The sequence below is a fragment of the Dendropsophus ebraccatus genome, chromosome 1 (genome assembly GCF_027789765.1).
Source record: "Dendropsophus ebraccatus isolate aDenEbr1 chromosome 1, aDenEbr1.pat, whole genome shotgun sequence".
Classification (NCBI taxonomy): domain Eukaryota; kingdom Metazoa; phylum Chordata; class Amphibia; order Anura; family Hylidae; genus Dendropsophus; species Dendropsophus ebraccatus.
In genome coordinates, this window is record NC_091454.1 from 82,734,336 (window position 1) to 82,878,514 (window position 144,179).

The window sequence follows — 144,179 nt, forward strand, 5'->3', positions numbered from 1 at the left end:
TACGTAATGCACTATATGGTAACAGCGACATGATACTATTATTCTATAGGTCAGTCCGAACACAACCATATGCAGGTTACACAGATTCTCTAATGTTATATATGTATTTTTTTATGAAATCCTTTTTTTTGGCAATTAAATATTAATAAAATGGGACTATTGTGACGCTTATAACAGTTTTATTTTTTCACCTATGGGGCTGTATGGGTGTCATTTTTTCCGCCATGATCTCTAGTTTTTATTTATACCATATTTGTGACGATCGGACGTTTTGATCACTTTTTATAGATTTTTTTTAATATATAATGTAACATAAAATCGGTAATCTGCGCACTTTTTCCCCTCTTTTCGTGTACGCCGTTTACTGGTCGCAATGACGCTTGTTATATTTTAATAGATCGGACAATTACGCACGCTACGGTATATTATATGTTTATCTATTTATTCATTTTTATATGTTTTATTTATATAATGGGAAAGGGGGGTGATTTAGACTTTTATTGGGGGAGGGGTTTTGGGGTAGTGTGTTAGTGTTTTGAACTTTTTTTTTTTACACATTTGAAGTCCCTTTGGGGGACTTCTACATACAGTACTTTGATTTCTACACTGATGAATGCTATGCCATAGGCATAGCATTGACCAGTGTTATCGGCGCTCTGCTCATTGAGCCTGCCTGTGCAGGCTCAGTGTAGCAGATCGCCGATCGGACAGCACGGAGGCAGGTAAGAGACCTCTGACAGTCCGTTTCAACGATCGGGACCCCCGCAGTCACACTGCGGGGGTCCCGATCGGTAAGTGACAGGGGACTCCCCCTGTCACTTACACTTAAACGCCGCGGTCGCGCCGCAATCGCGGCGTTTAAGGGGTTAATGACACGCGGCAGCGCGATCGCTGCAGCGTGTCATTACCGGTGAGGTCCCGGCTGCTGATTGCAGCCGGCCCCCACCTGCTATGAAGCGCGCTCCGCTCCGGAGCGCGCTTCATAGCGAGAAAAACACCCAGGACGTAAGGTTACATCATGGGTCGTCTGGGGACAGACTTCCATGACGTAACCCTACGTCCAGGGTCGTCTAGGGATTAATAAAGCCTGTGTTTAAAAAAATGTAAGTCCTTCAGGAAGCATACATTACAGGAAGGAAAAAAAATATATATAAAAAAAAATAATATATATATATATATATATATATATATATATATATATATATATAAAACCATCATAACAATTTTTCAATTGCAACAAGTAAAAAATTTCAATAAACACAGGAAATTTCTTTGAAGGTTTATCCTTGCCATATAGTGCAGACTCCTAAACAGTATAATATCTATGTCAATGAAAATTAATAGGATTAGGGTAGGCAGTGGATGCGTTGGACATATATTTCGATTCACAGGTTTCAATATGAATGTATGTATGAATGTATCTTCAGTGTCCTGTGAATTTTTCACAGTTATTCTCTGTGTACTTTTTAAATTCTTGGTGCAAAGCCATACTTTATCTTCTACTTTAAAGGTTGGAGAAGTCTGCAAGATTTATTTGCTGCTTCCATATATTTCTCCTGGGCAATCTTTAATGTGTCTTTTAGTATTCACAAATTTAGTTTAAGTGACTGTGTTCTGTCAGTAACTACAGGGATTACTCTCTGAAAATTAGAAAGGATACTTTGATGGTAACCCAAATTTGCAAAGAATTGAGTCTATGTATTGGAGCATTTCAAAGAGTTATGCTATCAGAGCTCTGCCATTGGAGACTATTTGACTGAGTCATTCTGTAGGTGACAAATATTGCATAAGAGATTGGGGGTTAAATGCAGATGGATAATATCAATCTAAAGTGACAGGCCAAAATTCTGCCAAAATCTCAACATTTTCCACTAATATGAACCAAATTAAATGCACCTCATAGATGTAAGTTAGTTAAATACTTTATTCACAAACTCTAACTTTATTCACAAACAACCTTTAATATCCTTAGGCTATGTACAAGGTCCTTTTTGGCCTTTTTATGGACATCTTTAGAATGGACGTAATTTTTAACCAAAAATACATACGTTTTGCACAAATTCTGGAAGTAATTTGTACAGTATGCCTGTATTTGGCACCAAAATGATGACCATGCAAAAAAGGATGTTGTGGGTAGAGATGATCGAACATTGGAAAATCGTAGGTTCGATCGAACCCGAACTTTCTCGAACCTGCCGCATTTGATTGCTGATGCCTTCCCGGCCCGTACGGAAGGAGGAGACTGCCTGGAATTCCTGAATTAACTGATTCATTTTCACTGAGGCTGGGTTCACACTACGTATATTTCAGTCAGTATTGTGGTCCTCATATTGCAACCAAAACCAGGAGTGGATTGAAAACACAGAAAGGATCTGTTCACACAATGTTGAAATTGAGTGGATGGACGCCATTTAATGGCAAATATTTGCTGTTATTTTAAAACAACGGCTGTTATATTGAAATAATGGCCGTTATTTACTGTTATATGGCGGCCATCCACTCAATTTCAACATTGTGTGGACAGAGCCTTTCTGTGTTTTTAATCAACGCCTGGTTTTGGTTGCAATATGAGGACCACAATACTGACTGAAATATACGTTGTGTGAACCCAGCCTAAAATGGTTACTATTAACCTACAGAAAAATGTGATCAACCTTGCTTTTGTGTACGCTAAAAAAGAAGAAAAAAAAAAACTGATCCATTTTTCTATAATGGAAGTCAATTGAAAAACGGATACAAAGGGATACACACAATTGCATCCCTTTTTGCATCAATCCCCCCCCCCATAAAACAAATAGGTTTAACAGACTGCAAAGGTTAAAGTTACGTTCAAACAACATCCAAAAAGGAAAAAAAAACGTTCCCTTTTTGTGTTTAGAAAGATGTCCGTTATTGCATTATTGTAAGAGAATTAAATAAAATGCATTAAAGTCTATCGAATAACGGATGTCTTTTTACACATTGTATTGAATGCGGCCGCCTCCATTGTGTGAACCTAGCCTAACAGTGTGCACAGTTTGGATTGTGAATTACAGCCGACAGATTCCCTTTAACACTATATTTGAGTTTTTCTATTATTGCATTCTATTTTCCTTTTACAGATATTTATGAAACACTATTACTGTAAATATATATTCTGACTCTAAATACTTAATAGCTCAACTCGCAAAAGAAAATTGTAGCTACAGTGTGATGGGTGAAGCTGCAGTAATCATGATCACAAACAGAATGCAGTATTAAAGCATAATATAATTTATGCCCAGAACTTTAACCATCAAGGGAATAGAATCAGTTAACTGTATTATTCAATTTGTTCCCTAACACAAAAACAAAGTTTTGATGCTATGGACAAGTTTATAATGATGATTTGCAGGAATAAATTAATTCAAGACCTTTACACTCATGTGCTCTGTAAGACTCTTCAGCAATTAATGACATTATCATATGCTCCAGTAGTCTGCATAAAAATACATATGAGGAAAGCGCTGTGTTATCACAGTTTGACCTGTACTTTGGGGCGGTGGGGGAAAAAAGACATTGTGAGAACATAGCCTAAAATATCTATTTATCTATCTACCTATCTATCTCTTTGTAAAACAAGTAACTTTTTTTTTTTTTTTTCAAAAACAAGCCTAATAACATGTTTTAATTTTTGTAACCATTCTTGAATGATTGTATATACTGTATGCTGATACCATATTTCTTTAAGCAACTCTTCTCATAGCAGCAATGTCCCTTAACAGGGAAAGTTGAACACTGAACATTTATATTTAATAACATCAAAAAATTAACAATGGGGGTGTTTATCATTCAGTCTAATAACTGTTTGCTTGCAGCCTATTTTTCACAAAATCACCTAGTTCCACCCTACCAAGCAGTGGCACCTTTTTCCCCCAATGTCAGATTATGTCCTGCAAAATAGTAAACATAGTGACTTAGACCCCTCCCTTGCGGGTGTGGACACAGAGCACTCAGCACAACAGATGGATCATGGTCTGGGCCCACAGGGTTAAGTAGGGATGCGTAGCATCCCCACTTAACCCCCAAGGGGCCAGACTGTTCTGCATTTTGCCATTTTGCCCTGACAAACCTGCAAAAGTTTCAGACCAGTCCAAGCCCAAATTTGACCAGAAAGTTAAAAAAGTTAATATTTCTCAGTTTAAAAATGATCTGCATCTGTGTTTTTTTTTTTTTAAGACAAAAAACGAGAGAAAAAAATGGTACTAGATAAAGCGCTGTCCCAAAAAGAATCCAAATGTGCACCATGAAAAATGTTACATATATAATTTGTTAACAAAGCACAGAGTTTACGCGTTTCAGGAGGTAAGTAGGTCTCCCTTCATCAGAACAGTGCAATATCATTTTGTGATATTGCACTGTTCTGATGAAGAAAGACCTACTTACATCCTACTTTCTCATTTTTTGCTGTTACCTCACGGGCCCTGTTGTTGGGAGTATCCTGTCCACGGTATTTTCGGCTTTGCAGTCTCCTAGCCACCTGCCTACCGCCCTATCCTCACGGATTTACAGCTACCCCAGAGGGGTGATATACCTACAGCCCAAGGGGCACAAAGGTGAGTGAAACCACCCACTGCCCCTATTCTAGTGTCATCTCGGTAAGACACGAGGCGCTTGTGCCCTTGTTTTTTTTCTTTTTCTATTTGCAGTTTTTTTTAAAGGGGAAACATTAGACTAGACTATACTCTTACAAATAACACCATTATGTTAATAAATCTTCTTTAGCATTTACTTGTTAAATACCTATTAAAGTTTCCAGGAATATTCGAACATTTTTATATTTGATGAATCCATTTAGCTTTTACTCTTCACAGTTAAATTCATCTTTGATCACTGCTCTGAGATCAGCATTTTTAGAATTTCAGTCTACTGAAAGTTGCACATAAAATATTAATGTTATTAAGATCTCCATCATGTTTCCCTGGTTACTAGAGCATCAAAGTTCACATATCATTAGCTGTATGACTATACTCCCTATTCCATTTTATTCCTCCCAAATGCTTTCTTAACATATATCTTTTATAGCATTCACACAATTTGTGTGAAAGCATGATAGTAACTACTGTATTTTAGAAACATATACATAGAAGATATAGGGTGTCAGCTGTTTAAAATAAATAATACAAATATATAATAATAAATTATCTCTGAAGGCCCCTGACTATATACCAGTCTAATCATATGTTTCTCTTCCACAACACTTTGCTGATGTGCATGTAAGTAAATAACAAATGTACAGCCGCATGAAATCAATATATATTGTATGTCAGACACTAGCGGCTCTGATTTCTGTGTAATGTTTTCAATGTTGGTGCTCAATAAAGATGAGCGAACCTCGAGCATGCTCGAGTTGATCCGAACCCGAACTTTCGGCATTTGACTAGAGGTGGCTGCAGAACTTGGATAAAGCCCTAAGGCTATGTGGAATTCATGGATGAAGTCATTGGCTGTATCCATGTTTTTCAGACAACCTTAGAGCTTTATCCAAGTTCAGCAGCCCCAGCTAATCAAATACCGAACGTTCAGGTTCGGATCGACTTGAACCCGAACCCGGTTCGCTCATCTCTAGTGCTCAAATTTTGCAATTCCAAACTTTGTCTAAAATGATGGCCACACATAGTACAATAGTACATTACATTACAGCAAACATAAGTGTGGGTGCTAGGAATTATCCATAATCCCTTAAAGCCGCGCAATGGGCTGTAAGCTAACTCCCCCCCCCTCCGCATGCTCTGTGATGTCACACTTTCTCCTTCACTATATATATTTTGTAGCAAATCACCTAATGTACAGTGAACTAAAAACATACATTTACACAAGATAGATAGGTAAACGTAAGGTTAGAGAAGGTTACAGATGCATTATTAGGTATCAGGATAGTATGTGGTTAGTAGTGAAAGCTGTGTAGCTGTTAAATTGCTCCTGTCCTGACACTTTGTGTATCTGTACACACTGTCCACAGTTCTCCTGGGTGAAGTTAACCCAGTGGTGTTTCCCTATTTAGGTCCCAAAGCTCGCTACAGAGTGAGGACCTGAGGGACTACGTATCAGGGTGGTTTGGTGCTCTCCACACTAGGAGGCACCCCTTGGCAATGGGCTTCCTTCTCTGGAGAGAGGGATATCTGGCTATTCCCGTGTTTTGAGACTCGTAACTGAGGCTCCACGGACCCCTTTTTTTGCATATTCAAATTTAGTATGGGACAATCAATGGAGACTCGTAAATGAGTACTCCATTGGAATTTTTCACTGTTCTCCCTGAGTTCAGTGATTGTTGTGTTTTGTTGGTCTATTTATCATTGCCCCAGTAGCCAGAATCTTGCTCCACACTGACGAGGGGCAAATACCCCGAAACTGCAGTCTGTGGATGGATGCCTAGCCTTGGTAACCCTTGTCTTATGTCGTTATACTCGCCACAGAGTTACACTTTGACTCACAGGGGCCACCCTGGTGTTTCCCTATTTAGGTCCCAAAGCTCGCTACAGAGTGAGGACCTGAGGGACTACGTATCAGGGTGGTTTGGTGCTCTCCCCACTAGGAGGCACCCCTTGGCAATGGGCTTCCTTCTCTGGAGAGAGGGATATCTGGATATTCCCGTGTTTTGAGACTCGTAACTGAGGCTCCACGGACCCCATTTTTGCATATTCAAATTTTGTATGGGACAATCAATGGAGACTCGTAAATGAGTACTCCATTGGAATTTTTCACTGTTCTCCCTGAGTTCAGTGATTGTTGTGTTTTGTTAACCCAGTGAGTTACCTGTCAGGTTGTCTCAATCACATTTATGCTGCTGCCAGTTTTAGAACAGGCCACCTCACAGATGACACACTAGGTTACCTTCACACAGGAGAGCTGTGGATAGCGGTGGATCACTGTCGTACAGTGATACCCTTGGTGCTGATGAGGTGCAGTATAAATCAGCCAACAGGGAGCAAAGCATTATTATTTAACATTGACTTTACTGGAACATCAGGTACAACGGGTAAAAGTCTTTTATCTCTGGAGTACCTTTAAAATGGCCACTAGACAGAGGTGGGTCAACAAGTGCAGATTTCTCTGTCAAATACATCATATATACCTCCTATGCAATGTAACAGCAGCATAGGTGAATATTCACAAAAAAATGCAATAGGCACATAAATATAACTATAATTATAACATAAACAAATCAACGGCCATAATGTAATCAATGCCCATAATGGTTCAAAGTACCCCTTAGACTTTCACTTGACACAGCACCCAAATTACAGTTATCCTATAAGCACTTGTAAACCAAAGTTCGATCGCTGCCGTAGTGGTAACATCATAACATAACAGTTCTGGCACTGTAAATCTGTATACTGTCTTTTGAATAAGAAGTCCACTTTTGTAGGTAGAGTTCCTCTAGCACATGGCAAGTACTGTCCATCAGAGTCAGAATGAATTGTTGTGTTCCAACTTTGGGACTGCCCCTAAACAGAAGGTCAAATGGTGTGTACCAACTTTGGCACTGCCCCTAAAGCATAAGGTGAGATGGTGTCTGCCGACTTGGGGCTGCCACTACAGGAGAATTTGAGATAGTGACTGCCAACTTGGGGAATGCCACTAGAGGAGAAGATGAGAAGCTGTCTTCTGATGTAAGATCCTATTATATGCTACGATACGATTATCATCCGTTATGGCTCCCTTCCAACAGAGGAGTCAGAAGCACCTGTCTCTACAATCTAAGTTCTTTTATATTGTATTTGTGAGCTAGTTTTGGAGTATGCAAGTTTTTGATCTAAAGTATGTTTTTGTCTCAAGTGTGGGACTTTAGATTCAGGGAACAAATTGTTTATTTTTCTACTTTTGAACAAATTGTTTGTTTGTTTGCTTTTGTTGTTTGCTTTTTATATATACTTTACATCCCCATAAAAATGAGCTCCATGTTTGACAATGCGTTCCAATGTACATCTTGTGCGATGTATGCAATTCTTGATCAACCGATCGAGGGTGCATACCATTGTGGGAGATGTGTGCATGTTGCTGGTTTGGAAGCCCAGATCCTGGATCTAAATGAGCAGCTGCAAAGATTGAGATGCATTGGCAAACTGGAGAGGGGTCTGCTGCTCACTGAGCAAGCGCTCAAAGGGGTAAATGGGGGAGTCGGTGGTAGCATGGAGGTGCAAGAGAAAGAGGAAGCTAGGTGGGTCACAGTTAGAAAACGGGGTAGAGCGAAGAGTGCAATGGAGGCTACTTCGAGTTTAGGGGGGTCCATTACAGACAAAAGAGAGGGATAGCAATGGGCTTTAACATGGCACCAACATATGCCAACATTTACATGACAGTTTTTGAAGAGAATCATGTGTACACGTCCACATACATGGCACACATGACAAGGTACATAGTTGGCTTCGTTACATAGATGACATTTTCTTACTGTGGGATGGCACACTAACGGAACTACTTGCCTTTCAGGAATGGCTCAATAACATACATCCAGAGTTGAAATACACTATCACACATTCGACTGAACAGATCCAGTTATTGGACACACTTATCTATAAGAATGGTAACTCACTGGGTTCTGACCTATACACTAAGGATACTGATAGGAACAATTTACTTACCTTTGACAGCAACCACCCGAGGAGCATGGTGAAGTCTCTTCCCTGGAGCCAACTCCTGCGGGTAAAAAGAATTGTAAGTGACCTAGAACTAGTTGACGATAGACTAGACAGCATGTGTGCAAAATTCCTACAGAGAGGCTATCCTCAAACCATCATCAAACAACATCAGACACGTATCACAGACACCACTCGAGTAGAAACTTTTAGGACCCGTACTCGTGACTCCAATAATCGCATACCATTTGTCTCTACTTATGGAGCGCACAGTAACAGAATAGGATCCATCCTTAAAAAGACATTGGGGCATCCTCCAGAAGGGCTGTCCCAAAATTATGGAGTTCACACAACCACCTCTTCTTTCCTATAAAAGGAACAAAAACCTTAGGGACATATTAGTCAAATCAGAGGTTCCTACACCCCCTACATCTACACAAACCTATATAGCTCCTCCGAGGAAGGGTAATTTCCCTTGCTTAGGCTGTGCATCTTGTAATAAGATGATATGGGGTGACCAATTTGCCCACCCCCATACTGGCAAAATCATTCCAATCAGACACAGATATACTTGTAATTTGGACTACGTCATCTACTTGATCACATGCCCATGTGGACTGGCATACGTAGGGTAGACGACCATGTGTGCCAAAAACCGCATCAGCAAACATAAAAGCACTATAAGGACAAACATGACTGAACTTCCGATCCCAAAACATTTCAAGGAGGCTAATCATAGTACTAGCCAGTTACGCTACAGGATCATCGACCATGTCCCACCTCCTAGACGGGGTGGAGACAGACAAAGGCTTCTGAAATGTAAGGAGGCCAAATGGATTTTTGATTTGGACACTTTGTATCCTAGAGGTCTTAATATGGACATTAGGTGGAATATCTGATGAGTTACATGTTTTAACGTTACTTGATTATCCTAGGCGATTTTCATGATAATTTGATGCATTTATACGAATACTGAATAACTATTTGCTAGTTTTTAGAATGACAGATGTAACTGTTGCCCCCTCTATACCATCTTTTCTGTATAGTTAGTTCCATTGTTTTTAACCCACTATATTGGATATGTAGGGACCCTCATTTGTTTGTCTTATCACTTTTTATTTAGTAGGACAGGGCTCGGATGTATTGTGTCCATCTTTGCATTGTAGATACCTACCAAATGTATGTAATGTGATTCATCCCCACATGTGGAACACTAACTTATCCTATATATATATATTTTTTTGCAGTTTCACACCATGATCTTGAGTGATGACCTCCTGTGGATATACAAACAGCGCCCCTGTATACGTATGGAGTAACTTGATGCAGACACTGTGACCCTATCTTGTATTATTTCTTTTTATGTTCACCTATTCTTTGTTCAACCAATTTTCTCTCTCTCAATAAACTATTAGCAGCAATTTTGAGTGACATGGACATTTTTTTATGGTGTGTGACATAGTGACCTAGGCCCCAGCTTTAAGGTGACCTGAATCCCCAGTGGATTATCCACGTAGATATGGTATCACCAGGGTTGGAATCATACTTATACCATCTGAATATGTTTGATGGCTACATTTTCCCCACCGGCCCTCGATCCATGATGGTGTTGTCTCACCCTTAATCATTTATCCTACTGACCCTGGGTCCACGGGTGTGTACTGGAAACCCGATGTCTACACGATGTGCCTACATTGGATTGACAGACACCCCGATCTGACCCTTTTGGGAACATTCCTCCCATATGATCTTGTGGCCTGGTGCAATATGTTCACATTTTCAGGTAACTGGGCTTAGGGTACAAATGTCCCATTGTACTCCTCCCCTTTGGCTCCTCCCCCAGCCACCCTGCCACGTCAAAAGTACGCCCAACGGACATGGGCTCATATTACCATACATCAACACAGGTCACCAGCGCGTAATACAGCGCTCACCTCTTATCTAGACCCATAGCGCTACACTGAGTAGCGCAGACCTGCAATGTCAGGTCATTTTCCCATGGTCATAGTCACTCACTATAGCCCCCAGCACACATGTGTGCAGACCTACAATGCGAGGTCAATTTCCCCTCTACGTCCGGTGCCTCCACCCGTGCTGCACACACTTGCCGCGGCAATGTCCCCGGCCTCTTTACTCCCTCCATTCCTCTTGGATCTCTTTCCATCACAGCTGACGCAGCAAGACTCCTAGCGTAACATAGACCATTAAACGCGGCTCAGACAGCCTTGTGTTTATGTTTATGAGCGCACCATGACAACCGGAGGCCGACCCCGCCCCCTGGTTTCACATTGGGCCACGTCATCCTGCAGATCACGTGACCGCTCACGCGCGCTACGGCTTGAGACAGCCCAGCACGGCGTCCGGAAGCCGAGAGCGCACCAGCGTGTAATCTCTCACAGCTGGCATCACTCAAAACCAGGTATGAACTTTGTGCAACCCGCAGTTACGATTTTCAGCCACTACTATTTTATGTATGGATCTTGTGTACCTATCAGATTCCTATGAGTGCATATATCATAATGTTAATGTTACTTATAGGATCCCTACAGAAATGATTTCCTTGCAGGGACTGCTTCCTTCAGTATACTACATGCATATGTGATTTGTTTTGCTAACCCTGGCTTGACTAGTCCACTCCATCTTTTTTTCTTTTCTTTTCTCCTCCCCCTTTCTTGTCTTGGGTAGATCCCAATTAATGGTTACACATGTATATATACCTTGTGGTTACACTGTGTCTGCATGCTTGAGAAAGGCCAGTAGGCCGAAACGTTGCATTTCTTTTGTACCCTGATGTGTGAATAAAACATACGTATGTCACTGCGGATGCTGTTGGAAATCCCTTTTTTCTGAAGTTGAAGGCTCACACCTAGGATTGTGAGCATACCTGCGTGCATCCTACACCCTCTACTATAGCCATCACTGGAGTATCTCCAAGGTGCTCTTGGACTTTTATTTTTTTGCAATGGACGCTAGTCCTGATCTGGCACACCCCAACAAGTTTGCCAAATTGGTGGATAAGGGGGATGTTGATTCAGGGGTGGCATTGCTGCAGCAGGACACTGCCTCTGAAAGCCAGGGGGGTGTCTGCTCCAGTAAGGTGGGAAATATCAGTGCAGGGCAGGCCAGGCAGGTACTGGTAGTTGGGTACTTAATTATTAGGGGGACAGACAGGGCATTCTGTCACAAAGACCGGGATCGTCGAACAGTGTGTTGCCTACCTGGCGCTCAAGGTCGTCACATTGCGGATTGGGTTGACAGATTACTGGTATGGGCTGGCGATGACCCAGCAGTCATGGTGCATATTGGCACCAATGATAAAGTTAGAGGTAAGTGAAGGGCCCTCAAAAATGATTTCAGGGACTTAGGCAGAAAGCTTAAGACTAGGACCTCGGAGATGTTTTTCTCCAAAATATTACCTGCACCACGAGCCACACCTGAGAGACAGCGGGAAATTAGGAAGGTAAATAAGTGGCTCAAGAGCTGGTGGAGGATAGAGGGGTTTGGGTTCATGGAGAACTGGGAGGACTTTTCTGTCAGTTACAGGCTCTACGGTAAGGACGGGCTACATCTCAATGGGGAGGGAGAAGAGGTCTAAGAGGTTGGAGGAGTGTTTAAACTATGGAGACGGGGGGGAGGGTAACCACTAAGTAAGAGAGTAGAAGGAAAGATGGGCCTAGATTATGAAACTGGGGGTGGAGCAGCGAGAGGAAATAGAACAGTCACTAGTGATAAGAGGAAAGGAAATATGGACAACCGTATTAAATGAATGTATACAAATGCTTGAAGCCTCACTAATAAAGCTAAGGAATTAGAACTTATAATGGTGGAAGAGAAATACGATATAGTAGGGATATAAGAGGCATGGCTGGATAATAGCTATTGCTGGTCGGTTAATATCCAGGGTTATAGTCTCTTCAGAAATGACCGTAAAAATAAAGGGGGAGGAGTCTGCCTATATAATAAATCCTGCCTTAAGCCCATTCTACGGGAGGATATAAGTGATCATAATGTGGAGTCTCTTTGGGTAGAAATAAGGGGAGGGACGAAGAATAATAAAATTCTTATAGGAGTGAGTTATAAATCTCCAAGTATAGTGAAAGAAGCAGAAAATCTCCTTATAAGACAGAGAGATATAGCAGCGAAGCAGGGTGTAGTCATTATTATGGGGGACTTTAACTACCCAAATATAACCTGGAAAGCAGAAACCTTCAGCTACAGCAAAGGAAGCCGTTTTTTGGAAATAGTAAAAGATAATTAGCTTTCCCAACTAGTACAAGAACCAGGAGGGGGAGGGGGACTTCTGGACCTGATCTTAGCCAATAGGCCAGACAGAATATAAAAAATAGAAGTGGGTGGTCACCTAGGTAATAGTGACCCAAACATCGTAAGTTTTCAATTATCCTTCAATAAAATGCTTAGTAAAGGGGCTACAAAAACATAAAATTTCAGGAAGGCTAATTTCCAAAAACTAAGAGAGGACCTTGGGGACATAGACTGGGACAATGCCTTCATAAATAAAAGTACACAAGAAAAATGGGACATATTTAAGGGCATCCTGGGTAGATCGTGTCAACGACACATACCATATGGGAATAAAAGTAGAAGAAATAGGAGAAAACCAATGTGGTTAACTACAGCTGTTAGGGGTGTAATAAATGATAAGAAACAAGCATTCAGACTACTAAAACAAGTGGGGAAGCATTGAGCAACTATAGACAGAAGTGTAAAAAAATGTGTAATAAAATGTGTAAAAAAAATAAATAAATAAATAAAAGAAGCAAAAATTGCAACAGAAGGAAGGATTGCCACAGAAAGTAAAAAAAAAAAATCCCAAAATGTTCTTCACCTATATAAATAACAAAAAGACTTAAAACGGAAAATGTTGGCCCCCTCAAAAATGATCAGGGTCTAATGGTGGAGGGGGAGGAGGAAAAGGCCAATCTACTAAATACATTCTTCTCTACTGTATTCACAGAGGAGAATCCTATAACAGATGACATGACTAGGGATAATGTAAATCCTCTCAGAAATCTCACCTGCCTAACACAACAAGAAGTGGGGCGACACCTTAAAAACATTAAAATACATAAGTCACCAGGCCCAGAAGGTATCCATCCTAGAGTTTTGCAAGAATTAAATACTGTGTTAGACAGACCCTTTTTCCTAATATTTAAAGATTCTGTAATGACAGGGATTGTTCCACAGGACTGGCGCATAGCTAATGTGGTATCAATATTCAAGAAGGGGTCAAAGAGTGATCCTGGAAACTATAGGCCCTTAAGTCTAACATCTATATTGGGTAAAGTATTTGAGGGGTTTGTAAGAGATGCTATACTAGAGTATCTTAATGAAAATATTCTTATAACACAGCACCAGCATGGATTTAGGAGGGATCGATCCTGTCAGACTAATCTCGTCAGCTTCTATTAAGAGGTCAGTTATAGACTGGACCGGGGGGAGGCTGTGGATGTTGTGTATCTGGACTTTTCAAAGGCTTTTCAATGGACTTTTTGATACTGTGCCTTATGAAAGGTTGGTCTATAAAATGAGGATGCTGGGACTAGGGGAAAACATATGCAAATGAGTAAGTAATTAGTTGTGTGATAGAAAACAGAGGGTGGTTATTGATGGAACATATTCAGATTGGGTATTAGTTACTAGTGGGGAACCACAGGGGTCAGTGTTGGGTCCACTTATTTTTAATATTTTTATTAATGACCTTGTAGAGGGGCTTCAGAGTAGAATCTCCATTTTTGCAGATGATACTAAACTGGGTAAAGTAATCAGCTCAGAGAATGATAATATATTACAGAGGAATTTGGAGAAGCTGGAGGCTTCGGCGGTAAAATAGCAAATTAAGTTTAATGTGGATAAGGGTTAGGTTATGCATTTGGGTTGCAGAAATAATAAGTACAGTAATGTGCTAAATAATAAAACACTGGGTAAAACTGCTTCCGAAAAGGACCTGGGGGTATTGGTGGACAGTAAACTCAACTTCAGTGATCAGTGCCAGGCAGCAGCTGCCAAGATTAATAAAATAATGGGATGCATCAATATAGGCATTGATGCTAAAGATGTGAACATAGTTTTGCCTCTTTATAAATCACGCAAATATAAATATTCGCAAAGGCCTATTTGCAAAGAAATATTTGCATCGGGCCATTTTACGCTTGTTGTGCCAGGGGGGCAGGGAGGGGGTGTGGATGGACAGAACAGGGGGTGCGGACTCTTGGTCCACCTAATGTATCATTTTTTCAGCGGAAAAAAGGTGAGGAAACCTACGCCAACTCTGAAATGGCATCGGTTTCCCTCCGTGCACACACTGGTCGGCACAGGATTTACTGTATGTAGAGGCAATGCGCCTCTACATAAATCTGCAAACTGTCGGCGCTGCAGGGACATTTTTAAGCCAGGCGCAAAAAATGCTGGACTTAATAAATGTCCCCCTACGTGTCTTGTCATTTCATTGACTTCAATTGACTCTGTACCCACAATCTGACCTCCCCAAACCGCTTGTACCTTCGGATAGCTGCTTTTAATCCAAGATCTGTCCTGTGGTCCATTCGGCAGGTGATGCAGTTAATGTCATAAAAAACAACTTTTAACTGGCAGCCCTGTGCCCTTTGGCCGTGGCTTACATTGTGTATGCATTAGGCTGGCACAACCTCTCTGTCCCTCCTCCCCACCCTCCTCATCATTAGGAATGCTCCAGGCAGATTGCTTCCTATTTGTCAGCTGTGTGAGCCCGGCTGGATCCTTAAGCAGTTGTGTAGTTTTCACTGCAGAGGAATAGTAAAAATGGTGAAGAGGGTGGGGAGGAGGGACGGAGAGGTTGTGCTAGCCTAATGCATACACAAACTAAGCCACGGCCAAAGGGCACGGGGCTGCCAGTTTAAAATTTATTTTTTATGACAATAACTGCATCACCTGCCGAATGGACCACAGGACAAATCTTGGATTAAAAGCAGCTATCCGAAGGTACAAGTGGCTTGGTGAGGTCAGATTGTGGGTACACAGTCATTTTCAATGCATTCTATTGATTTCAATTACAATTTGGTAATAACGAACGATATTTAACCCTTTGAGGACCAGGCCCAAAATGACCCAGTGGACCGCGCAAATTTTGATCTTAGTGTTTCCGTTTTTCCCTCCTCCCCTTCTAAGAGCTCCAGCACTTTCAGTTTTTTATCTACAAGCCATGTAAGGGCTTATTTGTTACAGGAATAGTTGTACTTTGTAATGGCGTCATTCATTTTACTATAACATGTATGATGGAATTCCAAATATATTATTTATGAAGATATAAATTGGTGAAATCGCAAAAAAGAATGCAATATGGTAACGTTTGGGGGGTTCCTGTGTCTACGTAATGCACTATATGGTAACAGCGACATGATACTATTATTCTATAGGTCAGCCCGAACACAACCATATGCAGGTTTACGCAGATTCTCTAATGTTATATATTTTTTTAAAATGAAATCCTTTGTTTTGGAAATTAATTATAAATAAAATGGGACTATTGTGACGCTTCTAACGGTTTTATTTTTTCACCTACGGGCTGTATGGGGTGTCATTTTTTCCGCCATGATCTCTAGTTTTTATTAATACCATATTTGTGAAGATCGGACGTTTTGATCACTTTTTATTAATTTTTTTTTATATATAATGTAACATAAAATCGGTAATCCGCGCACTTTTTTCCCTCTTTTCGTGTACGCCGTTTACCGTTCGCAATGACGCTTGTTATATTTTAATAGATCGGACAATTACGCACGCTACGGTATATTATATGTTTATTTGTTTATTTATTTTTATATGTTTTATTTATATAATGGGAAAGGGGGGTGATTTCAACTTTTATTGGGGGAGGGGTTTTGGGGTTGTGTGTTAGTGTTTTTAACTCTTTTTTTTTTTACACATTTGAAGTCCCTTTGGGGGACTTCTACATACATTAGTTTGATTTCTACACTGATGAATGCTATGCCATAGGCATAGCATTGATCAGTGTTATCGGCGATCTGCTCATTGAGCCTGCCTGTGCAGGCTCAGTGTAGCAGATCGCCGATCGGACCGCACGGAGGCAGGTGAGAGACCTCCAGCAGTCCGTTTCAACGATCGGGACCCCCGCAGTCACACTGCGGGGGTCCCGATCGGTAAGTGACAGGGGACTCCCCCTGTCACTTGCACTTAAACGCCGCGGTCGCGGCGTTTAAGGAGTTAATGACACGCGGCAGCGCGATCGCTGCAGCGTGTCATTACCGGGGAGGTCCCGGCTGCTGATTGCAGCCGGCCCCCACCTGCTATGAAGCGCGCTCCGCTCCGGAGCACGCTTCATAGCGGGAGAAACACCCAGGGCGTACAGTTACGCCCTAGGTCGTCTGGGGACAGACTTCCATGGCGTAACTATACGCCCTGGGTCGTCTAAGGGTTAAAAAAAAAAAGGAAAAAAAAAGAAACCTTTTTTAAATCACAGTGTGATCATAACCTATAAGGTGTATGGGGACCTAGCAGTTGACCATTTAAAACATTTAAAATTTTTATTTTGTGGTTTCATAAGTTTAGAACCACCTTAAAATTCACACAGTCTGTCACAATGCAACACATTGTGGTTACTCTCTGCAATTAATGCTTATATCCATCAGTAATGTCCACACTGTCTCCTTTTTAGCCATCTTGCACTTTGGAGAACAATATCATTATATTTTAATAGTTTGGACAAGTTTGCATGCTACAATACTAAATATGTTTATTTAATTTAATATATTTTTTTTTACATATCTTTATTTGTAAAATGGAAAAAGGGGGGTGATTGAATGATTGCCTTGGCAGCCCTCCACAGCTCCCTGTGGCGCCCCCACCATCTCTTACCCCCTCGCTTTCAGTGTGTGTAATAACGATGGCAGCGAGTGGATAACAAGGAGCAGTTATGGATCTGTAGGTGAAAAAATGCAAGTGCTATGGCCTTTTAAACACGAGGAGGCAAAAACAAGTGCAAAGCGAAAATTGGCTTGGCCTTAAAGGGTTCAAGTGGTATCACAAAGAAAATTTTATGTATAGTAATTAGTGATGAGCGAATACTGTTCGATCGATTAGATATTCGATCGAATAGTGAGATATTCGAATATTCAATCTGCGTACGAATATCCCACAAATATTCGATAAATATTCGATAAGCGTTCAAGTCCCCCAGCTTCCAGTTTCACCCTCCAAATGGTCAAATAGATGTTTTTCACTAATCTTCACTAACTTTAATGGAATCGAATATTCGATCGAATATTCGAATATTCGTGGGATATTCGTACGAATATCAAATATTCGAATATATCTCACTATTCGCTCATCACTAATAGTAATGCATTATGCTAAATGAAACATATTCCAAATTTACAAGTAATTCTTAGAATGTATAGTAATATCAGAGAAAAAGTCCAGCACTCATCAGTAGATGCAGCTTGAAACATGTAACATGTGCAGAGAGGGGATAGATCGAGGTGCAGCAACATCTCCTAAAGCGATGGCTGTTTTACCTTAATCTGCTGGACACAAGCTAAGATGTTACAGAATTAAGGACATTTTAAGTTGCATCTAATGTTGAGTGCTGGACTTTTTCTTTAATGTTACTATACATCTGTGCAACGGCCAACCAAGCATCCACTTTCTTGGTACGCTCATGCTCAATTCAATGTTAGACACTTGATCTGTCTGACTAGTACTGGCAGTTTAGTTTCACTTCACGTGCTGCAAGGTGGATTGTGGGAAAGTATCTGCACTGGTGCATGGCAACAGCAGGGTCACAGCTCAGAGAGGAAATCAGGAAGAAATCAGATGCATATTTGTAACGACTGGAGTCGTGGATCCACTGGACCGTCACTAGCGATGGCGTAAGATGCACCAGGGAGCGGAGTCTAAGGGGCCGCTGGTTTTCACCAGAGCCCGCCGCAAGGCGGGATGGACTTGCTGCGGCAGGCGACCCCCAGGTCGCTGCCCCTGGCTTGGCTTGCTAGTGACGGCGGACGAGGTGTAGCAGAAACAGTAGTCAAGCAGGCAGACAGGCAGGTAGGCAGCTGGATACAGGGAACTGCAGGTAGCAGAAACAATGTGCAGGAACACAGGATAGGTACAAACAGGTAGCTGGGACTGAAACACACTAGGAAGTATGCAGAGGCTCCAACACCTGTGGTGGTGCAGGGCTGCAATTTATAGGAGAATCTCAGACCAAAGCAGCAGTCAATTAAAGGCACAGTGACCCTTTAAGTTATAGCAGAGCCGGCACGCGCGCTCCCTAGGAGACAGGGACGTGCCCTTTGGGCTGACAGGGAGCTGGAGGAGGAGCCCCGGCACAGAGCAGGAGATGGGGCAGCATCGGCGCGGCGAGAGGTATGTGCCGCGGCCGCGGATGTGACAATATTGAAGAAAAATGGTACACTGATGTAATTGTAGCACACATCTGATTTTACCTCTAAGAGTTCATTATATGGAATTAAGAAGTGTAATCACTACTTACAGCAGCTCCTTGTGTACCCCGATATAGCTAAGATCAGACTCCCCTTTTCCAGGCTGTGCAGTCCTGCTCTGTCGTGGTTCTGTCCACAAGATGGCTGACACAGAGGAGCATGTGACCATGCCCATTCCCCAGTTTCTTCTTTAGGCATATTTATACTCAGTGGTGGACACTAGAGATGAGCAAATAGTGAAATATTCAATAATTTGAAACTCGTTTTGAATAGCTCTCGATATTCGTATATTCGAATGAATATCAAATCCCATTATAGTCTATGGGAGAAAAATACTTGGGACCTGGAAATCAATATTCGACCACTAGGAGGGCACCAAGTGCACAATGAAACCAGGAAATGATGCCAACACCTCTGGAATGCATATTGGACAGCAGAGGAAGCATGCCTGGGTGCATCTAACACTAGTGATGAGCGAACATCCCAATGCTTGTGATCGGTTCGTGTTCACCGAACATTGACGAACAAAGAAGAAGCATATGTTTTGGTCTAGCGTTACGCACTTGCGTACGTATCTGGTCAGGTGCAGTGTAAAATACATAATAACAAAAATTAATGATAACTACAAATCAGTAGTAGCAAGATAACAGGTATTATTCCGCATACACAGTATACAATCGTATACCTGATATATCATTGTTTCTTACGATAATAAAATAAAAGAGCTGTTCAAGTTCTTTACAGGATGCAGATTGCGCAAATCAGTAGTAGCAAGATAACAGGTATTATCCCGCAATCACAATCTACAGCCGTATACCGTATATAGAATAGTTTTTTACAATACTCAAATGAAAGAGCCATTTAACTCCTTTACAGGACACAGATTGCACAAATCAGTAGTAGCAAGGTATTATCCTGCAATCCCAGTATACAGCCGTTTACACAATCAGTAGATGTCTGAACACACTGCCTGTCATACAACAGCTTCTAAATATATGTTTTTTTTTTTTACTTTCAGCTCTAACAAGGGCCTTTGGAGATCCCTTCTTACCTAAATTCACCTAAAAGCTCTTTTTCCCTGTTATACAGTCTGTCCCTCTCTAGCTCCAACCAGCAAGTGACACGAATCTGAAATCCCCTATTCTTATATTCAGGAGGGGACATAGTTTACCCAGCCAATCACAGTTAAAAAAAAAAAATTAAGTCCTGCTTGTCCCTCCCCCCTGCAGGTTTATTTGCAGGAAAGAAGCACCAGGGGATGTGGAATCGAATATTTACTTTGTTATTGTTTGAATATTTGACAACAATCGAATTGTGTGAATAGTGCACTATTCAATCAAATAGCTATTCAGTCGAATACTATTCGCTCATCACTAGTGGACACCAATGGCGAGGCAGTGTCACATTCTCCTCCATGTCGACCATGTTATGGAAAAAATCACCACAGAGCAGGTCAACGCAGCCTGGAGAAGAGGAGTCTGATTTGAGCTCTGTGGCATACACAGGGAGCTCCTGTCAGTAAAAACAGTGACTGCATTTACTAATACTGTTTTAGTAATGTTTTTGTAGCGCTGGGTAACCCCTTTAAGAGTCAAAGGCCACAAACATAGTTGGATTATCTGTAAACCAAAATAAGGGTTCTTCTTCAAATTGAACCACAGTTGTGACCATTGTTAAATAGTCAGAGGTGCAAACATAGTTTGGTTCACTGTTAAGCAAAATAAATGTGTTCTTCTTTAACCCCTTCAGGACCAGGCTAATTTTCGATTTTGCGTTTTCGTTTTTTCCTCCTTGTGTATAAAAGGCCATAGCACTTGCATTTTTACACCTACAGACCCACATGAGCCTTTATTTTTTGCGTCACTAATTGTACTTTGCAATAACAGGCTGAACTTTTGCATAAAATATGCTGCGAAACTAGAAAAAAAATTATTTTCTTTGGGGGGGGGGGTCGTTTTTACGCCGTGTGTCCTATGGAAAAACTGACATGTTATATATGTTCCTCAAGTTGTTACGATTACAATAATATGTAACATGTATAACTTTTCTTGTATCTCATGGCCTATAAAAAATTCAAACCATTGTTAACAAATATATGTTCCTTAAAATCGCTCCATTCCCACACGGGATAGCGCTTTTAACCTTTCGTCTATGGGGCTGTGTAAGGTGTCATTTTTTTGCGCTAACGCCGTTTACCGCCCCTGGGGGACTTCTAGTATATACACTTTGATCTCTCATTGAGATCTTTGCTGTATAGTTATACAGCAAAGATCAATGAGATCGGCACTCCTTTGCTTTCGGCTGCTGGAGCGCTCTCCCCCACTAGACACCAGGGAAGTGCTGTATCCGGTAATCGTATGCAGCTGTAATCTTTGACAGCTGTATCTGATTACCTTATTAGCGGGCATGGCGATCGGACCATGCCCGCTAATATCCGCGGCCCCGGGCTACATGAGACACCCGGGACCGCGGTGGTTCAGAGCGGGGTCGCGGCAAGGGTTAAGCAACAACTGTGCATATTTTTAATAGTCAGAGTCCACTGATATAGTTTGGTCCACTGTATAGCCCCCCAAAATGTCACTTCTTTAAACTGAACCACAACTGAACTCGTCGGTCAGCTCACCCTTGTCGGTCAGCTCACCAGCTCCTGCTCTCCAAACGGTGCAAAGAAAAATCCGTAACAGGATCAGCATAGCAGAAAATAAAGTTCAGCACCCTGAACAGAGTAAAAATGTCAGAACTTCCTCCAGACAAATCTAACCTGCTTTTTTTTTTTTTTTTTTTTAAATCTTTATTTTTACAACTTTATAAAATTTACAAGAAGAAGAACCACTTCAGGCATAGATACAAAACCATACTGTGTACAATTCAAAACATCATGACAATGAACAATGCGACCTATAATTCTGCGTAACCCAAAAGAACAATAACCATCTCCAGAACACTTTACCCGTTACGACAATATGTCCGAAAATAAGAGCTCTTATTCCATTATTCCATAGGGGGCAAACACCCTATTCATTGTTACCTCAAAAAATAAATAAATAAAATAAAATGTACACATTTTATAAATTTGTTGTTCTCTTATCCACCCTCCCCCCCTTTTTTCCTAGCTCCCCCCCCCCAGGCGTGGCTGTCCCCCCTCAACACAAAAGAAAGGGAAGAAAAAAAAACCCACTAATGTGAATAGCAAGTATTAATATTTGAGACGTTTCTTGCCAGTATTTCCAAAGGCGTTGGAACCTCCCCCTCCCTCTAACTCCTTTTCCGGAGTACCAGTTCCTTTCATATTGGTATACTTGGTTGATCAGATTCTTCCATTCCATAAACAATGGGGGCCCAGGGGCAATCAAGTTCCTCAAAATAACTAGTCTAGCATAGAACAAGCTTTTTATAATCAATCCTCCTATGATGTCATCATTCACGTTAGGTGAATCTCCTAGCACTGCAATCTCTGGGGAACAAGAAATATTACAATTAAACTTCACCTCCAGAAATTGAAAAATACTCTCCCAGTATTTACCTAGAGCTTGACATCCCCAAAACATGTGACTCAGATCCGCCCTCTCCCCATGACATTTCGGGCAGGAGGAATCGTTTCTTCCTTCCTATACGAGAAAGCAACACTGGGGAGTAGTAAGATCTATGTATAATTCTAAATTGTACCAATCTGTGACCTTCTGAGAGTGAAGTCTTCTGTACGTTACTTATCATTTTACAACAAGTGTCCTTGCTCAAAGAACCTAGCTCCTTCTCCCATCTGGATCGGCTCACGGACCTATGACCACTTTCTAAATTTAATGTTATATACTTATAAATAAAAGACAAACTTTTCTTGGTGGTGGGTTCCATACCTTGCAGCATTAATAGAACAAAAATAAGGGTTCCTCTTCAAATTGAACCACAGTTGTGACCATTGTTAAATAATCAGAGGTGCAAACATCGTTTGGTTCACTGTTAAGCAAAATAAATGTGTTCTTCTTTAAGCAACAACTGTGCGTAGTGTTAATAGTCAGAGTCCACTGATATAGTTTGGTCCACTGTATAGCCCCCCCAAAATGTCACTTCTTTAACCCCTTGCCACAAAATAACGTTTGGGGAACGTCATGTAAAACAAGTAGTTCCCGCAACATGACGTTCCCCAAACGTCATGCTTTCCCTGCCTCCCCCCGCTGTCCCTAACGGTGATCGGGCAGCGGGAGGAGGCTATGTCACATAGCATCCTCCCGCTGCCTGTGCCCGGAGGGGAGCCGCGCTCCCCGCGGGCAGTTAACCCCATAAACGCCGCGGTCAATGCGACCGCAGCGTCTATGGGGAGATTCAATGTCCTCCCGCCGATCGGGTGGCGGGGGGAGGCTGCAGAACGTTGCCTCCTCCCGCCGCCACTTCTAATGTGTCCCCCGGCCCCTCGTCCCCCGATACCGGCGGATCGCCGCTATTACCGTTATAGCGGCGATCCGCCGGTAACGGGTATTACCGGCGCCGCTGATTACTTTCATCTCCCCCCACCGTGAATCCACGGTGGGGAGAGATGAAAATGTATAATTCAGAACCCAGATCAGCCCCCCTAGTGGTCAATTACTAACCCTCCCCGGGCGGCCATCACATCCAAGATGGCCGCCCCCATCCCTGCGAACTAACGATGTTTGTTCGCAGGGATGGAAATGAATAAATGATCAAAGCCCCATGCTCTCCGCCACCAGAGGTAGCGGAAAGCATGGGGCAGTGATCGGGGACCCCCCCGTGTGGTCCCGAAGCAGGCGATCGACGGTATATACTCTATACCGCTGATCGCCTGTTCCCAGTGCAGAGAAGCACTTTTTATCCCCTGTCACCATAGATCATTGGTGACAGGGGATAAAAAGTGTCAGTGTGTCGCCCCCCAAGTCGCCCCTCAACCCCCGTTCACCCCCATCCCCCAGTCACCCCCCCTTCCCCATATACGTTACCTGATCCTGGAGCTCCTTCCTCCTCGACGTCCTGGCTGGTTATGAACTGCGCATGCGCTCCACAACCTGCCAGCTCTGAAAATTTAAAGTGACAGAGACCAATTTGGTCTCTGTCACTGAACTATGATTACTGTGATAGAAAATATCACAGTAATCATAGTAATACAGTGAAAATGAATGTATAGAGTACAAAAAGTGACAAACATACAAAAAAATAAAACACACACTTTTTATTATAGTAATAATTGCAGTTTACTCCCAAATTACCTCTAAGCCCCCCAGATTACCCGTAACCACCGCAGGTTGCCCATATCCGCCCCAGGTTGCCCGTATCCACCCCAGGTTGCCCGTAATCATGCCAAATTGCACGTAAACACTGCACGTTGCCCATAACCACCGCACGTTGCCCATAACCACCGCACGTTGCCCCTAACCACCGCACGTTGCCCCTAACCACCGCACGTTGCCCCTAACCACCGCACGTTGCCCCTAACCACCGCACGTTGCCCCTAACCACCGCACGTTGCCTGTAACCACCGCATGTTGCCTCTAACCACCGCACGTTGCCCATAACCACCGCATATTGCCCATAACCACCACACATTACCCATAACCACCGCACATTGCCCATAACCTTCGCACGTTGCTTGTAACCACCACATGTTGACCATAACCACCCCGAATTGCCAGTGACCCCCTCCAGATGTGCGTAATCAGCCCCGATTGCCTGTAACCCCCTAGATTGCACGTAACCACCGCATGTTGCCGCTGACCACCGCACGTTGCCTCTAACCACCGCACGTTGCCTCTAACCACCGTCTGTCGCTCAGAAACTTCTTCGGAAAAATCTGCACTGAAAATGCTAATTGGCGCTCCTTCCCTTCTGAGCCCAGCTGGGTGCCCATACAGTGGTTTATGCCCACATATGGAGTACCATTCTACTCAGAAAAACCTGCGTTGCAGATTTTGGATGCAGCTTCTCCCCTGTTCCTAGTGAAATTGGAACATATTATTGGAAAAATTCAAGTTTTTCAATTTTACTGTCTAATTTTAAATACTTTCCTTTAATACATGTGGGGTGAAAATGGTCACCACACCCCAAGATGAATTCTTTGAGGGGTGTACTTTCCAAAATGGGGTGACTTTTGGGGGGGTTCTCCTCTGCGGACACTACAGGGGCACTACAAACGCACCTGGCGCTCAGAAACTACTTCAGCAAAATCTGAACTGAAAATGCTAGTTGGCGCTCCCTTCTTTCTGAGCCCTGCTGTGTGCCCATACAGTGGTTTATGCCCACATATGGGCAGGAGAACCTGCGTTACAAATTGTGGTGTGCGGATTCTCTCATGTTCTTTTTGAAAATGAGAAACTTTAATCTAAACGTATATATTATTTGAAAATTTAAATTTTCGATTTTTTTTTACGGCCTAATTGTGAATACTTTCCTCCAGCCCCTGTAGGGTTAAAATGCTCATTATACCCCTAGATTAATTCTTTAAGGTGTCTAGTTTCCAAAATGGGGTCACTTATGGGGGTTTCCAGTATACAAGCCTTCTAAATCCATTTTAAAAAAGAACTGGTCCCTAAAAAAAATCAGTTTGGGAAATTTTCACAAAATGTGATAATTTGCTAATAAATTTCTAAGCCCCGTAACACCCTAAAAAAGTAAAATATGTTTCCCAAATTATGCCAGAATAAAGAGGACATATTGGTAATGTGATTAAGTAACTAATTTATGTGCTACGACTTCCTTTTTAGAAGCAGAGGATTTCAGAAGTTCATAAAATGCTAAATTTTCTAATTTTTCATGATATTTTGATCTTTTTCACAAAAAATACACAAAGTAGTGACCAAATTTTGCTACTAATATAAAGTGTCATATGTGACGAAAAAACAATCTCAGAATCGCTAGCATACATTAAAGCATCACTGAGCTATAAGCGCATAAAGTGAGACAGGTCAGATTTTGAAAAATTAGCCTGGTCATTAAGGCCAAAACAGGCTTTAGAGGCAAGGGGTTAAACTGAACCACAACTGAACTTGATCGACCCTTGTCGATCAGCTCACCAGCTCCTGCTCTCCAAACGGTGCACAGAAAAATCCGTAACAGGATCAGCATAGCAGAAAATAAAGTTCAGCACCCTGAACAGAGTAAAAATGTCAGAACTTCCTCCAGACAAATCTAACCTGCTGATATGTTCCCATTGCACAGGAGACGCCAAGGAGGAAGGAATATTTCTTACCTTCCTCCTTGGTGCCACTCTGTTGCAGTTAGTCGTGTGCTCCACGGTCTGGTGAGAGCGTTAGGAACACTGGGGTTCCTGTTAGAAGCACTGCCCACCTCCATAGCACTCATCCATTCATTTCATTAGAAAGGGGTGGGCCGGGGAGGGGAGGATTGCCACTATGGGGGTGGGCAGTTCTCCCAATGGGTGTCTCCTGTGTAATAATAATAATAATAATAATAGTTTTTATTTAAATAGCACACAACCCCTAAGTCGTTCTTGAAGGCTGTTATGATGGCCCATCAGTTGACTGCAGCTCAAACTGGGTGACTCTACAGCTACATTAAAATCCAATTCAAATCAAATCGAAATTAAATTGGTACTTATATTGGTAGTATCTAAACTAACAGGATACAAAGGGTGCCACACAAGGGGAGGTGAAAGGGTACGTAAAGGGGGATTGGAATGTGCTAAATGGTTAATTCGAAATTTTATATATTTTATGCTGTTGTTTCACCAGGGTCCACTGCTGTCCATGGAGAAAATTGAAAGACTGACTGGCTGATTGACATTTTTTTGGCACTGAAACAAGATCATCTGTTGAAAAAAATTGCTACTCTGTAATAGTCCTACTATTGTAGCTACTATAGATTGGCTGTTTTAATGGCTTTTTTTGCATTTGATTCACAAATATTATTGAATCCGACCCAAAAACTGAGAACCTCGCAAAACCAATTCTCAGCTGCTTTGCTCATCTTAGCCCTACTCATCTAAAGTATTCTATATTTAAGTTTTACAATTAATTTATTCTTTAGCATATTTAAAATGGAATGTGAAGGTTTTTTTGTGTTTCACAGTGCTAATGTCAGAAAAATAATGTTTATGAATATATTTATTTATATATATTATATTATTGCATTGAAATGTGCCCTAATGGAAAGGTTTAGAATATTGTAAAATTAATTATTTTGCCATGTGATGATTGTATAATACACTACCGTTCAAAAGGTTAGGTTCAATTTTGTGTTTTCCATGAAAAGTCACACTTATTCACCACCATATGTTGTGAAATGAATAGAAAATAGAGTCAAGACATTGACAAGGTTAGAAATAATGATTTGTATATGAAATAACATTGTTTTTACATCAAACTTTGCTTTCGTCAAAGAATCCACCTTTTGCAGCAATTACAGCATTGCACACCTTTGGCATTCTAGCTGTTAATCTGTTGAGGTAAGCTGGAGAAATTGCACCCCACTCTTTAAGAAGCAGCTCCCACAAGTTGGATTGGTTGGATGGGCACTTCTGGCGTACCATACGGTCAAGCTGCTCCCACAACAGTTCAATGGGGTTCAGATCTGGTGTCTGCGCTGGCCACTCCATTACCGATAGAATACCAGCTGCCTGCTTCTGCTGTAAATAGTTCTTGCACAATTTTTAGTGTTTATTGTCCTATTGTAGGATGAAATTGGCTCCAATCAAGCGCTGTCCACTGGATATGGCATGGCGTTGCAAAATTGAGTGATTCTTCCTTATTCAGAATCCCTTTTACCCTGTACAAATCTCCCACCTTACCAGCACCAAAGCAACCCCAGACTATCACATTACCTTCACCATGCTTAACAGATGGCGTCAGGCATTCTTCCAGCATCTTTTCATTTGTTCTGTGTCTCACAAACGTTCTTCTTTGTGATCCAAACACCTCAAACTTGGATTCATCCGTAAACAACACTTCCTCTGTCCAATGTCTGTGTTCTTTTGCCCATCTTAATCTTTTTCTTTTATTGGCCAGTCTCAGATATAGCTTTTTGTTTGCCACTCTGCTCTGAAGCCCAAAATTGCGCAGTCGCCTCTTCACTGTAGATGTTGACACTGGTGTTTTGCAGGTACTATTTAATGAAGATGCCAGTTGGGGACCTGTGAGGCGTCTGTTTCTCAAACTAGAGACTCTAATGTGCTTATCTTCTTGCTTAGTTGTGCAACGCGGCCTCCCACTTCTTTTTCTACTCTGGTTAGAGCCTGTTTGTGCTGTTCTCTGAAGGGAGTAGTACACACCATTGTAGGAAATCTTCAATTTCTTAGCAATTTCTTGCATGAAATAGCCTTCATTTCTAAGAACAAGAATAGACTGTCGAGTTTCAGATGAAAGTTCTCTTTTACTGGCCATTTTGAGCGTTTAATTGACCCCACAAATGTGATGCTCCAGAAACACAATCTGCTCAAAGGAAGATCAGTTTTGTAGCTTCTGTAACAAGCTAGACTGTTTTCAGATGTGTGAACATGATTGCACAAGGGTTTTCTAATCATCAATTAGCCTTCTGAGCCAATGAGCAAACACATTGTACCATTAGAACACTGGAGTGATAGTTGCTGGAAATAGGCCTCTATACACCTACAGACATTTGCAGCTAGAATAGTCATTTACCACATTAGCAATGTATAAAGTGTATTTGTTTAATGTTAGGACTAGTTTAAAGTTATCTTCATTGAAAAGTACAGTGCTTTTCCATCAAAAATAAGGACATTTTAATGTGACCCCAAACTTTTGAACGGTAGTGTATGTTAAAAAAAAAACTTCAGAAATGTGACTTACAGTGCAAAACAGGTGACTTTAAATTACATTTTAGTTTCTCTAGATTGCCCATTGGATTGAAATTATATGTGCATTTCAAGACAATGCAACATATCACAATTATTACCATGGTTTTTCAATACTGTTTGGTATAATGATTTCTGTTACCTCATGGGGTTTCTTCTATTTAACGATAAAAGCTTCTTGCTTTGTTGAACATATCCACATTTAGAAAATCACATCTAATTTGAACAGCTATTCTCTTGAGTGGGAAGAGACTGGAAAGCAGCTCTTAGCTTGTTTATTCATTATACCAGTCAGATAAAGCCTTTAAAAACACAGGAGAACACTTTTGGAATTGCATGGAGATTTGACTAGACTGCAAAGTGGTAGAATTCCTATTTATTCACAATGGAAAAAATTACAAACTAGGGCTTTAATACCTTCATATAACCATAATTATATTAAGGAAATATAATATTCCTATTTCCCATAACAAGCCAAGAAAATATATGTGTGATTTAAAGCAAATCTACCACTAGGTATCGCTTGGTGTTTTTTCCATGAACAGACCAGCACCGAGGCGAGGATGCCAATGTCACGGTCCTTTTTTTGAACCAGTGCCTAGTCTTTACAAATATGCCAAACCCCCTCCCACAATAAAAGTTGAAATCACCCCCCTTTCCCATTATATATATATATATATATATATATATATATATATGATAAAGTGCCCCATCTACAAAAATATGATACTAATAAAACTAGAGATCATGGCACGAAAAATGAAATGACATCCCATACAGCCCCATAGGTGAGAAAATAAAACCATTATAACAGTCACAATTGGGCAATTTTAATCATAATTATTTGCAACAAAAAACTTTTACTGTAATTTTTCTGTAAAAAAAAAGTATAATATAAGAAAAGCTATGTAAATATCGCTGTATTCAGACTGATGTACAGAACAAAGATATCATGGTAGTTTTTTCAATGGCATTAAGTAGACACGTTAACGCCCCAAAAGTTACAAATTTTTTTTTTTTTTCTCATTTCACCCTATTAATATATGATTGGGGTTCCATACACTTGTTCATGAAAAAAAAAGCCTTTCCCTTGCCCTGTAACTGGAGAAATAAAAGTGCTATAGTCCTTGGAATACAAGGAGGAAAAAAACAAAAATACAAAAATGAAAACTGGTGCGGTCAATTTTGGGCTTGGTCATGAAGGGGTTAAACGAAGTTAGATTGTGATATATATGGTACATGGCCGTTTACACAATACAATATGTAAGCCTGAATATAAAATTACTAGCTAAAAGAGTTTGACTTTTTTCATGCAGATTTCATTAATGCTACAATTTATATATACATTTAATATAACTTGACTTCATTACTATAAATGAAATCTAATGGAAATGATTGTATAACAGCTAAATTTCTTTCTTCTGACTTTGTGATTCTTTTTTTCCCATCAGTACTTTTGATTTAATGGTTATTTTCACAGTAAGTCATTTCCATGTGGGTTCTAAAATAAACCATATTTATTTTGGAAGATCTCCTACAATGTTTAATATTTAGGTGAGTAAAATGGAGAGTGCTATAGCAAAAGCTGAGATGCACTGCTGTGAAGACTGTTTAAAACATCTATTTTTGCCTCTCTTGCTGATGGCTGAGGCTGTGCAATAGCAGTTTATTGTTGTTGGATGCCAAAATAAGCAATTAAAATTGATTCATAGATTCAGGCAAGAGAGGCCTTACCTAACTATGCACACTGGGGGAAGGTTGATTGATCACGGACTTCAGGTCAGGTTTTAAATAAGGTTTCTTTGAAATCCTATTCCTTTATTGACTTTAATACACCCTGAAGAGATGCATCACAAAACATAGCTGGTAATTCATCAGCTGTAAAAATGTGGCATCTGTATTAGCTGTTAAAATATTTAACTATGAATTGACTAGACTTTCTTAGAAGCTCTGCATGATGTTAGAAGTAAGGTATGGATACATCATTTTAGTAAAATAAAACAACATTAATATATACAAAGCAGATAAAAAAAAAACCTCACTATCAAAAGCAGAGATTGAATTATGCAGCAATAAAAGGGATCCTTGAAATAGTAACCGCAGAAAGTGGGTTACACACATTACACAACATTTGCAAACAGTGCTCATAAAGTTTCTATTTCTGCACTGATGAATTGAAGAAAATAACTTAATTTGATTCCTAAATAAATCAAAGGCCAGATTTTCACATGGATTCAGAACATTTATTTATTTATTTATTATTTGCTATTTATTTATTTATTTATTTGCTACAAGGTACTAAGGCACTGTCTGCAGCTTTGCACTGCGATCAGCTTTCAAAAAGAAGATACAGACCACCTGCCCAGAGCTAAAATCTTCACATATCAAAGCACATCTACAAGACACAACATCACAACGGCAAATTATACTCCTACAGTAACCTACATACATTTCTGACTCAAACCCTATGAATCTTTCTCACATACAACTGAATGCTGTCCTCGTAATTACTTCATCTCCCTTTATCCGGACACTTTTAGGGAACTACTCCATGACCTAGTTCTTTTCTTTAATGTTATGATTTAGCGATATTTTTACAATTTGATTCAAAAGGGATGTGCACATAAGTGTATTAGTTCTTTTCTTTGCTCAGCACAGAGGACTTTTACCTGCCATGTGGATTGACCATGCACCAACTCATTGAAATAGATCCTTGTTTTTACATGACGACAGTTAATATTGTAGTAAATGCATGTGTGCTAGGCATTGAATTACATGTGGAACGAAACAGAAAAACATACTACTTGTGAAAGTAGCAACATAACATAAATGAACATGTTTGAAAGTATGCATGCAGTCTTTTTTATTTTACAGTGTCACTGTTGCAGTGGCGGAAGCACAGGGGCCCAGAGGGGAGAAGGCTCTGCCGCTTACTCAGTTGTCCCCCTTTCAGCATCCCTAGAAGCTGTGGCAGCACAGCTTCTAGAGATACCCAGCCGCTGTAATGTTCAGCACGCTCACTGCAGGGTGAGTGGGCTGAACATCAGTAATAGAATAGAGCAACAGGACCTGTCAGCATCCTGCTGCTCTAGTCAATGTCATAGGTTTTGGACACTTCATGCCTTCAACAGATGAGCACCTGGGAAGTGATCTCTCCAGCAGACGCAATGATATAACGTCATTGTGCCTGCTAGTGGATCCATCCCACGGCTGACAAGCTTGAAACAGAAAATGAAGAAAAGCTGCTCCCTGCCTGAAATAGGAAAGTATTTTTATGTTGGAGCACAAGAGGGAGGAGGAGGCTGTATACAGAAGGAGAAATTAATTACTATGGGGCGCTGCATACAACAGGGGGCATGACTACTATGGGGGTCACAACAGGGAGCATTATTTCTATGGGGGCTGTACACAGCAAGAGACATTATTACTATGGAGACTGTTCACAGCAGGGGGCATTATTACTATATGGGGAACAGCAGGGGGCATAATTACTAGGGAGATCAGCAGGGGGTATTATTACTATGGGGGCACAGCAAAAGGAATTATTACAGTATAAGGCTGGGTTCACACTATGTATATTTCAGTCAGTATTGTGGTCCTCATATTGCAACCAAAACCAGGAGTGGATTCAAAACACAGAAAGGATCTGTTCACACAATGTTGAAATTAAGTGGATGGCCGCCATATCACAGTAAATAACTGCCATTATTTCAATACAACAGCCGTTGTTTTAAATAACAGCAAATATTTGCCATTAAATGGCTGCCATCCACTCAACTTCAACTTTGTGAGAACAGATCCTTTCTGTGTTTTTAATCCACTTCTGGTTTTGGTTGCAATACTGACTGAAATATACTGACTGAAATATACATATACTGAATGAAATATACGTAGTGTGTACGGAGCCTTACAGTGGGTGGGTGTTAAGCTGTATACAGCATGAGCATTATCAGTATGTGGCGGTGCACAGCAAAGGGCATTTATGTGGGGGGCACAGCAGGGGCATTATTACTTTGGGGCTGTACACAGCAGGGTCATTATTTCTTTATTGGGGCACTGCAGGGGGCATTATTACTATATGGAGAACAGCAGGGAGCATTATTACTATGGGGCACAGCAGGGGGCATAATTACTAGGGGGATAAGCAGGGGGTATTATAACTATGGGGCACAGCAAAAGGAATTATTACAGTGGGTGGGTGTTGAGCTGTATACAGCAGGAGCATTATCAGTATGTGGTGGTGCACAGCAGAGGGCATTTATGTGGGGGGCAAAGCAGGGGGCATTATTACTTTAGGGCTGTACACAGCAGGGGCATTATTCCTTAATGGGGGGCACTGCAGGGGGCATTTTTACTATATGTAGGACACAAAAGGGGACATTATTACTATATGGGGCCACATCAGGGGGAACATTATTACTATATGGGGGGTCATAGAAGGGGTCCTTACTACTATATAGGGGATCCTACATATGGCGTCAACCCACATACCTACTCACTTTACTGCACTACTGTATAGGAAAAAGGGAAGGAATTTGGAGGAAAACTGCAGTGTCTAAGATGTTTAGTAGGTTTTGAAGAGATGAATTGTAGCTGGAAGAAATCATCATGGAGGCCTGGATATGGAAATGAAAAGGGAAAGTGACGCCTCAGATTGAAGAAGACGTCACCTGAGTCACTAAATGCTGTTTTTTTTATTTTCTACAACATTTGGTAGGAGTGCCCTGAGGGGAAAAAGGTTGGTGGGAAACACTAAGGGGGGCAAGCACATTTTTTCACTTCCTGTGTTTAGACTCTTTTTTTTTCCAAAGTCTAGACACAGGAAGTCCCTTGTTTCCCAGGTTATCTGCGCTCACAGAGTAAGTCAGTCATTTGATTGATGGACACATAGAGCCATGACAGGCCAGACTTTATGTGTTTAGTCTCCTTTTTCAAGTATAGCTTTATTTTATAGCGTGATAACTTAAGAAAGGAAAATAAGAATGTATATTACAAACTTGCTTTATTTACTATCCCCTGTTGATTTAAATTTTGAAAGTTATAGTGACAGTGATACTTTAAGCAGCACATTAGATAAAAGCAGTACAAAGATAAAATTGGGCAATTGCAGACCATTTATCCTCCAAAGGGAAAAACAAGTCTATTTTTTATCAACTAACAAAATTCAGTGAGTGAACTGAAAAGAAATATACTGTAAATCAAGTCAATATTTGGTGTGATCGCCCTTTGCCCACAAAACAGCTTCAATTCTTCTAGGTATACTTGCACACAAATATAAGGCGATAACCTATTAGGAGTGGAGACTTTTCCAGTCCTTGTAGTTTTAGTAGCATGCTGCTCCTCAATCTCCTCATAGAAGACTGTACTGCCTTATTCTAACCCCACCATAAAATTGTAGCAAGTTAGAATAAATATCCATAATGACCTTAATAAAAAGCAACATTGGTGGTGACTATGAGATTAAAAAGTCTATGTGGGTTTTGGGTATAATTACTTTTTACCATTTTATATACTTCTTTCCATAATAGACTCATGTTATTAGTGCAGAGGTATGTGTAGAACATCTTGATTTTTCTTACTTAGAACACTGGGCTCACACTTGTTTCTGCTAATTGTCATAAAGAAGGCGGAAGGGGGACATGGCAAAGGCAACTCTGCATCCAGACTTTCATGTGCTGTTTCTGTTCTGCAGGATGCTGCGTTTTAAGAATACTAAACCTCCCCTGTGACCCAACAGCATGGGAAGCTAAGCACAGAATGTACAGCATACATTAAAAAAAACTCCTGCATACTTTTGGCTGTGTGCTGGGCTAGGTGCCAGAAAGCCCTGACAGTGTGGGCAGAGAGCTGTTGGGGAGGAAGACGCCATTACAGTAGGGAGAAGGGACTCCCCATGGAATCCTATCAATTTTAATTAAACAAATTATTGAGTTTGGTGCTGGAGAATCTTTGTGTTCACACCCTGTGCTATAGAATGTCGATAAGTGTGTGATGACTGGTGGTCCTGCATCTCTGGTTTGAATGGAGCAGTGTTTTTTAATAATTGCAACTATTCTGCCTAAGGGTATGTTCAGACTGAGGAATCTGCACAAAGACATTCTGTCTGATTCTGTCGCTCGTCCACAATCACGGTCGTGCGCATTTCCGCCCATGCCATAGACTCCATTCTAGCAACAGAATCCACTGGAACTTCTCCGTGTAGGTTTTCTCAGTCTGTACATACTCTAAATCTATAGTTCTGACATAAATAGTAGTTTGTGTATGTAGTAGGTCAGGGGTACTGAAGAACTTTTAGTGAAGGTCCACTTACCGGGTTTTATTGTCAGGTGAAGGTCCGAGCTGAACATCAGTAGTAAACGTGTTTTGTTAACTTTTCACAAACGTTGTTGAACTATTTACATACAGAATTGATGCTTATTAGTGGGAAAACTAGCATTTTTTTCTCTCTCACCAGCCCTTTGAAATTAGGTACAAAGGCGGTGACTGCCCCAGTAATAAATAGCCTCTCTGTTGTTCCCCCAGTAGTATATAGCCCCCCTGTGCACTCTCCCCCAGTAGTATATAGCCCCCCTGTGCGCTCTCCCCCAGTAGTATGTAGCCCCCCTGTACTCTCTCCCCCAGTAGTATATAGCCCCCTGTGCGCTCTACCCCTGTAGTATATAGCCCACCTGTGCGATCTCCCCCTGTGGTATATAGCACCCCTGTGCTCTCTCCCCCAGTAGTATATAGCCCCCCTGTGCACTCTCCCCCAGTAGTATATAGCCCCCTGTGTGCTTCACCAGTAGTATATAGCCCCCCTGTGCGCTCTGCACCAGTAGTATATAGCCCCCCTGTGCACTCTCCCCCATTAGAATTTAGCCCCCCTGTGCACTCTCCTCCAGTAGTATATAGCCCCCTTGTGCGCTCTCCCCAGTAGTATATAGCCCCCTGTGCTCTCTCGCCCAGTAGTATATATCCCCCCTGTGTGTTCTCCCCTTCCAATATAGCCTTCCTGTGCGCTCTCCCTCAGTAGTATATAGCCCCCCTGTGCGCTCTCCCCCAGTAGTATATAGCCCCCCTGTGCACTCTCCCCCAGTAGTGTATAGCCCTCCTGTGCACTCTCCCCCTCCCATAGAGCATAAAAAAACAAACACTTATACTCACCTGGGTCCAGCATCTCCTCTTCTCTTTCCCTCTTGTCGCCGCACTGCAGAAGTCACAAGAGGCCGCTCTCCCCTTGTCCTGGCATTGGCGCTCCAGTGACGTCGGGCGCCAACACTAGAGGGAGAGTGCGGCCTCTTGTGACCGCTGCGGCCAGTGGGGGGTGACTGACAGGGAGGGAGCCAGTGGCTCCCTCTCTGTCAGTGCTGCCGCACAGTAACGAGCGCTCATAGTTACTGTGCAAAGCTCAGCTCAGTATACAAAGTATACTGAGCTTCAGCAGGGGTCCGGACAGCCACGGTTCGCCAGTTGAGGAACCCTGTAGTAGGTGATAATCAGTTGTTCCTGGGGGGAAAAAATTAAAAATACATTTTAAATAAATTATTCAATCAAAAAAAAGTTTTTTTTTTAGAAGATTCTTACCAATGTTTGTATGGCGAACATGTTTTCTTAGAGTGACTTTTCTGCAGCTTGACTTAATGAAAGTCAACGAAGATAAATAACTTGGGCAATGTCATTATACAAGGAGTTGAACAACATCCTTTTTACTTACCAGAATAGAGTTAATATAAATCAGATAAGTGGAGATATAGTTGGAAAGTTTCCAAACATGTGTGCGTGTCGTATCTCTTTCTCCATTTAATTAATTTGCTTTGTCTTGTGCCTACTTAGATGTGCAATATATAATTATATGATCATGTTGACTGGTATAAATGCCCTGGCTTTTTATCTTTTATAACAACACTGTAGATAAGAATCATCTATTAAGAAACTTTACTAAGTTTACTGAATGTTAGTAGTAGTAACTTTTGTTTCCATTTCTGAGATAAGAAAGTTATATCACAATACATTTTGCAATTGAATTAAGATCTCTTGGGTATTTCTCATCAGTTATATATTCAGCAAATACAGTACACATTTTCTTTGACAATAATGGCAGGGAGTACTGTTTAAAAAAATATATGAAAAGTATGGCAAAGAAGACTGTAAATTTTAAAATGTAGATTGCATTACTATAGACAAGATGCTCTAGATTGTCTGGGAGAAAATCTTACCAGTCAATCATGGGGCTTTTAGGAGTGCATGGAGAGAGTTCAGAAATCCTGTCCGTTTTACCCGATGGCTCTTTGCTGCTTTCAGCTTCAGAGAACCACAGCTAATACCCCACAATTTCATTGGAAGTTTCGCTTACTCCCCACCGAGAGCTTGTGTGGAACAGTCAATGCATCATATAGGAAGTTCTGGCTGAGATGACAGTTCGTAATGAGAGTAAAGAAAAACATGTAGTTACCAGGGGGTCTCCATAAGATCATCTGATCTAACCGAAGGATAGGTTTCCAAGAATTTTCCAAAAGAAAGAAACAACTACCATGTTACTCAGAAAATAAGACCAGGTCCTATATTATTATTTTTTTCTCTTCAAAAATGGGAAGGGTTTATTATCAAGGTAGGTCTTAGTTTCGTAGAAACACAGTATGCTCCTACACTGTCCCCACTGTATTCTGTGGTTAGCTGCCATACTGTATGTCCCACTGTACTGTTGTTAGGCTCCTATATTGAAAGGTCCATGTAGAATACAGTCATGGCCAAAAGTTTTGAGAATTACACAAATATTATATTTTCACATGATCTGCTGCCCTCTGTTTTTTATGTGTTTGTCAGATGTTTTGATCACATACAGAAATATAATTGCAATCATATTATGAGTAGCAAAAGCTTATATTGACAGTTAGAATGAGTTAATGCAGTAAGTCAATATTTGCAGTGTTGACCCTTCTTCTTCGGGACCTCTGCAATTGTCCCTGGCATGCTCTCAATCAATGTCTGGACCAAACCCTGACTGATTGCAGTCCATTCTTGCACAATCAATGCAGAATTTTTTTGTTTTATTTTGTCCACCCGTCTCTTGATGATTGACCACAAGTTCTCAATGGGATTAAGATCTGGGGAGTTTCCAGGCCTTGGACCCAAAACCTCTGTTTTGTTGCCTGAGCCATTTAGTTATCACCTTTGCTTTATGGCAAGGTGCTCCATCTGTGTTAGACATAGATATCAGTAGAATAGAGAAGATTCCTATTAACATGCTGGAACACATTAAACTGCTCATTACAAAAGATTCCAGTCCAGACCAGGCTGCTCCTACATGCTCCCCAAGATCCACAAAGAAGGCAACCATGGGAGACCCATATTTTCAGGCTTTGGGACATTGGAAAATATCCTAAAACCCCTCATCAGAGACACTTCCAGCTACATCCTGACCTTTTAAACAAACTAAAAGCCTTAGGCCCATTACCTGATGACACCATATTGGCCACCATGGATGTGGAATCCTTGTATACTAATATCCCCCACAAGGATGGAGTTGCAGCATGTCGAAAACATCTGGAGAAACAAGACCTGCTGATAAAACAAATCACATAACTCCCATTCAATTACTATAACTATTTTTCAATAAGGTGCAGGATACAACGTTTCAATTCACTCCAGAGTCATTTTCAAGGCTTGGAAATGACTCTGGAGTGAATTGAAACGTTGTATCCTGCATCTTACTGATGGAATAAACCACTCTTCACTACATGCTGGTGTGCTGCGGACTCTTGCTGCTCTATAAAACTTTTTGACCAATAATTTTTATTACAATTTTTCTCGATTTGATGTGACAAAAAATCTGCAATTTTGCACTTTGGCAGAAAGATCAGGAATGTAATAATTTAAAATTTTTATTAGGGGAGGAGATTTTATATTAATGAAAAAACTTTATATTATTTTTTTCACAGTAATTAGAAGGCCCAACAGGCTAAGTTGAACAGATAGTCCCTCCGTGTTTGCATTACCGGGGTCTATTTTCACCCTAGACCACCACGGATGCTGGGGAATAGTTATTTAAATGCATCTTTCAGCTTTGGCAGCTGCATCTAAATAGTTAATTAGCAGACGCAGCGATGGGGCCGCGGCCGATAACCACTAGCTTTAGCAGCCAGGATTGCTATGGTTGAGAGCGGGGTGGTCGTGCTCCCCTCCCCCCTCTGAACTCTCCTACCCAACCCAGGATGCGCAGTTACATTCTGGGTCATGAAGAGGTTAAACTAACAAAAAATACAAAGGGTGCAACACAAGGGGAGGTGAGAGTGTACTTAATAAGGGAATTAAAACGCGTAACTATGTAACTATGTAACTAATTAAAACGTGTTAAATGGTTTATTGGAAAGGTTATAGATTTTATGCCACTGATCCTCCAACTTACACTGCTGTCCAGGGCGAAAATTAACTTTTTTTTTTAAATTTGACATTTTCCAATATTTGGCACTGTCACAAGAATGACTGTTGAATAAAACATTACTCTGTAATAGTCCGACTATTCTAGCTCCAATGATTTGGCTGTTTAATAGAGATTTGTTTGAATAAGATTGACAAATAGTTGCAAATATTCACGAATTGTGCTTAACTAAGTTTTGACTGATCCGCTCATTTCTATAGTCAAATTGCATTGACTATTGTACATGCTAAGTGCTTTTATTCTTGGGAAAGCAATAAAGTTTTAAGAATTGTTTACACACTAATGGAATTGGAAACTTTGAAACAACTTCTGTTCTCACCACAGATGGAAGGTAGAGGTGGATTGTGTATGCAGTTATTAATATAAGCTGCAGGATTTCTGCACACATGCCTTAATTATAATTTTCAATATGCTTGGGGGTGGGGGGATGTTAACACTGGAGCGGGGGGAAACATTTCAGGCTCACTTCAGTATTAGTTACTTTATGGGGAGTAAATTGGTCTTTGGGCAGTGGACTGGTATAGTGGTATTATTGAGCTATTATTGCATGATAATGGTATTATGTCATGATGCAGCGGTTGTATCTGTTCTGTGTGGGTTGTTAAGTAACAATATGGAGGTGATAGTTAATTACTGTATGGCAGTAAAAGGTGGTATATTTTTATAAGTATGTACAGTATATAAAGATTTGTGTGTATAAGAAATATGTCATTGGTTTAGTGCTTGAATACCGTAATAAAACCTATGACACACCACCTCTAACCAAGCTGTTAATGCATTACTGGTAGAGTATTTTAGCATTTGTAGCCCCATTTTTCATGTTGTCCAGGGCCACACTTTGCCTAAAATTGGCCTTGGCACCACTCCCTCACTATTGTAGCCGAGCACTGACCCTGCTACACTCACAGCAGGAGGTACAATAGACGGTACAAAACCAGCAAAGAGAAGCTATTTCTACAGTGACTGCATTGCAATGTAAAGGCAGGGCTGGCAACTGTTAGTTTGTACTCAACAAATCAGCTTTATAACTGTATAGCATAAGGCCCGATACTTATTTTAAACAAGGTTATTGTCCTGGGACAAGAACTCTTCCCTTAAGTGGATGCATTTTCTATTACAGTCACCCCCTGGGATGGGATATCTACTAGTTCTAAAATATTTATGTTAAAGTGTCACTGTTGTTATAACTTTCAAAATCTAAATCAACAGAAGATGTGATAAAAAGGAAGTTGGCAATTTACATTCATTATTTTTTTTATCATGCTGTAAAACAAAGCTAAACTTACCAGGAATGCAGGTCCAGTCTCCTGAAGGCAGCTTTTCTCACTTGTGCTGTTTGAAAAAAGACTAAACACAGGAATTTCGGCCAGTACAGAGAGTCACTGCTCAATGTGTCCGTCAATCACATGACTGCCTTCTCTCTGTAAGTGCTCAGATGGCCTGGGATACACAGCACTTTCTGTTTTCTGACTTTTTCCTGTTTTTTGAGAAAAAAAAAGAGTCAGAAAATGGGAAATGCCGTTTTCTCCATGATAACTAAAAATAAATAATGAATGTTAATTGCAAACTTGCTTTATATCACATCTACAGTTGATTTAGATTTTGAAAGTTATAACAACAGTGACACTTTAAACTTGTCGATGTGGAGTTATAGATAGTACAGGCAGGAATTGCTTTTGAGCAATGCTCATACTTGCGTAGTTTTCAACATTTGCCATTTATGTATTTTCAGTTCTTTCGCTTTGAACCTAATAAGAGTGACGTCAACCAGTTCAATTGCAAATTCTATATGTTGCCTTTTAAATGTTTTGAATTGAGTGCTTTATGTACAAGCATCAGTCAGAGTTAAAGGTGAATCACTTCAGGATGTTATTGCTATGGATTATTGTATAGGGTACTATCACTGTCATTTAGAGTCATTGCTTCTTTTTCCTAGGCAGTAACAAGCTGGTAATTTAGGCCTATTCTACGGTATGATTAGGAGATTCAAGGGGCTCATTATACAAGTATGGGAAGAAATAGTCAATACCTAATTAACAGACACCTAAGTTGCTATTAATAATCTTCTTTTGCTCTCTTACTCTCTCCTCCAACCACAGAAGAAGAAATGCGAAAAATGAATCTGAATGGTCTAAAGGAAAAGTATGTTCATTACCCATAGAAACCAATCACAGTTCAGCTCTTATTGTAATCAACACCGTTATAAGAAATAAAATCCATTTTTATTGGTTGCTGTAAGCAACAGAAAAAGCGTTTCTTTTACATTTCAGAATGACTATAAGAATTTTTTTTTTAAAAACGGTAATTTCAAAATACAATTTATATATTTTTTGCCAAGCCTTGTTCACATTGAGTAGTGATGACAAAGTTAATATCCAGTATCTTAAAACATTAAAACATAGAAAGGGGTGCCCCAGTATCCCTGAATTTGCCAACTTCTTGACTCTCAGTGACCCTAAGAAGCCTTTACTAGAATTGCTTTTCCAATGCTCTTTTCCAGCCAAACACAGCAATTCCCAGAATTCCCAGGTCCTTATGTAACACATTTACTCTAACTATCATGCACTCAAAGCCTAACAGCTACCATAATTAGCTGTTAGCATTCCTGAACATAATGGCAATATTACCAAAAGAGACGTTTCACAGGAGTTAAAAACATTAAAGAAAGAAAAAGGCTACATCAAGATTCCAAGATAGATCCATAGCCTTCAACCAGTTCATTGTTACAGAAAAATGGAAAGGGGACCCCAGTTTCATAGTATTCCTTTGTAGGTGTTGCTTTTGCAGACTCAAATTTAAATGGCCATTGTCACTAAAAATAACTTTTGACATGTCATCAGATATGTCAAAAGGTAGTTATCACAGTGGGTCTGACTGCTGATACCTGCTCTGCGGTAGCATGATCCTCTCCCCAGCAGGCCCCTTATTCCATCAATAATTTCTCATAGACTTTCACTGAGAATATTGACAGACTGCACATCTGGTTGGGGAGTTCATTGCGCTACCGCAATCTCTCCCTGGCTATAACTTCTGATTAGAGCAAGTCTCAGCAGTGAAACCCAATGTGATCATTAAGTTTTGACATGTCTGGTGACAAAGTACAAAAATTGGGGAGCAACCCAACATCTCAGCTCACACTATGCAGTTTGCACACCACCATGGCTAAAATACAGACAAAACAGGAAAGTGCAACAGCAACCTTTTCCAGGACTTACCGCATATACTCTCTCCAGTGTATACATGACAAAAACATGTTATAAAGACTGAAAGAAATTGGTTCTTAGCAAACTATTTGATCTCACCATGTCAAGGTTCCCTTAGAGAGATGGTTCTTCTCTAGAAATAGCCCCACTTGGTCTCACATTAAGCCTAATCCAACTAATCTCTGTTTAAAACACCCACAGGACATAGGTGAAGTCACACACCCCTAACATAGCACAAAATACAAAAATTGGCCAGCACTTCAACACCTCAGTTCACACTGTGCAGTTTGCACACCACCGTGGCTAAAATACAGACAAAAACAGGAAAGTGCAGCAGCAACCTGCCAGGGCCAGGACTCACAGCACATACTCCCTCCAGTGTACAAGTGATAAAAATGAGGTTCTTAGCTAACTATTTGTTCAAACAGAATGAGAATTTGACCACACCAATTTGCTCTTAGAGGGATGGTCCTACTTCTTAGGGAAGAACTTGTCAAACCCTGCTCTAAAAACATAAAAGATTGTTGGCAGAAAAAGATCACCTGGTCCATCTAGTCTACCCTTTAAGTAATTTCCCTCCTATTATCTTAGGAGATAGATATATATATATTATATATATATATATATTTCAGTTACTGTGGATTTACCAACCACATCTGCTGAATGTTTGTTCCAAGCATCTACAACTGCTTCACTAAAGAAATTTTTTCTCACGTTGCTTCTGATCTTTTCCCACCTAACCTCTTACTGTGTCTTCTTGTTCTTAAGTTGTTGTTGTTTTTTTTATTAAAAACACTTTCCTCCTCAATCTTATTTAGTCCTTTAACATATATTAACAATCTAATATTCCTTCATATCTCCAGTCTGTTGGATATATTGAGAGGTGCACCACTCCTGATAAACCCAGTGCATCTGAGGCTTCCATGGGACAGCTTCTAAATTCTAAGCCAACTCTGCTAGGGAAATCCTTGAAAAATCTCCAACTTATAGCAAGAATTGGATAAATGTGTTTTCATAATTACCAAAAAATTTTAATCTGAATTTATGAATATTGGGTAAGAAATAAGGGTGAACAAGCACAAGATAGAAGACCCTAAAGACCCTAAAATCTAAACACTTGACAGAGGTTAACATACCTTTTTTGCTATGCCTGAGGATGGGTTGTTTCAAATAAGTAAAGTACACTTAGCTCTCTGGCTCTCATGTCTATCTTACCGACCTGTCTGCTGTAAACCAAAGTCCTAGAGGTGCTGTTCAGCTTGCCAAGATGGCCAATATTTAAGGCTGTCAGATATTTCAGGAATAGGTCTTTATCATGTGTTATATAAGCTTACAATATTCATTTTCACATTTCCAAAAGGATATTTCTTTGGGTCCTTTTTTTTATTAAAATAATATTAACTGTAATATTTACAAAAAATCATCAAAGAACAAAGAAGATCAGAGCAGGATGCTAAAAAGAAACAGAAATTCTGAAGTACTTTTTTTTTTCTTACAAAAAAAATTCTGCATCCTTGTAGATAATGCCTTAGCAACACAACATAGCACTTTATCACACAATGCAGACATCATGGAAAGAAAGATAGCACTTCAATGTTAGATGAGGAAGAATCATGAGTTTGGCAGCAATTGGGAAAACTCTCTGTCATAATGCAGACAAGCTGTGTGGCAGTCTGTCAACATGCTTCCCTAAGGATATGATTAAATGAAAAACCCAAACCCATTGTGACAACAGAAAGCTGACACTGACAATGAAAAATTATTCTTTTTGTACTTTTATTTATTTAAGATTTTTTTGTACCAGTGATTGTACCAAACCAACAACAAGCTGTTGAATAAAAAATTATAAAATGTCATGATTGCTGAACATTTAAAGACTGCAGCACCTTTTGAGTACGTGAAGCTTTTAGTGTAAGAGTAAATTTATATTACAAATATTTTTCCAATAGCAATCATAATGCAATATTAATGATTGATTTAACATAGTAATATATTCTGGTAGGAAATACTCATAGTATTATCTTTTATAATACAAAAGATACACTAAGCAGCTAAAGGGGTTTCCCATAAATATCTAAATGGAACCAATCATGGACAAAAATGGGCATAAACCTATAAATGTACTGTAATAAAGCATGCAGCCAGACATATAAATGATCATCATTAGCTTTCCTCATCTCCCCGAAAATGAACTTAGTAAATTTCTCCCACCGTATTTAAATGAACCTTAACTAGACATGTGGGCATTCCTCAATAGTGATGAGCGAACATCCTGATGTACTGTTCTGATCCCAAACACAAACATAAAAAAGAATTATCATGATCTGCTGTGTTTGCTGAACATTACCGAACAAATAATAAACGTACAGTAGAAGCGTACAATTCAGTCTATGCACATGCGTACAGATTATCAGGTGAAAAGTGTAAATTAAGCCGTTGCATACTTTTCAGTCAAGAGTTATACACATGTATACAGATTATCAGGTGCAAAGCATAAATTACGCAGTTGCGTACGTTTTGGTCTATGCACATGCGCACATATTATTAGGTGCAAAGCGTAAATTATGCAGTTGCGTATGTTTCGGTCTAGAGTTACACACATGCATACAGATTTTCAAGTGCAAAGCATAAATTACACAGTTGCATATGTTTTGGTCTACGGTTCCGCACATGTGTACAGATTATCAGGTGCAGAACGTAATTTGCGCAGTTGCGTACATCACGAGATAAACGTTTGCATCAAAAAATGATCGTTATAACGATTCTGATCATCAAGCAAATTGTTCTTGATCGGCAAACACGAACAATTAGCATCATGTTCGTACGAACATACGAACATTTGCAAACATGTTCACTTATCACTAGTCCTTAGCTCTAAATAAACTATGTATAGTGAGAAAAATCTTCAATAATCATGCTTCTCTGGGAGAGAATCTCTTCAGGAGCCTGCTGCATCACAGCGGGCTATCCTGTATGTTTCCTTCAATGCCGATTCCTTCTCTGAACCGGACAAGAAGGAATTAGATTCTGATGTAATGCACATGTCCAGTCCCGCTAAGGGAAACGTTCGGGAAGGCCCTTGAAAAGAGAAACACACCCAGAGAGGTGTGATTACCGAAGACCGCCAACATACCTAGTTAAGGTACAGTTACATATGGCTCTAGAAATTTACTGAGTTAATTTTTGGGAAAAGCTGATTATGATCACTTATATGTTTGGAAATAGTGCTGCATGGTTTATTACAGTCTATATAGGTTTATAGCTATTTTGGTCATGATTGGTTGCCTTTAAATGTATAAAAATAGATGGCTGGGGATTCTACCAGTCGCCAGAACAGTGGAATCAAGTTTCACTTTATCCTGTTGCTTTTACAAAAAATTCCAGGCTGCCTGATAAAAGACAAAAACTGTAGATCTTTTATCCAAAAATATAAAACATTACAACAATAACAAAGTAACAAAATAAATAACATATACAAGTGCAAGAGTCCATAAAGTCCATAAACTTATTGGCTGGTCAAGCCTCATACTCACCAAACACACCACTGTATTAACGCCCACAAACTAGATTTGTTTCCCCAATAAAACACTAATATTAACACTGATAATACCCACAATAACACAAATATTAACACTAATAAAATTTAGATAAACCTGTGCACAATAACAAACTACTAATTACTATACTCTACACTAAACCCCTGGTCCGGTTGTGTTCCACATAAAATAAATAAGTACACAAATAAATGCACAAATTGTCTTACTAAACACAACCACTTTTTGGGCGAGGCCTTGAGCTGGTCCCACATCTTATGCCCCCAGTACATGATAGAGAGACTACCAGAGAGGAGGGGGTAGGAGGTTGGATTGTAGGTGTATTGTGGGTACATTTTTTGTGTCAGATGTGCAGCCAGTGTCCAATGTACCAAGTAAACTGGGTGCTTAGTGAACCACTTGTACTGGGACACTACACTTCTACAGTGTGACAAGTCAGTGGTTTCTGCATAATAGCAAGTCACTGTACACTGGGAACACATTATAAAGAGTGTACATCCCCCCCCAAAAAAATGTCCAAGTGTGAGACAAAAATCTGACCGATGTGGTGCAGAAGGTGGTCCCAGCCAGAGATTTGTGGCAGTGGTGTTTGTGTGTCTGAGATCCAATTCCAGTTGCCAGTACCATCAACAAGACAGCTCCTGCTGAGCCTTGCAGAATTTTAACTGTTGATAGGGGTCTGTATGGACAATTTAAGGGTATGTGCACACTACGGAATTAAGCAAAGAATTTCAAGCGGATTTCGTGGAGCAGGTTCTGCCTGTCCCATTGACTTAATGTGATTTCTCAAGTGCAATCTGCAAGCCACAGAAAGAATGGACATGTCAATTCTTTGGGAGGGTCACGGATTGCACCTGAGAAATCCCACTGAGTCAATGGGACAGGTGGGTGTCGAACTCAAATACACAGTGGGCCAAAATGAATAAATTGAAGGCCAACCTTGATGTCTACTGAAGCGTGCATGCAGAGTTCCTGGCACTGTCGAAGCGGCGCTCGGCATTCCTTGCTCTGTCAGAGCAGTGAGTGTTTCCCAGCGCTGTGCAATATCATAAATGGTATAATAAATTTCTATGACATTATAAGTATAGGATAGGATGGTACAGGGTATCAAGTGTAAAAGTATCAAATAAAAGTTTGGGGAGAGAAGCATCTATGACATAGCTGCACATACCATCCATGACACACATGCTAGGGGTCAGCTGGGTTGCGGCCTAGTATACTGGCTCCTCTATAGCTGGAAGTTTCCAGCATCATGGTCAGCACTTATGATAGTGATGTGGATGCCAGTAGCGGATTAATTGTACCATAGGCCCTGTGCTGTGTACAGAACTTGCCTCCACATACCATATCAATAGATCACCTTAGGCACTGCACTTTCCCAGTGCCTCAAAAATAATTAATTCCCATAATAGAGCCCTGTCTGTCAGGGCACAATGGGATTTTCACAGCTGCAGCCTGGGGAACGTGTCAGTATGAGAAAAACAGATGATTGCCTCCTCCCCCCTCTTCGAACCTACCTATCCTGGCTCTGACAATGCAGCTCCTTAGGTTGCAGGATGACGTCACCACGTTGCCCTGCCTCGAGACACAATTCATTCACTTCTATACTGTAGCCTTAAAGCTGCCTGCTGCCTAGAAGATTCTATTATTTGAGGTCCAGTGGGCCAAAAATTGATTTTCTCAGCGGGCCAAAAATTCAGGCCCTGCGGGCCAGAGTTTGACGTGCCTGCCCTTCAACATCCTTTCTTGTGGCACTTTGTTAGGTTTAACCACAATACATCAGGAAAACCCCAAAAGACCTTCAGTTTTTTGAGATATTGTGACCCAGTTGATAGTTATTACAATTTACCCCTTGTCAAAACCTCTCTGCTCTTTCAGTTTGCCGACTCTTTACTTGCTGCCTTTCTACAGAATATCCCTCTCTTGACAAGCGCCAATGTCACTAATAATCAATGTTATTTACGTTATCTGTGAGTGTTTTTAATGTTATGGCAGATCAGTTTATAGTATATACACCTTCACAAAAGACATCTTTTCTTGTTTGTTTGAAAATCTTGAATTAAAAGAGAAAGCTATCTTTTCATTACGTAGGCTTTATCTGCAGGAAAATAACCACCTTAATGATATATTGACTTCTCCAAAGACAAACCAATTTCTTCATATTGACACAATATAAAGTGCACACATTTTCTCCTTCTTCTACTATTATCTTAAAAAAATATTCCAGAGATATGTGAAAGTGTACACTGTCCATGAGGATAAAACAGGTTTCTAAGCTAAAACTCATTTCATTATTCTAGACAAGACTGGTTATTGATCCCACTCTATTTATTTGTAATTTGCTGCCAGTGATTGAGCCGGCCTCTAAATCTCAGGACAGCTTACACGCAGTTAGGAAGCAGCACTACCATACAAAGCACAAGCTAGTAATATGCCTTTTGTAAGCTCTTATTTAGTCTGATTTCTGGCAAATTAAGGCGCAAAAAAAAAAAATGTCACAAGCACCTGATAGATTCAAAGATGTGTTTGATCTCAATAAATAAGATGCACAAAAAATGTGGTTTGTGAGGTCTAATTTAGTCCCAGTTAGGAATATGGAATAAATATAAATATATATATATATATATATATATATATTCATACCTGCAACTAGAGAAATTACAAGAAGGCACTACTGTACAGTAACAATTACTTTTAGCTACAAAAAATAATAATAATAAAAGAATAAGTCTACACCAATCTATGCACAGTGTGTTTCTCCTAATGTACAATAAATATTGGGATTTCAAATTGTAGCTCATAGGTATTGGCCTATGCCTGGCAATTTCTCTCATTTTTCAGTTTTAATGAAATTGGTCAGAACTGGCAATCAATTGTAATGTGAAAGCAATTTTTGAACTACTGTAGAACACATTTTGTGGAATTTGCCTATTAAATGGCTTATATATAATGCACTGTAAGGGTACAAACCCACACACCGTATACACAGCAGATACGCAACAAATACGCAGCAAATATGCAGCAGATTTGTTGGTGCAGATTTGATGCTGTGTTCAGTTATTTAGATCTAATCTGCTGCGTATTTGCTGCGTGTTTGCAGCGTATTTGCTGCGTATCGCAGCAGTAAATACGCTGCTTATACGGTGTGTGGGTTTATACCCTTTAATACATAGTGGTAGTTTGTATAAATACTTGACTAAATGCTGAATGTTAAGTATATCCAGAGACCAATCCAGAAGTCCTCAAAGTATAATGTATTTAATAATGAAGACAATACCGCACAAAAATAAGATAACCTCATAGACCTGTGCGACATTTTAAGCTTGATGAAAACTCTTCAGGGAGCTGAAATGTCTCATAGGAGAATAAAATAATCCCATGGGTATTACGTAAATTATTGAATACTTGAATGTCTAAGTGTATGTATGCAAAAGCATGTTACAGAGAAATCTCAGCGTGTTCAAAACCCAGGTTATTTACGAATGGGAGCAGCTCAGTATACACAGACAAGCTTGCAGCTTTATAATGGCCCTTTATCGGGTGACTGAGTACACAGTAACACACAATATTGCTGATTTTTATATTGCAGCAAAAGGATTTCTTAGGACATAATCCCAATGACTCTCATGTTGCAAGGAGCAGCTTTCCAAAATATTGAACAGCTCCACTTTAAGTACAAATCACAGTACATATGCAAATAGCTGAAATATAGCAGCCAATAGAAAATCTAAGGTCTTGTCATTCAATGCCTGACAACATCCACGCAGTCACATGTCCACTATTGGCCAATAGAAGATGTATAAGATGGAAAGTTTTTTGATGCAACATGTGTGAGTGAGTCCTCCTTCGGTCAGCAACAGGGTCTGTTGGGTCATTTCCTGCATATTACTAATGTTTTTTTCATATGTTATTGATCTATATGTATAAAAGGGAGCACTTGTCTCCATTGCATTGATCCCTAAGGAAGTCCTGGGAGCAGGACGGAACGCGTGGGACATCTGGACATCTGTGGGCCATAGCTATTGGTTACTTGTCTCTCCCCCTCCCCTCCCCCTCTGTTTTTCACCATTATTGTCCCTAGGTCTCTTGTACCTTATTTTATCTAGGTACTTTTTTAGGTGCTGCATGTTTTTTGTTTATCATTTTCCCTACTCTTAATTTGCCATCGGCATTGTTCATCCTTGCAATGATTCCCTGTATGTGTCTATTCCAGGATTGAAGGATACTGGTGTTTATTTATACTTAGATATACCAGGGAATCTTAGTACACCTTTTGTAGGGGCTTATATAGGGTGCTGTATTTTTTCATGCACTTGCACTTTGTTTGTATATATATTTATTCACCTGTTACTTAGGTTTTTTCTGGTGTGAGGGGACTAGCATTTTGCTTCTGGATGGGGTATGAGACAGTTTTCTGGAGTATATTATTCTCCACTATTGGCCCTGAGCACATGATTACGTTCATGGTCTCTTGTTCGTTTTTTTTAAATGCTTTTAACTTTTTTCAAGTGTTTTTCCTGTATGTTTCAATGGTTTGTTAAATAAAGAAATTTATATTTCTCTCTATTCTTGGTGTGCCATTGCCCTTATTACATACTTACTTTTGTTTTTTTCTCCAGTAAGATGGAAAGTCCTTAACCCCTAGACGACCCAGGGCGTATAGATACGCCATGGAAGTCTGTCCCCAGACGACCTAGGGCGTAACTGTACGCCCTGGGTGTTTCTCCCGCTATGAAGCGCGCTCCGGAGCGGAGCGCACTTCATAGCAGGTGGGGGCCGGCTGCAGCCGGGACCTCACCGGTAATGACACGCTGCAGCGATCGCGCTGCCGCGTGTCATTAACCCCTTAAACGCCACGATCGCGGCGCGACCGCGGCGTTTAACTGTAAGTGACAGGGGGAGTCCCCTGTCACTTACCGATCGGGACCCCCGCAGTGTGACTGCGGGGGTCCCGATCGGTGAAACGGACTGCAGGAGGTCTCTCACCTGCCTCCATGCAGTCCGATCGGCGATCTGCTACTCTAAGCCTGCACAGGCAGGCTCAATGAGCAGATCGCCGATAACACTGATCAATGCTATGCCTATGGCATAGCATTCATCAGTGTAGAAATCAGACTAATGTATGTACAAGTCCCCCAAAGGGACTTCAAATGTGTAAAAAAAAAAAAGTTAAAAACACTATTACACTACCCCAAAACCCCTCCCCCAATAAAAGTCTAAATCACCCCCCTTTTCCATTATATAAATAAAACATATAAAAATAAATAAATAGATAAACATATAATATACCGTAGCGTGCATAATTGTCCGATCTATTAAAATATAACAAGCGTCATTGCGAATGGTAAACGGCGTACACGAAAAGAGGGAAAAAAGTGCGCGGATTACCGATTTTATGTTACATTATATATATAAAAAAATTAATAAAAAGTGATCAAAACGTCCGATCTTCACAAATATGGTATTAATAAAAACTAGAGATCATGGCGGAAAAAATGACACCCCATACAGCCCCGTAGGTGAAAAAATAAAAACGTTATAAGCGTCACAATAGTCCCATTTTATTTATAATTAATTGCCAAAAAAAAGGATTTCATTTTAAAAAAATATATAACATTAGAGAATCTGTGTAACCTGCATATGGTTGTGTTCAGACTGACCTATAGAATAATTGTATCATGTCGCTGTTACCATATAGTGCATTACGTAGACACAGGAACCCCCCAAACGTTACCATATTGCATTCTTTTTTGCGATTTCACCAATTTATATCTTCATAAATAATATATTTGGGATTCCATCATACATGTTATGGTAAAATGAATGACGCCATTACAAAGTACAACTATTCCTGTAACAAATAAGCCCTTACATTGCCTGTAGATAAAAAACTGAAAGTGCTAGAGCTCTTAGAAGGGGAGGAGGGAAAAACGGAAACACTAAGATCAAAATTTGCGCGGTCCACTGGGTCATTTTGGGCCTGGTCCTCAAAGGGTTAATAATTTGATTTCAGTGACATAAGCAAGATTGTCATGGTAACTGGGCAATGATCTTTATTAATATTATAAGGCTGTGAGTAAGTGAAGTAGCATAAGAGAGTCAGTGAGGTAGGAGAGGTCAGTCAGTGAAGTATCAGAGGTCAGTCAGCAGGGGCGTAGTTAGGATTCATGGGGACCCATAGCAATAAATTGTACAGGCCCCCCTCCGATGCACATACTCACCTGACCAAGTGCATTTCCGTTGTGTTTTGTTCACCCAGATCTCTGGCGCACAAATTACGTTACTAATGCAACAGGGAGCTGGGAGAACGAATGCTGATGGACTGTGCTGGGTCAGGTGTGTGCATGGGTGGTGAGGCCTCTTGTGGCTGGAAGTGCAATGCAGCCTCTAGCCACAAGAGAGACTGACAGGGCAGAAAGCTCTGTCAGTGGTGGCAGATCTGGGCAGTGTTGGACTGGAGTATACGGGGCCCACCAGAGGAATTACTTCTGATGAACTACACACACACATACTGTATATACATGACATGCATACTGTACACATACACACATATACACATGCCATTTCCACTGCACACATTTATACATAAAACTGGATACTGCACACACATATACACAACATGAATACTACACACTTATATACACATGATAACTAGATACTACACACACATACACATGACATGCATATGGCAAACATATATACTAGAAATGGTAAAAAACATGTGTAATACTAGCGCTGCCTACCAGATACCTGGGAAAGATGTGTATGGAGCAGCATACTAGGCGAAAAAACGGCTATCTACACGCCGCAGGGAAGACAATGTAACAATATATGTAGTAGCCGTTCCGCGCTGTGCCGATGTGCAGCAAGGAAGCAGGGTAGTATGTTGTAAACAACCTTGCTGAAAAGATACAATGTGACTATTAGCAGTATAATAAAGTATTAGCACTGTAATGTAGTATATACTGCTATCGCGTGTGTGAATTAATATTGGTATCACAAAACTGACCTGTTCCTAGACGTGGGCTGCTGGCTTCAAAGGTGAGATGATCAGATGACAGGTAGCAGAGAATGTCAGTATCCACATCGGTGGTCTGTAGGTAAGTAGCGATCCACTAGCAATAAAACTGGTTGATGAGTAAAGTTGTATCCACTTGTTGTAGGTCAGTATATCTATCTTCTGGCAGATGGCGCGCTCCGGCCGGTAGCGCACTCACCTCTGCCGAACAAGTTGATCAGCAGAGGTGTTCGGCAGAGGTGATCAACTTGTTCGGCAGAGGTGAGCGCGCGACCGGCCGGAGCGCGCCATCTGCCAGAAGATAGATATACCGACCAATACCTACAACAAGTGCTAAAGTTGTTCTTCAAAGGGTGGTACCTAAGTCACTTTTAAAGAGACAGTACATAGGCTGTTCTTAAAGGGACAGTACATAGGTCACTATTAAAGGGATGGCACCAAAGTCGCTCTTAAAGGGAGGGTATCAAGGGTTAAAGTTTCTCTTAAAGGGAAGTCACTGTTAAAAGGGGTGCTCTTTTCAAGCACTATGTATTTCCCTGGAAATGTAAATCTAGTTTCGATATTGATGCACAGTCATAAGTTTCCAGAATTCAGAATTCCAAATAAGTCCTCTTGAATATGTGCTTTCAGACATAAAAACAAAAAAAACTCCTGCTGTCCCATGAATGATAGCACTGGAAACTGTTCGACTATCTGAAAACTAAGCTAACTTAGTTATGTTCATACACAGGCTATGTTCACACTTCGTTTAGGAGTGTTTATTGCATAGCAACAGACGCTGTTAAACTGCCGGGCACCAGGCTGCATTCACTACGTTCCTGCAACCGATACCTCTGTATGGGCGGCAGGAACATTCTTTTCTTACAATTGACTTGTGGGCATCGTCAGGTGTGCCCGCAAATTAATTAACCATTCACTAAAATGTAAAGTGTGGCAGCTGCTGCACTTTACATTGTGTGACCAGCTATTATTTCCAGACACTGTTCATTGAACAGCATCCTGAAATAATAGGCATGTACATTATTTTAACGCCCATTCTAAAGATGTTTGAACAAAGCTGGTGGCATTGCACTGACTTCAATGCAATGCTGCCCCTGTAGTAAAGAACGAACGCTGATTCGATTGCAATCAGCGTCTGTTCTTTACCAAAAAGGAACTTTGTGTGAACATAGCGTTAATCTGAATCTATCACAAATTCCAATTTTCATTGCATGGATCAAAACAGACATACTGAAGTCATATCTGTTGCTAACAGGGTCGATTATTTTGCTTCCTATTACAGAATTCAGGGTACACATAACAAACATTGAAATTGATTTGGATTAGGTTCAAGTCAAATAAAATCTATAGAATAGTCATGTATAGTCTAGCACTAGAATTGTTGAAGGGGTTAACCAGTCTTAAAAGAAAAAAAAAATGTAAAAAAAAATTGCCGAATTATTTTATTCTTATCCTGGATTACCCCTTTAAAACTAGGTTCAAGTCAAATAAAATCTATAGAAAAGGCATGCATAGTCCAGCATTAGAATTGTTAAAGGGGTTATCCAGTCTTAATATATATATATATATATATATATATATATATATATATATTTTTTAAAGGCCGATTTATTTTATTCTAATCCTGGATTACCCCTTTAAAACAGGGCTTCTTCATTTTATTTCCACAAAACATACAGTATAATCATTAGATCATTAAATCTCTAAACGGAAAATATTTGAAGATGTATGTTATGTGATCACCAGCTTTTTCCAACAACATGACTTTATGACAAAAAATATATGCTGTGTGTGTCTATGTGTGGAAACCCAGTCATTGTCATGTCTGATAGCATGTTCTGATATTGTGTTGTATTGGTATCATGAGAAATTAGAGCCCTTAAAGGACAACTCCGGCGAAAATTTTTTTGGGCTTATTTAACACACATTACAAAGTTATATAACTTTGTAATGTGGTTAAATACCCGGTCTGGCCCCCTTCCCCCACTTTCCGACCCCCGACCCCCCACCCCGGAAGTTAAAGAATATATACATTACCTATTACGGTCGTCACGGTCCTCTTCTCTGGTGTCGGGTGATGTCAGAGCTGGGGGCGGTCCGGGTCTTCTTCCTCCTCGGCGTCCTCATTGAGAGTGAATGGGAGAGAAAAGGCTGCTGGTGCACCTGCGCACCAGCAGCCTTTTCATTGGCTGGAGCGCATCACATGGCTTAAAGCTTGCTCAGCCCTGATTGGCTGAGCTTGCTGGAAGCCATGTGATGCGCTCCAGCCAATGAAAAGGCTGCCCTCGCGCAAGCGCACTGGCAGCCTTTTCTCTCTTATGGACCCGGAAGCAAGAGACATCGCTGAACGGCGGAGGCAGGTGACGGTGAGGCGGACGGCGGGCGAATGGAGTGGCGATCGTCACCGGAGGGATGGTGAGTATGGTGTCTGTGTGTGTCTGTGTTTTTTTTTTTGGGGGGGTCCCGCCGGAGTTGTCCTTTAACTAAACCTTCTCTAAGTAAACATATTGTTGATCATCTAGGAATAACTGTAAGCATTCAACGGAAAAAAAACACACCATTCTACAAATATATCAGCATTGTAATAGTACAAGACAGTACAGTGCCAAGCAATAACCATATGACAATACACAAACTGATCCTCAAACCAGTGCATGCATACAGATGTGTCATTCCTCATATTTAATCATGGCTCTTTATATCCCAAAATGGGCCACAAACAAGAGTTTATTTAAAAAAAAAAAAAACATGATTTTCTATATTCTTTGGGGCTAGGTTCACACTATGTAACTGTGCGGCTGTATTTTTTATGCGGCTGTAAATGTGCGGATGAAACTACGGCCGTGGGAAAAAATAGACATGCGGCTCAAAACATACGGTCATTTACTTGGAAATCTGGTTCAACTAAAAATAACAAATAAAATCTTAAGAAAGTGATGCAAACACCTCTGGATGCATCTGGGAAAGCAGGGAACACAGTTTACATTAATTGCTATTACCGGGTTTGCGATCCTCTGCACTAATGCCGATGTCTCTCATGGTTAATCTATTAAAATAATAAAACACATTTTCGTTGTAATAAAGTCCCTTTCATTGTTCAATAATTAAATTTAAACTAATCCATCATTTTGCAATTAAATATACTGTTAAAATAAATATATATATAAATAAATGTATATTTATATATATATTTATTTTTTGACAGTATATTTAATTGCAAAATGATGGATTCGTTAGAATTAAATTATTGAACAACGAAACTGATTTTATTTCAACGAAAATGTGTTTTATTAATTAAATATTAATTAGTACAGGAAGCTCCATAAGCCGTTAATTCATATTGCTGTCAAAAGAGTATTCTGTACTAATCATCACTTTACTTTAATGAAAACATCAAATGTTTCTTCTAATTATGTTATCACAATAGCATTATTAGAAGAAACATTTAGAATTATATGTGCGCTCAGCTGATTGGCTGATCGGCTGAGCGCACATATAATTAGCGGGTCCGCAGCACAGTGACTTCATTGTGCTGCGGACCAGCGAAGAGGACACATCGGGGTGAGTATAGAGCTCTCCCCACCCCCTCCCCAGCACTGCACCCCTCCCAGCAAGGAAGGGGGGGGTCACTTAACCCCTTCCTTGCTGGGATGGGTGCAGTCTGACATCAGTCTGGCCCCCAAGGGGTTAAGGGGGATGCAATACATCCTCCCTTAACCCCTTGGGGGCCAGACTGTAAGCAGCGATCTGTAAAGATGCTGCATACTGTAAGGAGCACAACACCGCTCACAATGATGGGTGTTGTGCTCCTGTTTGTGTGTTTTTTGTGTGTTTCTCCCTTTTTGTTTTTCAGATATCGGTATCCTGGGGATTATGTCGGATTCCGTGGACTACGTCAATGACCAGCGTTTTTTTTTTTTTTTTAATAAAATGGTCAATGAGGGGTGTGGGGGTGTTTTTATTTGAATAAAAAAAAATTTTAACTTGTGTCTTGTCTTTATTTCTTTACTTTATAGACTTAGTAGTGGAAGCCGTCTAATAGACGGAATCCATTACTAAGTTGGGGCCTAGTGTTAGCCGGTATAAAATGGCTAACACTAACCCCCTATTATTACCCCAGTACCCAATGCCACCAGGGGTACTGGGAAGAGCCGAGTGCCAGTGGTCCCGGAGCGTCAAAATTGGCGCTCCTGGACTGGGCGGCAGCAGGCTGGTAAGATTTAGGCTGGGGAGGGCCTAAACCAATGGCTCTTCCCACCCTGGTGTTACCAGGCTGCTGTCGTTTGGTTTTTAACCCGGCTGGTTATAAAAATAGGGGGGACCCTATGCGTTTTTTTTTTATTATTTATTTATTTTAAAAAAAACCCGCATAGGGTCCCCCCTATTTTTATAACCAGCCGGGTTAAAAACCAAACGACAGCAGCCTGGTAACAGGGTGTGAAGAGCCATTGGTTTAGGCCCTCCCCAGCCTAAATCTTACCAGCCTGCTGCCGCCCGGTCCAGGAGCGCCAATTTTGACGCTCCAGGACCACTGGCACCCGGCTCTTCCCAGTACCCCTGGTGGCATTGGGTACTGGGGTAATAATAGGGGGATAGTGTTAGCCATTTTATACCGGCTAACACTAGGCCCCGACTTAGTAATGGATTCCGTCTATTAGATGGCTTCCACTACTAAGTCTATAAAGTAAAGAAATAAAGACAAGACACAAGTTAAAAAAAAAAATGTATTCAAATAAAAACACCCCCACACCCCTCATTGACCATTTTATTAAAAAAAAAAAAAAAAAAACGATGGTCATCGATGTAGTCCACGGAATCCGACGTAATCCCCAGGATACCGATATCTGTAAAACAAAAAAGGGAGAAACACACAAAAAACACACAAACAGGAGCACAACACCCATCATTGTGAGCGGTGTTGTGCTCCTTACAGTATGCAGCATCTTTACAGATCGCTGCTTACAGTCTGGCCCCCAAGGGGTTAAGGGAGGATGTATTGCATCCCCCTTAACCCCTTGGGGGCCAGACTGATGTCAGACTGCACCCATCCCAGCAAGGAAGGGGTTAAGTGACCCCCCTTCCTTGCTGGGAGGGGTGCAGTGCTGGGGAGGGGGTGGGGAGAGCTCTATACTCATCCCGATGTGTCCTCTTCGCTGGTCCGCAGCACAATGAAGTCACTGTGCTGCGGACCGGCTCATTATATGTGCGCTCAGCCGATCAGCCAATCAGCTGAGCGCACATATAATTCTAAATGTTTCTTCTAATAATGCTATTGTGATAACATAATTAGAAGAAACATTTGATGTTTTCATTAAAGTAAAGTGATGATTAGTACAGAATGCTCTTTTGCCAGCAATATGAATTAACGGCTTATGGAGCTTCCTGTACTAATTAATATTTAATTAATAAAACACATTTTCGATTAAATAAATTCAGTTTCGTTGTTCAATAATTTAATTCTAACGAATCCATCATTGTGCAATTAAATATACTGTCAAAAAATAAATATATATATAAATATACATTTATTTATATATATATATTTATTTTAACAGTATATTTAATTGCAAAATGATGGATTCGTTAGAATTAAATTATTGAACAACGAAAGGGACTTTATTACAAAGAAAATGTGTTTTATTAATTTAATATATTAACTATATTAACTCCATACGGACCGCCTGTCAATACACGGCCGCGTTTCCAGCCGCAAACAATGGTCTTGTTCGTTTTTTACGGGTCCGTTTACGATCGGGCCGTAGATTCATACATAGTGTGCACTGTGCAGCCGTATATCCTATACTTTCCAGCGTACGCATGAACCACCAAAAATACCGCCGCACAATTACAGTCGCAAATACAGCCGCACACTTACATAGTCTGAACCTGGCCTTAAAGAGATGTAAATGTAGTTTGTGGCCATCCAGTAGCTGTGCTGTGAATGGCAGCCTGTAGTAGTAGCTGTGATGCAAATACATGATTAAATGAAGAGTTACCCTGTAATTTTTCCCATAAAACTATATATAAATCTGCTCGCCCTCTGCTCTATAACATGCTGTATACAGATCGGACTGCATTTTTTATGTTAGAAGTACCTTTTAATAACTTTGAACACTGTAAAAATGAATTCTAATCAACTTTTATCTAAAATGAATTCTAATCAACTTTTATCTTTGACATTTTTCTTTACTAAGTTTAATATCTAAGATTATTTAAAAACAATCGGTCAACTCTTTATAAGTAAACTTTTGCATTAATTTAATAATTAAGTTAACATCTACCATTATATCTTCACACCTCAAATGTATCCATAACTACATATTTATTAATGCAACACTTTTCTCCATAAAAGTATAATTCTGTTTGAAGTGACTATTTATATGAACATATCCAACACAGGCCCCATATCAGTTGTGTGCTTGGCATCTATGGAAGGTGTACAAGTAATTATTATTTTACAGTAGAGTGATTGCTAAAAAATATTTCTCCAAGTTCAAATGGCAATCTCATTCAGAACTAAAATATTTCCCCTATCTGAAATGTCAATCTTATTTAGAACCTCTAATCCAGTTTAAGGCCGGTTTCACACACACCGGTCCCCACATCCCGATTACCCATAGTAGACAATGTAAAGTGTGCCTGGAGCTGCACTTTACATTGTCTGCTCTATCAGTCTTGTGCAGAATCCTGGCCGGGTGTATACACTCCATCAGGGATTCCATAGAAGTAAATGCAACGTGTTTATTCAATTAATAAGGGCCGATGTTGCAATCTGCAACAACGGCCGTTATACATTGAAAAAATATGTTGTGTGAACATAGCCTAATGCTAAGCCCACCCACAGTAAAATAAAAGCTAAATACAACCGTCATTTTGAGTTAAACTAAAACAATGTGTGAACAGATTAAAAAGGTAGTTCACAAAAAAAAAGATTTGTAATTTTCTTCTATTAAAAAATCTTAAGTCTTCCAGTAGTTATCAGCTGCTGTACATCCTGCAGGAAGTGCTGTAGTCCTTCCAGTCTGGCACAGTGCTCTCTGCTGACACCTCGTTCTGTGACAGGAACTGTCCAGAGCAGTAGCAAATCCCCATAGAAAACCTCTCCTGCTCTCCAGACTGGAAAGAATACACCACTTCCTTTAGTACATACAGTAACTGACAGACTGATTTTTTTTTTTGTGTGAACTACGCCTTGGGGGGGGGGGGAAGCCATATTTTGCTAAAGCAGGTTGGTAAATAATGAGCATGTTCATTATTTGGATTGATATAATCAATTATGGCCATTAATCTACGCTGTGGCCTAGATTTATCAGCAATAAATCTGCCCTGTTCCTCTAAAGTGAACAGGTGAGGTGAACACATATTTGCTGGAAATTTGCTGGAAATTCATATGTCTTCAGTGCATAGGCCGGGGTGTGTACAGTTTGCAGCAATGCTCAGTGTCTGTCCTATAGAAATCTGTTGTGCTATGTAAAAAGAAGACATAAATCAGGTTCTGTATATTATAAAAATGTTCACATAGCAGAGGTAAATAATCGAGCATGCTATAATACAGTTTTGTTATTACTTCACATAGATGCTAGAAAGCAAATAGTGTGAAAATGTTTTTTAAGCAGTGCGCAAGTTTCTAAACTTGTTTGAACAGCTTGTTCCAACTTTAATAAGTGTTAAAGTATCTAATCTCTTTTCAATAGTATGACCCAAGATGAGAAAAGCACAGAGATTACTTTCTTTGATTTTAAATTAAATGGATTTCAGTAGTAAATTGGATTTTATTATGCTCTGTAAGAACATATTTGATAAGGCAGACTAGCTTGCCTACAGTACCTTTATTAATTGATGCAGATCAGAGGAGAAGCTTCATTTCATGCAACCTTTGAAATAACCATTAAAAATGTAAAATGTACTTTTGCATAACATATTTGCTTCAACAGTCATGTCTATTGATACTGATTAAAGTGGACCTGTTCTTTTACAAGTATGGAAATGTATGCCTTAAGCATTCCATTATCAATGATAGGATCTAACTTTCTATTGAATAGAATCATTCACGTATGATAATTAACCAATATTTGTGGAATATATTTTCTAGTGATTAAGTGCTTTGTAATACTACACTTTAAACAAAACAAAAAAAAAGGTCTCTTATTTAAAACTTTTAAAAAAATTCTTAAAAACATACTGCTTTTAATGCTACAGTGTATAGATTTCATTTATGACTTTGGAATGAGTATTTTTTTTAGATGTAATCAATAGACAAATACATAACATCTTGTACACAGATTTGGCTTTAAAAAACACAATGGGAAAGATTTATCATTTGTATCATAGAGTGTATAAAGCTGGAAAATTATAAAATGTGTACCTAATTTATTAAAATGTGGACAATTGTGAAGTAATATGGTGCACATTCCCTTTATTTATACCATATATTATGTGGAATACATTTGCATCAATACTTAATGCCCCCAAACCTAGCTGTTCTTACTCACCACGTCCCATGAGTATTTTGAGCCATCTCCCGTCTTTCTAGCTGCTGCCGTTCCCGAGTTACAGGTTTTTCTAAAACAAGGTCTATATCCAAGATAGGAAACTACATTTCCCATCATGCATTGCTTCTGACTGATTGGTCCATGATGTAGCAGAGCTGATATCCACATGATACAGCAAAGTTGAGGCAGTAGAGGTGAAATAGTAGAGTTGAGGTACTGAATTAGCAGAGTTGAGGTAATGACATTGCAGAGTTTATAAAGTAAGATAGCAGAGTTTAGGTAGGAATAGAGCATAGTTGATATAGTAAGATAGCAGAGTTGAGGTAATGACATAGCAGAGTTGATATAGTAAGATAGAGTTGAGGTAGTGACATAGCAGAGTTGAGTAAGTGACATAGCAGAAGTAATATAGTAAGATAGCAGAGTTGGTAACTGAAGGAGTCTTGAGTTAAAGTGTGCTGAGCCGAAAAGGAGCCAGCTGGAAGGAGGAGCATGTGAGCGTAGCGTAGCGTGACGCCGCTCACCTCACCGGCGCGGCTCCAAAATGTGTTGTTGATTCGGGACCCTGCCAATGCAGTTAGAGGCTGGGTTCACACTATGTATATTTGAGGCTGTATTTGGTCCTCATGTCAGGTCCTCATAGCAACCAAAACCAGGAGTGGATTGAAAACACAGAAAGGATCTGTTCACACAATGTTGAAATTGAGTGGATGGCCGCCATATAACAGTAAATAACGGCCATTATTTCAATACCACAGCCGTTGTTTTAAAATAACAGCAAATATTTGCCATTAAATGACAGCCATCCACTCAATTACAACATTATGTGAACAGAGCCTTTCTGTGTTTTCAATCCACTCCTGGTTTTGGTTGCTATACAGCCTCACAAATACAGCCTCAAATATACATAGTGTAAACCCAGCCAGAAGGTGTGCAGGTGTAAGGAAGCTGTCTGGCAGTGCCTGGCTTGATTGCGGTATTGCCGCTGATGGAAGCGTGGGGCTAGCAGAGTGAAGGAAGGAGCGAAGGAAAGCAAATGGCATTCTGGCGGAGAAGCAGCTGATCCAGATACGGGATTAGGTCGAACTTTATGTTTGTATTGTTAGCTCTGCTGTGCTTCGGTCCATCTATATAGCATATACTGATTCAGCTCTGCTGTACTACGTTGAAAACTGTCATTCTGCATTGGCTTAGCTCTGCTGCACTGTACATCAAGCATATTACTGGTTTAGTTTTGTTTTGCCAGATCTCATATAGATACATTGTCTTGATCCAGCTTTGTCTCTAACCCTGCTTGGCTATACTGCGCCTCATATATATAACTAATCTAGTTGCACCGTGCTTTATGTGTACTGCCAGCTCCTCGGCGCTTTGTTCTACACACATAGCATACACTGATTTAGTTTGCTGTATCACGCCGTCTTAAGGTTATCATTAATTCAGTTCTGCTGTGCTGGGTTTTCATATATAGCCCCGATCTAGCCTTGTACATCATATATAGATCACTTTAAACCGGCTTGGTGTATATGGTATTTGCTACACTGTGTTTTATATATACAACTAACTCAGCTGCACCGCGTTTTTTGTATATATTGCTAGCTTTGCATTGTGGTGTCCTATATGTATGGTAGATACTGACCTAGTTTGACTGTGGTTTTTACCTAGTAGTAGAGGGTCTCGGTGAACAGCTTGGCCTGCGCTTCCTGTTATATACATAGTATATTTTGATCCAATCTAGCTGTGTTACTTGGCAAATAATCCTGATCTATATTTATTGGACAATTGCTATTGTTACCACTGATTTAACCTGTCTTGCTGCACTGTGTAACAATTAGTCTCGCTCTGGTGGTCATACTATTTTGTTGTGAGGTATTATAGGTACATCACTGATTTTACTCTGCTGTATTAATTAATCCTCTGCTTTTTGGATACTGTGGTATCGTATAAATAGTGTCTTATTAACGAGTATAGGCGGAGGTGTGGGAAAGTCTTCAGTAGGGCCATAATTGATGAGGGGTTGAAAGGGTACGTCTGCAAGAGGAAAAGGAAAGAAGGTAGAAGGGGAGCAAGAGAGATTTGGAAACAGAAATGTCGCAGATGGCTGGTGCCAGGAGAAGTGGAGTAATGGAGAAATATCTTAAATCCCCAGAAGGAGGAAAGACGGGACAAGTGGTAACAGCAAAGGGAGGGAGCAGTAGAAAAAGTGGGGAGGAGGAGAGGATAGAGAATGAGGTAGGAAACCTAAGTAAAGATCAGCAAAAGAGCTCCGGCCTAAGAGAAGAAGACTCGCCGACAATGCTTGAACAGATACTGCAAGGGGAAGAGAAATCAAACAAGGCCCTTCAGGTGGTACAGGCAGAGATGGGTGGAATAAGGGGGGGACATTTCACTAATCAGAGAAGATCTGGGAAAGATAAGAGAAAGAATTGGGGAAGTGGAACAGAGACTGAGTGATATGGAGGACAAGACTACTGGTATGGGAAAAGAGATAGATAGATTGTCACTCCTGCAGGAGCAAATATTAGAGAGGGTGAGAGATTTGGAAGATAGGAGTAGATGGAGTAAGTTAAGGATCATCGGATTTCCAGAGAAAGTGGAGGGTGATAATTGTGTTAAGTTTATGAAGAAATGGTTTATGGAGAACTTCCCCAATGAAGGACTGTCAGAAGTGTTTGGAATAGAAAGGGCCCATAGAGAAGAGAAGTCTACCCCCTGGCTCAAAACCTAGAACTGTACTAGTGAAAGTGATCTCATCGGCAGATAGAGACTACCTCTTGAGGGAGGCAAGGTCAGGTACGGAGAAAGTATATAATGGGTGCAAGATACTGATGTTCCCTGATTATTCAAGAGAAACACAGCAGGCAAGGATGAGTTTTGGCCAAATTAAAAAACGGCTTAGAGAGGCAGGGATCAGTTATTCTGTACTATTTCCAGCCAGACTGAGGATTATATATGAAGAACATACAAGTTTTTTTGATTCTGCTGCAGAGGCGGCAGCATGGCTGGAGAGTAAAGGAATAAAGTAGTTTGATATGGTGGAAAAATAGGAGCCGCGTTGGTGAGGAAAAGCTTAGGTAGAGGAATGTGGTTTGGAAAGATACGGCCACTTTCCATAAGGGGAGGGGGGAGGAGGGTTTCTTTGGGGGGAAGGAGGGGGGTATTTGGGCGGAGGGAGGGAGTGAAGGGTGGCAGAGAAGGTTGGTAGTTTTTTTTATAGTTTCTCTCTTCTTTTTTTCTTTTTTTTTTTTCTCTTCCTTCTTTCTTTTCTCTCTTGTTGGGACTCTCTTCCTTGCTGGTTCCTGCCTCTAGGTGGGAGTTGGATACTTGGACAGAGGTCCAATTATGGTTCTAAGGATCACAAATGAGTATGCAATTGTTGTACTAGAATGTTAGAGGGCTAGCGGATAGGGTGAAACGGGCGGCAATTTATAAGGTTATAAGGAAACATCTTCCAGGGATTATCTGCTTGGCAGAAACACATTTGGTAAAGGAGAAACTTAATCTGCTGGGTTGGAAGTGGATCGGCAGGGCATTTCACTCTACGTTCTCTTGTTATGCTAGAGGTGTAAGTGTGTTAATACACAAGTCAGTTCCTTGTGAGATATTATCTTATAGGCTGGATAAGGAAGGAACATTTGTTTTCTTATTTGTGGTATACCAAGGTAAACAGATGGTATGGGCGTTTATTTATGTGCCACCACCCTTTTCTGCTGCCCCTATAGTAGACCTTTGTAAGTTCCTGGAGGACAAGGGAGATGTCCCAGTGTTGACCTTAGGAGACTACAATTGTGTGATGGAGGAGGTAAGGGATAGAGTCAGACTGAATAGAGAGAGTAATATTAGAGGTGAAACTCCCTTAAGTAAGTTGGTTGAGGGATTGGGGTGGCTGGACATCTGGAGGCATTGTAATCCAAATGGGAAATCATACTCATGTTATAACAAGGCTAAGGAGACCCTGTCAAGGATCGATTTGGTGTTGGGCTCCAGAGGAATGATCTCCTGGGTCCAAGAGGTAAAATGTCAACAAAGAAGTATTTCAGACCACTCCCCTATGCTGGTAAGGTTGAAAAGGAGAGGAGAGGGGAGGAGTGGGGAATTTAGATTAAGTCCTCACTGACTGGAATTATGGGGAGAGGATTTGGAAATAATTAATAATATACATGTATTCTTTGAAATCAACCAGGGTACAGCGGCGGAGGATATAGTTTGGGACACTGTTTAGATTTATTCAGACACAGGGTAGAATGCCAAATTCTATGTATTAGGCCACAATTTCACTCATTCTTAAACCAGGTAAAGATGCAGTAGATCCCGGGTCCTACAGGCCAATCTCATTGCTAAAAACAGATATGAAAATTTTGGCGAAGCTGCTTGCACATAGATTGGTGAAGGTAGTTCCATCTTTAATCTTGGATGATCAGTGCGGGTTTAGGGCTGGAAGGTCGGTGATACATAATATACGTAGGTTGTTTGGTAATTTGGAAAATGGGGGGGGGGGGGGGAGGGACCTTCTTGTGGCAACTCCTGAGGGAATATGGATTTAAAGAAAAGTTTATTGGTTGGCTGCAGCTGATGTATAGGAGCCCTATGGTCTCAATTCTTATAAATGGATCCCAGACAGAAAGGTTTCCTTTATTTAGGGGAACACGTCAGGGTTGTCCCCTCTCTCCCCATATCTTTGCCCTCTTCATTGAGCCTTTGGCAATTAAACTAAGAACAATGAAAGAGGTGGAGGGGTTTGGATGTCTGGGGAGAGGGGACAAGATATCGCTCTATGCGGATGATGTTCTGCTGTACGTGGAGAATACAAAGAATTCCCTGGATATTATAATTGATACGATAGAAAGATTCGGAGATGTGTCGGGCCTTAGCATTAACTGGGCAAAAACAGTCTTAATGACACTAGATGGAGAGGTGTCTTATGATAAACTGAGGTGTCTGAAGCCAGGGGAAACTTTTAGATACCTAGGGGTGGTGGTGGATAGGGACACCCACAAGTACAGTATATGGAATTAAATGTAATACCAAAGAATAAGATAAAGAATAAGATCTAAAGCAAAAGTGTGGATGGGTCTACCATTGGGCATGGTGGATAGGATAAGCTTAGTGAAAATGATCATCCTCCCACAGGTTTTGTTTGTGTTGTCCAACAGCACAATATGGTTGGGAGAAAGAATATTTAAGCAGTTAGAAGCCATAGTGAGAGATTTGATCTGTAGGGGTAGAAAGCCCAGGATAAAAATTAAGTATTTATATAAGGATGAGGACAAAGGAGGTCTGTCGGTTCTGGATTTTAGGGTTTATTTCTTGGCGGCCAAATTACAGTATATGAAAAGATGGAGAGAGTTCTCTTATATAAAGAATTTGGTGGAGCAGAATAAATGGGGATTAAAGGATATATGGGAAATTGTGAAGTCAGGACAGCTGAGTAGACAGTCTAGAGAGAGATGGCCATTGTTAGATTTGATGCACAAGGTTTGGGAAAAAACTAAAAAAAGCACTGGGTTTGAAGGGAGTATTTAGATGTACACCAATGTTTAATAATCTTAGATTTAAAGAGTTGGGAAGAAATCATGAATGGAGGTTTTGGGAAAAATATAATTTGAGGTATGTGACACACTTTTTTAAGGAAGGGCGATTGCGCTCATTAGAAGAGTTAAAGGGTGAATATGGGATGGAAGGAAATTGTTATTTTTATTATTTGCAATTGAGACAAGTTAGTATGGAAATAGATCACATGGATAATTTGATAGAAGAAGATTCACAGTGGATTGATTATATGATAGAGGACACTTCTAAAAGAAGGGTGATGGCTAGGATAGTTAAGTTGGTAAAGGAGGGGAAGAAGGAGGTAGTCACTCACGTAAGTAGAGTAAAGTGGGAGGTAGATATAGGAGAAATTACACAATGAGAGTGGATAGATATATGGTGTATGGGAAAGAATATATCACTTAATGCGTCGCACAAGATTACACAATTTTTTATTAATTATAGGTTATATTATACACCAAGAAAGTTATCTAAAATGGCCTCTAATAAAGAAATAGTCTGTCCCCGCTGTAATATGCCAAGGGTTGGTTTCTTTCATTTATATTATGAATGTCGGAAAATGGAGAGAAGTTGGCAAGTAATTTTAGAGGTTATTAAAGAGCGATTAAAACTAGAAGGTTGGGAACCGGCAAAGAGGTGGTTGATAGGGGTATGGAGTGATGCCCGTCCAGGGAAAAATAAGAATATTCTAGTAAGGAAGCTTTTGATGGTAATACGGCTGATGGTTGCCAGAAAATGGATGTCTAGAGATAGCCCCACCCTTAGGGAGTTTTTGTTAGAAGTTAGAAGGACGATTAATTTTGAGTTTTGTTTGATGGTAAAAAGAGGGAGGAGGGAGAATTTTTGTAAGATCTGGGAGCTGTGGTTGTACAAAATGGATCAACAAGACAGGATGGGATTGGTTGCTGGTTTAAGAGGAGGAGGGGGCTGAGGAGTCCTCTCCTCTTTTTACTTTATATTTATTTGCTGTTTCTTTTTTTTTTTCTTTCTTTTTGTCTCTGTACCCAGAGGGGGGGTGGGGTGGGTGGAGGGGATAGTAGGGAGGAAGGGGGCGGGGTAGTAGTGTTAAGACCATGTCTGGGCACCTCTGAAAAGCAATAAGCAGAAAATGCAATAGGAGAGATGTTAATTGTAACCGGGAGGTGTGGTTCCTGGACGCCAATAAGAAATGATGGAGATGGGGGAAAGGTGTCATGGTTGGTCTCCGATATCGGGGTGGGAGGATTGTGGGGGTTTGGACCTTGGTCTCATGGCTCGGGGCCCTATGTTGTGAGGCTCGGGCTCCGGTCTCGGTTGGAGGAAGCGGAGGGGTGTTACTATGCTGGGCTTTTTTTTTTTTTTTTCTCTTGGTTTGTTTTGTTATTATTTTATCATTATTTGGAGGTCCGCTGGTTGATGAGTTAATGTGAGATATTAAGCTGGAGCAGGTGAGATGGAGCAATGAAGGGATACTTTCTTGGTGTCCAGATAGCCTGCTCCAGAGCAACACCACAAGTCTATATAATATATGTAGGCGGTGGTGTTGGAGTGTTTGGAAAATGCTCCAATGGTGGCTCGGTACCGTGGAGGGCTGAGCTCCCAGAGGGGGTTAATGGTATGTAGTATGTATGAAATATGTACAAGGCCGGACACGAGAATAAAAAGGTTTATAGTTTGGTGTGTTTTTTTTGTTATTTTTTTCTTTGATGCTGGTGATGGTACTCCCTCTCGGCCCGGCGGAGGCAGGAGCCTGGGGGGCGAGGGGGTTACCCGAGTGTGTGGGGGAGGTTTCTCTCTGCTGCGGTCCCCTGCACGATGGAGGAGACCGGCTGGGATACAAAGGTGTAAGGTAGTTAAAAGAGAGGTAATGAATTGATGGCGTCCATGGACACGCACCCTCTGGAAGGAGAAATGTTATGTTAACCATTTTTGAATTGTTATGGGGTGAAATGCCTAAGAAGATATTTGGTTTAAGATGTGGAAAAATAGCGGCGGTATCCAGACATGGAAGGAGTGGTTTTTAATGTTTGTATGGTTAATTCTGTAATAAAGGAAATTAAAAAAAAAAAAAAAAGATAGCAGAGTTGAGGTAGTGACATAGCAGAGTTGAGATAGTAAGATACATGAGTTGAGGTGGTGACATAGTAGAGTTGAGATAGTAAGACAGCAGAGTTGTCCAGGAGTCATTCAGAGGAGTGCTGCTGGCTGGTGTGCATGAGGGGGAGAGTTAAGGCCGTGGGCGAGCTTTGAGGTGAGCTAAGGGCAGTGCTTGGGGGGCTGCAGGCAGCAGCAGGTGAGCTCGGGGGTATGCTTGGGGGCTGCGGACGTCCACGAGTGAGCTCGGAGGGGCTGTGGGTAGCTGCTGGTGAGCTCTAGGGGGGGCGCAATTGAGCTCTAGGATGCAGCTGCCAGCCATGGGTGCATCCTTCAGTGCTGTGGGTGTGCTGGGGGAGCTGCATGCGGCCACGGTTGAATTAAGGGGGGCAGCGACAGGCTGCCGCGGTTGAGCTTGGGGTGGGGGCGTTATCAAAGGAGTGCCACGGGTGACCTGTCCACAGTCACTTCAGTGGGCAGGGTTAAAAGCAATAACCCAGCCCATTGAAGAGATGGAGGACACATGATCCCAAAATGGAGAGTGGGGGCCAGGAGCAGGTAGCAATGTCGGGTTACACTTACAGTAGTTTTGATGATTTTATGTGATCAGAGGTGGTGAGTGTGCCTATAAAACAGCAAAACTATGAAAAATCCATAATATATTGATATTGGAAAGTTGGAAAGCTATGGGTGGGCAATTTATTAATGCAAAAATAGTTTTGGGGGGAATACCCCTTTAGGAAAAATTGCACAAGATTTGTAGTAGCTCTTAACCAAGTCATTTTTCTTGATCATGGAACAAAGTTAGCAGGAAATAACTGCCAGGGCAAAGGACATTGGCTATATTCACACTACTGTAAGTAAAAAAAAAAAGGAGAAAAGGTGTGCACTTTTTTTTTTCTTTTTAAATTACATCCATCATTACAGCATTTTAAATGAAGTCAATAGAATACATTTAAGTGGTGAGGAGTGCGAGATGGAGAGTAAAGCTCATACAGATTTTTGCATCTTCAGCCGAAAGCTGCAGCTCAGAACTGGGGGAAGGAGACTGAATAGATGATGTGTTATGTTATGTTTCAGTGAAATACCCCTTTAAAATGAGCTTCCTGCCAAAACTGCCATCATAATATGTTTTTTTATAAAGGGTATATTAGATTCTCTCAATTTCTCAATTATTCTCTTAATCTCTTCAAGATATTTAGCTTCTTTACATTCACCCCTTCGCATCCCTTGACGTACCTGGGGAGTAATGGGAGTTCAAATGGGGTCCCGCCTGGACTCAGCTCTGAACGCACGGCTTCAGCTGGGGAGCGCCTCCATTAGCTGATGCTGGTCACATTAAATGCTTTAAATTCTCTACTCCATCCATCCCTGGTGTCTAGTAGGACGGATCTCGGGGGGAGATCTGCGCTTCTGGCCGGGCTGGCTCGGCAATACATTGCTCTGGTCGGCAGCAGGCCAGAGCAATGTATTACCAATCTGATTGATCATTTTTGTGTATATACACAGCATTGATCTCTATGAGTGATCAATGCTGTGTATATAGGAGTCCCCCGGGGGACTTCTAGTTAAAGTAAAAGATATAGTAAAAATGTTTTTATTAATAAAAAATCCCCCTCCCCTAATAAAAGTCCAAAGCACCCCCCTTTTCCCATTTTATAAACATAAATAAATAAATAAATAAACAAAAAAAAAACATAGGGGGAGATTAATCAAAGGGTGTAAAATTTAGACTGGTGCAAACTTGCCAAAGCAACCAAGCCCATCTCCTCTTTTCTTTCACCAGAGCTGGAAGCTGTGATTGATTGCAGTGGGCAGTTGCACCAGTCTAAATTTTACACCCTTTGATTAATCTCCCCCATAGTCTCTAGGTGAAAAAATGCAAGTACTATGGCCTTTTAAACATTAAGTGGAAAAAGCAAAAGCGCAAAGGGGTTAAAGGGGAAAAAACCAAAGGTATCCATTTTGTAAGTGAAGAATACACAAAATAATAATTGTAACTGAAGTAGGGTAGAGGGGGGAATAGAAAAGACAAGGGAAGGAGAAAAAGGGGGGCATGGGGGAGAAGGAAGAAAAGGAAAAATAAGAGAAAAAAGGACATAGCTAAATCAGTATCATAAAATAACATTGTCCCACACATAACTTGCCAAGAGGATGAACAGAGCCAAGAGGTTTGTGAAAGCCTTGTTGAACAAACCCACATATACCCACTCACCCCATGACCTATAACACAACAAATAGAAATCTGTACCCAGTGTTTGCAAATGCATTTCAGAGGGGCGGGGGGGGGGGGGGTGTGGGGTGTGAGCGGTGACCGCACTAGCTAATTATACATTTCAATGCAGCAGTCAAAACTGACAGCTGCATTTAAATGTACTATGCACCACTATCTCTGGTGTCTAGTGGAAGTTATATAAATTACCTATCATTGTAATCGTACTGACTTGAGGAACATATATAACATGTCAGTTTTACTATATCAAGTGTGCCAAAGTACAATTAGTGGTTCAAAATATAAGGCCTGATTTAGGTCTGTAGGTGAAAAAAAGCAAGTGCTATGGCCTTTTAAACATGAAAAGGAAAAAACGAAAACACAAAAATAGAAATTAGCCAGGTCCTGAAAGGGTTAAAGAAACAGATGGGAACATCTATGCTAACCCTGCCAACAGACACACAATGAGTTTCTAAGAATAAAGGTTGCATTATAGAAATACCTAAGTAAAGTAAAGTGCTATATAGTATATAAGGCAACGCTTAACAGGGAGCACACAATGAGCATTATACATTCAAGTTGCTGGGATCTGAGAGGACAATTTGGTCTGATTCCTTTGTCGCTTGCTCCTAGTCCCTGGAAACCATGCAGTTATAGTATCTGGGGCTTCTACCTAAAGCATATACGGGGTTGGCCAGGCAGGCAGACTGACTGCTGGCAGTCCAAAATTTCCTAAGAAATTAGGCTAGCTTCCCAGTTGTCTGAAGATGGTGGTCAGGGGCTGTCTTGGCATTTCTGGGGCCCCAAGCGAAGTTATGTCTGGGGCCCCCCCTCAACACGCGTTCCAAAACAATAGACCGCTGTGTGTTGCCCCCAGTAGTATATACCCCTTGTGCGCTACCGCCAGTAATATATACTCCTTGTGTGCTGCCCCCAATAGTATATACCCCTTGTGTCCTGCCCCAGTAGTATATACCCCTTGTTTGCTTCCCCCAGTAGTATAAAGACCCCTGTGTGTTCCCCCAGTTGTATATAGCCCCCCGTGGGCTCCCCCAGAAGTATATAGACCTCCTGTGTGCTGCCCCAGTTGTATATAGACCCCCTGCGTGCTGCCCCCAGTTGTATATACCCCCTGTTTGCTCCCCCACTAGTATATAGGCCCCCTGTGTGCTCCCTCAGGGGTATTTAGCCCCCCTGTGTTCTCCCCCACTTGGATATAGACCTCCTGTGTGCTCCCCCACTTGGATATAGACCCCTGTGTGCTCCTCCAGTAGTATATAAACCCCCTGTGTGGTTCCCCCACTTGGATATAGACCTCCTGTGTGCTCTCCAAGTTGTATATAGACCCCATTCTGCTGCCCCAAGTAGTATATAGACCCCCTGTGTGCTGCCCCCAGTAGTATATAGACCCCTCTGTGAAGCACCAGTAGTCTATAGCCCCCCTGTGTGCTCCCCCTGTTATATAGCCCCCCTGTGTGCTCCCTCATTTATATTGACCCCCAATGTGCGCTCCCCCAGTTAAACAGACCCCTGTGTGCTCCCCCTCCCATGTAGTATATAACACAATAAAACAAACACTTATACTCACCTGGGTCCGGGCGTCTCCTCTTCTCTTCACTCTTGTGGTCGCAGGAAGGGTTTTCCCTGCGATCACAAGAGACTGCACTCCCCTTGTCCTGGCGCCGATGCTCCAGTGATGTCACTGGAGCGGCGGCACCACAAGGACAAAGCTGCCACTTGTGACCGCAGGGAAAACCCTTCCTGCGGCCACAAGAATGACTGACAGGAAGGGGGCCAATGTCTCCCGCCCTGTCAGTGCTGCTGCATGTAACTATGAGCGCTCATTAGGAGTGCTCATAGTTACAGTTCAGATGGCAGCAGCGAGCGGGGCAGCGGCCCTGTCCAGTAGTCTTGAGCACAAGAGCGGGGCATGGGGGCCCCCCTAGATGTTGGGGGCCCCAAGCGATCGCTTGGGGTGCTTGGTGCCAAAGACCGCCACTGATGGTGGTGATGGCGCAGATTAAAGGGAAAGCCCCAAAGATAAGGGATTCTGTTATCCTTCAGAAAGTGCAGTAGTGATCTGTAGTTATAGTGTATGGCTAGATAGATACGGCAGCAGAGAGACTGAAGAAATGTCATAATCCACAGATCCATGCTTGTGAGTAGAGAGGAGTAAAGCAGCTGAAAATTTGTTTTGAGAGATTTGCAAATTTTGAGTGAAACTCATTAAGATTCGCAAATCAAATCTTAACAAATTTGAATAAAACAGCCAAACAATAGTAGATACATTGCTGGGACTATTACCAAAGGATGTATTTGTTAACGCATGTTCTTGTAAAAGTGTAAAAAATTGGAAAATCACAATTTAAAAAAAATGTCTATTAGCCAGTCAATCATTTAATTTATGCAATGGACAGCAGTGCACATTAGGGGAGCAGGAGCATAACATCAACTTTTTCCCAGGACAGTAGTGGACATCGGTGGGCAATCACAATCAGCCCTTCTATCCTATCCGCTCCTCTCTGTTAGTCTCTCCCTGTTCTGCCCCAAGTGCCTACTGCAGTCCTGCTCTCTCCTCCACACACAGCCGACTGGCCACCTCCAGGATCACCTTATATAGATGGTGAGGTCAGGGGCATAGCTAGGATTCATAGGGCCCTATAGCAAAAAAAACTGTATGGCCCCCCCTCCCCTACACCCTAATGTATATATATATATATATATATATATATATATATATATATATATATATATATAAAATATATATATATATATATATATATATATATATATTGTAAGAGAGGCATGGTTTGGGAGCACAGATATCTGCCACTGAAGTGGTTAAACTGTATCTGGTAAGCCCTGGGTGTGTCTCTGGTAACCAAGGGGTTAACCCAGACACAGGTAAAGCAGGATTGATAGCCTGGTTGTCTGTGTTGGCCATAGCTAACATAGACAGATTGTTAAAATACGTACTGGGACCTACTTTTTCTGGAGTGAGTGAGGTTGGCAGTGGGACGGTCACTCCACCCGGGCTTCGGTCCTGGGCTTCCATAGCCCACAGCTGGGGGTCATCAGGGCCTTAAAAAGAAGCTCACTGCAGTGCTGAGTGTGGCCATACCTGGAGAACTGTCTGCTGGAATACTGAAGGTATTGCATGGGCCACACCATACTTTGTTATTTGTACCCGTGGGCTGGATAGCTGGTCCCATGTATAGTCAGGGAGCGGTTATGTACTAGTAAGTGCTCAGCCGAGCAGGGTTTATTTGTGTTTAAGCCTTTGTTAAGGTTTGCTTTGTGTTTTGACGCTAAGTGTGAAATAAAAACACTTAAATTGGACGTTACCCCGTCTGTGTCCCTGCTTACTGCACTGCTACCTAGGATCGACCATATATATATATATATATATATATATATATATATATATATATATACTCGGTGATGTGGCCAAAAAAAAAAATTCTCTCCTATGGTTATACACATAGGTGCAGGAGCAGACTACCTTTTGCTTTACCCTTTATTTACTGCAGTGTGTAAGTGACCCAGTGATCTCTTACATGCTGCAACACAAAAAATGGTTAATGCAAAAGACAATTATCTCTGCTACTCCTGCACTGATAACCCCTGACCTCTGCAGGAACTCAGAGAACAGAGGTCAGAGGTTATCAGAGTAGTCAGGCAGAGAGCTAATTGTCTTCTGTATTAACCCTTTTTTTGTTTTGCAGCATGTTAGAGAACACTGGTTCACTTATACACTGCAGTAAATAAGAGGTTAAGCAAAAGGACTGGGCCCCCTCCATGGGCCCCATAGCAACCGCCTTCCCTGCCTCTATGGTAGCTATGCCACTGGGTGACGTCTTGACATCACAGAGGGGCCTGCAGCTGATTGGACAGGTGCAAGGGATTATGGGTAATCCCTTTCTCCCTTCCAGTGATGCTCCAGACAGCATGTGCGGCCGCCATTTTTATTTTTATTTTTTTGCAAATTTCCTTAAAGATTGGGTGGAAATTCTCTTCGCAGAAAGAAGCAATTTTACTGCCTGATTCACAGCAAATGTTGCTTAGCCGCATCATTATGGCATTTTTTATCTTGAAGAAAATCACATTTGTGGGGGGGTTTGGGCCCAGTGCTCTATGTCCAACTCAATGGGACCTGCAAAGTCCAATGGTAACTGCCTAGAACTAGTTTTATAAGTGGACACACTGCGGCTGATACAGTCATTTTTAGTTGGAAGAAACTTGATATTCTCCATTTATACTTCCCTGCTATATGCATCTCTGCTCATGGCCAGTGAAGCAGACTATTGGCTGTCGCTATTATATGGAGACCCGCAAAGTCGACATCACCATCTTGGATCCTGCCCCAGAGCTTCTACCTTGCTGAGAGACCGAGGAAAACTGCTGAATAGCTTGAGTTTCTTTCTGGTAGATTTCTTCATTGCCATCATTGTAGCATTCTCCATTGTAGAATTCTTTGTATATATTTTTTGTATATATTTATTGTTTTGTTTAAAAAATATTTTGTTATACATAGTTTTGGTCTGTTACTCCTATAACATTCTAGTAAATTTGGAAGTGTACATTGCCTTATGTTATTTGTCTTCATGTAATCCAATCTTGAATGTTTGTTTTCTATAAATGTACTTGATTTTGTATTTCTGCAGTACCTGTTTTTTAGATTTAGTAGGTACTTTAATTTAAAAAAATAAATGAAAGAAAACTGGAGAAAATCAGAAAAGGTATTCCTGGAAATGTATATAAATAATAAGGTCAGCGTTTAGGCTGAAAGCTTTTTAATCAACTATAAATTTATTGATTTGGAAATATACCTATCTAACTTAATTTACAATGTTTCATCTGAAGCATGCTTATTCGCTTTAAATAAACATCAATAGAGAGTCAGAGTCTTATTATGTGTACATTTTCAGATGGATTATTTTAACTAAGATAACTATTATACCACAGATGAGAAGATGGTGATGATGACAGTGACGATGATAACAGTCATTATAGTAATGTTATATCTCAGATGTTTTTAAAATACATTATAGGGCTTGGGTCTGGTAGCTCACCTTAATTTAAAAGTAATTCCTTAGACAACCCATGTAAACAATTACAGACAATTATTTTAACACTAGGGGGAGACATTCATGAAGAGTGGCGTACTTGTAAGCCTCTTAGTGAATTCAGCGGGACTTTTACTGGTGGGCGCAAAAATCTACATCTACTGCTGAGCAGGTGTAGATTTCTGCCTTGATTTACGCCTGCCATGATTTACACCATACCTCCTCCCTGTCTTGCCGCACCCCCAACCACCCATAAATCAAGTGGCGAATTTGCCAAGAGTACGCCAAGGAGAAGGGGTAAATCTACGCCTTCTCCTTGGCTTACGCCTCAGCCATGGCATTCATAGATCTCCCCCTATTAGTTTACATGATTACTTTGTAAAGGTGTTTCCACATATATAAAAATCTTTGATCATTTTAATTTGAGGGGGTATATTGCTCTGGGGAGACTCTGAATGCAGTTGAGGGAGGGCTGCACAGCAGTTGTAGGGTATGTCTTGAGAACTGACACTATACACTGCTTTAAAGTGGGGTATAATTCTTAAGTATATATAATATGTGGTGAAGCTTGGGTGAGGTGCGTCTAGTTTCCATTTCCTTCCAATATTTGGGTTTGGCTTGTATGTTTTTGCAGTCCTGGCCGCAAGATTATCAATAGGCTCTTTAAGCATAGATTTACACCACAGCTGGATGGAGCGTATACACATAGTATCTCTCGCTGTGCCGCAAAGAACTGACATATCAGTTTTCTACGGCTGCTATTCAGTGAATAGCGGCCGCAGAAAGCCCTGTCAGTGCACACTATGAAGATTCGCCCGCATGAGAACTCTACGGCGCGAAAGATCATCCGGCCCCTACTGCAGTGCTGGCCAGGATGATCTTTTCAGAGATCGTCCGTTCTGTGACCTGGCCAGGTCACGGAACGGCCAGTCTCTGATGCTGTGTGAACATAGCCTTAGGCTGGGTTCACACACAGTATATTTCAGTCAGTATTTGGTCAGTATTTTGTAACCTCAACCAGGAGTGGATTGAAAACACAGAATTGCTCTGTTCATACAATGTAGAAATTGAGTGGGTGGCCGCCATATAGCGGTAAATAACTGCCAATATTTCAATACAACAGCCGTTGTTTTAAAATAACAGCAAATATTCGCCATTAAATAACGACCATCCACTTAATTTCAACATTGTGTGAACAGAGCCCTTCTGTGTTTTCAATCCACTCCTGGTTTTGGTTGCAATATGAGGACCTGACTGAAATATAATGTATGTGAACCCAGCCTTAGATAGCAGAAGGAAGTTAATGGATTGACCATATAGAAGGTAAAATTCTCAGTTCACAATGATGAATTAGATCATCTTCAGTTCACTTTGACTAGGCAAGCATTCCTGCATCAAAACACCTGTGCTTATTCATGTGGAATGCAAGGTATTACAATTGTTTAATAGTACAATGAACTTTGTTTCTTATAAGGACATTGTGCTGAGAGTACTGTATGTGAGAAACTAGCCCTCCAAATATGTATACTGTTGGTATGTCAGTAATGGTTTTCATCATAGCATCATCGCTTACAGACACTGAAATAATGATTTCAGAGTCTGAGCAATATTCTCACAGGCACACTCACACTGTGTTCCATTAGGTACACTGCATGAGCATATCACATTAGAACTAGAGGCAAGACTCATCTATGAGACCTCCAGACTTCTGCCGAATACACCTTGAAGGTTATTTTATGAAGCATAATGAGCAAGCTTTCAATTCTTGGTAGCGAAATCGAATTTATAAAAAACTGCCCATAGGAAATAAATGTTACTTACTAGCTTCTTCATATTTCTGCTTTACTGTTTATTTGCTGAATATTTTGTGTGCACTGAAGGATTGGGAGATCACACTAAAATTTCATGGCTTGATTTTGGATTTAGTTTTTTTTATTCACTGAGAAGAAATTTATATTTTCCAATAATACCATGATTACTATTAAGCACAAGGCAAAGTTGTACGAACCCTATATCGCTAAAGACGTGTTCTCTGTGGAAAGACGTGTTCTCTGTGGTTCTAAAAAAATAGAGCTGTAGGCACTCCATGTGCCGCAATATGGTGCCTCGGTATTGGATTTCATTCTCTTCTAGTTACAATATAATAATGCCTTCCTAAATTAATTCCAATGTCAGTGTTATGATGTAAGGTTATTTGGGAGAAAACTGTCCCAACTAACCCTTAGCAACTACCCTCAAATACCCACCCACTACTGAAACTGATTAAACAGGTTTTGTAGTGCATGTTTAATGTGTGGCCACCATCTTTTCTGTGCATGTGGCCTTCTGTGTGATTGGAGAAAAGTTAGAGCTGATTTTGAGCATAAAATGCCCCCCCCCCCCAACAGCTCTGCCACATCAGAAGACATAGCCTTAGATTATCAGAGTATGGCCAAAGAAGTGGTCACTCCGCTTGCTCCTATTAAGACACCCTAGCCACCATGCTACTGAAATCACTACAACAAATGAAGTTGGAAGTTGACACTTTTTGGTTTAACTGAGAAACTTAGACTAGACAGTGGGTGGGTATGACGGAGAACAAAACAACTAGGTCTAAGCACCAAGTGAAATTTCAATAGCTATTTACTGCTGTACCAACTCAAATGGAGTGGTCTACATTTTTGTGCACCAGATGAGACTAAGAAAGACATACTTCAGAAAGACATAATTAATGCTGCTTTAGATAATATATATATGGGTACATCCCAGCTATCTCTTTGTACACGCTGCTTCCTCCCCAAACTGGTCTCAAAGAGAACCTATCACCAATTGAGCATAGTAAAGTATATTACTGCAGTAGGCAGGTAAATATTGGTTACCATATAAAAAAAATTACCTTGGAAGCATTTTGGCTGTAAATTCTGTCATTTTGGTATGATTTTGCTATCGTGGAAAAAGCTCATGGGAGCAGTCATCTTGGGAGTGGTTGTTTGTCCTGCTGTGCAGCAACAGGACACGCCCCCAGACAGAGGCGTATCTAGAAATGGCTGGACCCCATAGCAAACATTTGTTTGGGACCCTCTTCCTGACTTACCACTAAGCCGTCAAGTGTAGTCATAAATGCATAACTGCAAGAGCTTGTCTGTAGTGCTTTCAGTTAAAGGGACATTTGCAGATCCCGGGAGATCTGCTCAGCCACCTGGTACTGCAAATAATCACAGCTCAGGGGGCCAAGTGTATTGCAGGAGGGGTCACCAGGCTCCCTGATTCGGTGCTGCTACAGTGGTGGTTACGCCTCTGGTCATAAGGCTGAGTGCAGGCTGCTGTCACTGGAAGAAACTGATGGAGGATGATGTAATGCAGCAGGGCAGGCTCTTTCTGAAAAGTACAGCGCGTATACATATATAATTAACGTTTTAATGAAATCAGATTACAATGAAATTGATTACATTTAGTGTTTTTTTTTGTTTTGTTTTTTTTTGGGAGATATATAAAAATGTTTGATAACCTTTAAAAATATCCAGTAGGTTTAAAACCAATCTATGTATTTTTTACAGATAGAAACTTATCTGTGTATCTTGTGCTGGTATGTAAATGTGGCTGATACCAGATGCATTTTGGATTCAAAGAAAAAGCTATTTTATTTATACACAGCTAATGGATGAATAAAAACCTTACAAATTATAATCAAATACTTTTGTATTCAACAAAAATTTAAAGGGGTTGTTTGAGGTAAAATCCCTTGTAAACAAATCTTAATAAAATATCCATGCTTAACTCTGAAATAGCCTACATTGCCAAAATAAAATATCCCCATACCTCCAAGCTTTGGACATTGATTTTATATTTAAGAGCACAGGAAGAGAATCAGGTAAGATTATTTCATTTTATTATCATTTATTCAATTACATCTTTCTATTTGCTGCTGACATTTTTATTTTACCATAAAATACAAAACTCAGATGTACTTTCAACATTCAGGGCACTTTACAGATTGGGACCTGAGGCAGGCCTGTGGTTACAGGTAATTTGCAGAAAATTGAACTTGTAGACTTTCTGTTTTTGTTACTATATAGAAGAAAGAAAAGAAAGAAAGAAAGAAAGAAAGAAAGAAAGAAAGAAAGATTGATTAGTTTCAGGATTTCCTTTCTAAAGAATTGCCTGCTACTGTGTTCACACGTTTTTTCCTCCTTATTTTTGAAAAGAAAAAATTATGTCCGTCATTTCTCAGTTTGGCCACCTGTCAGTGCAATGACAGCTGTTGGTACATTATTCTAGTTTAGGTGGACTGATTGTCCTTTGGGTGGGTCTTTAACTGAAAAGTCAATTGAATTTAATAGTAAAAATGGTGAACGGATGATGAAAACAGAAAAACTGTGTGAACAACTAAAAAATAACGTCCACTCTTTGCAATAGACGTCTGAAAATAGTCCATACAGACGTCTGTTTTCTTAATACACTGTGAGCATTTGACGTCCGTCATTCCATAGACTTCAATGCATTGCAGCAATAACGGATGTCTTCTCTTTTTTCGAGGCTATATGTGAACATAGCCTTATACTGTTAATTGACTCCCTTTAATTTATGTTTTAACAGGTAGATATTCCCTATTCTTTTAATATAGTGTACATTTAGTACTATGGGATTTTCCAGAGATTTTGCATCTGTACAACCCCTACATTGGCAACTATGCTAACCACATTCCACGTTGTAAAAGAATGCAGATCCTCAACATGATTGCATACAGTTGGTAACTATATTTGTGGGAGCTTCCGCCGCGGCCCACTCCCAACAATTCTCCTGATCTCTAATAAAGCATCAGCAGAGGAAATGGAGGAAAACATCTATTCATTGCAGACTTGGAACATCACTTACTTACAAGGTATTGGAATACTTGTATCTATATTGGAGGTAGTGGCTGAACATTGAATACATGAAGATGAAGTGCCCAATTCTTATATTATGTACAGTGTTAGGCTATGTTCACACTACGTAAAAGTACAGCCATTGTTGCCAGACTAGCCTCATGTTGCTCTATGGGATCCCGGCTGGAGAGTATACACATCATATACGCTCCGGCCGGGATCCCATGCAGGGCCGCAAAAACTGACATTTCAGTTTTCTGCGGCCACAATTAGTGAATTGCGGCCGCAGAAAGACCTGTCAGTTCACACAATGAAGCGAGCGGCTCCGGCCGCTTGCTTTATTGTGTGCTATGAGGAGTTCTGATGCAGGCGCGCGCTGATGCGCCCGCATCAGTACACTGCGGCCGGAAAGATCATCCGGCTGGTACTTAGGTACCAGCCAAAATGATCTTTTCAGAGAACGGCCGGTCTCATACGCCATGTGAACATAGCCTTAAAGTGACACTGTCACCCCCTTTGTGCATTCTGACATCTCTACATAGGTGTAAAGGGTAAATTTAGCATTTTTCATACCTTATTTCATATCATACGTCATGGTGTTTGTTCAAGTAAAAAGTGTCCTTTTATCAACTGCAGATTGTATTAAGTGGGTGTGGCCTTGCGGCATTAGCATCACGTAGCCCCGCCCACAAGGGCACAGTTGGCCCCTCCCCCTTGACGGGCATTGCCCGGCGAGGGGGCGGGGTCAACGGTGTTGTTGTGGGCGGGGCTAAGTTGTGCTAATGCTGTGAGGCCCCGCCCACTTAACACAATCTGCAGTTGATAAAAGATGACTTTTTACTTGAACAAGCACCATGACGTTTGATATTAAATTAAGGTATGAAAAACTCTAAATTTACCCTTTACACCTGTGTAGAGATGTCAGAATGCAAAAAGGGGGTGACAATGTCACTTTAAGCTTAGGATAATACAGACACTCCGATTATCGGAGCATCTTCACTACCCAACATTTCTATTAATACTATAGATATATGATCTGTATCACAGAAACTGCAATTTATCTATACTTATCAGAGTAAGTTGTAGCACTATAGACTTATTCTTTATATTTCTTCACTTATTGTACAAGCCCAAAACATCTATAATATTATAGATGATACCAATACAGTATAGGTAAAGGCCCTTTTATACAAGCTAATTATCTCTAACCAACATTCCTAGGTGCAAACACCCACTCATCAGCTGATATGATATTTTGTGCAGCCAAATCTCTCTTTCTCTGTTAAAAGGAGATGTTCGGCTTATTAAAGTGTATTAATTGTCCACAGGAACGATGCAGTAATCATTTGTGCAGTCCAGCTGCTCGACTGATTATGCTATGCAAACGCATTGCAAACTCGTGCCATTCTTGCTGATGAAGCTTTTGTAAGTTGAAAAGATTGTTGCCATTTTGTGGACGGAATTTTAACAATAAAACAAGTTACTACTTAAACAGTGAGTGCTGCAAACTTTTTTCTTCACATACAAGTAATTACGGTATATTATATACATGTTATATATTCCATTCATTATTTGTCAAAACTACTTTATCTTAGTTTTAAACATAATTTCATATTCCCCAAATCCCTAATCTCATCTACTTTTTTGCCCGTTGGAATACAACCCTATCATCCATTTTGTAAAAGTTGGCAGGCAACACAATCATCTTCTGTTTGATCTCTAAGGCATACTGAATGGTAGAAATAACTTTGGATAACTCTTGTTTTATCACCTTGTTAGTACCAAATTACCATTGATCCAATTCTGTATTTCTTCAGTCAAGAAATATATTTAGTATTATACCTTTTCAGTCATGGTATGAAACTGGAAGTGCCAGGTAAAGATGTTCTTATACACAGTCCTTTATAACAGCTGCATAATACCTATGTTGTTCATTATCATGTACAGTAATTCTTCATTATAAGGACGGTTCAATATTGCAGGGTAAAACTACTGCCATTCAAAAATATTAGCTTGTCTACATTTAATTCCATGTACATTATTTATGTTTGATGCCTTCACCAGGGATTGACAAATTTAATTCCAAATTAAAAAGCAATTAAATCAGTTGTTCAGCATCAGCATGTTCACTTTTGGTTTTGGGAAGTGGAAATGGCAGCAGAGAGAAAAATGTGTTGGGAAAGAGGAAAAATATGTCTAATTACAACTAAGATAGGTTAAAGTAATGTACTTTGTAAAAACGATGTCTTTTATATGACATGCCATGACATGCAAGTAATAATACATTTTAATAAATCAAATTTAGCACACTCAACCATTGAAATGGTTAAAGTAAATCTCTGTAGTTTTAGTCTGCAGATGGTTGATTAGATTATGTTAGATGTATTATACTGAATTATAAAGTAGTATACTGCTTATTTGGGACCATGTTTTACAACTTCATTTTACATTAAACGTGCTCTAGACCACAGAGTTTATTTATCCATCATATTGTGTATTATGTAAGTGTTATAAGCAATATTAGATTATATTAAGTTACACACATACCCTTTATTTAGTATATATTTCTGTTGGGTCACACCCTCACAGTACCATAGAGGCAGACTTCAAACTGCATATCAGGTATCTAAATAAGGAAATGAAGATTGTTTTAAGAAGAAAGGTAGAGGGCACTCACCCGGTTTGTGATCTTTTCTTTATTGTTAAACGTGCATGAACAATTATCCGGACATCTGAGGCCGCATAGTAGACGCCAAGCACTGATGAAGCAGGGTGATTACAGCTGTTTCGCGCGCATGCGCGCTTCTACTGATACCGCCTCTCCCACAAGTCCGGAGTTAAAAGGGCTTTACACCGTGACGTGTGCAAGTGGGCGTTTACAAAAAACAAACATTTAAAATCATTAAAAATTACAATTTACTGCGACCTTCTATGTGGTGACTTATATAAACATATTTAATTCCACTTTGTCATTGAGTCCAATTTCGCCTTCTGCTTTCGTTGCTAGTATGAGGCGACTTTCTTTCTGTAATAATATTTTATTTACGTCTGTACTTGCTGTACCTCTTACTCGTTCTAAACCTACAAATTTTAAACAGTCTGTCCTTCCTTGGTGTTTCTCTTTTATGTGTTTTATTAACCTCGTTGCTCCTTTGTTTGTTTTACATGAGTAAATATGTTCATAAATTCTCCGATTCAACTTTCTAGTAGTTTTGCCGATATAATGTACCCCGCATTCACATATCAAGGCATACACTACCCCTTTTGTTTTACAGCAAATGAAATCTTTTATAACACAGGTAATACCGCCTAATGTAACCGTTTTAGTTTCTAGGCACTGTTCACACCATGTGCAATTACCGCACTTAAACATTCCTTTTGGCATTGCTGTGCGTATCCAGTCCCGTTCATTTGTTTCTTTGAATCGGCTGTGCACTAGCATGTCTTTTAGGTTTTTACACCGTTTAAATGTTACTAGGGGTTTTTCTTGGTATATTTTGGACAAAATAGAATCATTTTGTATGAGGTACCAGTTGTTTTGTATACTACTACGTACTAAATTTGCTATAGGGCTGAACTTAAAAGCAAACGCAAATCTGGAGTTTTGGTTATTGTTTTTTTGTTTTTCTTTTTTTCTCACTAATAACTGTTCCCTTTGTTTTTTTAGGGCTTTGTTTTGTGCCTGTAACAGTTCTTTCTCGGGGTACCCCCTTTGGATTAAGCGTTGGGTGAGTTCTTTGGCTTTTTGTATGTATGTCTCATCAGTGTTGTTGATTCTTCTTAATCTTAAATATTGGCCGTATGGAACTGCCAATTTTACATGTTGTGGGTGATAACTGTTAAAATGTAACAGTGTGTTCGAGGCTGTGGGTTTTCTGTAACTAGTAGTTTTTAGTTCGTTATTGTCTATTTTTATAAGGACGTCTAAGTACTCAATTTCTTGTGCATTTATTTTGCTGGTAAAGGACATATTGTATGTATTTTCATGGAGGTAATTTATGAATTCTTTAAATTCCATAGGGGTCCCTAACCAGACAATGAAGATGTCATCGACAAAACGTCGATAACATCTAAGATGTCTTGAAAAGGGATTTTTTGGGGTGAATATCATGTCCCTTTCAAACTCTGCCAGGAAAAGGTTGGCCAAAGTACATGCGACGGGCGTACCCATCGCTGTACCGCCGCATTGTGTATACCACGTCCCATTAAAGGTGAAGGTGTTATTTTCCAGAATAAATTTTAAGCTATCGCATATGAATTGAATACAGTCTATACTGGTCTCTGTCTTGTCTAGAATGGTTTTTATTGTTTTTACTGCTAAGTGTTGGGGTATTTTAGTATAGAGGCTTTCTATGTCAATTGTTGCTAGCCATGCTCCCTCTTCCAAATGTGTGGTCTCTAAAGCTGCCAAAAAATCGTTTGTATCTTTTACCAATGCTGGTACTTCGTCCAATAATGGTCTCAATAACCAATCTAAATATTGGGACAGTGGTTCTGTCACGGATCCTATTCCGGAGACAATAGGTCTTCCTGGAGGATTAATAAGTGTTTTATGGATTTTAGGGACGAAGTACCAGCATGGATTTTTTGGTATCGGGGGCAGCAATTTTTCAGCTTTTGCTCTAGATAGAATACCTTTTTCAACACTCATCCGCAGCAAGGTTTGTAGTTTACCTTTTATCTTTTGTGTGGGATTTTCTTCCAATTTTTTATAATTTTTATTGTCATTAAGCTGTCGTGATGCCTCCTCTAAGTAGTATTTTTTTGTCATTATAACTGCGTTTCCCCCCTTGTCCGCTCTTTTTATTATGATGTTACTATTATTTTTAAGCCATTTTAGTGCTTTCAATTCTTTGTTTGTTAAATTAGATGGTGCTTGGGGGTATATTAGTGCTTTTACGTCTTCTAATACTTTAAAACGGAAAAGGTCCAAATTACTACCTGGTTGAACTTGGGGGGAAAAATTGGATTTTACTCCACCTGTAAAAAAAGGATGTGTGGTTAAAGTATTGCTGTCAACATTTTGCCCATTCAATTCTAGTAGTTCTTCTAGGCAGTTTTTTTCCGTGTCTGATTCTGCCCCAGCTAAATAGAATCCTAATGACTCGGAGGTGACTGGTATTTCACCCGTCAACTCCGGGTCATTTTTTGTTGGATTCTGTGCAAAGAATCTTTTTAAGTTTAATTTTCTTATACATTTATGTAGATCTATCTCAAAATCTACTATATTGAAGGGCTCAGGTATGCAAAAATTCAACCCTTTATTTAGCAAACTATACACGCTAGCGTCCAGTTCAATGTCCGTTAAGTTTACCACTGCAGGTGGATCTAGGAATCCGGTTTCCATGTCACCTGTTTCCTTTTCACTACTTCCATTTTTTTGTCTTTTTCTGCCTCGACCCCTCCGGATCTTTTTATTTTTTCTAAAGGGACGATGGAATTATTTTCCCTTTTTTCTTCTTTTTGCAGGTCTTCATTCATTTGTTCCTGCTCTCCGTGCTCTCGCTCACTCCTTCGCGTTCCATTCGGTAAGTATTTTTTTGTTATTTGTGTTTTCTTTTTTTGTTGTTTTTCATTTCCCTTGTCCTCCGATGACGATGTGTCTGATTCTGTTGTCCAAAAATCTGTGGTTTTCTTTCTTTTCTGATTTTTTGCTTCTTGTGTTATTTTTACTTTATTGCTGTTATACGTTCTCTTGTAATGTCTTTTTTCCTGTTGCGGTTTGCGTATAAATGCTTTTCCTGTATCATAGTCTGACTTGTCTCTTATAAATTTATCTTTTTTCTGAGATTTTATTTCTTTTTGTAGGACAGATAGTTTTTCATCTAGTTTTTTCATAATTACTTTGAAGTCTTGTTCAGTTGCTCTAGTACGTAGCTCAATTTTGGCTCGACAGAAATCTTGTGTTATTTTTTCATATTCAATCTCATTTTGTTGTAGTACTAGATTTACCAGGTTCATTGCATGTTTTTGGTGCAACTCGTCCCACTGTTGAACAAACTCCAGGTTGTCCACAAACTAGGAGACTTCTTTGTATTGCCGTAGACCACGTGGGGCCCGTTCACATTGGGCATAAGATCTGAGTGAAGTAACAGTCCAGAACAGTCTTAACTCTTTTTCAGCTAATTGCTGCACTTTATATGTCAAATTCTTTTGGCTCATGACTTGTATTGCATCTTTTTTGTCACAACTTGTGAAGAAAGTGCTGGCGTTGGCCCGTCCTTCATTTACTGTGCACGTGTCTAAGTCTCTCCCTTCATTTGTTTCTAGCTCCATTTCGCTTTCTTGTGTGTTTGAAACTGTGCCTTCTGCCATATTGTTTTATTCAGCGTGCTCAGGTCAAATTTTTAAGCGTATAGGAGACACTTCCACAATCGAGGATGTAGTTAACCGGCACTGCTGCTGTTTGAGGCTTTAGGAACTTATTTTATGGGAGCTTATTTTTTGGGGAGTCGCTAGACTTAGTACTTGTATTTTTATTTTTAAAAATTCGGGGATCACTGGTTGGTGCTCACTCAGAAAAAATGTACAAACATGCGATTCCACTGTTTTAAGAAGAAAGGTAGAGGGCACTCACCCGGTTTGTGATCTTTTCTTTATTGTTAAACGTGCATGAACAATTATCCGGACATCTGAGGCCGCATAGTAGACGCCAAGCACTGATGAAGCAGGGTGATTACAGCTGTTTCGCGCGCATGCGCGCTTCTACTGATACCGCTTCTCCCACAAGTCCGGAGTTAAAAGGGCTTTACACCGTGACGTGTGCAAGTGGGCGTTTACAAAAAACAAACATTTAAAATCATTAAAAATTACAATTTACTGCGACCTTCTATGTGGTGACTTATATAAACATATTTAATTCCACTTTGTCATTGAGTCCAATTTCGCCTTCTGCTTTCGTTGCTAGTATGAGGCGACTTTCTTTCTGTAATAATATTTTATTTACGTCTGTACTTGCTGTACCTCTTACTCGTTCTAAACCTACAGCAGGAGAGCAGGAACAAATGAATGAAGACCTGCAAAAAGAAGAAAAAAGGGAAAATAATTCCATCGTCCCTTTAGAAAAAATAAAAAGATCCGGAGGGGTCGAGGCAGAAAAAGACAAAAAAATGGAAGTAGTGAAAAGGAAACAGGTGACATGGAAACCGGATTCCTAGATCCACCTGCAGTGGTAAACTTAACGGACATTGAACTGGACGCTAGCGTGTATAGTTTGCTAAATAAAGGGTTGAATTTTTGCATACCTGAGCCCTTCAATATAGTAGATTTTGAGATAGATCTACATAAATGTATAAGAAAATTAAACTTAAAAAGATTCTTTGCACAGAATCCAACAAAAAATGACCCGGAGTTGACGGGTGAAATACCAGTCACCTCCGAGTCATTAGGATTCTATTTAGCTGGGGCAGAATCAGACGCGGAAAAAAACTGCCTAGAAGAACTACTAGAATTGAATGGGCAAAATGTTGACAGCAATACTTTAACCACACATCCTTTTTTTACAGGTGGAGTAAAATCCAATTTTTCCCCCCAAGTTCAACCAGGTAGTAATTTGGACCTTTTCCGTTTTAAAGTATTAGAAGACGTAAAAGCACTAATATACCCCCAAGCACCATCTAATTTAACAAACAAAGAATTGAAAGCACTAAAATGGCTTAAAAATAATAGTAACATCATAATAAAAAGAGCGGACAAGGGGGGAAACGCAGTTATAATGACAAAAAAATACTACTTAGAGGAGGCATCACGACAGCTTAATGACAATAAAAATTATAAAAAATTGGAAGAAAATCCCACACAAAAGATAAAAGGTAAACTACAAACCTTGCTGCGGATGAGTGTTGAAAAAGGTATTCTATCTAGAGCAAAAGCTGAAAAATTGCTGCCCCCGATACCAAAAAATCCATGCTGGTACTTCGTCCCTAAAATCCATAAAACACTTATTAATCCTCCAGGAAGACCTATTGTCTCCGGAATAGGATCCGTGACAGAACCACTGTCCCAATATTTAGATTGGTTATTGAGACCATTATTGGACGAAGTACCAGCATTGGTAAAAGATACAAACGATTTTTTGGCAGCTTTAGAGACCACACATTTGGAAGAGGGAGCATGGCTAGCAACAATTGACATAGAAAGCCTCTATACTAAAATACCCCAACACTTAGCAGTAAAAACAATAAAAACCATTCTAGACAAGACAGAGACCAGTATAGACTGTATTCAATTCATATGCGATAGCTTAAAATTTATTCTGGAAAATAACACCTTCACCTTTAATGGGACGTGGTATACACAATGCGGCGGTACAGCGATGGGTACGCCCGTCGCATGTACTTTGGCCAACCTTTTCCTGGCAGAGTTTGAAAGGGACATGATATTCACCCCAAAAAATCCCTTTTCAAGACATCTTAGATGTTATCGACGTTTTGTCGATGACATCTTCATTGTCTGGTTAGGGACCCCTATGGAATTTAAAGAATTCATAAATTACCTCCATGAAAATACATACAATATGTCCTTTACCAGCAAAATAAATGCACAAGAAATTGAGTACTTAGACGTCCTTATAAAAATAGACAATAACGAACTAAAAACTACTAGTTACAGAAAACCCACAGCCTCGAACACACTGTTACATTTTAACAGTTATCACCCACAACATGTAAAATTGGCAGTTCCATACGGCCAATATTTAAGATTAAGAAGAATCAACAACACTGATGAGACATACATACAAAAAGCCAAAGAACTCACCCAACGCTTAATCCAAAGGGGGTACCCCGAGAAAGAACTGTTACAGGCACAAAACAAAGCCCTAAAAAAACAAAGGGAACAGTTATTAGTGAGAAAAAAAGAAAAACAAAAAAACAATAACCAAAACTCCAGATTTGCGTTTGCTTTTAAGTTCAGCCCTATAGCAAATTTAGTACGTAGTAGTATACAAAACAACTGGTACCTCATACAAAATGATTCTATTTTGTCCAAAATATACCAAGAAAAACCCCTAGTAACATTTAAACGGTGTAAAAACCTAAAAGACATGCTAGTGCACAGCCGATTCAAAGAAACAAATGAACGGGACTGGATACGCACAGCAATGCCAAAAGGAATGTTTAAGTGCGGTAATTGCACATGGTGTGAACAGTGCCTAGAAACTAAACGGTTACATTAGGCGGTATTACCTGTGTTATAAAAGATTTCATTTGCTGTAAAACAAAAGGGGTAGTGTATGCCTTGATATGTGAATGCGGGGTACATTATATCGGCAAAACTACTAGAAAGTTGAATCGGAGAATTTATGAACATATTTACTCATGTAAAACAAACAAAGGAGCAACGAGGTTAATAAAACACATAAAAGAGAAACACCAAGGAAGGACAGACTGTTTAAAATTTGTAGGTTTAGAACGAGTAAGAGGTACAGCAAGTACAGACGTAAATAAAATATTATTACAGAAAGAAAGTCGCCTCATACTAGCAACGAAAGCAGAAGGCGAAATTGGACTCAATGACAAAGTGGAATTAAATATGTTTATATAAGTCACCACATAGAAGGTCGCAGTAAATTGTAATTTTTAATGATTTTAAATGTTTGTTTTTTGTAAACGCCCACTTGCACACGTCACGGTGTAAAGCCCTTTTAACTCCGGACTTGTGGGAGAGGCGGTATCAGTAGAAGCGCGCATGCGCGCGAAACAGCTGTAATCACCCTGCTTCATCAGTGCTTGGCGTCTACTATGCGGCCTCAGATGTCCGGATAATTGTTCATGCACGTTTAACAATAAAGAAAAGATCACAAACCGGGTGAGTGCCCTCTACCTTTCTTCTTAAAACAGTGGAATCGCATGTTTGTACATTTTTTCTGAGTGAGCACCAACCAGTGATCCCCGAATTTTTAAAAATAAAAATACAAGTACTAAGTCTAGCGACTCCCCAAAAAATAAGCTCCCATAAAATAAGTTCCTAAAGCCTCAAACAGCAGCAGTGCCGGTTAACTACATCCTCGATTGTGGAAATGAAGATTGTGTTACATTTTTAATTTAAAGGGGTTACCCAGTGCTACAAAAACATGGGCACTTTCCTGCAGAGACAGCCCCTCTCTTGTCTCCAGTTTGGGTGGAGTTTTGCAGTTCAGTTTCATTGAAGTTAATGGAGTTTAATTGCAAACCACACCAACTGGAGACAAGAGTGATGCTGTCTCTGGAGTAAAGTGGCCATGTTTTTGTAGCGCTGGATAACCCCTTTAAGATAACCACTAACATATGTAAAATAATTTTTTCCCATTTTAAAAGTATTTAGGAGAATATTGAAGTGATGTAGCGATGAGCAAACATGCTCGTCCGTATTAGTATCGTTTGAGTATTAGGGTACTCGATGGTACTCGTTACTCGGACGAGCATCTCACGATACTTGAGTAAATTGCATCATCCGTTTTCTGTAAGTTTGGGCGCAATTTCTCAGCCAATCAACATGCAGGAGATTCTTTGGTACATCCTGCGATCATGTGGGACCCATACATGTCAATAGAAGCGATTAATTGGTCAGATCAGATGACCCTGCCATATAAAAATCTCGACCGCCGATGCTCGGCTCACATGCATGCTGGAAGAGAATAGGGAAAGAGCTGCTGCTTGTCAGGGAGAGTGTTAGGGAGGGAATTAGCGTTCCAGTTGGCAGCGAAAACTAGACAAAGAACCCAACAGCCATTTTAAGGGCTTAAAATCTTTATTTTTTTTTTATTACTCCAGACTGCTGGCTGGGACTTGAAGTGCAGCTACCCCGATTTTAGCAGCACACTGTGGTGACCGTCTGCTGCCAGGAAGGGGACAGCAGGTGTTGCATACAAACCCCTAAGAAGTGCTCAGTACTATTATATTATGTTGTGGCTGGTACTGCTGCTGTTGTACATTGTATTGCTGTGGTCTGTAGTAAAGCTACATAGAACCTTACTGCTCATTGTCCTGTGTAACAGGTGGCATAGACCATATACCCCCACCACATACACACAGACTATACGACAGCCTCCAAAAAACTAGTGTGACCAGTATATGTTCTTATTTCTTTATTTCTTATTGCAGCCATATCCAAGCTCACTGTTAATTACCCTGTTAATTACCCTGTGTTATTTGCAGTGAGCTTGGATGCATGTGACAATGGGCGGAACCTGGTGGCAACTCGGCAGCCTCACACATTTACCATGTCTGCCTGGCCCACGTGTTCAACCTGGTGTTGCTGCGGTTCCTCAAAACCTACCCCAATTTGGAAGACTTGCTCACCAAGGTGCGGCGCATCTGTGTGCATTTCCGCAAGTCAACCAGGGAAACTTACCCCAACTGCTAAAGGTAAATTCAAACTCAAATTCAAACTCCAACTCAAATTCAAACTCAAATCAGCGGTGGGGAGAAGTGGTGAATCCCATGATGTAGGGAAAGTTACCCTAACTACTACAGTCAAATTCAAAGTCAAATTCAAACTCAGAAGAAGAAGAGGGGTAAGGTCCTCAAATTAGATAATTATTGAAGGTGGAATAGATGTGTAAAAAGCAAATGAATATAACAGATAAAAAGCAAATACAATATAGCATATATGGCTTAGTGCATATTAATAATATAATATAATATAATAAGCGGTCTAACACACAGCGCTGAGTGTAAAGATGATAAGACAAAAAGAAAAATAAATTTAAAAAAATTTGCAGATAAAAAATATGTGAAAATGAAGGAAAATGTGTGATAAAAATATAGAAAATATGAAAATGTAAAATATAGAGTATGAAAAATGCGATATGTGTGTATTGGATTGGTTAAAAATGTTGATACACTCTGATTGTAAACATGGTAACATCATTGTCCCATAAAGTTCATGGTAATAGCAAAAATTATGCAGTCTGGATGATACTTGATACAGATTGAGAGTATACCATCTGTCTTATACTCCAGGCTATGGTTGCAACTTTTAGCCATACAAAGTATCCACATAGATGCAAAGTATTCAAATTGATTAACGTGGCTAATAGCCACTGCTCACCGGCTCCTCACGATCTCCCGTTTGGGGTGTATATACTGTACATGTACTAAATTGTCCCCATACATATATCTGCTAAACCAAGAAGAAACATGAATTGCTACAAGTACAAGCAAATACAACACATATTCCACCCAGACGGCATTTATGCTCATATGAAAACAGCATAGTCCATAATGTATGTGCCAAACGTTTTATATTTTTATATTTTCGGTGTGTGTTGTATACTATTTTATGCATTCTTTAAAATGTTCTGTTCAAAGTACATTTTATTATTTACTTTTACTAACATTGCACTATTTTATGCTTAATTTGTAATTCAACAGAATTTATTTTTACATAAAGTTTTCATAATTAAGAACTATAATATAAAACATAACAGTTTTGACCATTTATTGAATATAAATTTGTAACAAAAAATTATTTGTTGTTTACAAATAAAATGGAACAGAGGACTACAGTTTTAAAGGTTATCTTTTACTTATGTGCCATTCTTACTTACTTGTCTTTAAAAACATTTAATATTTTGTCTATTCAACACAAATATTTGTAATGTAATTATTATTTATTTATTTTAGGAAAAAGGGGACCTATCATACACAACAAAACCGGATAACCTCAGTTGTATTCAAGCACAGTCCAAAAATCTATGTGTCATAGGAGCATATTTTTCCCATGACAACATATAATATACCTGGTACATGTATATAGTATAAATAGTATACATAAAGTACAATATGTTACAAGAAAATAATTTCAGATTCGCCTGAATAGGTTATAGCATCACAGAACTATAACATCACAGAGTTCATACCTGATGTTGCTGTGTTCACCCAGAATGTGCAAGTGCAGGACAGCCTGACAGTGATGGGCTTGGCAGCATCGGTACACCATACGGACAGGGTGTATTTTGACGTGATGACTAGACAAAGTGGTGGAGGAAGACGATTAGGTCTCTGGACGATGTGCACGCAGAAATCTAGGTGGAGATGGGCAGAAGGCAAGACATGACATCCATTTCCTTTTGCTGCTGCTGCAGCTCTCCTGGCTGGACTGTAATCCAGTGTGCTTTTACAGACATATACTGCCCCTGGCCATAGCTGGAACTCTAGAGGTCAACGTTTAGGTGCACCCGATGCAAGACAGGGAGCTGCAAAGAGTTGCCAACCTTCTTCGGCACATATGCGTACTGAGATGGAATAGCCTTGTTGGCAAAGAAATGGCGACTTGGCACTCTCCATTTCGATTGTGCGAAAGCCATCAGGTGACTAAATGGCTTCAACTAATAATAATAATAATAATAATATTTATTTGTATAGCGCCAACAGATTCCACAGCGCTTATTTAAATATATATAAATACATTACAGGTTATATATTAAATTATACAATGAATAAATTACAACAACAAATTAGAGACCTGCTCTCAAGAGCTTACAGGCTAGGATGACTGGGAGTAACACGAGAGGCAACAAGTGCTTTATTTGTCAATGTTCCAGTCATTGTACATGGATTCTCTAAGTGCCTATAGGCGGCTGGGCAAGCCAGTCACAAGCCATTTTCTAAGCTCAGATGACAAGGACAGTGTACCTAGCACCGAAGAAGTTATAGAGAGGATGGAGAAGGGATAGCAAAGGGAGACGAGATTACGAAATGTTATAAGCACGCCTGAAGAGATGGGTCTTTAGGGCACGCTTAAAACTGGGGATGTTGGAAATAAGTCTGAGGTCTTTGGGTAAAGAGTTCCAGAGAACTGGTGCAGCACGAGAGAAGTCTTGGAGGCGGGAATGAGAAGTTCGGATTAAAGAAGAGGTTAGTGTGAGGTCATTTGCAGAGCGCAGAGCACGGGAAGGATGGTAGGTGGAGATGAGGGAGGAGATGTATGGAGGGGCAGAGTTGTGGAGAGCTTTATGGGTGAGGGTGAGGAGTTTGAACTCCACTGAATGGGAGAGATTGCAGGGCAACAAGCTTAGCCAGGTGGGCATTTAAAGTGGTGTGTTGTATATAGTGTATATAGTTTGTTAATATCTAATATGTTATGGTTAGTAGTAGTTAAAACTTTGAGGGGGATATATTATAGATTGTTAGTGTGGAGAAGTGAGTGCAGGCATGGACCGATTTTACTTTTCTTATATTGTGGTTAATAACGTTTCGTTAATTTTTGTATTTTGTTCCATTACGAAATTTTATGTTTATTTATGTATCTAGTTATTTTTATATTTAAAAATGTAACAGAAAGACAGGGCAATTAAATTAGCCAGTTATGTGGTGATGTTTTCAGACCGCGACTGTTGTCTCAACAGTGTCGGTGTTCTCCCCCCTGGTCCAGACGAAAAAGGCAGAAATAGGTGTAAGGGACCTAGTGCTTCCAACCAAGGCTGCATAATGCTGACTTGCAGAGATGAGGCTGCGCAATTGTAGCTGTTGTTGTTTACAGGCAAAAAGTGGGGGTCCAGGTTCTTCCAGGCAATGGAGTGGTGGCATTATATGGGCTGACTCATAGATGCTGTAGCTGGGTTTCAACCCAAACCCAACCCACTGTATGGTCAAAGATGCTAAAGATAGCATCATGGTCTTTGCTTCCACCAATGTGGAATAACTGTCACACTACTGATTACAGTGGGCAGTTCTTTTCGGTAGGCTAGACTGTTTTTAAGCCCCCTTGTTGCCTTGGAGTACCCCTCGAGTGCATGTTCCAAGTATTCACCTGACCACTGAGAGCTTCAACCTTCATCCAAGCCTGTTGGGATCACCACTACCATGACCCATGAGTGGTTTCCAAAGACTGCTAACAATGATAGCCCGTCAGTTGAACTGTTACCAGACAGCTGCTCATGCTGAGTAACTCTTCATCTACAACCTAATTAGGGAGGCGGAGTAAGCCAGTGGATGTGCCACCTACTATGCTTTCCTACCTGCTGGCAGAACTCCATTCGCAGACCTCGCAGATGAGCAAACTAGTAATCTCTTGAAAATAAAAACAGAAAACCCCACCTCTAGCGATGGATGTCCTTTGAGAGCTTAAATACATATACAGTATAAGCTGGAAAGACTGTTGGCATACGGACGAGATAGCCTGAAATCATTCACAAGACATTGGTCCCCCTAGGAGAAATGTTGTTTCTATTCCACATCTACTTCCTCATGAAATAGTTGTGTTATAAAACAATCCCCCCCCCCCTGCTGTCTGACTTACTACATAAATTGTACTCCTGACCTCCTGTACCTGTTTTCTTCTTTGTTTTTTTTCTTTGTTTTTTTACTTAATTGGTAGGCTGTTTGTTTTCTAACATGTTCCTTAATGTCACTATATTGTAAACACATTTCTTTGAATGTCCATGGGTGTTACTCATTGACCTGTACATTCAGGCAACTTCCTGGATACATACAGTTTGGACACCTTAAATTTTTCACTAATCCTTCACTCTTTACTAACGCATACTTTTATACCTTGTATAACAGCCTCATATTGTTGAACCTACAGATGCTCAACCTGATACTTTATTATTGTATGTACATGCCCTTGTAACAGACCTTATTCTTTAACTTTGTTGATCTTCTCTGTATTGGTGTGTATAAAAAAAATTCAAAAAATACTTTAAAAATACATTGAAACGATAAAAGAAAGCTGAGCCATTCTATCAGTGCTGGCTATTAAGGTTCATACCCTGATCCCAGCTCCCTCTGTCTATTCTTGCGATCCCCGTACCTAATCCCTCTGCTTGATTTAACTGTTATCTGACCTCTAGCCTGATCTTTGACTATCCAACTGTTTACTGATTTTGTACTGCGTTGCCCGTTTGGTTTGGACTTTGGCTTGTTTGACTCTACCTTTGTGTTTGTTTGTCTGTCTCATTCTGTGTATCGCCTGTACCAGAGCAGGAACCACCTTCGTGGTTGTACCTAGGGCCGTTTGAGGCAAGTAGGTAGGGACAGTGGGTGGGCTCACTGTCGTGTCTTGTCCTGACAGATTGCCTTCTAAGTTCCCAACAATCTTGTGAATGAAAAATTGTGATTAACCCCTTCATGTCAGCCATATGGCTATATATGTTCCTATAGATGCCCCGTGCAATAGAAATGTATTTTAATGTTTCTGACTTTGAAGGACTTTGTAACGTGTGTGTGGCTATTTCAATACGATTGGCCCTGCACACATTACTGTCCCCAGAGTGAGAGCCAGAGCTAAAAAATGTAGAGAAACATATTTTTAAAAAACCCTTATAAAATGAAGTCCCAATAAACGTTTCATTGCCTCCTCTCCTATCATAAAATAAAAATATAAAAAATAAACATATATATATCGTAGCATGTGGAATTGTTTTATATAAAATTGTTGTATTATATAAAAAGCAATCAAAATAAAAAAAATTATAAAAAGCAATAAAATTTTTTCCTTTACACTAATATGATACCAATAAAAACTAGACAACATGGCTCAAAATGACACCCCAGCCAGCCCTGTAAGTAGAAAAATAAAAGCATTATGGCTCTTAGAAGGCTAGGAGGAACATTGTTACATTTTACTCCGCAGCCTATTTTGGTCTTAATGTCCAGGGCCTATTTTGCAAATCTGATCTGTCTCTCTTTATGTATTGTATTGATGCAATGCTTTTGACTATCGCGGTTATTCTAAGATTCGTGACATATTCCTCTTTATGTTTGTGGTATACTTTGGTTGATACACTCAGTAGTTTTTTTGTAAAAAAAAAAAAAAACATTAGCGCAAAAATTTGAAAAATTTACATTTCTTTATATTCAAAATTCTCTTTTTCTCTTTTCTCTTTAGTTATGTCACAAACTAATTATTACTGCAACATCTACAATATGTCTATTTCATGGTGACATCATTTGTTGATTGTCCTTTTACTTGTTAGGATGGTAGAGGGCTTTAAAATTTTGCAGCGATTTTTAAAATTTTCAGGAAAATGTCAAATTCTAATTTTTTAGGGACCAGTGCAGTTCTGAAGTGGATTTGTGGGGCCTGTATGTTAGTTACCCCCATTAATCCCTCTACTGTAAAAACGTCACCCCTCAAAGTATTCAAGGTAACATTTTATAAGTTTATTAACCCTTTAGGTGTTTTGCAGAAATTTAAGCAAGTTGGAGGCGAAATTTAAAATTTTCACTTTTTTTTTTGGCAGATATTCCATTTTAATCCATTTTTTCCTCTAACAAAGCAAATACTAACTGAGAAATATCACTCTATTTATTCCCCTTCAGGTGTGTTTACACGTAACGATTATCGTGCAAATTTGCGCGATAATGATCGAATTCCAACGATAATCGTACGTGTAAACGCAGCGAACGATCAAACGCCGAACGAGAAATTTTTGATCTTTCAACATGTTGTCAAATCGTCGTTCGCAAAAAATTCGCAGATCGTTCCGTGTGAACAGTCGTTCGCCGATTTAACCAATGTGTGAGATAGGCTTAAGGATCGCAAAACGAATTTTCCGTACGATATATCGTACCGTATAAACGCTGATCGTTATGAAAAAAAAACGTTACTCCGACATCGTTAATCGTATGATTGGGCCAATTATTGTTTCGTGTTAACGCACCATTATTCTAGTGTTTCTAGAAATTTCCTATATGTGGCCGCAGTGAGTCACCTGACTCAACCACAGGCCTCAGACATGACAGATACCTGGTGAATTTTGGGGCCTTTTTTATTTCAGGCTTTTTTTAGCCATTATACTATGTCACAGAGGCCTTTCGGTGCCAAAATATTTATGTAAGACAAGTTGACATTTCCATCGGTACCATTCGGGGGACATGTGACACCCTGAAAATTTTTTGTTTAATTTTTAATGAGGGGGTACGAATAAAAAACACAATTTTGCAGCTTTTTGTCATCATTTTGTTGTTTGCCGTTTACTATACGTTACATATAACATGTTATCTTTATTTGTCAGGTCGGTACGATTTCAGCGATATCCATCAGGCGGTATAATTAATGTAACGGGTTAATAGACAGCGTCATTATGGACGCTGCGATACCAAATATGTGTATCTTATTAATAGGGGATCATTTATAAAGGGGGATGGGGAATGTGTATATTTATTTCAATTATTTATTTATTTATTTATTCATTTAATATATATTTGTGTGTGATTTTTTTTAAATTTGCAGGTACATATATAATGCATTACAGCACATAATCAGTGCTGTAATGCATTATATAGTGAATGAGTGTCAGTGTCACACACTTACACTTATTCAAACGATCAGGTCCCTGCAGCTGATTCAAACGATCAGTGCAGGGACCTGATCGTTAGGCGGGGGGGGGAGAGCCGGCCCCGAACACGGGGTGAAATGGATTGGGGCGGACGGGCGGGGGGACGGGGGAGCTGGATCAGGGCGGGCGGGGGGGACTGTGAGAGGTAGATCGGGCGGAGGACGGGGGAGCTTGATCGGGCCGGCGGGGGAAGGGGGGGCTGGATAAGGGCGAGAGGGTGACTGGGGGAGCTGGATCGGGGTGGGGGGGCGGATGAGGGTGGGGGGAATCAACGGGGGCCTGGGGGAAAGATTACAACAGTAAGGGTGGGAGAAGGCAACGTGCTGCAGCCTCCTCCCTCTGCCCAATCACCGGCAGACATCACATCTCCCCATAGACGCTGCGGTCACAACGACCGCAGCATCTATGGGGTTAACTGCCCAGGAGAGGCAGGGAAACCATGACGTCCGGGGACGTCATGATGCGTTCTGGCACTGCTTTTCATGGCCTCCCTGGACATCATATTGAGGGAAGGGGTTAATATTGGTTTCAAGGGTGCCTTCACACCTACCGGATCCACAGCGGATCTCACTTCTGCGGATTCGAAGTGAGAACCGCTGCGGATCCGGTACCATTCACACCTATGATAGCACATATTCGCAGCGGGATTAACATCCCGCTGTGAATATATGCTTTAACCCCTCGCTGTCCGCAGCCCCGCCGCCACATTAGCCCATCCTCGGCCGCATCCCCCATTTCAGGCCGCATCCCCCCATCCCCCGCCGCATGCAGCAGCCCGCATCCCCGGCCGCATCCTGCAGCCCACCGCCGAGAGCATAAAGTACCTGCTCGGCGGCAGGCTGCAGTGAGGCTCCCGAGAAGCCGGGAGCCTCACTGCAGCCGCACCGCCGAGCAGGTACTTTATGCTCTCGGCGGCGGGCTGCAGGATGCGGCCGGGGATAGGGGATGTGGGCGCCGGGGCTGATGGGGGCAGTGGCGGAGCTGCAGAAGGCGGGGCTGCAGGCGCCAGGGGTTAAAGCTCATCATCACAGCGGGATGTCAATGGATCTCGCTGCGAATCCGCAGCGTGAGGATCCGCTGCAGATCCAGTAAGTGTGAAGGCACCCTAAAAGTAAACTAAGTAAACAATAATAAAAAGTAAAACTAGTAACAAATTTACTAGCTAGTACTATTAAATCTTACTACTTTGCAACATAAAACAGAATTCTTGATACATCAAGATCAACGATTTTTTAAATAATTGCTTTGTTATAGTCTTAATTATTTGGATTCTTCACAGCTAATTATAGAGTTTATCATAAATCTGGATAATTATTGCAGTAATGCTATGTTGTTTAATCATTAATGTAGAAGTAGAATTAAATATATCCTAGTTTAGTAATTTGTTATTATGAGATTTACACTGTAAGTGCAACTGCATATTAGATTGGAGTATATGTTCTTCTCTAACAGGGATAATGATCAAGATAAGGAAGAAGAAAAAGGGAGGGGGGATATTACTTTGCATGAGAACACATATACCAAGCCATATTATACACTTCATGCCCCTAAACACATTACTTTAAAGGACAACACTAATTGTCAAGAATGAATAATACACTCTGAGGCTATGTTCCCACGCAGTATTTTTGCTCAGTACTTTGCAACCAAAACCAGGAGTGGATTGAAAACACAGTAAGGCTATGTTCACACACTGTTGAAATTGAGTGGATGGCAGCCATTTAATGGCAAATAATTGTGACCACAGCCTGCACAGTGTGGCCTTTGAGCAGTTTCTGGAGTTGCAGATCTGACAGCATGTGGCAGCTATACCTGGTACTTTCCTATACCAGAGGTAAATCTGTGTGTGCACATGAACTATGTATGTGAGTCTGTGTCTATGGTGTGTGTGTGTGTGTGTGTGTGTGTGTGTGTTTGTGTGTGTGTGTATTATCTATGCATATATGTAATGTGCATTTGTTTATATCTTTAGATGATGTGTGTATGTATGTACCATGCATGTGTGTGTACTTTGTATGCATTTAGGTAATGTGCATTTCTTCTCTGTGTATGATGTGTGTATGCCTTGTGCACATTTGAATATATGATGTATGTAAACATTATGTACGCTCATTTATAACACCCCTCCCACACGTAAATCTGCTGAGGACTCAACTTCTAGGTGGCAAATAAGCAGGGAGGAGAGAGGAGACATTTCAGCTTGGAGCTATTCAGGAGCTTGGAAAAGCCTCTTTGACTCTTTGTAGCTGAGAATAAAAGCATATTCTATTCTATGGAAGCACAGACAAATATATTTGAGGTACTTGATCTAACAGAATCTAACAGTGTAAGCAGTTTGGAGCATGAGTTACATCTGACAGATTTCCTTTAAAGGAGAAGTGTTTAAAAAACAAGAAATGACCGGCAGGCATGGGGGTGCAGGAAGATAATAAAGTATACTTACCAGTCCCTGTAGCGCCACTCTCTGGTCTCTCTCACAGCCCTTGGAAGTCATTTTCACCCAGGTTGTGTGTACGTCACAACCCCAGCTCCTCCAGCTGCTATGTCATGGATTGCCCGCTCACCAAGGCTACAGTGGTGTTCCACTCTGGTCACTGATTACCTGAAGAAGCAGGAGGAGGCCAGTGACTGTCGAATATCATTAAGGAAGCACTACCAGAGCATGGGGACTGGTAAGTATACTTTTTGCATTATGTCCCCCACTAGCTGTAAGGTAGCATTGCTCTTCACATACACAGCTCTGTGCCACGTTGCTATAGTAATGTTAAATGTAATATGGTTTTATATTGTGTATGCAGGGTGGGCCTCTAAAATCAAATTCCCTGGTAGGCCTCAAGTACCCCAGTCCAACACTGTATCAAATCATAGCACCCAAATATATTACATACACATGACACATAAATTATACACAGATGTCAGGATTGTACCTGGTAAAACAACATTCTCAAGCTCTGTTTTCCGACTGCGATCATGGCGGCAAAATTTGTTGTTTACTTGCATCATTTTATTAGTGTGAACACAGTTTTATTCTGCTGTGGCATTTCTATTGATTCAGGTTAACGCCCTGCTTATTGTCTGGGAAGATTTCTTCCAGCAGGTATACAGTTAACACCTTGCCTTGGATAATGACTGACAGCCTGGTCCTCCTGTCCAATCTCTTGTTTCTCTGCTCCAATCGTCTCTGAGACCGGGACCTGCTTTCATATAAAGCTCAGTCGTTCCCTAGGTCTTATGCCTGCTATAGGATTACACTTGCTGTACCTGTTTCAAGCTTGCTATTCTTGTGTATTCTGAACTCCTGTTTTACCTGACCTCGGCTTGCTTCTGACTGTTCTTTGGCTCTGTGATTCTGGTCTATATTTTGATTCTCCTGGTTCTGACCCATTTTTGCCTGACTATCCACCATTGTGTTTTGTCTGTCTCTGTTATAGTCCTTGTCTTGTTTCACGTGTCACCCTGTTGCAGTGCAGGGAACGTCACCTAGTTGTCCGCCATCATTTAGGGTGGTCTAGTGGCAAGCAGGTAGGGGCAGTGGGAGTGGGACAGTGTCAGGGCTTCACCTGTCTTTGTGTGTGTTTCCTTGTGTGCCCTGAACTGTCCTGACATTATAGCAGGCCTAATATTCCAGTCAACCCTCCCGGCGGTTCACTATGAGTGCTGATCCGTTAGTCAGTGACCGCCTGGCTGAGTTGGCAAATCAGTGCTAGGGAATGGCGGGTGTTGTTGACCAAATTTCACAACGTCTAAATGCCATGAATACCCATTCATCTGACACTGCTGCCTCACCTGTTACTTTTTCAGCCCCTGTTTTCCCTGTCCAGAACCTCCAGCGGAAACCTAGCATGCGTCTGCCAGATCGCTTTGAAGGCGACCCCGATAGATTCCACACGTTTCGTGAATCATGTAAGTTGTTTTTTAGGTTTAATCAGTTCCCGACTGAAGCTGAGAAAGTTGGGGTGATAGTCTCTCTACTAAAGGGTCCTCCACAGGATTGGGCACTGTCACTCCCTCCTGAGTTCCCAGAATGGTTTTCGGTTGACCGATTTTTTGAAACCCTTGGCCAAGTGTATGATGACCCTAACCGAGTAGCACTGGCAGAGACCCATCTCCTGTCCATTCAGCAGGGCCGTCGCTCTGTAGAAGATTATTGCTCTGATTTTCGCCAGTGGTGCTCAGCAACTGGGTGGCCTGACCAGCCTCTAAAGACATTGTTTAGACTAGGCTTGTCTGAGGCCATCAAGGATGCTTTGGTAAGCCATCTTACCCCAGACTCCCTCAGTGACTATATGGCCCTAGCAGTTAGTGTGGATAGGAGAATTAGAGAGAGACGCAGGGAAAAACATGGTGTCTCCCCTCTACCGTTCAGACCAGGTTTTTTAAGTCTGCTCTTGCCTTGTCTGTCGCTCCTTCTCCACCTTCTCCTCTCAGTGAAGAACCAATGCAACTGGCATCGACTGACGCTGCTGCTCGAAGGAAACACCGATTTGAGAATTTCCTGTGTCTATATTGTGGAAAATCAGGTCATTTCATCAGGGCCTGTCCCTCCAAGCCCAAACCGGTGCAGGAAAAACTTCAGTGCCTGAGTGGTGACCGGGGAAGCCCCTCAGGCACACAGGTACCTCCTGTTTCTGTGAATAAAGTTTTGTTACCGGTTTCTTTGTCCACTGGTAGTAAAACTCTTGCTTGCCAGGCTATGGTGGACTCAGGGGCTGCAATTAATTTTATAAATGCTGTTGTTGCTCGGGCCCTAGGCATTGAGTTTATTCCTTTGTGTTCTCCTTTCTCAGTCACTGGGGCTGATTCCACTCCTTTGACAGAAGAAAGAGTTAAATTTCGCACTGCCGAATTCACCCTCTCAGTAGGGTGTCTTCACTCTGAAAAAATTTAGTTTTTTGTTATGGAGAAAATGACCTCTGATGTAATTCTTGGTTTGCCCAGGCTTCGTCTTCATAACCCAGTGTTTGATTGGGTGACTGCTGAGTTACTTAAATGGGGTTCTAGTTGTCATTCTCATCTGAGCACTGTACAGACCTTGGAATGTACCGCTGATTTTGGATCTATTCCTGAGTTCATAGCTGACTTCCGAGATGTCTTTGACGAAGTCAGCTCAGACCATCTTCCCCCACATAGGCCATATGATTGCGCCATTGACCTTGTTCCTGGAGCGAAATTCCCTAAGGGACATATTTTTAACCTATCTGCTCCAGAACGAGAGTCAATGCGTGACTATATTCAGGAAAGCCTCCGGAAGGGTCACATCCGGCCCTCAGTATTGCCTATGGGGGCAGGTTTCTTTTTTGTCAGCAAGAAAGATGGGGGTCTTAGACCATGTATAGATTACTGAGAGTTAAATAGAATCACGGTTAAGGACCAGCATCCTCTTCCTCTGATCCCAGATTTGTTCAATCAAGTTGTGGGTGCCTGCTGGTACTCCAAAATAGATCTCCGGGGAGCCTACAACTTGATCCGGATCAGAGAGGGTGATGAGTGGAAGACGGCATTCAATACTCCTGAGGGCCATTTTGAGTATTTAGTCATGCCATTTGGTCTCAGTAATGCCCCTGCCATCTTCCAAAGGTTTGTAAATGATATTTTTCGTGACCTTCTGGGTAGGTTCGTGGTCGTATACCTAGATGACATCCTCATCTTTTAACCAAATTTGACTACCCATCAAGAACATGTGAGGATTGTCCTCTCTAGGTTGTGACAGAACTATTTATGTGCTAAGCTGTCTAAGTGCCAATTTGGTGTCCAAGAGGTGGGGTTCCTGGGTTATATTCTCACTCCTGATTCTATCGGTATGGATCCCCAGAAAGTTTCTGCCATACAGGAGTGGGTACGCCCCATTTCACTAAAAGAGATTCAACGTTTTCTGGGTTTTGTAAATTATTACCGGAAGTTCATTAAGGATTTTTCTGTTATCGCTAAGCCCCTTACTGATCTTACCAAAAAAGGGTCGGACCCCACTGCTTGGACACCAGAGGCAGAACATGCCTTCAGTGCTTTGAAGAATTGTTTCTCTGACGCTCCTGTTCTGGTCCCCCCAGATCCTGAAAAACCATTTGTTGTTGAGGTTGATTCTTCTGAGACAGGAGTTGGAGCGGTCCTGTCCCAGAGAGCAGAGCCGTACACCAACCTCCGTCCTGTGGCTTTCTTCTCCAGGAAATTCTCCACCTCAGAGATTAATTATGACATTGGGAATCGGGAATTGCTAGCTATAAAGTGGGCATTTGAGGAATGGAGACATTTCCTGGAGGGAGCCAAACATAGGGTGGTTGTATTAACTGATTATAAGAACCTATTGTATCTTGATAATGCCAAGAGGCTCAACCCTCGACAGGCACGGTGGGCCTTATTCTTTACAAGGTTTAATTTTATTGTAACTTATCGCCCAGGTGCCAAGAATGTTAAGGCAGATGCCTTGTCTAGGAGTTTCGGTGCCCGTGATGCCCCCAATGAGGAACCTGAGAATCCTCACCCCAGGAGTTGTGATCGCTACTCTTACTCCCGATTTGGTGTCTTCCATTACTAATTCTCAAGAAATAGCGCCCCCAGATCTACCCCAGGGTAAACTTTTTGTGCCAGGTCACACTTAAAATCTTGGAGGAAGTGCATTCCTCAGTCTTGGCAGGTCATCCGGGCATTGCAGGCACCAAATATTTATTATCCAGTACTTATTGGTGGCCATCTTGGGCACGGGATGTTAAGGAATTTGTTATGGCCTGTGAAACCTGCGCCAGGGCCAAGACTCCCTGGAGACTCCCTGAAGGGTTGCTTCATCCTCTCCCTGTGCCCAAGAGGCCATGGTCGCATTTATCAATGGATTTCATCACCGATCTTCCCCTTTCCCAAGGAAGGTCTGTGATATGGGTGGTGGTAGACTGTTTCTCAAAGATGTGTCACCTTGTTGCTTTAAAGAAATTACCTAGTGCTAAAGTTTTGGCAGGTCTGTTTGTTCGCCATATTCTCAGATTACATGGTATTCCGTCTGATATTTTGGAGGGCTTTCTGTGGCCAGTTGGGTATTGCTCTATCATTCTCCTCCGCCTTTCATCCCGAGACCAATGGGCAGACAGAGAGATTAAACCAGTCCTTAGAACAATATCTTAGGTGTTAAGTCTCTGAATGCCAGGAGAGGTGGAGGGAATTCTTGCCACTGGCTGAGTTTGCCCTTAATAATCACAAGAACTCCTCGACACGACTGTCTCCCTTTTACTGTAATTATGGTTTCCACCCAAGGTACTCAGCCGCTACCGGTCATGAATCTGATTATGCTTCCGTCAAATCTGTAATCCATCGACTGTGCACAGTCTGGGCTTAGAATCATAAGAATCTGGAAAAAGCCCAACTCCGCCATGTACAATATGCAAATAAAAAGCGATTGCCTGGGCCTAATTATGCTGTGGGAGATAAAGTATGGCTTTCTGCTAAAAATCTTCATTTAAGAGTACCCTCAAATAAGTTTGCACCTCATTTTATCGGTCAGCATGTAATCGCCGAAATCATCAACCCAGTATCCTATAAATTGCAGTTACCCAGGTCTCTTAGTCACCCTGTCACCCTGTCTTCCATAAATCATTGCTCAAGAAATATGTTTCAACAATTGTTTTTAAAACACCACCTAGTCCAGTTGTTGTTCAGGGAGAGCTGGAGTTTGAAGTCGAAAAAATTATTGATTCACGTAGAGTGCAAAACTCAATTCAGTATCTGGTCCACTGGAAAAGGTATGGACCCGAGGAACGAGTTTGGGTGTCTGCTCGAGATCTCCATGCCCTAAAACTCATTCGATTATTCCATCATACATACCCTTCCAAACCTGGTGGTTCAAATGAGGGTCCAGTGGCCCCTCGTAGAAGGGGGGGTAATATCAGGATTGTACCTGGTAAAACAACGTTCTCAAGCTCTGGTCGCCGACTGCGATCATGGCAGCAAAATTTGTTGTTTACTTGCATCATTTTATTAGTGTGAACAAAGTTTTATTCTGCTGTTGCATTTCTATTGATTCAGGTTAACTGAAGTAAGTATACTTTTTCCATTATGTCCCCCACTAGCTGTAAGGTAGCATTGCTCTTCACATACACAGCTCTGTGCCACGTTGCTATAGTAATGTTAAATGTAATATGGTTTTATATTGTGTATGCAGGGTGGGCCTCTAAAATCAAATTCCCTGGTAGGCCTCAAGTACCCCAGTCCAACACTGTATCAAATCATAGCACCCAAATATATTACATACACATGACACATAAATTATACACAGATGTCAGGATTGTACCTGGTAAAACAACATTCTCAAGCTCTGTTTGCCGACTGCGATCATGGCGGCAAAATTAGTTGTTTACTTGCATCATTTTATTAGTGTGAACACAGTTTTATTCTGCTGTGGCATTTCTATTGATTCAGGTTAACGCCCTGCTTATTGTCTGGGAAGATTTCTTCCAGCAGGTATACAGTTAACACCTTGCCTTGGATAATGACTGACAGCCTGGTCCTCCTGTCCAATCTCTTGTTTCTCTGCTCCAATCGTCTCTGAGACCGGGACCTGCTTTCATATAAAGCTCAGTAATTCCCTAGGCCTGATGCCTGCTATAGGATTACACTTGCTGTACCTGTTTCAAGCATGCTATTCTTGTGTATTCTGAACTCCGGTTTTACCTGACCTCGGCTTGCTTCTGACTGTTCTTTGGCTCTGTGATTCTGGTCTATATTTTGATTCTCCTGGTTCTGACCCATTTTTGCCTGACTATCCACCATTGTGTTTTGTCTGTCTCTGTTATAGTCCTTGTCTTGTTTCAACAGTCACCCTGTTGCAGTGCAGGGAACGTCACCTAGTTGTCCGCCATCATTTAGGGTGGTCTAGTGGCAAGCAGGTAGGGGCAGAGGGAGTGGGACAGTGTCAGGGCTTCACCTGTCTTTGTGTGTGTTTCCTTGTGTGCTCTGAACTGTCCTGACAACAGAATTCAATAAAGGAACACTTTAATGATGTTACTAGTGATAACAACAATAGAAATAAATCAGGTGCCTCCTTGCACTTCATACAGAAACACCGTGGGGGAAATTTATCAAGGGCCTTGTGCTATTTTTAGGGTAATGCTGGGTTTTTTACCCATTTTTGCTCCAAGTTCTATTTATGAATTAGCATTTGAGAAGCAAATATTTTTTAGATGCAACTTTTCGCATAATCAGAAATAAGGGACCAATTTATCATTTTTCGACTTTTTAAAAAGTCACACAAACAGGTCCAGGCCTGCGGAATTTTTGCTTTTTCTGCAATTTTTTGGAGACTTTTTACTTAGAGGCATTCACTATAGCAGTGCTACATTTTAATAAATCAGTCACAAGATATTGGAACAAAACATACACCAATCCCCATTAGGAGAGGCACACAAATTAGACTCCTTAGTAAATGTCCCCCAATGGGCAGCTGGATATTTGCATTATACTGTATATGGCGTAGAGAAAGTATTTCCACACTTTAGGGGAGGAGATGTCCATGGCTTTTTGGATAAAGACAATTTTTGCCATTTTAATTTACATTTACAAGATTTACATTTTTATGTGAAAACAGCCTCCAGAGATAACAGGACAGGAGCCAGATGTGCCACAAGGGGAGAGAATTCAGCCCAGCGGGAATCAGATGGATTACAGGATAGGACCAGTGAAACTCAGGTACCTGTAAGCTGAGAAGCAGTCAGACTGTGTGGGTGCTAGAAATTCATCAATATAACCATTGATGTTTCCTTCTTGGACTTTACTGTATATAACTGAATAAATCCAGTTAAACTGCACTACAGTGGAACCTGCTTAACATCATGAGGTGTGCTATAAAGAAGTTACGCTGCTGACTCAAGGCACCTACCAATCCCCCCCCCCCCCCCCCCCAAATTCCCACAGAGGCTAAAGTCCAAAGCCATAACAGCTTTACCTGTGCAGAGCTCAAGGTTGATCCCAGAACCACTGTCACAGTGCCCATGTCATCAGACAGCAGGATCCTGGCTGATATGCACAGCTAGCCATGATTGGACATGAGTCAGAGCTCAGCAGTTTAACCCCTGAAATAACAGTCAGTAGCGAATGTATCTTTAATTTACGTAAGGGGTTTCCTCTGTAACCCTTTAGCATTATGCAATCAGGAGTGGCGATGGTTGCAATGACAGCTGAGGTCCTCACAAAATCCCCTAAATCTGCAATGGCTGTATGCATAATAGGCCATGCGGCAGACACAGCCTAATAGATTGTCTGTCATTACTTAAGCATCATAAGCAATAATGATACTGCTTTAGATCAAAGTATTTGATAAGCAATCTGTAGGTTGCAAGACTAGGTTCACACTCCGTTTTTACAATCCATTTTTTTTTAAATCCATTTTGACAAAAACAAATGGAAAAAAAAACTGATGGAAAAATGGATGCATTTGTGTGGATCCGTTTTTCCATGGAATTCCATAAAAAAAAAAACATCAAAGTGCATCATTTTTTTTAACATACACAAAAATGTGGTTGATCACATTTTTGTGTATGTTAAAAAAATATGCTTTTTCTTTTTTAAGCATGGAAGTCAATGGAAAAACAGATCCACACAAATACATCCGTCTTTATATCCTTTTTTTGCAAAAATGGATGAAATGAACGGTTTCCACAAACTTAATGTGAACCCAGCATAATGTCCTTTAAAGGAAATAAAATAAAATAAAAAGCGTAACATGGTTTATTAAATGAAAAATTATGCAATAGAAATAAACATTAAACAAAAGTCCTTAGAATGTGGCTGTCATGATTGTGCCTGAAAAGGCATCAGTGCCACCCTCTGCGGTGAAGATCCGACCTCTGCGCCAAAGACTGCGCTTTTGGCATTAATCCGTTCCTGGTTTTACTGTGTTCTCTGCTTATGTCATCTGTGTTCCGGTCCATGTTTTCTTAGTTCTCCCTGCACTTTCCTTGCTTTGGTCTGTTCTCTGATTGTTGTCTGCTGTGTCGTGATGGACAGGTCTCCTCACCTCTGCCTTTCTGTGATTTCTTGTGTGTTTCTCCTGCTCCACCTATCAGCTTGGAGTCCGGGACTTCTGATCCCTTAAACCTGTGCTTTTCCCTTCATTCAGGGCTCTTGATGTTGTTCAGCTTGTCTGTCTGCTAGATCCTGCCTTTCCTCAGATTGTCTGTATTCCTGGTTTCCTTATCCCTTGCTTGTTTATTACCTTCTTTGTCTTTTGGTTCAGTGTTCTCCTTTAGCCTTAGTGTGCCTTGCTTGTCCTCAGTGTTCCTTGCCTTGTACTCTAGTTACCTGGTTATTGTCTCTGGTTTCTGTTTCACCGTGTACCTTGTTTACTGTCTGTTATTGCGTATAGTTCCTTGTACCTTTTCCTTGTATCTCTGTTCCATGTTTATTAGTATTTCTGATCTGGATTTCGTGACCTCGACTTTACTTGTGGATTCTGACTCTGTACTTCTGCTGCCCGTTTGTTGCCAACCTTGCCCGCCGACCATTCTTTATTGTGTTAGTTTGTCTGGTCTTGTTTTGTGTTTGCACTTACTGCAGTGTAGGGAACACCGCCCAGTTGCGGACAGTCGTTTAGGGCCTGCTCTGCAAGTAGGTAGGGACAGCGTGGGGGGTCTTAGCCATAGGGCCCACTTGTCCTGTGTCTCTGTGTTCCCAGGGGCCCTGACAGTGGCGTTCTTTTATAAAAGTAAAAAAAAAAAGTTTAGCCTCATTATAGTCTATGAGGCTAAAGTATTGGAATTAAGGAGCAGCCAGGGAGTGGATCATACTGCTTCTGCGATCTTTCTGGCTATATCTTCTAATCTAAAGAAAGTCCCTGTCATCTACACCCACAGAGAATGTCATCATCTAATTAATGGACCCATTAAGCTGTGACACTCTGGACTGGCCGGGATTTTGTGTGTTTAGTCTCTTTTTTTTTTTTCAACCAGCACAAGACCAAAAAGCTGCCTTTGGGTACAAACCCACACACCATATACACAGCAGATACGCAACAAATACGCAGCAAATACGCAGCAGATTTGTTGGTACAGATTTGATGCTGTGTTCAGTTATTTAGATCTAATCTGCTGCGTATTTGATGCGTGTTTGCTGCGTATTTGCTGCGTATCGCAGCAGTAAATACGCTGCTTATACGGTGTGTGGGTTTATACCCTTTAGGAGACTTGATCTGAATTTTTTATCTAGGTATAGCTTTGTTTTATAGCATGATAAAAAATATGCAAATTGCAAATTTGCTTTATTTCACATACCTTGTTCATTTACTGTACACTTTGAAAGTTTTAATGACAGATACCTTTTAAATTATAAATCTAATATACAAATGCTCAAATACTTTTTGAGGATTTTTTTCACGTACCATAACACTAAGACATAAAGCCAATTTTGCAAGTTTCAAGCAGAGATAAACATAGATCTAGATTTCTCTTAAATTACTGCTGTGCACATAATTTTAATGAAATAAATCTACTAAAATCAATTATTCTGTTGACCACTAGTCTGAAAGTAATTGAAAAAAGATAAATGTTGGTGATTACATCCATTAGCTATTTCTAGGTCTGGCCAAAAGGAGCCTGCCTGATTGAAAAACTCCACACAAATAGGCCTGATTTACCCAATAAAGAGCCTTGAAAGATGGCTCCTTCATCTGATAAACTACTAATTTTGATAAAATATGTTTGTCATAACCTTTATTAAAGGTCTGCACAATATCCAGTGTGTATACTTTTCCTGCAAATTATTTTAATTATACTGTGCTAGAGATGTAGCAGGTCACCTGCTGTAATTCATTATGTTTACATGGGGTGCTGTAAACATAATAAACCAGTTAAAAAAACCGTTCCTGGCCACGTCACCGGTATCCCACCAGTTTTGCAAATTCCTGAAAGGTACGTAGACATAGCACTCACTTCTTGGAGTCTTCTTTGTTTCTTTATTTGTTTCATACATACAGCGACAGCTGTTTCATGCCTTTGTCAAGGCTGCGTACCAGTTTTATTCTCTGTTCCTTGTTCACAATAGGGAAGACAAAAACACTTAATGGGAAACTCCAGATAAGAAAAACTTGTTTTCTATTAAAAGTACAATAAAAGTTATATAGATGTGTCTATACAATGTATTACTGTATCTGTACAGTTCTGCCACACTGGTAACTGATAGAAATCCAGGAAGTAAAGAAATATGGCCTCTGTGCCAATTCACATTGTCTCCTGCTGCTGCTATGCCCCCTAGGAGACAAAGCTTACATGCCTCTGTCTCACATTGTGTGTGTTTTCTGATGATGCATACAGGGGGCAGGGCGTGATCTTGCAGGAGGCTTGGCTCTGAGTGATTCACCATCTTAGACCGAAGAGAAGCAGCTGCTGCACTAATTTTACTAATTGTAATGGGTGGGGGCTGTGATAATCACATGAGGGAAAGCATTGCATTCTGGGAAATGCCAAACCAGGAAGAACAGAAACACAAAACAGAGAAACCTCCCCCCCCCCCCCCCCCCCCCCAAACAAATGAATTTTTGGTAGTTTGAAAACTGGGATAGACAGGTAAGTAATGCGTTATGCTTCTGCAGAAGTTTATTTTTTTTTTTAACCTCTACCTGGAGTTCCCCTTTAACAAACCCCAAATGTTATTATTATAGGAACATGGCTTCTCATCTTCAACCATTTCAAAAACTACCTTCAAAATACATTTTCTACACCTGGAACAATAATGAACCTTGCAAGAACCTCAGGCTGAGCTGGATCTGGAATGATTGTTTAGTAACATAGACATAGGCAAAAAATATAGGGCTCAGGGAAGAAAAAGAGTGCTGCACCTCACACCTATGGCTGATACTAGTGCCCCTAGGCTAAATAAAAAACACATCAGAATTTTGTGTATGAATTGATCAAGCCATAGTGCCCCATGTACCATCGTGCAGGTATCTGATACACATGGGTCCCTACACTAAGCCCACACCGTGCCAGTCAGTGGCTACCAACCCCGCAGGCATGCACAGTCATGGAACGGGGGCCATGGGACGGCCCTGTGACCCCCATGCCACAGGACCAGACCCAAAAACACCACACCAGAACCTGGCCAGCACCGCCGGCGGAGAAGGTCGCCCCCAAACAGCACAAGTCTGGATGAGGTATTGCGCTCACCATAGTTGCTGCAGACAGAATGGGAAAAGACAGGAGGGATTAAAACCATGTGCACTCAGGTGTCTCCTGCTAATTGCGGTCATGTGGGTCTCACCAGGAGGAGTGCAAAACACGGAGAAAAGAGAGAAACAAAATGCGGTTTAGGGAAGAAAAAGAGTGCTGCACCTCACACCTATGGCTGATACTAGTGCCCCTAGGCTAAATAAAAAACACATCAGAATTTTGTGTATGAATTGATCAAGCCATACTGCCCCATGTACCATCGTGCAGGTATCTGATACACATGGGTCCCTACACTAAGTCCACACCGTGCCAGTCAGTGGCTACCAACCCCGCAGGCGTGCACAGTCAGGGAAGGGGGGCCATGGGGCGGCCCTGCGACCCCCATGCCACAGGACCAGACCCATAGGCAAAAAATATATTCTGGAAGCTTTTTTTAAACTCATTTTATTGAAGGATTTGCAAGTACAGACAAATGGGGGAGATTTATTAATAATTTAGGACACTTTGTTGGAGTAGAAAAGTTTTTTCCCCAACATACACTTATTATGCCTTCTTCAGCTTACACTGAAAGTAGGCATGATTTATCAGTCTGCTTCTGAGCGGGATATTTGAAATCCCCGCAAAGGAGTTACTGTTCTGGCACTGCACCTACACCAGCAAGGAAGGTGGTTAAGTGCCCCCCTTCCTTGCTGGGGTAGATTCAGTAAGCTCATGGGGGGATTGTAGGGGCTCGGCAGTTGCCAGCAGTCCCAATATGTGCCGTAAGTCCCACCCACATTTCAATAAGCTGCCCTCCATAACTGGTACAGGAAGGGGCTTACCGTTGCTGGGGCGGTGCTTACCAGGACATACTGGGACTACTGTCAACTGTGGAGGAAGCAGCAGGAGGTAACCCCTACCCCCCCCCCAGCCCCTACCATCCCACCCCCCACCCCCCAGCAAGCTAGGGGTTGAGTCCCTGGGAGTCAGACTGTAACTCCCATGCCCATAATGGAGGTCACCCAGCTTTCCCAGCATCCTGTAAGGGTTAACCTTACAGGATGCTGGGAAAGCTGGGTGACCTCCAGCATGGGCGTGAGAGTTACAGTCTGGCTCCCAGGGAATTAAAACTTTGTTTTTGCTCGTGTTTTTTTGTTTGTTTGTTTTTCAGATAACGGTATGCAGAGGATTACGTCGGATTCATTTGGACTATGTCATTGACCAGCGGACTTTGATGTACAAACAAATAGTAAATGAGAGGTGTTGGGGTGTTTTTATTTGAATAGAAAAAATTCTAGGTGTTTTGTTTTCTTTCATTAATTTACAGGCTTTGTAGTAGAAGCTGTCTGATAAGCGGAATCCATTACTAAGTCGGGGCTTAGTGTTAGCCGGTAGAAAACCCCTCCCCCAATATTACCCCAGTATCCACAGCACCAGGGGTACTGGGAAGAGTCGGGTACCAGTAGCCCCGGAGCTTCAAAAAATGGCGCTTCTGGACTGGGCGGTAGCAGGCTGGTATTATTAAGCTGGGGAGGGCCAAAATAAATGGCCCTTCCCCCCCTGGTACTACTAGGCTGCTGCAGTTTGATTTTTAACCCAGCTGGTTATGGAAATTGGGGGGGATCCTATTCTTTTTTTTATTATTTATTTAGAAAAATGCATAGCGCCCCCCCCCCCCCCCCATTTTCATAACCCGCCGGGTTAAAAACCAAACAGCAGTAGTACCAGGGTGGGAAGGGCAATTTTTTTGGCCTTCCCCGCCCAATCCAGGAGCACCATTTTTTTTGATGCTCCGGGATACTGTCACCTGCCTCTACCTAGTACCCCTGCTGTGGTGGGTACTGAGGTAATAATGGGGGGGGGAGTGTTAGTGTTAGCCATTTTCTACTGGCTAACACTAGGCCCCGCCTTAGTAATGGATTCCGTCTATCAGACAGCGTTCACTACTTAGCCTGTAAATTTATTGAAAGAAAACACAACACACCTAGAATTTTTTTAATTCAAATAAAAAAAAAAACCCACACCCCTCGTTGACCATTTTATTGAACATTAAAGTCTGCTGGTCATCGACGTAGTCCAAACGAATCCAGTGTAATCCTCTGCATACTGGTATCTGAAAAAGAAAGGGAGAAGAAAATGCTCATTACCTAGGGGGCAAATCAGGGTCAATGAGACTATTTAGAGACAATTCTGAGACTATTTAGAGACAATTCTGAGACAAACAAATCTGCATCACAGAAAATAGACTGGGCTTATGCCTGATAGTAAATTGCACTTTAAATAGACCAGTCTATAGACAATCACAAGCTGCTGAACAGCACATTGATTGGCTGAGCGGGCTGTCAATGAGCCAGGACCAGAAGACTGAAGCAGGAGCACAAGCAGATAAACATTTGTCGTTTTTATTATTTTCATTATTTGGCTATGTCCTCCTTAACCCCTTAAGGACAGAGCCAATTTTGATTTTTGCGTTTTCGTTTTTTCCTCCTCGTGCTTAAAAGGCCATAACACTTGCATTTTTTTACCTAGAAACCCACATGAGCCCTTATTTTTTGCGCCACTAGTTGTACTTAACAATGGCAGGCTGAATTTTTTCATAAAGTACCCTGGAAAACCAGGAAAAAAAAATGTATGGTGTAATTGAAAAAAACAAAACACTCATTTTGTTTATTTGGGGGGTATTTGTTTTTACGCCATTTGCCCTGGGGTAAAACTGACTTGTTATATATGTTCCTCAAGTCTTTATGATTAAAACAATATGTATAACTTTTATTGCATCTGATGGCCTGTAAAAAATTCAAACCATTGTTAACAAATATATGTTCCTTAAAATCGCTCCATTACCAGGCTTATAGCGCTTTTATCCTTTGGTCTATGGTGCTGTGTTAAGTGTCATTTTTTGCGCCATGATGTGTTCTTTCTATCGTTACCTTGATTGCGCATAGGCGACTTTTTGATCGATTTTTATTACAATTTTTCTGGATTTGATGCAACCAAAAATGCGCAATTTTGCACTTTGGTTTTTTTTTTGCGCTTACGCCGTTTACCGTGCGAGATCAGGAATGTAATAATTTAATAGTATGGGCGATTACACACGGGGTGATAGCAAACATGTTTATTTATTTGTTTAAGTTTATTTATTACATGGGAAAAGGGGGGTGATTAAGACTTTTATTAGGGGAGGGGGCTTTTGATTGAAAACATCATTTTTTTTACTTTTACACTTATACTAGAAGCCCCCCTGGGGGATCGCGGTGGTTCAGAGCGGGGTCGCCGCGCGGCCCCGTTCTGAATGCCCTTACCAACAACAGGGCGTAAATATACGCCCTTTGTCATTAAGGGGTTAATTATCTATCTATCTGCCTAATAAGCCTGATAACTGACTGTGGCTAACACAACTGGAAGGGATTTGTATGATGTCCCTGTGTTTGCATGGGTTTCCTCTCACACTTTAAAGCCATGTTCACACTACAGGAATGTACCGTCATTTAGTGGGGAAAGGTGTCCCTCTATTGATAAAGACAGCCACAAATAATAATCATAAGCATTATTTGCGTTTGTCATTATTAATAGAGGGGTGCCTTTCTCTGCTAAATGACAGCACGTTCCTGTAGTGGGAATATAGACTAAAACATATTGATAGGGCAGGGGTGTGTGTGGGGGGGGACAGCTGCCCTGGGTGCAAGGCTGGAGGGGGGTGCCGGCCTCCTTCCATAAACAGTGCCTCTCTGTCAGCAGCTTTTAAGTGACAGGCCTGTGTGAATGGAGTCTGCACGCACACACAGTGTCCCTGGCACCCTCAAAGCTGCTGACAAAGAGGCGCTGTGAGCAGGGGCTGATTAACATTACCATAGGCCCTGGGCTGTTCAACAAGCCTGGGCCCCCCACCCCACTGTTCCTATGGCAGCACTAGCATGGTGTTCATAGAAGGAGATATATAATGTTGTGATGCCCTGATTTGTGCAAAAATCAAGGTAAAAAAGCAGTGAAAATTATGGCAGAACTGTAGCCAGGGACAATACACCACTGAAAGTATCAGTATGTTTGGGTGGCCATGGGCCCCCAAGAAGCTCAGGGCACCAGGCTACCGCCTGAACCGGACCTATTATTATCCACTACTGGTTGTGAGTGCAGGAAGTCGTGGTGTAAGGAGCCTCCAGTTCTCTGGACATCAACTCTGCCCTTCAGTGTGAGGAGGCAGTGGGGATAACAGAGGATTTTTATAACTTCCTGTGTCTAAGTCCGGATTGGTAATCTGGCAGAGCGGGCAAATGCTGGGTGGGCTACCTCGACTTCCAGTCCATTGGACTGCGTGCATTAATAAAAACCAATAGAGCAGCTGTCCCCGCACTGCTTAGGGCCGCTGCCAGACACTGAGGGCTGCTGCCGCATTGTCACACTCTGTCAGTCATGCTGTAGAGCAGAGCAGCGCTGTCGAGGAGGAGGAGATGATCATGTTTTGTATACTTAGTGGCGCCAGCTGTCTGCTGCCTATGTGTGTGGGGGCTTCTGTGTGTGGGGGGGCTGTCCTGGACAGTTACCTGCTCTGCTGCTGATCGACCAGACCCCCATCAACTTCCTCCTCCTCTGCCTCCATTCACCTGGCCCTGGGGTCCTCCTGGCTCCACCTACGAGGATAGAATGCTGGGAAGAATGCCTGAGTGGTTTAGCGTAGTTTTATGTAGTTGGGTTTGGTTTTGTGTGTGTGTGTGTGTGTGTGTGTGTGAGGGGGGGGGGGGGGGTACGGGTTCAGTGTGAAGGGGAGCACAATGAGAAGAGGATAGTGATTGGCATTGCAGCAGCTGCTCCTCCATGCACAGTGTTTTCCTGCTTACACAATAAATAGTTAATAATACCATCACACTGTGAGACAGTAGTATTGTTATTAACTGTTTAATGTGTGACTTGAGCAGTAAGGAGATCCCTGGGGGGCTGCACAGAACGTGGCACACAGAGACACTGACACAGTGCTGGTCCTGTCAGTCACGGGGCTGCTGTCTCCCCCTGGGCTTCCTTTTCTTGGTGTGGCCACATACAGAGCTGGATATGACTGAGCCTCTTCCTCCTCTGACCTCTACTGTCCGTGCAGATCTGGATCCTCCCCCTGGCACCACCTCAGGAAGCTCTGCATGAGGTGGCATCCAGGCCGCCTGGCATCAATCCTGGCACCACTTTAGGTGAGCCCTATAACCTGGAGTCCCCCTGGCTGTGAAGGACCTTACAGCAGCAGCTAGTAAGGAGAAATAATCTTAGTAGCAGACAGCAGGCAGACATGTTACACTAAAAAGGATTTGGGGGGATGTTAGTAACAAGGTTTAAGGTTGTGCATTTTCAGCATGGGGGTCTGGGGTATGACTTTTCTTCTTCTGGAGCCTGGAGAAAGTTTTTATTCAGGGGCGTGGGGTATAAATTTATTTAGGTGTATGGGGTGTAAATTTATGCAGCATGAACTTATTTAGGGGGTCTGCAGTATGCATTTATACAAGGGTCTGAGATATTTATTTTTTCTTAAGCCTAGAGTAATTTTTATTCAGGGGTCTGGGGTATGAACTTATTTATGTATTTAGGGGTCTGTGCTATGAATTCCTCCTGGAAATGTTAGAATAAGGCATAATAGCATCTGTGGCCCAGATTTATCAAAGGGTGTAAAATATAGACTGGTGTAACCTGCCCACAGCAACCAATCACAGCTCAGCTTTTATTTTGTGTTACTATGACTGATCCCCTGGGCGTTACTATGGCTGATCCCCTGGGCATTTCTATGACAGTAGGATGTGCCCCTGCACTGTGTGATACTGTCAGTGAGGATTGGATTGTGTGTAGGGTTAAGAAATAACAGTCAGTTTATTAATAGATTTCCAGGAGATTTACAGGAGAGCAGCACAATACACGGCTCTAAGGAAGACTATCCCAGAGTTATTTCATCAGCATAATTTTAAGATGAACATGGGGCATTTCTTTCTCTGTAGAGCAGATGGGGTTAATACTTTTACCTTTATTATTAGGAATGACTTGAGAGGAGAGTGGACAGACATAGAGATGAGCAAACCTTGAGCATACTCGAGTCCATCCGAACCTGAACTTTCGGCATTTGATTAGCGGGGGCTGCTGAAGTTGGATAAAGCCCTAAGGCTATGTGGAAAACATGGATATAGTCATTGGCTGTTATCCATGTTCCTGATCACTATATGGTTACTGTATGGCAGTGGTATTGGTTATATTAGCATATATCTTTTGAATGATTGGGTGTCTCAGTGTTCCACTCTTATGTTTCTTCTTCTGTTAGTTGTGTTGTACTATAAGGGGTGAGGAAAAAGACCAAGCAAAATAAAAACATATGCAGTGCAACACAATTGATGCAAGGGGGGAATGGGGCTGTGGGGTATGTGTGCCAGGGCTGCTTTTGAGTCCCAGTCTGGCCCTGCCTGTGTCCCCTGCTGTGAAGCCCGAGCACATGTTACTGGGTGCTGCAGGCAGGCCACAGTCCACACAAGTTCTTGACAGTAGGACCTCAGGGTGCAACAGGTGGACCCCGATCAGTGCCGTAAGGTCAGTATTTCCTCCACCTCCTCTGTCCTTCACACTCTATGTCTTATTCCTGGTTGCTTCAATCAGCTAAAGATTCTTCAGCTACACCACTAGTCCACTGACTTTTATTTTCCATTACTGGACTTGCTTGTAGAACTACTATAAAAGCCCAGAAACCATGCAGAATGTGTATGAGTGCAGGTATGTGGGCTGCCGAGATGTGTGTAATGACAGGAGGCAGCTCTGGGACATGGTTACACACAGTTATTCTCCCTGCTATCTATCAGGCTGCAGTCACTGTGTCTATTAACAAGAAACCTGATCCTGCACTGACCAGAGCATGGAGCTAACTCTGCATGTAAACCCCTCATAGGGCTGACAGCCTACACTGCAACCTCACATGGCTGCAGAGGATCACTGTCTAAGCTTTCACAAAATGCTCCCACTATTAATTGTGGGACCTGGGGATCACTGTGACATCACTATGTGCACTGTGTGACCAAATGACATTTGACCACATTATGATTCAAAGTGGTTTTAAAGTAGACTATAAAGACAGCATAGGCTGGGTTCACACTACGTGTATTTCAGTCAGTATTGTGGTCCTCATATTGCAACCAAAACCAGGAGTGGATTAAAAACACAGAAAGGATCTGTTCACACAATGTTGAAATTGAGTGGATGGCTGCCATATAACAGTAAATAACTGCCATTATTTCAATACAACAGCCGTTGTTTTAAAATAACAGCAAATATTTGCCATTAAATGGTGGCCATCCGCTCAATTTCAACATTGTGTGAACAGAGCCTTTCTGTGTTTTCAATCCACTCCTGGTTTTGGTTGCAATATGAGGACCACAATACTGACTGAAGTATACGTAGTGTGAACCCAGCCTTAAAAGGCAAATTTTATCCCTGCATCTGACAATGGACCCCTATTAGTAAGTTTTATCTTAGGTAAAGATCTTCTGATATGCATGATAAATGCTAGAAATAAACTGTGCCAATGTACTATGTACTGATCAGCTTATATAAACAATAGAATAAGCTCACAGTGATCAGTACAGTGTGTTTATGAGTGGAGTGCTCCTCTCAGCAGGGATTGATGATGGGGGGGGGGGGGGGGTTGGGGTGTATTTTTTAAATTAATTTGGGGGATTGGTCTCTGCTCCATAGCGAGCTGGAGAGGACATGCTTCAGCGCCATCTGCTTCCTGCTCTGTGTCATTAAAAAGGGCTCCATAGACTTTGAAAAAAAGAGTCAGGCTCATAATGTAAGTATTTGGAGCCCAACTCTTTATCTGACAAAAGGCGGGGAGTGGACCTCACTGAAGCACGTCCTCTCCAGCTCTTCTTACAATTGGTATAGGTTTAAACACTCAGACTCGGACCGATCAAAACTTTTGACACGTCTCTATGACATGTCAAAAGTTTTTTTTATAATGACTAACACTTTTGTGGTGTACGCCACTCCTGTGGTGGTTGGCTGAAATACAGCCGGACCTTAAGGTGTTATTTTGTGACGCCAGTGCCAGTTGGGCACACAAGTGTGATGGCACACCTGCTTTTATTTTGTAAGGCCGATTGTACCTTTTTTCCCTGTGGTCAGTTTCCTGCTGGTTTGCCATGGAATCCCTTGGGTTAGAGTGATCACGGATGGCCAGAGTGGTGTAGTGACCCTCCCATCGTAAGTGTCCCAAGGTTATGGTGTGTGCTGTGTCAGTGGAAAACGGAAAGATCTGAGTCTCTTTAACTTTAATAAACTTATCATTTATTAGAAAGTACTTACTTGCAATAGGTTACAAGATTATGAGGTTCCTCTTGATAAGGCACTTGATAATATAGTTGACAATAGTTCCAGACAAATACTTGTCAATACAATGACCAGATCTGTAGTAGAATATAGTAGAAGATATAGTTGTGCCAACTGAGTAGCGTTCTGAGTGATACGAAGCAGAGTAGTAGAGAGAAGGATTCCATAAGAGTCCCAACCCAGGTTGTACTGTGCTCTGCTGGAATGTTGGAGGATGAGGTAGAATACTTAGAAGAAGAACACCTGTATTGACTTGGAATAGTCTTCACACCACCTTATGCCCACTAGACTCGGTTGAACCTTCCTAGAGGGTGAAACAGGCCCCAGACCTTGTTACCTGGGATGAGAGGAATTCTGAGAATTTCCTGCTGACACCCACGTTGCGAGATAGAGTTCATGGGCTTACTGCAACTTTGCTCTATCTAGATCAGTTCCTAGCTCTTTGGCTTTAGTGGATACTGTCCTGCTTTGTTACTTCTCCTAGTCCACGCTGTGGGTTGAGGTTGTCTCTGGCTTTTCCTCTCCTAGGAGGGGTTTAACAGTGCATAGTGCTTTGTAATGTTACTGAGGAGGAAAACTGAGTACTGTCTTGCATCCTTCCCATACGGTATTGGGGGACTTCAACTTATCATCCTCTGATCACTTAAATAATGCATTGCAATACCATTGTAGATGGGATAGTTGAAATACAGTAAGTCTTGTGCCAGAGTCATGTTTTGATCAGGACATGTAATCAGTTTAATTCCTAGGATCAAAGGTTTCTCCAGTCCAGTTATTGCTGAGATCTGCATGGAAGAACCGTGTCAGACTGCTTAGCTCTTGCCGTAAAAAGGTGATCGTATAGCCTGAAGTCCCTTAGTGACCACTGACCACCATAAAAACAAGTATGGGTGATACCTAAGGGGTTAAATTTAACTAATCACAATATATTTGTGTTCTACCAGAGAAACTTTTACATATTACATATAAATTAATTGTGTAGTTAAAATGCTTCCTAATAGACTGTAGACACAGCAACTTCATATTGCCCTTAAATCCCTTACATTAGCTAATTCAAACATTAATTGGGTTTGTTAGGTAATTTTAGGAACATCTGTGATCTTGTATTCTAATGATTCTACTCCTACTTCTAATTACTAACAAGAAAGGATATTTTAGCTTAATGACATCAAATCTTACCTTTCCTGGAACATTTGAATAACTGACCTTAACCTCTGCAGCATTTTAATATTCATAGGCAGAAAGACTACATTTACATGATTAAACTTTAAAATGTTCTTTCAAGTGAAATGATAAAAAAGGAAAGTTGCCACTTCTTTCTGCAGTCATTAATTTAATGATTGTTAAACGGTAATGAGTTTTGATATAGATGAATTGGGATATTTCTTAAAGAAACTGATTAAAGCCAATGGAAAATAAAGTGTGGTCATGTTCCAATAAGTGCAAATACAGTAGTCTGAAAACATTGACTATTATGGCTATAAAGTTATTAAAGGTTCATGATAAAACACCAAATATAGTTTAAAATCAGTTTTTAGAAAAAAAAAAAAGTAAAATACTCAATATCAGATTTTTTTAAATAAGGACCTAGCTATACTGTATACCAACTGTGGAAACATTTATCATTGTGAGAGAATGTTGCAATTAGACATGACATGAGCGAAGCAGATTTCTTTTGCTATAACTGTATCCAGGTTTTACAGGCATTTCCCAGGCGGTGCCCGGCAGTATCTTCCTTCTGCATAGAGCTGGCAGCCTAAGGTATAAGAGCGCAGATCAGTTTTGCTTCAAACGCGGCAAAACGAATTTGCTTCGCTCATCTCTAGAGACAATGTTTGGTTTTGCTGCTGGTTTCTTGTCTAGTCCCACAGAGTGTAAAGACTATCAATAATTATCAGTAAGCACTATTCATATGACCTATGGATGACATTAAAAGCTATAGGATTGTCGAGGAACTGCATGAAACAATCTCGGCAGAGCATCCACTATTATTCTGTACTATTTATCCAAAGATTGATTTGGACTATTGCAGTCTAATCATACTGTACATAAGTATGTCTAGTGTCCCAGAGCGGGTGTCCATTGCTTATGTATAAGCATGCATAGGTGGTTACTATGTGTGCTATATGTTCTGAGACTAAGGGCTGTAGTATACTATTGCCACCACATGGTGTCACTGTCTCTCAGTACACTATTGAGCACAGCTTCAGGGAAAAGGAATACATGGGTTAACTGTTGTTTTTTTGCCCTATCAGATGCTTAATAAGCTGACTGAGATCCAATCCCTGTTGAGAGTACCTTACACATGGCACACAGGGCCTCACATCAGCAGCTTCATTTTATGTCACAGAGTGTGTTTCCCCCACTCCTAGAGTTCCCTCTGAATAATTGGGGTGAAGTAAGTTTAAGTTTAGTCAGTAACTGGCTACTAGTCTGAGGAGTGAGAGTAGACTAGTTAGATTCCAGTGAGGTATTGAGTATTAAAAAGAGTTCCAGAACTAGCTATGTCTGGATAGAGAAACACTAGTGAGGCTACAAAAGAGGTAGGGATGAACTTTATCCACACAGAGGGGCCATCAGAGGAGTTTACAGAAGGTTTTGTCAAGTCAAGTCAAGCCAGCAGTTAGCTAAGTGCATTTTCAAGCCAAAACTCTGCTGCCAGTGCTAGGATTCCTAAGGGGTCACCCCGACTGCTAGCTTTCCTGGATTTGGGACCTGTGTTCCTGATCGTGTGTCACTCAGTGCCCAAAAGATAGCAAAGATAGAAGTATATCCATGTAGACACAGGTACTCTTTATCGCCACTCCCAAGGTGGTCAGAGACCTCTCTAGTTGAGTATCAAAGGGTCTGGATAAGCCCCTTACTCTGAAGTAGCCTACTACCACTGAAAGTCAAGTGTTACCTATATATCTAACAGCGACCAGTTGCACAGTATTCCTAAAACCTGTTCAATCAAATACCCAAAGTCACTCCATCTGAGAGAAGTGTTATCTACTGAAGCGTTAGTATTTGTATTCCAAAAGACTGTATACTGTGTATCGCACTACAAAGATTTTTAGTAAAGGCCTTGTTTCAAAAGCCATATATCAGTGTATCCAGGAGTGGGTGCATACCACTCTTGGCCTCTGTGACAAGTGCTCCTGCGGTACATACTACCTTACCCGCCACATAATATCTGCCCACTGGGTCGCAGCATATGCATTCCTAATACAAGGCCAAAATCTGAAAAGCTTAATGTACTTCTGTTGATTCTGTTCCCTCTCTTTTTCTTGTTACAGTTACATAGGAACTTGGTGATGTTTTGAGAAAAGTGACTAACATTTTTTAACAAATAAAATACATGAATTGTGTGAAGTAGTTAATCCTGGCAGCACTGAAAATGACTACAAAAAGTCAGCCATTACAGACTTTTAGCCATTTCTCTAAAGACCATAGAATTTAGAATTCAGTGCTTTTAATTTGCATGTTTAATAGCCAACCATCTGTTTAAAGAGAAAGCTGTGTCTGACACTATGTATTCTACAAAATGAAAAGATCTATTTTATTAGGCATTTTTGCTATGGCAGCATGATGGTGCAGTCAATTAGCTAGATTGTAGAGTTTAAAACCTTTAAACTTTTGCTTGTATACTTTTGTATTGAACCGAACAATGGATTTTATGGATATTGGTACGGATGAACACAGGGTGTCTGTCACCAGTACCTTACTGCACATATACAAATAATATAAAAATATTTACTTTTAATACTGCATTTTTAGATAGATGCATTAATTTTAGTTTCAGACTATGTTCACACAACTTCAAAATGAAAGCTGTTATCAAATGACAGCTAGAGATGAGCGAACCGTTCGGTATTCGATTAGCAGGGGCTGCTGAACTTGGATAAAGCTCTAAGGTTGGAAAACATGGATACAGCCAATGACTATATCCATGACTTCCACATAGCCTTAGGGCTTTATCCAAGTTCAGCAGCCACCGATAATCAAATGCCGAAAGTTCGGGTTCGGATCGACTCAACTCGAGCATGCTCGAGGTTCGCTCATTTCTAATGACAGCCACAAATAAAGTTTACGACCACCGTGATTTCAACGTTGTGTGAACATAACCTAGCACTAATTTTTTTATTATTTAATAATCTCCTGCATGCAAAAGAAAGAAACTTTCTAAATAGTCTTTATCAAAGAAAATCCCTACCACTTAGCTGCCACTCAGAAACATAAGAAAAATTAAACCTGTTGATTTATTTTTAGAATTAAATTTTTGCACCATAAGTATAAGGTAAGAATAAAAAATATGTTCAAAGCCTTTAAGAATGAAAATTCTTTCTTTTTATGTTTATTTTACTCGTTTTTATATATGTAGCTGTATAAAGAGTTATTCTTCATCTTATTCTTACCTCTAGATGATCCCCTTGTGTCCCCCTGTGCAGTCTATGGGTCCCCCACTGATCACAGTCACCACAACTTCCAAAGACGAACTAGTCCAACAGTGATAGCCTACTCAGCCAAACACTGGCCACTCTGCAGTCCTGTCTCAGTCAGTAATGGAACTACATTAGTTTGTCTACAGAAGTGGCAACTGCAGTCAAGGGGGGACCCAGAGATGCTGCAGGATAATAATAATAATTATTATTTTATTATTATTATTTTTATTATAATTATTATTATTATTATTATTATTATTATTATTATTATTATTATTATTTGTATGGGTTTTTATAATTATAGAAATGAAAGATAGACAGATAGTTTCAAGAATATTTATATATATTTTTACTGCAGTGGGAGAACCAAAACATTCACCATTTTTTGCATACATTTGATGGAATAAAAGCACCTGTTTTCATTTGTTTACATCTGTAAGTGCTGTAATTTTTTTTTCCTTTTTAAGTTGGATCTGAGATCCTAACCAAGGCTCTGGTACCTAACTGCACCGGACATGGTAAATTCATTTGGTGGATGTGCTCCCATTAAGCTACTGAACCACTGTCTTCTGTCTTCTTCCTGCGCTCGGTGAAGGGCCTGCCCACTTTGCCAATTACTGACTGAGCCAGACCAACTGAGGGGGTCCAACAGAGGACTGGGGTTAGGTAACGTCAGATTTTTCTTTCATTTCTCTTGCCCCAGTAGCATATTGTTAGTTTTTTCAAAAATGCTGGAATTCTCCTTTAATGGCCACTAGAGATTCGAATATTTCTCCACTAGAGTTATTGATGTACGTTGGTACCTCGATTTAGCAACAGTTCCAAAGCCATTACCAACTATTGGCTAAAATAAACTGTTTAAATACTTAAACATATAAATAATTTGTGGAATGGGCATCTCTGTAAAACCATATAAAGAAAAGTTTCTGATGGGTAAGCTTGTTGCATAGCTGACAACTATTTTAACATGTTGGAAGCAATACAGTGGATCATACTGAAGGAGCCTCACACAATTTCAGAATAGTCTGTTTCTTTGAAGAATAAATGAAAGCCAGGAGGTATAAGAAACTACACAGAATAGGAGAAAACTATATAGTAAGAAAGATGGCTTGGGAAAGGAAACGGGTAAATGTATCTAGGCACCTGCTTCATGGCTATACAAATGAAAATTGGCAAAGCCATTGCACAGGGTTTCAGGAAAGTAATAATTCACCCAATTTAATTTTGGAAAAATAAATGAGAAATATATAATCCACTCCAATCCAACTAATACAACTTTTAATAGCCATACAAAACACAAACTACTTAGTTTATATAGCAAAATATATCTTTATTAATTATATTGTTATATGAATTTTATTTTTTACTTTACTATAAATTTTAAGAAGGAATAAAAACATACATTAAAATGACAGTAGCAGTCCCTGAGGATGTATAAAACTATAACAAAATCACACACCTAGATCCATCATAAAAACATATAATAGGACAAAAGACAAATGTACAGTACACAATGACTTAACAAATCAGTAGAGACCAAATAAAGCACATTTCAATATAAAGTGCAAAAGGAAGTCTGGTCATACTGAATACAACTTTTAAACAAGATGACAATGTCTCACAGCAAATGATTTCTATCTTGCATGTATTTAAACAGAGAATAGAGTAAGTATAAGTAGCAGTCTACATTTGTTTCCTATAAGGCCCTTTCAAGCACCAAGCTATTGATATATGGTTTACATTTTTTTTTATTTTTTACATTTTAAGATTTTAACATAAAAGGCTACATAGAATTAACATATTGCTGAGTTATTTTGTATGGGTTTTGATGATTAAACTTATTTTCAGCTAATAAATTATATGGGCAAATAAAGTAATTTTACTCTATAAAAGGTATCTTTTATGATTTCCTCCTGCTTCTGATACATACTGTCTGCTCTGTGTTTTCCATTGCCCCGCTTCCTGTGTAGTCTACATCCTATAACAGACTTCCTGTTTCTACTCTACACTGTAGCTGTGAATTCAGCCAACTCTATCTACCTCCATCTACACCTTCTTAATATTAATCCCACCAATTATGCCCACAAGGGCCTCTCACATGGTGGGAGTTTGTTAAATTCCCATCTAGAGTGTATAGCAGGAACAGTAAGTCCTTAACAGGATATATACTAGACATGAAGTGGTGCAGTAAAGACAGCAGGGTACATAAATTGCAACAGAAACAGACGTAAAGCATTAAATACCACAGAAAGGTAATAAGATTTCTCTATCAACATATGATCATTTATTAGATAGTTAAACATAGGTTTGTTAGAAAATCCATTTAAACATATTACTTTTGATGTTAGGAATACCCCTCTAAAACATGTATGTACTCAACTTCCTTCTGATACAAGGCTCTCAAATTTAACATTTAAAGGGCTGACTGAAAAAACATATTTAGACTATTGACATTTTCATTATGCACGGATAAATGCATGTAAACAAGGCATGTATAAAGTAATACATAAATTATACTCTATCAACCTATGTCATTATTTGAACTATAGTCAAATATGATAACTGTCTCTTTGTTCAAAATGTATCCTTACAACTGAAAATTTCACAGATAAAATAATAAACCTTACTGACTGTTTATATGCAGCTGAAAATATAAATAATAGATGGAGAAATAATGATTCTGTTAATCACGGTGAATTATAGGAGAATTGCTTTGGGATAATTAAATGGTGTAGTATGAATATAACTCTGAATATAACAGTTGTTTCTTTCAAAGGCAATTTAAGACTAATGAAAAGTCCCTATTTTCTATAGATACATCATTGCAATTGTACCTTGTTTATTTTTTCCAATGAGGTTTGGGTTTCATGAAGCGTAAAGCAATTCCAAAGTAATACAAACCTAGGGGTCACCTCTGCACATTCCCAAATCCATTGGTTTCAGAAGTATGTCTAATCAGTGTAGTTTAATACTATCCAAAAGGAACAATAGTTTATACAGCCTTTTATAATCTTTCAAAGAATTCCTGAAAAGAAAACTAATATCTATCTATCTATCTATCTATCTATCTATCTATCTATCTATCTGTCTGTCTGTCTGTCTGTCTGTCTGTCTGTCTATCTATCTATCTAGTTGTGGATTTAATTCAAAGACTTAAAACTTTACCATAGCACTTAACCCCTAGACGACTTAGGACGTATCATTACATCCTGGAAGTCTGTGCCCAGACGACCAAGGACGTACCGGTACGTCCTGAGCTATGAAGCGCGCTCCGGAGCGGAGCGAGCTTCGTAGCAGGTGGGGGCTGGCTGCAATCACTTACCGATCGGGACCCCCGCAGTGTGACTGCGGGGGTCCCGATCGTTAAAAGGGACCGCCGGAGATCTCTCACCTGCCTCCGCGTGGTCCGATCGGCGCTCTGGTCACTGAGCCTGCACAGGCAGGCTTAATGAGCAGAGCGCCGATAACACTGATCAATGCTATGCCTATGGCATAGCAGTGATCAGTGATAAAAATCTAAGTAGTGTAAGTACAAGTCCCCCAAAGGGGCTTAAAATGTGTGAAAAAAAGTTAAAATCACTAACACACTACCACAAAACCCCTCCCCAACAAAAGTTGAAATCACCCCCCTTTCCCATTATATAAATAAAGCATATAAAAATAAATAAATAAGAAAACATATAATATACCGTAGCGTGCATAATTGTCCGATCTATAAAAATATAACAAGCGTCATTGCAAGCGGCGAACGGCGTACACGAAAAGAGGGAAAAATCTGTGCGGATTACCGATTACATTATATATAAAAAAATCTATAAAAATTGATCAAAATGTCCGATCTTCACAAATATGGTATTAATAAAAACTAGAGATCATGGCGGAAAAAAATGACACCCCATACAGCCCCGTAGGTATAAAAATAAAAGCGCTATAAGCGTCACAATAGGCTCATTTACTAATAATTAATTGCCAAAAAAAAAGGATTTCATTAAAAAAAGTATATAACATTAGAGAATCTGTGTAACCTGCATATGGTTGTGTTCGGACTGACCTATAGAATAATGGTTTCATGTCGCTTTTACCATATAGTGCATTACGTAGACACAGGAACCCCCCAAATGTTACCATATTGCATTCTTTTTTACGATTTCACCAATTTATATCTTCATAAATATTAATTTTGGAATTCCGTCATACATGTTATGGTAGAATGAAAGCCGCCATTAAAAAGTACAACTATTCCTGTAACAAACAAGCCATTACATGGCATTGTAGACAGAAAACTGAAAGTGCTAGAGCTCTTAGAACAGGAGGAGAAAAAAACGAAAGCGCAAAGAACAAAATTTGCGCGGTCCACTGGGTCATTTTGGGCCTGGTCCTCAAAGGGTTAAGGACCTGGCATAATTGTAATCCAGAATTTTAGGAGGCACTGAGAGGGTCCACTGTACACAGAGGAGGAAATGTTACACATATTCTTGCTTAAAAAAAGTCAATAGATTGTCACTCTTGGAACAATGGTGCCCAGTGATGTATTATAATATTTCTGTTTTTGGTGGCCATCTGCGACCCTGTCCTTCTGGGGTGAGGGGGCATAGCTGTCCAAAAAGAAATATACTTTCCGTGTTCTATGGCCTTTCTACTGCAGTTCTGCCATGATTTGCACAATCATGCAAACTACGAAAAAATAAGCACAAGTGGTGTGGCTGCACATTGAAAAGGTCTGAACTATTTAATGTGTACCTGTAGTTTTATGAACAATGATTGGCAGGCAGCAATGTGCACAATGGTCACCTTTCTAAATGATTTTCATTTTGAATTTTGTACCTAAAAATATTAAAAGCATTACCAGCAAAAATCTTTTTCTTTCAAATCAACTGGTTATAAAGATTTGTAATTTACTTCTATTTAAAAAATCCTAAGTCTTCCCATACTTATCAACTGCTGTATGTCCTGCAGTAAATATTGTTTTCTTTTCAGTCTGACACAGTGCTCTCTGCTGACATCTTTGTTCAAGTCAGGAACTGTCTAGAGCAGTAGCACATTCCCTTATAAATCCTCTCCTGCTTTCGACATTTCATGTCTCTGATAGAGAGGTCAGCAGAGAGCACTGTATCAGACTGAAAAGAAAACATTTTCTACAGGACATACAGCAGCTGATAAATATGGGAAGAATTAAGATTTTTAAATAGAAGCAAATTACAAATCTATATTGCCCCTGCTCCGTATAACTGTTATTAGGGGACTGAGCTTTCTGATCATTCTTCATGGATCCCATCTCTAGTGTAAGACACAGTTTAATATAATTTTATTGCACAGGCTCTTGCATGTTATAGAGATAGAGCAGGAAGCTCTATCCCTGATACATAGCTACAAACAGTGGGGACAATGGCTCCTTTGTTAATGTTTAATATAAAATCAAAATGTATGTAATTGAAAAAAAAAATGACGATTGTGCACAATGCTTTACAGGTACAGTTTAAAAATAATGTTATTTATCCTGTTCTGTGAATGCCACTTTTGTGCTTCCATAGATACGGAGTGAGGGGCCAGGTTTTGTAAACAGCTTATGGTCTACAGCCCACTTGATCCACTTCTGATAATGCTGGTAGGGGTAATAGAACAATTTAGCTTTGCCATTTTTCTTTGATATTTCAATGATATTATTCATTTCGTGTCTATGCCTTAAACTGCAATCTGCTTCTATATTTCTTTCAGTTGTTCTAATTCTGTCTATAATTTGATTAAAAACAGTATACAGGATGTATATGCAGTACATGCAGGATGCACTGCAGATATAGAGGAAGCCCAGTAACCAATGGAAATGGAACCTGACAAAATAATAAGTGTAACAGTAAAGCTAAAGACAAGGTTAGAAAAAGTATAGTGGTAAAACGTAATGCTTTTCATCTTCGAAGACAAATAAGAGGCAGTTGCAATTCTCTGCACTAAAGGGTCAATCAAAAAGTATGAACTCAAGCCTTCCATTCTTTTATATATTAAAGTGTCACTGTCATTATAACTTTTAAAATCTAAATCAACAGGGGATGTGAAATAAAGCATCCCTGTTTTTTTTATCATGCTTTAAAGGGAACCTGTCAACCCCCGTGCCGGGGTGACAGGCTCCCGACCCCCCGTTAGAGCACCCTATACTCACCTAATCCCGCCGGGTCCGACTTCTGGAGATGAGTCCAACATGACGGAGCGCTGGACTCTCCTGTCATTCTCTATGAGCGTTGGACTCATCTGAAGAGCGCGATCGCCGGGCTTCAGGCGTCAATATCTTCGTGACCCGACCGGATCCAGAAGCGGGACCCGGCGGGATTAGGTGAGTATAGGGTGCTCTAAGGGGGAGTCGGGAGCCTGTCACCCCGTCACCGGGGGTGACAGGTGCTCTTTAAAACAAAAATTAAATAATATAAAAACAGTGCCAAATGTGGCCAGGACACAGAATACAATTAACTTTGTGACATAGGATGCACAGAAAAATAAAACAATTACTGCTGCAACAGTATATTTAAAGGACAACTCCCGCGGGACCCCCCCCAAAAAAAACACAGACACACACAGACACCATACTCACCATCCCTCCGGTGATGATCGCCACTCCATTCGCCCGCCGTCCGCCTCACCGTCACCGCCGTCCGCCGTCCAGCGATGTCTCTGATTTCCGGGTCCTGGGGATGGAAAAGGCTGCCAGTGCGCTTGCGCACCGGCAGCCTTTTCATTGGCTGGAGCGCATCACATGTCTTCCAGCAACCTCAGCCAATCAGGGCTGACGAAGCTGGAAGCCATGTGATGCGCTCCAGCCAATGAAAAGGCTGCTGGTGCGCATGTGCACCAGCAGCCTTTTCCATCCCATTCACTCTCTATGAAGACGCCGAGGAGGAAGAAGACCCGGACCGCCCGCCGCCTCTGACGTCGTCGTCACCAGATGCCGCCCGGGAGAAGAGGACCGTGACGATCGTAATAGGTAATGTATATATTCTTTAACTTCCGGGCGGGGGGGTCGGGGGTCCGAAAGTGGGGGAAGGGGGCCAGACCGGGTATTTAACCACATTACAAAGTTATATAACTTTGTAATGTGTGTTAAATAAGCTAAAAAAAAATTTCGTGGGAGTTGTCCTTTAAGGAAGATCAAAAGGGTGAGTTCCCAAACAGTGAAGAAAACCTAAAAGAAAGTGCAAGGTGGAAGTGGGGGAGAGAAAAAAAGAAAGAAAAAAAAAAGTTGGGGGGAGGGGGAACTGGGTAATCTTAACTGGGCTATTAAATTGCATAGTGTCTGTAAACTGGTCCCAGTAACTGTGCAGTCAAATCCTCCATGTGTTTTTCGTCCTCAACTTTACACGACCAAAGAGAGATAGAGGGAGGGTCAGGGCAAAGCCATAGGGCAGGTATGCACGCCTTTCCTTCATGGCCTCCTTCCGGGTACATTCACAAGTGGGAGATATATTGCAGAAATTTGGCAGTTTGCAGAAATATAGTACATGTTCCTGCCACCAAATAACCCATTCATAAATATGAAACAGACTCTCAGTTTCAGAAATTTCTGCAACAAATCTGCTGCATGTGAATATACCACAGTGGTGTAACAATGGTCGCAATTGTGGCCAGGCTTTTTTGCCAGGGAGGCCAAAAGGCCCACATGGCCAAATACTTAATCCAGTCCTCCCTATTCAATTATAATAGCGTCTTTAAGATGCTCAGACAATTTAAAAGCTGAGAGCTGGCAGAAGCACAATGTTCCTTGTCCTGTCATTTAGCTCTTGCTGTATGGTTCAGGAGTAATTATCACTGCCTGAATCCACAGTCAGATCTGACCATAGGAGCTAGAGAAGTGGTGGATCCGGACAGTTGAGTATTAGCAGTCAGTGATCACCAAACTATGCAAAACTGCTACTCCCATTATGCCCTGCTGCCGGAAAGTAACAGGAGATTACTTGGGAAATCATTAAGGGTATGGTAGTACAGATCATTAGGGGAATGGTGGCACAGAATATTGGGACATGGTGGCACAAATCAATAGAGGCATGGTAAAGATCATTAGGGACATGGTACCATACTGTTGTTCATTTTCAGAGCACAGTGGCATAGATTACTAGGGACATTTTGGTGCAGATAATTAAGGGTATTTAGGAACAGTAGTACAGTTAATTAGGGCACAGTGGCATAAATCATTTCAGGACAGTGGTTCAGATCACTAGGGCATGATAGCACAGTTCAGTGGCATCATTACCTTTCCCCATGCCTTTGCAGAGTTGTTGAACTGTTCCGGGACTTCTGCCGGGATCTGGGATCTCCTTTGGCTACAACGTCACAACCCCTTTAATGGACTGCCCACTCAGTCAGTGACTGGGACAGGACACTGCTGCAGTCACTGATTGGCTGATGGTGCAATCCATCAACTGGGTTGAGTATTTTCCCCCAAGTCATGATGACCTCAGAAATAGGGGGAAATGCCTTCCGGTGGGGTCCCGGAGCCTGTGACACAGAGCTTCAGGGGCACAAGGAGGGGTAAGTAGTGATTGTTTATTATGTTCTCTCCTGCCTCTGCTGGCTGACATTTTTTTTTAAATCACTAGACTTCTCCTTTAATTATTCAGACCAGGAGGCACATATATGCATAATGTGTGGAAATACTAGGATCTATTATAAAGGATTAAAAGGTTGTCTAGGAATACACAATTGATAGCCTATCCTCATTAGAATAAAAATGATAAATAGTGATCAGAACAATTTTACAAAGTACAATAGTTATATAAAATATAACAAAGGATAGGCCAGTAATGGGTTCAGGAAGGAATTTCCCCCCTTGGTATTGGGCAAATGGCATCTTCCTTATAAGTGTATTTTGCCTTCCCATGGATCAACAAAGTAGGGGTATAGATTGAACTTGATGGACTCTTGTTTTTTTTCCAACCACTTAAATTATGTAACTGTGTAACTATAACAATGTGACAAACATAAGATTAAGGTTAACCTCAGCTCATACTACTACTTATCACATCAAAGGAGTTATCCAGGATTCATAATACATGGCTACTGTACTTTCTTTTGAACCACTCTTCGTATTGCAGCTCAGTTTAACTGAAGTAAATAGAGCCAAGTGGAAACACCTTTAATCATCTACATAGTAAAGGGTATAATTAAAGTGTACTTGTTATGCAGGCCCCGAACTGGATCAGTGACAAGTTCCTCTGTTATATCAGAAGTTCTGGTCTCCTTGGATACCAACACGTTTTGGGACTGTAATGTGTGCGACCCTCATTGGATCCAATGGATAAATAATTATTTTCCCTTTCCCTTGTCTGTTTTAGCATTAACTCGAAATTTTCTCATGTTGTCTTGCAAACATTTTTGTTCAGGGATAATTGTATGTTTATGATGTAATTTTTTATGTTATATCGGCACTTCTCTTGTGTGTTTATCACCATTTGATGTAGCATTAATTTCCAATCTATTTATGTTTTAGAGATTATATCATATGTGAATATACGTTAAGGTGTGAACTTCATTGATCCTCCCCCATGCCCTTTAGCTGATCTGTATGTATCCAGTGCATGCTAGGACAAGGAACGTCAACTTCAAAACTCTTTGGTGTCGGATGTGTGTGGCGTTTGTATCAGAGGTAAACATTTTATTATGAATATACAATAAAGAGGAATGCTTTTATGGAAACAGTGGTGGACCCATCATTTGTCTTAATGTGCCTTACTCATTTAAAATTTGAATGCCCAGAATTCCCTATTTATTTATTAGTTAATGTAATTCTATAAGTAAAAAAAAAAGGTTTATTATAGACATTAATTCTTTAGTTGAGAGTCCCTAATTAAGAATGCTGACTGTAATCTTAGGTCAAAGAAGAAAGAGTTTCTTAGACAATTCAAGCATTTAATTGAATCCTCCAAAATACTTTCATATCATTACAATGTTTAGATACATAGATTATATGTGTCATTTAATGACAGTGAGGTCAATTGTAATTTGTATCATTTTTGTGTTTCTGCCTCCCCTTGTTCTGTGATAAATGATCCTCACGGTCTACAGAACAATTCTTTATTTATAAATCCTAGTGTGCAATGTAGCATTGCCTTCTTTAACTCACAAAATACAGAAAACAGTAATTCATATTTTACTGCATTACGAAAGCAGCCTGGAACATATTTATTAATAAATTACTTTTTATGCTACAACTCAAGCATTAAACTGCCACATTTGTGATTAATGAAATTGCATTGCAGGTTAAAAAAAATAGAGCTGAGTTAAGAATGTAAAATGGCACTTTCATCTGTAAAAATAACAATTAATAGTGGTTTTATAGAATGAAAGAAAAACTGGATTAATGGAAAATGGGAAAATTGCCTCATTTTAATTATAATATTATTTCTACCATTATAGAAGTAGTAATAGATGTAGAGATAAGTGGAACAATCCACAAGTTACAGATACCACATCATTTCACATTTCAATGGCTATTGAACTATATTAAATGAATTACACATTTGATGTGTGATTTAAAAACTGTAAAGTATAATAGATCTATTGAGTTTTCTGCTGTATTATTTGAGCTGATGGATTGGATTAATTGGTAAATGTGCTTCTAGGAACAGTTCAACTTTTGCAGGATTGGATATACCAATAACACACAGGGGCATGATAGGCAATAGAGCTTGCCACAAGCATAAGAAAACTGGCACTCCTTCCCACTGTCTAATGTATTGTATGTAAAAAAAAAATGTGTTAATTATTCCCTTGGCTCATGATTACTTGTGAATTGCAATATACCAGACAAATTGGCACTTCAGTGAAGGATTTGCTATGAAGTCATAAGAAAAATTAATAGCTGGACAAAATTGCTTTTATACAGCTAGTGGCCTACAAACCTAATTCTGTCTGTGTCTGCCATATACTCATTGTTGATTATATTGAATTTTAGTGCATGTAATGCACTGAGCTCCAGGTACCCAAAGAAGCTAAAAATAATTCTCTCCAATTACTTTGATGTATGTTTTGGTACATAGTGAGGTAGTTTCCCATTGGCTTACCTCTCTGATAACTAAGAACTAGAGATGAGCGGACCCATGGAAATTTGGGTTTGACAGGTTTGGAAAAACCCAGCAGAACCAAACCCAATTGAAGTCAAATTTTTGGCACCAAAAAGGGCCGTAACTTGGTTGTAGGAAGGGGTAAAGGGCTGCAATTGGATGCAAAGATGCATCCTCCTACGCATGCCTCCTACGACCTACGCCTGTTGCAGAGATTGCACAAAAATATAAACCATGATAAATTAGACGCAGGAGGAGGCCACTCCTCTTCCCGACCTTTTTTGTGGTGTACATCCAACGTTTATAAATGTTCTTCATAGAGTATGACAGAGGATAAAAAGGGTAATGGGTTTGAAATTCAAGTGTGTTTGATCATAGTCCATTAAACAGTAAGAGTGTTGCAATGGTACATATATTAACCCCTTATCAACCCATGATGTACCTCGTACGTCATGGCGGCACAAGCCAGCAAACTTAGCATTTAAATGCAGCTGTCAAACCTGACAGCTGCATTTAAATGCTTTGTACCTCATGTCCCTGGTGTCTAGTGGGATAGATCTGTTCTTCTGGCCAGGCCTCAGCGTCGCACTGACACTGATCCCGACTCGGCAATACATTGCTCCGGTCTGCAGCAGGCCAGAGCAACGTATCACAGATCTAATGGATCATTGCTGTGTATATAGAATTCCCCCAAGGGGTCTTCTAGTTAAAGTTAAAAAAAAAATGCTTTTTTTATTTAAAAAATCCCCTCCCCTAACAAAAGTCCAAATCATCCAACTTTTCCCATTTTAAAAATATAAATAAAGAAATAAACAAACATATTTGGGATTGCCACATGCGTAATTGCCCGAACTATTAAATTATCACATTAATGATCTTGCACAGTAAACAGTATAAGCGCAAAAAAATTCCAAAGTGCACAATTGCGTATTTTTTGGTTGCATCTAATGCAGAAAAAAAATTAATAAAAAGGTATCAAAAAGTCACCAATAGAAGGTACAGATTAGGGATGAGCGAACCGGCCGAGGTTCGGGTTCGTATGAACCTGAACTATCGGCTTCTGATTTCTGCTGTCTGCCCGCTCCGTGGAGAGGGTGGATACAGCCTGAGGAGCGCCTAGAAAACTGGGATACAGCCTATGGCTATGGCTGTATCCCAGTTTTCCAGGCGGTCCTCAAGGTTGTATCGTTCCTCTCCATGGAGCGGGCAGACAGCGGGAATAAGAAGCCGATAGTTCAGGTTCATACCAACCCGAACCTCAGCCAGTTTGCTCATCCCTAGTACAGATCATGGCGCAAAAAAGGACACCTCACACAGCCCCATAGACAAAAAAAAAAAAAAAAAGCTTTATAAGGCTGGGAATAGAGCAATTTTAAACATATTTAGTTTTTTTAAAAAAGGTTTTAAGTTTTTAAAAGCCGTCAAATAAAATTAAAGCTATACAAGTTGCATAAAACGAAAATGGGCTTTGACCTTAATGGGTTAATTCAATGCAAAATATGCAGGATAATAGTCAGTAATATGAACTATTCATCCAAAAGGTATAAGAGCCAATATCAGTAGCTAGCACAACTGCTCCAAAATGACCAAAGGAAAAACTATTAACAATTAGTAAAAATGCACCATAAAGACCAATAAAGGAGAAGTCGAGTGGATTATAATATCCAGAAGCCAGCAGGGGCTGTCACTGACTGCCTGAGCAGTCAGTGCATCAGCTGGTTCGTGACATGTCTTCTCCAGAGATCCCGGAGCCCGGCAGGAGTCCTGAGGCTGGTCCCGCAGCTCACCGCGGGCATGGGGAGAGGGGCTTGTAATCCATTTCCCCCCCGTCCCTGCCAGCTGACGTATTTTATAATCCATTGGACTTCTCCTTTAATACAGACTCCTACATGTGTTTCCCAGATGAGCATTCTAGGGGGTGTGGCTCATGTGGAAGCAATTTCACACTAAAAACATTATTTTATTTGTATCTAAAGTCGGGTTCACCTAATTGATGTGTGTCTTATCGCAGCAAGGATGCTGATGTATACTGATGTGCACAATGGTATGTCCATCCACTTTAATAGCCCAAATCTAGTCAGCTGATGGGGCCACTTCTCTATGGTATACATTTATTTTACTCAATACAGTGGACTGCTGTGTTATTGTGTACAGAAGAATAAATGTATACCAGCAGGATGTGCAGCAATAATACTTTGTAAACCCAGCCTTACCTTGAGATGAATTCATCAACTTTGAGATTCAAGTCTCAGCAGACGAGAGTGATTTGCATTTTGGAGAATCAATGAAGAAAAGAATTTCTAGAGTTTGTTCATCTCCAGTCATATCCCTTGCATATCTTGTTCATTTAGTAAATAGAACTATTGACTGATGTTCTTGTTATATGAGCATCAGAAAATATTACATAAAAATATGTTTTCACATTAAAATTACCCAGTTTGTTATCTTGAAGTGTTTTCTTAAATAGATAATAGACTTTTAAAAAGACAAATATTCAATATGTTTTTCATCAAAGTCTTTATATTAAAGTGTTATCTGATATTTTATGATAGACTGATGATAGGCAGAATTCACAGATTTTTTTTTTTTTTCAGACATATAACTCTGCTCATGGGCAATTTAGTTATCACAACCAAAAACATGACCCTGCCAGATCTAAACTATTTAATAGTGAGGAAAAATATGCCTGCATTATATATTTGATGTCTTAAAAACATTGAATCCTAATGGACTGATAGAAAGCTTCACCCTTCATTAAGAACAGCTAACTCAACAACTTTATAATGCATACCTAATACAACTCATAAAATCAGGTATAAAAACAAGCTTTTTACATAATATTTAACTATCTACTTCCGGTTCCGGCGCGCGGATGTAAGCAGCTTGCTGGTGAAGCTCTGTGCCGGGCGCTACATATATCTGTCCTCCCGTCTCCTCTCCTTCCACCCGGCCGGTTTTCCTTAGTGGGAATCGGTAGCTGAGATATCTGGCAGCGTATGGAGAGATATTTGGTCCGGAGAGGCGTCACACTTATCACAGCCGGCGGCCTTGCCTCAGCGTGAATCGGAGAAAGCCAAGATGGCGCCCGTCAACCCAGCACAAGACACCCGAGCAGAGCAATGCTCACAGCAGCAGCAGCTTCCCAGCGCCCAAGCCGCAGACTTCGATGCCGCAGGAGATCTCCTGATCCCGGGACTACAAATATCATGTAAGTCCCTTCGCTGAGCTAGAGGAACGTTTGGATGTAGTTGAAACAGAGCAGTCCTATGCGAAAACGAAACTACAGCTATCGCAGAGACTGATTAAGACCTTACAAGACAAATCTGAAGATTTGGAAAACAGATCTCGGCGGAGTAATTTACGGCTCGTGGGCCTCCCTGAGAACTTTTCGCCATCTTGTCTGCATCAAATTTTTGCTGAGGAGTTGCCAACTGCGCTAGGTATACCCTCTCATTTTTTTCTTTTTTCTTTTTTTTTCTTTTTTTCTTTTTTTTTCTGTGTACCCTCTCCTTGCCTGGTCGAACGCGCTCATAGAATCGGCCCCCCTCGCATGTCTTCCAGCAAACACGCGGTGCCTAAACCCTATGAACTATGGAGACAAACAAGCTATCTTACAAGCCTACAAGAAAAATCAGCCGGATACCATGATCAGAGCCCGTAAAGTTCTCTTGTTTAACGATTTTTCTGCCGAGATTGCCAAAAGACGCAAGGCTTTTTCTTTCATTTGCACAGCTCTGGTGAAGAGGCAAATGCGTTTCTCTCTGCAATTCCCTGCCACCCTCCGCATCTTCAAACCAGATGGATCGGCTGAGATTTTCCACACTCCCGAGGATGCCGCGCACTACTTGGGCATTTCCGAATCACCTGCCACCCAAGCGCCGCAGACGTGACAGCCCAGACTCCCATCAGGACTCCATGGACTGACCGCGACATTGCTACCCTGTTTAGGTTATGTGCCTACGCCTACTAGCACTCTTGCGGTACTCCTGAAGGTTTTTGTTTTTCTTTTGTTTTCCTTGTTATGCGGGTTAAGCACCCACTCTAGATATATTTCACACATATGTATCTGTAGGCTATGATACTGGCCACGGTTTATGTGAGCGCCCAGGCGCGGGTGATTCACCGGTTCTAGGTGATCTTATCTTAGTTTATTTTAGGGATAAATGGAGCGGGACCCCGAGATCCACTCCCTTCCCGCAAAAAAGTGAAGTCCATAATGCTTTTTCTCGTGTCGCTCCTAGGGGCAATGCTCTCAGTTGCGCCGAAAGGCTGGTGTGTGTTCTTAAGTTCACATTGTTTTTTTGTATTATTACATGTACCTATACTGTATGTATTCCTTGCAATCGAGTCGCCTGTCACTGGTCTGCAGTCAAATGTCTCTCTCACTATCGGCTATATTTTTAGTGTAACATGAAAATAAAATCTTGGAACGTAAAGGGTCTCAGATCCCCTTCCAAGTGCTCTAAAGTGTTGCGACATTTACAACGTTTGAAAGCAGATATCGCTTTTCTCCAAGAATCTCACCTCCACCATACAGAATTCTTTAGAATGTCTAAGCTCTGGGTGGGAGAGACATTTGGCTCATCAGCTGTGAACAGGAAGGGAGGGGTGATAACACTTTTACATAAACGCTTGACCTATACTGTAATTGACCAGCAGAATGACGAGGAAGGTCGCATACATACACTAGTGCTAGACACACCGGCAGGACGACTCTCCCTCTACAATATCTATGGCCCCAACACAGACAGACGCCCATTCTTTTCCAAATTGGAGTCTCTATTAATTCAGGATGACACTACCGACAAGATCCTCTGTGGAGACTTCAATACAGTAATTAACAGTCTTGAAGACCGCAAACGATCCAGGGCAGTTCTCCCATCTAATGAGGGGGTTGACTCATTTCTGCAACCACTACTGGACTCAACCCACTTGCTTGACAGTTGGAGGCATTCGCATCCCATAGACAGGGAATATTCCCACTACTCCCATGCCCAGCAGGCATGGTCCAGATTGGACTATATTTTTATCTCCACATCACTTCTGAATAAGACAGATCAATCCAATATCTATGACATGGTTATATCCGACCACTCCCCGACAAGTATCTCCATCAGAGAGGACATACAGTTAGGGGCAGACAAGGTTTGGAGGTTTCCCACATACCTGGGGTGCCAAAATCAATTTCCAGCAACTCCTCCTATCTTGGTGGCTGGAATTCTTATCGGACATCGGTGCTCACAGAGACAACCCAGTCCTTTTTTGGGAGACCTCCAAAGCCGTCATCCGAGGAAAAATCATTTCATTTGTCTCCGCCTCCAAAAAGAAGGCCACGGCATCATATAATAAAGCTACCCAGGCAGTGAGAATGGCCTATACGGACTTTCTGGCTCGGCCATCTGAGACGTCTAAGGAAGCTTGGGTATCAGCCAAACGAGACTTTGACATTGCACAGGATGCCCTTGAGTCCTTTCGTAGGGATAATTACCTAGCAGACCTATATAGATTCGGGAATAAATCAGGGAAGATGCTGGCAAATTTGGCCAGGGGACGTAGGAAGCCACAGAACATTAGAGCAATTAAGGACGATATGGGGACTGTCCTAAACGACCCTAGGGCAATAGCCGAGGTTTTCAAGGAGTATTATAAGGCTTTATATACCCAAAAAACATTAAATTTAGCCGCAGGTTCTACATTTTTAGCCTCCCTTACTCTCCCTTCCATATCTCCAGAACAACTTGCACAGTTGAACGCCCCTATCACATCAGCCAAGGTCCTAACAGTGATCAAATCCCTGAAAAACAATAAAGCCTCTGGACCTGACGGTTTCTCAGGTGAATATTTCAAAATACTAACAGACGCCATAACACCTGACCTTACAACATTGTTCAGTGCAGTGCTGTTGGAAGGTACTCACTTACCATCCGGAGATCTGGCCCACATAAAGATGCTCCACAAGACGGGAAAGGATCCCCTCTCCCCCATAGCTTACAGACCCATATCCCTGATAAAACAGGACCTAAAAATCTTAACTAAAATAATGGCCGATCGCCTCGGTGATATTATGCCTGATCTAATAGGAGACAATCAGACTGGCTTCATCAAGGGACGGTCGGCGGTTTCTAACCTCCGCACGGTCCTTGCTGTTCAGGCTGCGGTTTCCAGGAGGTAGTACTCCAGCTAGACCCCATCACTCTGTAGTCGACGCAGAAAAGGCGTTTGATAATGTCAGCTGGGCCTGGCTGGACATGACTCTTACCAAATTCGGCATTCAGGGGCATTTTCCCAACTTTCTTAAGAATATCTATAGGAACCCATTGGCAAAAATTCATATACCAGGCATTCTCACTGATAACTTCCCCCTACAAAAAGGCACCCGCCAGGGGTGTCCCTTATCCCCTCTCCTTTTTAATTTGGCTATCGAACCCCTTGCCTAGTCCCTCATACATTCTGACACCTTTAGAGGCATATTAGTTGGCAATCGGGAGGTTAAAATTGCCTGCTTTGCAGATGACACATTGGTATTCATGGATTCACCCCAAGATCACCTCTCGGCTCTATTGGAAGCTTTTGCCCTCTTTGGATCCTTCTCGGGGTACAAAGTAAATGTGGACAAATGCCAGCTCCTCCCCCTAAGTCACCAGATAAATCTAAACTCCCCCCCTCGATTGTTATAAATGACTCCGCTATTACCTACTTAGGCATAAAAATAGGTAAATCGCCCCTATCCCTATAT